At 35.0% G+C, this 144179-nt stretch overlaps 9 protein-coding genes and 1 pseudogene across 11 annotated transcripts; 5 read left to right on the top strand and 5 right to left on the bottom strand.

Annotated features, from left to right (window-relative positions):
- Positions 1-13848: 13848 nt before the first annotated feature.
- On the top strand, positions 13849-14661 carry LOC132620223 (probable cysteine protease RDL4; annotated as a pseudogene).
- A 37776-nt stretch (positions 14662-52437) lies between these two features.
- On the bottom strand, positions 52438-53034 carry LOC132620222 (uncharacterized). The gene has a single exon (XM_060334909.1). The coding sequence runs from the start codon at positions 53032-53034 to the stop codon at positions 52438-52440; it is 597 nt and encodes a 198-aa protein (XP_060190892.1).
- A 1731-nt stretch (positions 53035-54765) lies between these two features.
- On the top strand, positions 54766-56001 carry LOC132620221 (uncharacterized). The gene is made up of 2 exons (XM_060334908.1): positions 54766-55323; positions 55429-56001. The coding sequence occupies exons 1-2, from the start codon at positions 54766-54768 to the stop codon at positions 55999-56001; spliced, it is 1131 nt and encodes a 376-aa protein (XP_060190891.1).
- Positions 56002-63635: 7634 nt separating this feature from the next.
- Positions 63636-71738, top strand: LOC132618861 (protein trichome birefringence-like 38). Its single transcript, XM_060333861.1, has 5 exons — positions 63636-64063; positions 65602-65773; positions 68696-68871; positions 69315-69473; positions 70993-71738. Exons 1-5 carry the CDS (start codon positions 63753-63755, stop codon positions 71282-71284), a joined length of 1110 nt encoding a protein of 369 aa, XP_060189844.1. The 5' UTR covers positions 63636-63752; the 3' UTR covers positions 71285-71738.
- Positions 71739-75419: 3681 nt separating this feature from the next.
- On the top strand, positions 75420-81363 carry LOC132620337 (probable histone-arginine methyltransferase 1.3). Of its 2 annotated transcripts, XM_060335001.1 has the most exons (8): positions 75420-75551; positions 76691-76780; positions 77754-77826; positions 77936-77973; positions 78718-78821; positions 78953-79051; positions 79232-79301; positions 80989-81363. In XM_060335001.1, the coding sequence occupies exons 4-8, from the start codon at positions 77964-77966 to the stop codon at positions 80997-80999; spliced, it is 294 nt and encodes a 97-aa protein (XP_060190984.1). In that variant the 5' UTR covers positions 75420-75551; positions 76691-76780; positions 77754-77826; positions 77936-77963; the 3' UTR covers positions 81000-81363. The 2 variants fall into 2 exon arrangements, with proteins under 2 accessions (XP_060190984.1, XP_060190983.1); XM_060335000.1 differs by lacking the exon at positions 76691-76780.
- Positions 81364-83503: 2140 nt separating this feature from the next.
- On the top strand, positions 83504-85186 carry LOC132620220 (adenylate-forming reductase 06235). The gene is made up of 3 exons (XM_060334907.1): positions 83504-84327; positions 84412-84910; positions 84965-85186. Exons 1-3 carry the CDS (start codon positions 83504-83506, stop codon positions 85184-85186), a joined length of 1545 nt encoding a protein of 514 aa, XP_060190890.1.
- Positions 85187-94442: 9256 nt separating this feature from the next.
- LOC132617223 (uncharacterized) lies at positions 94443-99112 on the bottom strand. The gene is made up of 5 exons (XM_060332183.1): positions 98623-99112; positions 95887-96039; positions 95668-95773; positions 95478-95591; positions 94443-94789 (listed from the first exon to the last, which is right to left on the bottom strand). The coding sequence occupies exons 1-5, from the start codon at positions 98738-98740 to the stop codon at positions 94783-94785; spliced, it is 498 nt and encodes a 165-aa protein (XP_060188166.1). The 5' UTR covers positions 98741-99112; the 3' UTR covers positions 94443-94782.
- A 150-nt stretch (positions 99113-99262) lies between these two features.
- Positions 99263-102505, bottom strand: LOC132617222 (uncharacterized). Its single transcript, XM_060332182.1, has 5 exons — positions 102212-102505; positions 101118-101481; positions 100272-100342; positions 99766-99864; positions 99263-99595 (listed from the first exon to the last, which is right to left on the bottom strand). The coding sequence occupies exons 1-5, from the start codon at positions 102404-102406 to the stop codon at positions 99485-99487; spliced, it is 840 nt and encodes a 279-aa protein (XP_060188165.1). The 5' UTR covers positions 102407-102505; the 3' UTR covers positions 99263-99484.
- A 1562-nt stretch (positions 102506-104067) lies between these two features.
- On the bottom strand, positions 104068-111104 carry LOC132618675 (uncharacterized). 2 transcript variants are annotated; one of them, XM_060333694.1, is made up of 7 exons: positions 110891-111104; positions 109668-109766; positions 109246-109495; positions 105472-105624; positions 105253-105358; positions 105062-105176; positions 104068-104371 (listed from the first exon to the last, which is right to left on the bottom strand). In XM_060333694.1, the coding sequence occupies exons 1-7, from the start codon at positions 110936-110938 to the stop codon at positions 104333-104335; spliced, it is 810 nt and encodes a 269-aa protein (XP_060189677.1). In that variant the 5' UTR covers positions 110939-111104; the 3' UTR covers positions 104068-104332. The 2 variants fall into 2 exon arrangements, with proteins under 2 accessions (XP_060189677.1, XP_060189678.1); XM_060333695.1 differs by lacking the exon at positions 109668-109766 and having other exon boundaries at positions 110891-111101.
- Positions 111105-132207: 21103 nt separating this feature from the next.
- On the bottom strand, positions 132208-136753 carry LOC132618806 (GDSL esterase/lipase At5g45910-like). The gene is made up of 5 exons (XM_060333813.1): positions 136396-136753; positions 135249-135467; positions 134427-134575; positions 133364-133637; positions 132208-132801 (listed from the first exon to the last, which is right to left on the bottom strand). Exons 1-5 carry the CDS (start codon positions 136637-136639, stop codon positions 132572-132574), a joined length of 1116 nt encoding a protein of 371 aa, XP_060189796.1. The 5' UTR covers positions 136640-136753; the 3' UTR covers positions 132208-132571.
- Positions 136754-144179: the final 7426 nt, after the last annotated feature.

Genomic DNA, 144179 nt, shown 5'->3' with positions numbered 1-144179 from the left:
AAATCCATAGGCGCAGATGAATGAACCTGAAATAACATATAATCAATTTAATTTAGATTTATTCTAAACTAAACATGGAATAACATAAAAACAATCAATTAATGCATTATTTTATTGTAAAAAAACAACCTTATGTGTCGACAGGCTCCTGAGATGGCTGGTGAGAGGGCTTCTTAGAGGGCTCTTGAACTGACTCCTCAGCGTTCCTGAGCGGGCCCAGAGCCGGAGATGTAGATGGTGCTGGAGCTGGAGCTCGAACCTAAGAAATGAAAATTATATAATAATTAGTATAAATATTTCAATTTGTTAAAATAATTAGTTTAAACATTAGCATCTTGGCTCTCAAACTTGTCGAAGTCCCACTCCGAGCCACCCTGTAGATCCCGAACTGACCGCTCACCCTGTGGATGACGAATTGGTGGCTATGCAGACGATGGCCAAAACATGTGATCTGAAAATAAATTCAGTGTATATAAAGGTATCGACAGTCTCCCTAGAGTCGACGAGATCCCTAAAGTCGACCGAGGTTACTACGCTAGAGCTGGAACTGGAGCATGCTTGACAAGCTCATTACTAGACCACTAGCCCCTCTGGCCCACCCCTTTTGTGACCAGCTCCTCTGTCCCTACCACCTCGGCCACCAGCCTATCTGCCCCTACCTTCTAGACAACTACCCCCTCTATCACCCTCCCCCCTCCCCCCCACCTTTCTGCCACCATCACCTCCGGCATGACCACGAGCATCTGCTGCCTAATGCGGGACCTCTGGAATATGCTCATCGAGACGTCAGAGCTCTTGTACTTGGAGCATACCACCCTCAGCTAGCTGAACCATAGATGTTGTATATCCCGCAGTCTCGGGGGCTTTCATATGGTCCAAGCTCTCCCAGTGCATCGTTTGTACTATCTGTAGGTGCATTTGTTTGAAAATATTAATAATCGAATAAATTTGTAGCGTAATACATAATACGATTAATTAAGTTTAAGACTAATAAAACTTACCAATGCCTCATACTATCTTGCAAGTACTGCATTTCCTCGGCCATCTATACGAGCCCTCGCGGGGTTGCCAATAAAGCTACGAGTGATCCGCATGTACCACACCATGTGCCTCTGGAGCTAAGTCGCATGTCTGACCACCGCTAGCGTTTCTATTCTCTGATCCCAATGCTAGACTTAGAGCTGCGTAAAAACTCGCCATGCATCAGTGACGGTCGCACGCTCGTCCTGCGAATAATGATCGTACTCCCAAGTAACCGGCTCAGATATATTTTGTATATGGCCGAACTACCGTAAAACGTAGTTGGGCGTGTGATCCCTAACGATACCTACATGTTTCAACAGACACCGCGACCTTTACATGGGCTTACCAGCCCTACAAATCTGTCACGACCCAAACCCATGAGTCGTGAGGGGTGTCTGACCTCTAGCGACCAAATACCCCTCTACTCATATCTGGACCTATCTGAACATCAAGGGCGCATGAAATGACTTAAACTGATCTCATAAATAGGTGACAACATGAACCCTGAACAATTTATATATATATTCACACAGACACACATGCTGAAAGAACAGGGCAAGCCAGCTAGGCTGCTACATATGTTGTACATAAAGGAATAGGAGCCGACAAGGCTACATTATCTGACTAATACATACAACTGTCTACAGACCTCTACTGGCATAAATCTGTAGAAAGGACAGGACAGGGCCTCATCATACCCTTGACATGTACATCTCAAAAGAATAGCATACCAAAATAGACTGCAATTCCGAATCAACAAGAGTGCACTGCTCACTACTGGATAAAAGTCCTACTGAGCTAGACTGCCTGTCGGTCTATCTGTACTCCCCCTAGAGATTAGAAGTCAGTACGGATAATGTAATGATTATGTAAATCATAAGAGCATCATATAAGTAAGAATCATGAATGAAATCTGAAACTCATAAGCTGAAATGACTATCTGCACTTGTTTGTATGAACTAGTATCTATATGTATCTGCATAAATCTGTATAACTGATAATGCCCTTGGGGGGGGGGGGGGGGGGGGCATAATATGCATGCACTCAATGATAATCATGCTCATATGTATGTATATATATGTCATATTACTGAGGACGTTCAGCCCAATCCATATCTCATATCCCATCGACTCTCTGCGGCCGTCATTAATATCATCATCACTGTGCACCAACTGATCAAGTGGTAATGTGTGTATAACGCTATCTCGCTTTTCCCTTTATATATATATATATATATATATATATATATATATATATATATATATATATATATATATATATATAGACGCATATATAACACCTTCTGGTCACAGGTCAATATGTATATAAGTACATGTATGAATGAATGTAATGCATAAATAAATCGTATACATAAAACTGGACTCATGAACAAAAGGAACAATCATAATCGGGGTATAGGGATATCAAGGACTGAAGTACTCCTAATGCTTCTAGGAATAGAGTAATATGGAAGCTCATTTTCTTGCTTATTGGTTCGTATCATAGGATCATGCCAAAAGAAAGAAAGGATAGCCTTAACATACCTTGAACTATATCCGATCGTCCAACTTCTAATCCTCAAACTCGTAATTCTATAATCAAGATAGCATAGGCCTTAATTAGACTATTTACCTCGCTTACTAATCATTTAAGTACAATAGGGCTTAACAAATTATCAGTAACATTTCCCTTATAAGCTTAATAACCCTTCAACTTCCCACTCAATTCAACATCAACCACAATACCCATAACAAAAATAACAACATTTATATGTACAAATATACTCAAATCTATTCCCAATCATCCCCTAAAATAGCCCCAAATCACTATCTTAACCTTCATTACCTTACCACTTCCACAAATACCCTCTCTTTACTTAAAACTACTAAAACTCTTGATAATCAACTTAAATATAATGGTAGAAATCATTTACATACCTTGTGGGGCCTAATATTCCAAAGATCAACTTCAAATCAACTCCCCAAGCTTTCCAACTTGAAGAAACCCTAGAAATAACCATCTTCTTCACAAGCACGGGTTTACGGGGCTCAAATCTTACGAAAACTCCACTAATAATGATGGAAGATGTTGGGAGGTAAAATAATAGGGTTTCTCTGATTTGGAATGGAGGAAAATGAGAAATAAGGTCAGGCATCATGCATTTATACTTGGAACTTAAAAAGTTACAGCGGTGCGGTCTGACGAGCGGGTCGACGACCCGTCGACATGTCGACGGTTCGTCGACGTGCCCTTCGAACTACCCTTACAGATTCATGGCTGCAGAAGCCCATCGACGCTACATAACGACGGTCCATCGAGCATGTTGATGGCCCATCGATGATGACTGATGTTTGTAGATTCTCAGATCCGGCTAAGAGCAAATCGATTCGATTCGCTCAACTTCTAGGCCTGCAAATTACCAGGAATACTTGCGGGTACCCTTGTACATGGGGTAAGCTACTTTATATCTCCAAAACGCGGACACAGGTCTCAATTCCAAAAGCATACCCAACTATGAAACCATGAGTTCTACTACGACGCATACGAGAGGCGTAAACAAAAACGCCGACAGCTGACCCAAAATCTAATCATACGGTGTCGATATAAAAGCCTGTAAAAAGAATTGAATTAGTTAACAACAAATGACTAAAATAGTATAAAAAAACAGCATACTAATGTCAAATAAAAAAAACTTATCATGTTCGCCGTCATACGATCTAGCTGATCCCTGAACGGAAGAACTATGGTGAGTATCCACATCTCGGCTTATGCCTCCCGTCAATGTCCACGCGTAAGGTACCATATCAACAATATAGTCAAGCGGAGGTGAGCAGCTATGAGCCGAAAAGGTCTCATCCTAGTCCTTACTTTTGTTTCCCTTACTTTTGATGTTCCTTCATAGGTGACCTCAAGTTTATCCCACATTTCTTTGGCAGTGTCACAATTTGAAATTTTTGCATACTCTTCTCCACTTACTACGCAGCAGAGCAAGGCTATTGCCCTAGCATTTATTTGCAGTGTCTCTTGTTGTTCTTTGGTAATGTCATAGATTCTAGATCAACTGTCGAAGTATTTATGTCTTCCTTGTTTTCCGTGCCGGCTCTTGGAATAGGTTTAGGTCCTTTCTTAATCACAATCCAGGCTTGATAATCAGTTGACTGCACAAAGCTTTTAAACCTTTCCTTTCAATGACAATAGTGTTCACCATTGAAGTATGGTGGTCTTGTTGTGGAGTGCCCATCTTGTAATATTGCTCCAGGAACTTGATATCCAACCATTTGATCTTTTCTCACGTGCGGTTAAGTAACTGAAAGTGAGACCTTACTTTGATACCAATCGAAAGTGCAAGAGGGGGGGGGGGGGGGTGAATTGTAAATTTTTCGATCTGTTAGTCGACTAGGTTGAATCGGTAGTCGACTGTTTGCTCAGAGAATGCTAAAGTAAAGTACAGAAGATAAATGACACAAGTATTTTATACTGGTTCAGGTTCAATGTGAATCCTAGTCCAGTCCCCTTGGGTTGCAAGGGTGTTCTCTGCAGCTCTTTGTTAAAGGTTTGGTACAGAGGAGGTTTGAATGGAGTTCCTACGTCGACACTCAAATCACCCTTCGTCTATTTGATACAAAGCCTCACAAGCTATATTATAACTTTTTTTTCTTACACTATAAATCACTCAAACATATAATGTTTATGAAAAGTAAAGCAGAGCACTAAGGTAATGAGACTAAGCATCTTGTTATTTTTGTAAAACAACCTTTTTATAGCTGTTCAGGCTCTTCACGCAGAGAAATCAACCCAAGGGATTTGATCCTTGGAAAAAAGAATTAGTGATCCTATTTTCAAGAATAAGGCTGGAGTTGTTGCTTGTTTCCTTGTGTGACGAGGCCGCATTAATCAGTCATCAAGATCGTTACATGCCCAGAATGTTACTTCTTTAATGTGCAGATATTCTTTCCTTCCTTGAACTGATTTTGTACTGCTGGAGCGTATCTTGTCAGCCACCACAATATTTGTAATATTGCAGTATCCAATTGTAGGGCTGGGATGTTTTCACTGAGTTAACCTTGTGTAAGCCCATCTCGTCTGATTTCACTTGTGTAAGCCACCCTCGTCTGATTTCACTTGTGTAAGCCCATCTCGTCTGATCAGTTGACTTGTCCTTGCAAGCTCCCCCTGAACAATTGACTCTTTTAAGCCCATCTCGTTTGGGCTGCCTTGTGGGCTCTTTTATTCCTTATACGATTCAGTTATTATAGCTACATAAATAAAATTGTCATCATAAAACTTGACACTAACCTATTCAACCTTATCTAACATATAGAAAGATTCAAAAGGAATACGGGAAAAATAAATAAACTAATAATTAAACTTTTAATTACATAACCTCATCTTAAACTTACAAATTAGACAAATAAAACAATTACATTATTGTTATTATTTACACTGTCTATTGAGAAGATAAATGAAATACAAACATATTCATTAGCAAGAAAATCATTCATAATGGAAGATAAATGAAACAAAGAATTTCCCAGTAAACATAGAACTGTAGGATATGGAAAGGAATATTATAAGAGAGGTGCGAGGAGTTCAAATTTCAATTGAAAAAAAAAACTGTATATGGATCACCTATATGTTATTTTAAATGAGATAATTCCCTGAGTAAAATGTTTGCATGTTCTTTTCATGAGCTTGATATCCAACCATCCCCTCTATTTGTTCCTATCTTACTATAAGTAAAAATTGAAATTAGCTACAAACTTTGTTGTTTCTAGATTACTTATAGTTAACAATTTTTTTTTTGATAATCCGTGCTAATCGTCGCTAAATGGAATTAACAACGAATTTTGTTGTTTAGCATGCAATAGAATCTGACCATTGCTAATTCTATTTTTTAGTTGTGTCCTAAAATCAAAGGCACAAGGAAAAATATAATACTCCTTCCGTCCCATAGTACGTGTCGCTTTAGACAATTTTTGTATCACGATTTTGGGTATTGCAGGAGTATTAAGGTTGACGAGGTTAAGAGTGCTCTTCGTAGGATGCGCAGGGGAAAAGCGACCGGACCTGACGAGATTCCTGGGGAATTTTGGATGAGCGCGGGCCCGGCATGTTTGGAGTGGCTGACTAGGTTGTTTAATGTCATCTTTAAGACGGCATTGATGCCCGAAGAATGGAGGGTGAGTGTAATGATCCCTATATACAAGAATAAGGGAGATATCATGAGTTGCAACAACTATAGAGGTATCAAGCTGCTAAGCCATACTATGAAAGTGTAGGAAAGGGTAGTGGAGATGATGGTGAGGAGATGTGTCTATTTCAGAGAACCAGTTCGGATTTATGCAAGGACGCTCAACTACAGAAGCCATCTATCTTGTGATAAGATTGGTGGAGCAGTATAGGGAGAGGAAGAGGGACTTACACATGGTATTCATCGACCTAGAAAAGGCTTATGACAAAGTCCTAAGACAGATCCTATGGAAATGCTTGGAGGCTAAAAGTGTACCTGTGGCGTACATTAGGGTGATCAAGGACATGTATGAGAGAGCCAAAACCAAGGTAAGGACAATAGGAGGAGACTCATAGCACTTTCCAGTTGTGATGGGGTTGCATCAAGGATCAGCTCTTAGTCCATTTCTATTTGTCTTGGTGATGGATGGATTAACACGACAAATTCAAGGTGAGGTGCCATTGTGTATGATTTTTGCGGACGATATAATCCTAATCGACGAGACTCGTAGCGGAGTTAACGCTAAACTGGAGGGTTGGAGACATACTCTGGAGTCTAAAGGGTTTAAGCTGAGTAGGACCAAGACAGAGTACTTGGAGTGTAAGTTCAGTGAAGCACCTCAAGAGGCTGGCTTGAAAGTGAGGCTTAGTACCCAGACCATCCAGAAGAAAAGTAGTTTCAAGTACCTTGGGTCTATTGTGAAAGACAGCGGGGAGATTGACAATGATGATACACATCAGATTGGGGCAGGGTGGATGAAATGGAGGCTTGCTTCCAGAGTGCTATGTGACAAGAAGGTGTCATCAAAACTTAAGGGCAAGTTCTACAAAGTGGTGGTTAGACCAACTATGTTGTATGGGGCGGAGTGTTGGCTAATTAAGATCTCTCACGTTCAAAAATGAAAGTTGCTGAGATGAGAATGTTGAGATGGATGTGTGGCCACACAAGGAGTGACAGGATTAGGAATGAGCATATTCGGGATAAGGTGAGAGTGACCTCGATGGAAGACAAGATGCGAGAAGCGAGATTAAGATGGTTTGGGCATGTGAAGAGGAGAGACACAGATGCCCAGTGCGGAGGTGTGAGAGGTTGGCCATGGATGGTTTTAGACGAGGTAGGGGTAGGCCGAAGAGGTATTGGGGAAAGGTAATTAGACACGACATGGCGTAATTATAACTTACCGAGGACATGACCCTAGATAGGAGGGTTTGGAGGACCCAAATTAGGGTAGAAGGCTAGTAGATTGTCTCGTTTTTCATTCTTATTTGTAGTCGTAGCGCAGTATAATTTCTTGTGCTCAGATTTCTGCTATTATCTGTTATTTCATGTGCTTTGATTATCCTGTGTTATCTGTGTCGCTTGCATTATTTCATTTCTTATCGCTTTGAATCTCTTAACCTTATCTGACTTCTTTTTATGCTTTTATTGAGCCGAGGGTCTTTCGGAAACTGTCGTCCTACCTTGGTAGGAGTAAGGTCTGCGTACACTCTACCCTCCCCAGGCCCCCACGATGTGGGATTTCAGTGGATTGTTGTTGTTGTTGTTGTTGTTGTTGTAACTGTCACCTTAGGAAACCAAGACATAAATTGACTAGCTTTTCCCAATTCCACCCTTAGACAATAAAGTAACATTTAAATGATAATTGGAAAAACCCACATTGTAATTTGGTATTGTTGGATTCCCAATATCAAAAGGTTTACTTCTTGTGCATGCTCTAATCAAAAGGTAAAAGTAGTTTATTTTTTATTATATAGGGTTAATTTGATAAACTTCACATTGCATTATTGGTTTTTTAATCTGCGTGCTTTTGGCTAAGGTGACACTTATAATAATTCAAAATTGTAATAAACCAAAATTGGTTAGGATTAGTATTTTAATTCACGTCTAATTAGAAATTATAGTCAAATTAGTATAGGAATAGGTTTTCCTATTTGAGTTAAAATTTATTTTATACTATTATAAGTAGGGGTGCTACAAGATATTTTCACTAGTGAAAACAAGAGAGAATAAGAGATATTGTAGAGATTCATAGAGTCAATTAATAAAATATATTTCTTCAAATTGGTATCAGAGCTTTTCCGATCCTGGCAAAAAATTGAAGAGCTTCCGCTACCGGCGGGCGGCTACGACTCATATATGCCGCCCCTCTGGCCAATGATGACGATGTTGGCAAACATCGACCAATAATATAGGACTGAGCAATAATCATGCCGAGAAAGATTGAAAAAATATTGCAGTTTTCAAGAGGTGCAAATAAAGCTTCACAAGAGGAAGGAATTGTCTTCTCCGACATTCTAGAAGTGAAAAAAAATTGAAATGTTGAAGAGAAAGTGCTCCAACGATTGTGAAGGTTAAAGAAAAAGTGTTTCAACAATTGAAGGTTGATGAGAAAGTGCAACAATTGTAATTCATTATGGGATGGAGGGAGTAATGAAAAACTGGAACTTGCATTTTTTGTATGCGTGCTTCGATTTTTCACTTATAAGTTAATTGAAAGTATCAAAAATTTTAATGGGCTAAAAGTTTATTATCTTTAGATGTAATCTCTTTATAATAGTTGCAGAAATTACATGTGTGAGGCACGTGACTGAAGGTCTTCGTGCATCGCACGAACATAGAGACTAATACTATATTAAAAGTACGATGGCCGTAGAAATATTGATTGAACTTTTTAACCTTCATTAAAAGACTCTACAACTAACAAAATTGTCATTTACTATTATTCTCAAATTTTTATTCAACTATCTTTATATATTTCACTTTTTTTATTTTGTGGAAAAGTGAAAAGACCACAATTATTTTTGGAGTCCTAACAAACATTAACAAATTGGATCAATCCATTTAGATGATTTGGCACTCATCATCATAAAACAAAGTGACAAATCGTTAGTTGTGTGATTGTATATAGACTAGTCAATCTTTTGAAGATTTTCTCCTCTATTCGTTCAAAAGGTACTTGAATCGTTCCTCAAATCACCTTCTTTCAATATATATTTAGCTTTTTGTTTTTGTTTTTTTAGTTTGATTTTAGAATTGTTATTTGATAATTTTACTTTACGCTTAATTCTGATTCAATAAAATTACATTTATCAAGATGCATCATTTTAATTGGTAATTATTTCTAGGTCAACATGCTTTAAGAGAAGTAGGATTCAGCTTCTCACAACCTTATACAATATTGCACACTATATTGTATTAAAATATCGTCGACAAGATATCATTTGTATCGGTTCAAATTCGACATAACTTATTGAGATCTCATCATTTCATTATTTTTATGAGCCAAATAGCTAAGTGGCAGCCACACGAATTCACCTAGTGGGCGAACCAATTCCCTTTACCAACCATCCAGCGATTACCAATTACTTAATCACTTTTAGACATATCAAGGATATAACAAAAGTAATAGTCACCCAAAATGTCTAATCATGCCATAAATAATTAACAAATGCAGAAGTCTAACTATTACAACCTCAAAATCCAGAAGTCTAACCATTACAATCTCAAAATCCAAAAGTCATCGTACAAAGACTAACCAGAAATGTCTAAAAAATGAACAACTGTCTGAAATGAACATAAATGTTTGAAATGAAATATACATCTAAAATAAGAAAGATCTTCAGGCGGCCTGACATGGATAAAAGCTCACCCTCAAATCTGTCGAAAGTTGGCCTCATGCTAAATATGAATTCTGCTAGATGTCTTTGGATCTCAATCTGCACTCAAAAGAAGGTGACAAGGTAGTATCAGTACAAACACTATGTACTGGCAGATATTATATATCGACAAAAATTAGTATCATGCATAACATCACAAAATCAATAGAAAATAAAAATAGGCATAACAACACATATCCACATGAAACTATCACAAGAAATCATCCAACACCGAAATACGATAAGCCCAAACAAACAGTAATCAATAGAAGTAACTTAACCCGTGTCATTACCAACACAACCATAACTCATGAATATATCAACTCTGTCACATATTTGTACACAAATGCTAAATGGTAATGCTTTCTCAAATAGCCATGCCCTCTAAGGGACCCATGGTGTCCATGTGCCACTCGCTCCAGAACTGAGCTCGGATCGCGAGCCCATAACTAGGCTACATCCTCACCCCCGTCAAATGTGTCATTTCATATTTATATATTCTTTCTCATCACAATGTATTTTTGTTCCACAATTAAGGAATGTGAACAATTAATAGATCAATATCAAGGAACCCAAGTCACCATATTGCACGTCATATCAAGACTCAACAATCATTTCATCAATAGCATGAATAAGTGTTTCTTCAAGTAAACAAGAAGAGTATTCATTAACTCCTTCTTTATGATGTCATAATAGTTAATCACATAATCAATCAACTAATATCAAATAAGGAATTTCCAATCGTACTTTATGTTCGAAGCTCTAATCATGCTTCCTCCATCAATTCCATAACATATACAATCAACTAATCAAAGTCTAACTTAAGTAGACCGTAATCTACCTCAAAGAAGAACTGGGAAAATTCAATCACTTCGCGATATCTTTCTCCTTTTGCAAAGCTTCCGAACGTTCAAAGTCTAGAAATATAGCGCTACATAAGTATTCGAAACATCTGCTCAAACAAACAATAATTAGGTAGAGAGAACCCAACTACTTCTGCCCTTTTCAAAGGGGTGAACCATCACTAAGCGTGAATTCATCCTAATATTAATCCCAATAATTCTATTCTATGCATTCATGTGTTTTCTAATCAATTCAACCCCTTTCCAGCAGTTTTTAAGCTAAAGCTTTCATTTTTGTGAAACCCCAGGTCTCTAAACATTATTCTCATCATTTAATAATCAAATTCTCATTTCCATGGAGTGATAATCTATACTCCTAGATGATTAAATTGGCAATAAAATCAATAACCCATCCGTTTATTCAAGGATTTTCAGCTTTTACGATTCTACACTTTCATTCATCATTATAGACCCTTTAACTAATCAGGAACCCAACAATATGATGGAATGAACAAAGTGAAGGGTTGAGACTTACCTTTCAAGATTATTTTAGCCTTATTCATAGAATTTCGCCACAAGAGTTCTTGGAAATGATTTTGGAGTTGTGTGAGGAATGGGTCCGGAATAAAGAATATAAACAAGGCTTCTGCTTCCCATCGACCGCTGCAGCGGTCAATATCTCGTTGCAGCGGTCTTGCTATAGTGGGTAAACTCCCGCTATGGAGGACCTCATTAAATTCCCAACTCCTCGTAGTTGCGAGCCTATACCCTCTACAACGAACCCGCTACAGCGGTCCCTAACCTGCTGCAGTGTCCAATTTTGACTAGTAGCTCTAGTTTTTGCACCAGTTTTCACCTAAAAATCCCAACACCAATTCGAGACCCTATAGACTTAAACAACACATACACATACACATAAAAACATGCTACGGACTCACCCACAGCCTTGGAATTCCCAACAAAGGTCTAATTTTCTAAGTCACCCCCCATAACGACCGAGTGGGTCGTTACAATTATTTTCAGGTACATAAACCTCTCATAAGGTTTCATGAAGTGTTATCTCCTAGGCTTTTCAATAGCACATTGACTCCTTATTACGATTATTTTAATCATTTGCTCCTCCCTTTTTTCAATAATTATCGATTGGTCTACCGTGCTCCATGCATGTTGTAGACTTTGTCCTTCAGGAACATTAGGAGCATTTTGCAAATGAAATATGAAATTTGAAATAATTAGGTTAGAAAATGCTTCCAGCATTTGACTTGAATCATCTAAGAATCATACTAATGATAATTCACAATATATTTCTTAGCTGCTCATTCTCTCCCCTAGATGTTAGAAAAACTAACATATGTCCCCACCTTATTTGGGGAATCCATTTGTGTGCATTATAGTAGATCCATTAATCATATACCGCACAGCAAAAACTATTAGATGGAAATATTTGGTTCCTGAACTTGAACCAATTATGAGGGGAGAATTTATTATAACTTATTTGTCTGAAGCATACAAGTGTCGTTGTATGCAATATATCATTTATCAGACCAATACATGAAGCGTTGTTATTATAAGCAACGGTTTAGTTATTTAACGGAGGCATTTAATGCCAAACCAGCTCAAATATAAACCAGCATTATCAAGATAAATATTCTTAAGAAGGCCGATTTGTGCAAATTTTCTTTTTAGATCCTTATTTAGAATTTGTTTCTATTTTTAAAAGTTGTGCAAATATAGCCTTTGGGACTGATAAACATCAGATTGTCAAGTCTAACGGCTACAATATTTTAGATCGCGATTTAATATTTTCTCATGAGATTTTCAGTTTGCTCAGAAGAGATCTTCAAACCATGGTATAAAAAGTCTATAAGTTGCAAAAATAAAAATAGAGTCATTTACTAAACAATTTTATATCACAAAAAAGAATAACCAACAAAAATTTCTGGGAATATTACTTTTAAAAATTTCCAAGAAAATGGGTCCTGAATTGATGTTGACAACATATGAAGGATGCGTATTTAACAACCTTTGCAGCTTCAAATAGGGAAGTTGATTTTCTTTATGTTGAGAGAAATATTTGCCTATGGTCCACTTTAACCCCTTTTTTTGTCATGAATTTTAAATTTTTTGGAACAAAGAATTCTATTCGATTTAACTTTTCTCCCCGATGATGAGACAAGATATCACATTCCATAAATACCATTTTTTTTTTATACATGCATAAAAATCAAGCTCTTTACACACACATATTTAAAAAAAAAAAACATGATTCTCTTGTTAAAAAAATATCATAGGAACTGTGAAATATTCTCAAACAGGGCCAAGATAACTACAGAAAAATGTTAGGGACATAAATTTAAATTTTAAAAAAATGTTTCGACAACTAAAGAATTTCATGACATTTTGTTATATTAGACACCATTCCTTTAAATAATATTTTCCTCTCGACTATCACAATACCCTATTCATTTACTATGCAAACGTTAAACTTTACTTCAACATTAAACTGATTTTCAACTATTCACAATAATATTTTTTGTTCAGAATCACTATCAATAAATCGAGTTGGCATCTTAAGCTTTGTGATTATAAATACTATTATATAAAATAGAAAGATTATCAAGGTTGAGATGAGATGGATATGATCGTTTGACCTTCACAAGAGGTCTCGGGTTCAAGCCCTAACAATGAATTAAATCATGAGAAAGTGACATAAATAACCGCCGATCAAAATAATAGCCAACAAATGCATGTATATATTTTGTATATTAGCGATTAATATACACAAAATATACAATTTTTTCATACACAATAGTGTATATATATTTGACTAGCGAATTCAATTATTTTTTACCAACCGCCCAAATGTGTAACTTGTCCTTAAGAGCCTGTTTGGATGTGCTTATGCTTATAAGGTGTTTGCAAACAGCTTATAAGCTAAAAAAAAATAAGTTGGGGTAGCCTAATTTTTTTTTTTTTTTTTTTTTTTTGCTTATAAGTTGTTTGCAATTATATAGTGTAGTTTGATTAGATACGGAGTTTAAGAAGATTTTGAAATTTGTTGTCTTAAATATGCCATGAGATTTTGTAGCTATAAAACATGTCATTAAAGGTAAAACTGAAATTGTTTTCAAATTTAGAAAAATGTTAATCTTTTTAGGATAAGCTAATAAGGAAATAGTGCGACATAAAATTAGAACAGAAACACTACTGCTTATCATAGAAATCTATCTCTAATTACTTATTAGTCACCTGATTGTATAAATATAGGATGTTGCTTGGCATTTGCGGCGGTTGGAGCCTTGGAAGGAGCAAACAAGCTCTCAACAAGCAAGTTAATTTCACTATCCGCGCAACTATTAGATTGCACAACCGAAAATAACGGTTGTAACGGCGGTTTGATAACAACCGCCTATGATTTAATCCTTAAAAATGACGGAATCGCGGTGGAATCCAACTATCCTTACGAGGAATATCAAGATTCATGCCAGAGCGCCCAAGAGGGGACGGACTCGGCCGTAAAAATGAGTCGTTACGAAAATCTACCATCGAGCGAATCAGCATTATTAAAAGTCATATCTCAACAACCCGTCTAGATCGGCATCACCATAACCGAAGAGTTACAGATGTACCAAAGTGGCGTTTACGATGGAAGTTGCAATGATCAACTTAATCATGCAGTTACTATAATTGGCTATGGGACAAATGAAGATGGTACAAAATATTGACTAATTAAGAATTCTTGGGGTACAAGTTGGGGCGAAAATGGTTACATGAAACTTGCAAGGGATACTGGAATTGAAGGTGGTCTTTGTGGGATAACTACTGCGGCTTCCTATCCCATCGTTTAGAAATTTGGGCTAAATAGCACACCTTTAGTGCTAGTTTGGTTACTTTTTAAAAGATTATGTTGTACTAGCTAGTGCATAAGCTTTTGTTCTTGCAAATTAAAGGTCCCTACATTACAGGATGAATTAAAGAGGAATTTAACTTATATATGTGCTGGCAGTGTCAGATTGTATTTACACAATTAGGCTACTCAATAGGTAGTTATATTATATAGTTAACTCTTTAATAATTATATTGATTAATAATCCGGAATAAATAACAATGGTATCTGCTATAACAAGTTAAATTACACTTATAGAGTGAAAAAATAACCGAAATCATATACATATTAAATTGTGTTATATATGTTATTTTTCAAAAAGAAGAGTATTGGGTGGAAATTCCCTGAACAATGCGAGATGGAACAACTCCGTTAAAAAAATATATTTAGTTCCTACATCTGTCTTTACCAAAGTGGCTAGAGTTTACCCATTATGGGCTGACGACAGCATCTAAAGGGAAAATTCAGACTATTCGTCTAGTTCAAGCACAAAATCGACTATTTTTATCTCCATTGCAAAAAATCTTTTTACAAACAGGTCATTTAAAATTCAACCAAATAATAAAGTGTCACTAAGTATGAATAATCTATAAAACAGGATGAGTAAACCTCATTACATAATTTTATCATCGAGCAAATCAACCCCATTAGAAGTCGTAGCGCAACGACCCTTCTCGATCTGTATTGTCGTGACCAAGCAGTTCCATATGTACCAAAGTGGGCGAAAATGGCTACATGAATATTGCGAGAAGGTGGTCTTTTTGGTATAACCACTTTGGCTTCTTACCATGTTGTTTAGAAATTTGGCCTAAATATAGCACCTTTAGTGCTAGTTTGCTTTTGTTCATGCAAATTAAAGGTCCTTGAATTATTGCATGATGAATTTACCAGAATTAACTTATATGCATTGATGGTGTAAAAAGTATTTATATAATTTATGCCACTTAACATGTAATTATATTTGCAGATAACTTTGTTTAAAAAAAATTAATTCACTATCACAAAATCGCTAATTTCCAATAGAAAATCGACTAAATGTCTCATTTAACAACACAAGGAACGAAAAATGGTTATATAATGCTATTTCTGCATAATCTAGCTAATCAAGCTCATGTATATGAGATGAGGCCCAAGTTGTGAGACCCCAAGTCAATGTCAATTTTGCCATGTGAGAATGGTTACATAATCAGAATGAATTATAAATAATAAAAGTACCATTACAAAATAATCAACAACTAATAAATTACAAAATTAAAAAAAAAAAATGAAGATGATATTAAAAGTACTTAATTTTGATAACAAAAACTAAGAATATGTATAAACAGGGGCTGGACGAGTTGGGCTAACAGGGCTAAACGGTTGTAACGACGGTTTAATAACAACCGCCTACAATTTCACCGCAAAACATGGTGGAAGGGCTGCAAAATCTGACTACCCGTACAAGAAATATCAAGATTCGTGCAAGAGCGGCCAAGGGAAGAACGACTCGGTTGTAAAAATGAGACGTTACGAAGTTTTACCTTCAAGCGAATCAACATTATCAAAAGTCGTATCGCAACAACCCATCTCGATTGATATTGTTGAGACCGAAGAGTTTCATATGTACCAAAGTGGCGTATACGATGGAAGTTGTGATGATCAACTCAATCATGCAGTTACTATTATTGGTTATGGAACAAATGAAGACGGTACAAAATATTGGTTGATTAAAAATTCTTGGAGACTAGTTGGGGTGAAAATGGTTACATGAAAATTGCAAGAAATACTAGAATTGAGGGTGGTCTACTATGGCTTCCTATCCCGTCCTTTAGAAATTAGGCCTAAATAACACACGTTTAGTGCTAGCTTGGTTACTTTTTAAATGATTATGTTGTAACAACAACTTTGTTCATGTAAACTAGGAGTCCTTGCCTTACGGGATTAATTAAAAAAGAATTTAAGTTATATGCATTGACGGTGTAAAAAATATTTACATAATTAGGCCGCTTAATAGGTAATTATATGATAGGTAACTCTATAATAGTATTGATTGGTAACCTAGAATAAAATAACAAATAACCTGTTATAACAAGTTAATTTATACTTATAGTATAAAAAATTCATTACATTAGTTTATGTAAGTTAAATCCAGTACAAAGTTGTGCAATGTTTGTTTTTTTTTTTTTTTTTTGAATGAAAGCTATGTAAAAGGTCAAAATGCCCCTTGACTTTGCCAAATGGAACAATTTTATGCTCTGTTAAAAAACAATGTTTTAAAAGTTGGGGCGTTTTATGTATGCCTCGGCGAGGCATAAGCCCCGAGGTACGGGGCATAAGCCCCATGGATATTTAATTTTTAGATTTTTTAAAATAATATAATAACAATAAATATTTTTAAATTTCTAAAATTACATTAAGAAAATTGTAAATAAATGAAATCTCTCTCTATATATATGTGCGCTTAATCCTCATAAGAAACTAATTAAAGCAATCCATTATACGCCACTTACAACTTGTAAATATATATAACATAATTTTACAAGTATAAACAATAGAATGAAATAAAAGATATTATGAAGTGCAAATCAACTCTAACATCTTAACTTTCAAACAATAAAAAAATCACAATTTCATAAAATAATATTACTATCATATTATTCATTTTATCTCCCTATAAGCAAATAATCAATAAATTTTTCGGTATTATAATTAAAACGTAACTCCTTCATGAATAAAAATAAAATTACTTTCAAATAGCGAAATAATAAAATACGATAATTTTGATACATAGGACAAAAGACCAATGACAAGTGAAAATGTACCATCCAACTATGCATTTTTAAAAGAATAATTAAGTGATATCCAACCTCACGATGTTATCAAATAGTAAATATGCAATATTACTACTTGGTATTTGAGTTAAACCCGATCTTCTTATTTCTATAGATGAAAACTGTTAAGTATCATTTATTTGATAAAGAATTATGACGGTCAACGATTTTAATTAAGGAATTTAACATATAATTTGTGTAAGAAGTGTTAGCCAAGCCCCGAGCGTTAGGCATTAGGCATGTTTAAGGCGTACAATCGGGTGTTTAGGGCATAAGTCACATAGGAACTAAGCTCCACACGTGAGCCCCGGAGCGTTTTGTCATTTCCCTGCTCGAAGGTGAGCCCCAAGACGAGTTCTAAAACTGTCTTTTAAAACACTGTTAAAAAGTATTACTCATGCTGTTGCAAAAGCAGCTTGGGTTTACCCTTATGGGCTATGGCAGCTGCTAAGGGCAAATTTGGACTATTCCCAAGGTTCAAGCACAAACTTGATTATTTGTTCTCCTTTTAAGTGTTAGCATATTTGGCCAAGCTTTTAAAATTAATTTTTTCTAAAAAGTGTTTTTTTTAAATAAGTGTTTTTTTTCAAAACTATTTTTCAAAAAAGTATTTTTTTAAAAAGTACTTTTGGCTAAAAGCAGTTTTTGTTTGGCCAATTTATTTAAAAAGTACTTTTGAGCAGTAATTAGTATTTGGCCAAGCTTTTAAAAAGTGCTTCTAAGTGTATTTTTCTCAAAAGTACTTTTCAACAAAGTGCTTTTGGGCAAAAGCTATTTTTTTAGCTTCTGAAAAACTACTTCTGCTACTCCACAAAAGCACTTATTTTCTACCAAAAGTTTGGCCAAACACCTCACTTTTTTAAAATAAGCACTTATTAGAAAAATTAGCTTGGTCAAACAGGCTATAAGTATGAATTTATGCTATATTAAAAGCACGAAGGGTCTTAGAAATATTGATTGAATTTTTTGTCCTTCATTAAAAAACTCTACAATAGACAAAATTGTCATTTACTATTTTTCTCAAATTATTATTTAATTATCTTTATATATTTCACTTATTTTATTTTGTGGAAAAGTAAAAAAAAAAAAACCGCCATTATATTTGGAGTCTAAAAACATTAACAAATTGCAACAATCCATTTAGATGAAGGAGCCGAATACTTCAATAAAATAAGCAACGATTTCACATTCATCATCATAAAAGAAGTTGACAAACAGTTAGTGGTGTGATTGTATATAGGCCAGTCAATCTTTTGAAGATTTTCTCCTCTATTCATTTAAAAGGTACTTGAACCGTTCTCAAATCACCTCCTTTCAATATATATTTAATTATTATTTTTTTGAGTTTTTTAGTTTGATTTTAGAACTGTTATCGATAATTATCGTGTCTTGAAAATAAAGTGATTTAATCGTAACTTAGTATCCGAACCGTTTGTGATTTAAATATCTATTCATGATTGCAAAAACGTTGGTAGATTTTATATTCCTAAATCCATCCTTTATGTATGTTTCGTGGAAGTGATGTGTCAGGAACTATTATGGATAGCAAGAAGAAATAGTGCAGTAATTCCTTCAATTGATCTAATTTCTTTCATGTATTTTTTACTTTCAGACTCTGATGTTATATTATACTATACTATGTCATTTTATTTCTAGTGTTTGCGCCCCTGTGATTATGTATTTTGTTACATTACATCTAGAATACCTTGCCATAGGATCTGTTTGTGGTAATATGTCATGATTAATTCTATTGTTGCATTCCACACGATTTTTCAGTAGCGAAACCAACTAGTGGTAGGTGACAATACCTTTTTACTGGTTAGTAAAATTTTAGTACTCACAACATTTTATTTTTAAAAACAGATTTTACGTTGGACATAATGGTAATTTAATTTGCTCTTCTAATATTTAGGACTTTAAAATCGACTAAATTTTTTATTAAATTCCTTTATGTTTGGTTCATATATGTTTATAACTCTCATTTTGCTATATAATATCTTGACCAACTCGTTGGACAAACCAAATAGGTGCACACTTCTACTTGATGGAGAACGTACGTACTTTTTTTGAAAAACAGAAAAGCAAATAAAAATCATTGTGTATTACCAAAAAACTCGTTGTAGAGTTCAAGTACAATTATAAGAGTATATATTTAAAATTTTGGATGAACTAATATTAAGAATTTGGACCAATAAAAGATAAACTTTCGTTAATGTTGAGAACAAATAATTAAATTTCTAAATAAACTAGTTAGCAAAAGAATATAATTTATTTTTTTTGGGAATGAAAAAATATAGAAATATATTATTTTATTATGTAACTCAGGTGTAAAAACAATTTAAAACAATTCACATAATATAATTCAAGAAATTTTAGGTTTACTTTAATCTTCGTAACTTGGTGAAGATGTGAAATATAATGAATTTTTTTTTTCGTTTGATAGGCAAAGGAGTCTTACTACTATAGGAGTTAAATCCCCATATACATGACTTGCATAAAAGAGGGCCTAATAATATGTTGCTTGCAACAAAGTTTCAGTTTTCCATATAACGTAGTATGCTTTGTTTTCTCCATAAACTTAATAAAAAATAAAAATATATTAATTAACCTTTTTATTCTTTAAAAATTAATTTCATACTGATAAAAATTATAATTTAATATTTTTGTAATTTAGGACTTTAAAATCAACTGAAATTTTGATTATTATCCTTATTTGGACTGTGTAATAAGTCAAAGTGTGTAGGACACCAAAATCGATTACGAAAAAGCCCAAAATATACCCCTTAACTATTGAAAAAGGGCCATATATACCTTTCGTTATACTTTGAGTTCAAATATACCCCTGCCGTCATACTATTAGTTTAAATATACCATTTCTCCGTTAAGTTTGTCCAAGATAGACATCTAGTCCTACGTGGCAATGACATTTGATGAGGTGGATGCTACGTGGCATGCCACCTCACCATCCCTAACCCATTTTACCCTCTTCCCTCTTTTTATTCTTCCACCACTGAAATTCTCTTTCCCCTTCACCACCTTTGGACAATTACCGCCATATAGTTCGAGCTCTCAGAAAAAAATGGGAGCTCTCTCTGTACATCTATCTTATACTTTAGACATGTCGATTGTGTTGGGAATGAATTATACAAGTGATAATCGGATCGAAAGTTCTGGATTCGTCCAAGGAATGACGTTATTCCGATCTATAAGTCGCCGAAATTCGATAAGGAGGACGATCGGAGCTTTGCTTTCTCATCTTCTTCATTATCTTCTTCTTCAATAGCAGAAATAGTGATGACTCGTCGGACGGCACTGACGGGGAGGGAGATGGCTTTATGTGCTTTTGCTATTTCAGTTTAGCCTAGTTGGTGTGATTATAGGAATCCACTTTACTTATTCTACTCAATTTGGTCCTAATTTAATTCCCATACTGCTATATGATTTAAGAAATTGGGTTGCTTCAGATTTCTAGTTCGTTAAAATTGGAGTTTATATACTTGTTTGTTTTTGCTAGTTGATCGGCTTCTTATGATGATTTTTTTTTTAAGACCCTTTCTTGTTTTCAATGTTCAGTTTACAAATTATAGGTTTAACGATGATTGTCTGGACGCGTAGTTTTGCAATTTGATAGTTTTCAATGATGGATATCATTATCTGATAAACTGAAGTGGAGAATCTGAAGGACAGTTTTTTCAGAGCTTGAACTATATGGCAAGTTTTTTTTTTCAGAGCTTGAACTATATGGCAATGATGGTGGAGGGAAAAGAAATTTTAGTGGTGGAAGAACAAAAAGAAGGAAGGGGTAAAATAGGTTAGGGGTGGTGAGGTGGCATGCCACGTGGCATCCACCTTATCAAATGTCATTGCCACGTAGGACTAGATGTCCATCTTGGACAAACTTAACGGGGGAGGGGTATATTTGAACCAATAGTATGACGGCAAGGGAATATTTGAACTCAAGTATAACGAAGGGCATATATGACCCTTTTCCAATAGTACTAATGAGCAGTGGAATTACGGCACATTCGACATTTGTTCCTTAAGTTTTTGAGACTCTTCGAGCACTCTTGGTTTTACTTTTAGCATGTTTTTGTCACTTTGTAGGGAAAAATATTCGGAAAGCATACCGGAACAAAATGAGGCAAAATAGGCCAAGGACACATTTTGCACAAGATGCGAACCGCATCTCATGCCTGCGGATCCACAATAGCACCGCATAGCATGACAGGCCACTGAAGAAAAGAGATGAAAGGTTGCACAATCTGCGAGACCAACATGCGATACTACAGTGATAACGCAAACCTTGTCTGAAATCTAGAAAGCCTGAAGTCAAAAGCACATTATGCGACTGTTGAGCATGCTTTGCGTCTCGCATGCTTGTCTTGCGACACAACATGCGAGACGCATGTTGCCTCTGCAGGGTTATTTTTGTCTAACTTTGTACACGTTTTTGGTGGATATAAATACCCTCCTAGGGTTGACCCCGGTGATGAAGCTGAAGGAGTGGCCCTGAAAGTGCAAAGGGCTGTGTCTGTAGCGGCTGTTGGAGCGCCTGAAAGCTTAGGACACGAGTGGGAGGCAGGAATAGTCAGGTTCTGACTCGGAGTGCCCATAATGTGTGGGTCTAGCTCTGCAATTGATTCCCGCAGGTGCTCAGCCTCTTTCCTCCTTTTAGCCCCGGGTTCAAGTCTGGTGATGTCAATCGTTTGATCCGCTATCAAGGGTATATCAATCCTTTCTAACTGGGGAACCCCAACTTTCCGACAAAGGGCAGTGATTATGCAAGGAAAGGGCAAAGATGTATTTTTATGTTGAGCCCGTTCCTTAATCTCCTGCTGGATGATCTCCCCCAAATTCACCAAGTACCCCAACATGAGCGAGGCGATTAGGACTGCCTTCTCGATGGAAAGCCCAGTATCATTCTTGGATGGCAGGATTCTGGAGGATACGATGGACAGCCATAACATAGCTTGAAGGCTGAGAGTACTCTTATGGATGACAACTGTCGGATCTATCCAGTTTGGTGTCCCAGTCGAAATCACTGACATTGCCCACTCATGATATTCAACTGGAACTTCCTTTCGTCAAGTGTACTCAGAATAGGCAGGTGGCCATTGCCACCTCAATTCATTTTTTCGGTGCCCACAGATGTACGAATTTACTTCCTCGGCTGAACAGTCTACCTCAACACCCCCCATTGGCACCCAATTAATGTGGTCAATTGACCTTTTGGGTTGACGATGCACTCATTTGCTATTCAACAAGGCCCCATAATTGGCAAAAAAACTCCTGTATTAATGTTTGGCAGTACTCTCCGAGAGGGTTCAGGAACGATTCCCACAGCTAGAGAATGCCCTTAGGCTATGTAATGCACCCGTAACATTTCAACGTTGCATGATGTCTATTTTCTCCGACATGGTTGAGGAGTCCATTGAAATATTCATGGATGACTTTTCCGTGGTAGGGGACTCCTTTGATGAATGCTTGGAGAATCTTGCCCAAGTATTGAAACGATGTGAAGAGACAAATCTGGTTCTAAATTGGGAGAAGTGTCTCTTCATGGTTAGAGAAGGCATTGTCTTGGGACACAAGATTTTGAAAAAGGGGCTTGAGATTGATCAAGGTAAAATTGAGGTTATTGTCAAGCTTTCTCCCCCAATATCCATTACAGGTGTTCGTAGCTTCTTTGGGCATGTCAGTTTCTATAAAATATTCATCAAGGATTTCTCGAAAATAGCCAACCCTCTATGCCAATTATTGGAGAAGGAGTCGAAGTTTGTATTTGACGATGCTTGTTTGAAGGCATTTGAAGGTTTAAAAGAGAGACTCACATCGGCTCCTATCATCATTGCTCTGAATTAGTCTCAACCCTTTGAGTTGATGTGTGATGCAAGTGGATTTGCCATGGGGGCTGCTCTTGGCCAAAAGCGTGATAAGATCTTGAAAGTGTGATAAGATCTTGATGTGCTGTGAATTTCGACACATTTTATGTCTTTGTAACTAGAAGTGTTGCTTGTTTTTAAGTGTTTTTACATTGTTTCTTATGTTATTTTTGTGTTTTATAGGGTTGGTTAACTAAGGATCGGAAATGAGATGAAATGCTGAAAAATGAACAAATTGGAGCTAAATGACGGTCCGTAACTCATGTTACGTACTGTAACTTGATCCGTAACTCATGTTACGGTCCGTACCTCATGTTACGGTCCGTAACATGGAACCGTAACAGGAGCCAAATTTCCAGAAAAGTTTTCATGGAAACATCAGTGTTACGATGTCGTGTTACGGTCCGTAACTCATGTTACGGTCCGTAACACCTCACCGTAACATCAGCTAAAATTTCATAGAGTTGCCAAGTAATTGTTACCAGTTACGCTTCAGAAGTACGGACCGTAACACAGGTTACGGTCCGTCACATAGTGGTCGTAACAACAAGTGGACAAATGACGAAATGAAGGACGGACCGCAACCTGAGTTACGGTCCGTAACGATGCGACGTAAGGGCATTTTTGTCCAGAAACTTAGCGCGATTTTTGGCTCTATAAATACTTAATGTAGGATTTTAATTCAGGGTCAGATTTCTTTTGGAGGCACAAACCCTAGGTCTTTAATCTTAAAAGTGGTTTGAGCATTTAAGGCAACAACTTCACTCTCATTCCATCTTGTATTTTGCATTGTAAGTTCATTATGTTTACTTATAAGCTTTCTTTGTTATCCAAAATCATGAGTAGCTAATTTTAAAGCTAAGGTTGTGGAACCCATGATGGATATTATGTGAATAGGTTTCTGTTATTGATATATGCATAATGGTTGTTGGTATTCATTTAGTTTTTATAATTTAGCATTGGGTGATGATTGCAAGCATTATCCTAAGCCATTATATTAACTGTTCTTGGGAAAGAAAGTTAGTATTGGTAAGATTGAATGACAATAACTCGCCGCGTTAACCCTCGTTTAATAGACTAACTTAGGGATGCGAATAAGTCTAAATTGGCATTTTTGGTCATTCTTCGATTGCAACTCTTTTACATTCGGAAGAATCATAAAGAGGAAATACGAATTAACTGTTCGAAAACATTAAGAAGTCCTTAAGAGACCAAGTGCATATTCATAGAACAACCATTAGAAGTATATTACATTGAAACCTGAAGCATAATATCTAATCAAATTGGGGAACACAACCTTAGTCTCTATTTTGCATTAAATACAATTTCAGTCAAAATACTTAATTACATTATTCAACAACTATTTCAAACTTTCAAGAATAGGATTAAAGCCTTTAAAGATTAGTATTGCATACGATTAGTACTCTTTTCTCTCCATATTCCCTGTGGGATTCGACCCCAACCTTGTTGGGTTACTATATTTGACAACGTTCGCTTTACGCCATTAATAGGTGTAATTTGAGCGTATCAGATCTTCCACCCAATTTACTATGCAAGCAAGACTCTAAACGGTGCCTAAATGAATTACACTATCACCGAGCAAGAGTTGCTTGCTATTGTGTTTGCTTTTGAGAAGTTTCGGGCTTATTTGTTGGGAACCCTTGTGATTTTTCACACCGATCATGCCGCTCTACTTTACCTTATGACAAAGAAAGATGCAAAACTGAGATTGATATGTTGGGTCCTTCTCTTACAAGAGTTTGACTTTGAAGTCAAAGATAGAAAAGGTTGTGAAAATCAAGTGGCAGACCACCTGTCTCGTCTTGAAGAGGGTGGGTGTCCACTGGATGGCCTAGAAATCAATGAGTCATTTTCAGATGAGCAAGTAATGGCGGGATCACATGACATAATCCCTTGGTATGCCGATTTTGCTAACTTCCACGCAAGTGACATTTTGCCGGATGATTTGAACTTCCATCAAAAGAAGAAATTCTTGAGTGATTTCTGGAAATATTATTAGGATGAGCCATATCTGTTCCGGGTTTGCGCCGACAACATCATAAGGCGGTGCATTCCCGAAGTGGAAATGATTACTATCATTGAGGCTTGTCATTCATCACCAATGGGGGGCATCATAGTAGCTCAAGAACGACAACCAAGGTTCTTCAAAGTGTCTTTTATTGGCCAACAATCTATTAAGATGCTCATGAATTTGTAAAAGCTTGTGATCAGTGTCAAAGGCGTGAGCTACCAATGACACTAATTCTTGTAGTTGAATTGTTCGATGTTTGGGCAATTGATTTTATAGGTCCATTTGTAAGTTCCTACAATAACAAGTACATTCTTGTGGCGGAAGACTATGTGTCCAAATGGGTGGAAGCCGTCGCGCTCCCTAACAATGAAGGAAGAAGTGTCACTGTATTCTTGAAAAGGAATATTTTCTCAAGGTTCGGAACTCCAAGGGCAATCATTAGTGATGGGGGCTCTTATTTTTGCAATCGATTGTTCAAGACTCTTCTTGAGAATCATGGAGTCAAGCATAAAGTTGCCACCCCGTATCATCCCCAAACAAGTGGTCAAGTTGAAGTTTCAAATAGGGAGATCAAGAGCATACTTTCCAAAACAGTGAATGCTAACTAGACCGATTGGTCAAAGAAATTGGATGATGCTCTATGGGCATACCGAACAGCTTACAAGACCCCAATTGGCATGTCTCCATATCAATTGGTGTTTGGTAAAGCTTGTCATCTTCCGATGGAACTCGAACAAAGGCATTGTGGGCTTTGAAAAAGTTGAATCTAGAATGAGGTGAGGCCTCAAACCTGAGGTTGGAGCAACTTAATGAGCTAGATAAATTTCGATATAGAGAATATGTTAGCTCTTCACTCTACAAGGCCCGCATGAAACATTTCCACGATAAGAGGATCTTGCCAAGAGAATTTAGCCACGAGGATAATTTGTTGTTGTTCAATTCAAGGCTCCGGTTGTTTCTCAAAAAATTGAAATCCAAATGGTTCGGGCCATTTGAAGTAACACAAGTGTTCCCGCATGGAGCGGTCGAAATTGCTTGTCCAAACGAAGATCGTATCAAAGTGAATGGGCAGCGAGTTAAACAATACTGAGGCCTTCTAAATGAGTTAGAGACAAAGAGTATTAAGGATATATACCTCAATGAACCATGAAATAAAAGTCACAACGTTGTGCCGCGACATAAAATCAAGCGCTTCTTAGGAGGCAACCCAAGTTGTTATTTTATTGTTTTGTTTTGTGCATATGTGTTGTTATGTGTGTGTTTTGTTGTTTCCGTGTTTGGGAGCGTACTAGAGTTTTATAAGGAAGATTTACAATTGTATCACTGGGGAGAGAACCTTTTTACCTTTGGTTGAGGACAGTCGAGATTTGGCCAAGTTGAGAGTCCAATCGTTTAATGGAGGTGGAGTGTGAACTCATGATAACGTCCAAATCCACCCTATTAATTAGAATGGGCACGGTCGTATGCAAATATAATTACCCAACTATGAGTCGGGGTCGAATCCCACAGAGAACAATATGTAGGCGATTAGGAAAAGTAGGAATTTTCACCAATAATAGCTAAAGCCAAACGATGGATAATATTTTGGTTTTGGAGAAAATTATAACTAATGCAAAAATGTAAACTAACCTAGAAAGCAAGTAAAATGATCAATGGCCACAAGCATGGATACAAGGGAAACTACGCTCAAGTAACGATCCAATGTACTTCATGATTTACAAATAATGGTGAGTTTCTATTACTTAGCCTCGGATAATGACTCTAAATTAGCTTCTTCCGAAGACTAACTAGACTACCTAATTGAATATCCCTAAAGCAATTAGGAGCATTAAGAACACCCGAATATGACTACAAGTGGTGTCGTCTATCCCTAGGTCGATTTCCATTAGATGAGGGTTAACGCCCCAAATTCTTGTTAATTAATCTTTCCCAATCCCGAGTTTACCTCTTCCAAGTTTAAACCGGAATAAATGGGCAAGTCTTAGGGTTAGCTACTCCCTTAAGAATCATTCAAAATGAGATTAATTAAAGAAACAATAACTCACTTCATTAGGAATAAAATCATTCAACACATAAGCAAAACAAGAGATTCAATCCAAACTTTAATCAAGAATATTTCCATAAACGAGATTCAAGTATTGAAATGAAATATTACACACATAAATATTCAATAAATAGCAAGAGATGAAGAAATGGGTAAAGAATTTCTCATTGGGTGCCTCCAAATCTTCTCTTCCAAGGTGTTGGTGATGAAACCCTAGCCTCCAATTTTTGTGTTATGCCAAAGATGATAATGTTTTGCCCCCTAGTCTTCCTTTTATGTTTCCCAATTTTTCCAAGTCCAAAAAATGACAAAATATGCCCCAGATTTTCGTTTTTGCAGTTCTGCCCGTTTTTTGCAAATCTGTCCCATTTTTGCAAAACTGTCCACTTTTGACAGTTTTGCAAAACTGTGCAGTTTTATCCAATTTGACCTCTTTTTGACTTTATTTTCACTTGGTTTCTTCTGATCACTTCTAAATCATATAAACCTGTAAAATAGATGTAAATGATATTAAATGCACTATTTTCTCAAGCAAACATAGCAAAAATATAAGATTAAAGAAGAGATAAGTTGGTAAAATACCAACTTATCAACTCACAACTTGCCCCATTGATTTAACCTCATCTCTAGTCTCCTTGCAAAATATATCGGTGGATTCCACTTTCTTCAACACCCTCGACAACATATCTTCAATTTTTGAATTAGCGGGATCACTAGTATGCGGTTGACTAGAGCTTGGTTGATTACCCTTTGGAGGGACATACGGATTTGAGCTCCGATGATTGTTGTAGTTATTGTTGTAACCTCCTTTATTGTTGTCACGATTAGCTCTCCAATTAGAGTGGCCTTGATCTTTGTTCCAACCTTGGTTCCCCTGACCTTGCTGCCACCCCATGAAAATGAAGAAAATGATGGAAAAGTTTGAAAGGAAGTGAGTTTGATTGTTGCAAATTGTAGTGCTTAGGGAGATTTTGAGTCACTCTTACCCAAACTGTGTCCTACCATAACCAAAAGCCTACAGTACTACCCGCAAGTCCTAATTGATTTTGAATGAGGCGTGTTTACATTAGTGGAAAATTACTTAAAGGGCAAACCTATGGCATCGTTTTTGTGTGCTTGTACATATTCTTGGATTGTGAGTTATTCTCTTCTCTTTCGTCTATTGTCCCATTTATTGTGTGAATATTTGTATTCTGGGACTTTCTTTGATCTTTTGTGAGGGCATGTGGATTACAAATCTTGATGAGAGAATTGCTTCCTGACTTAACATTCGAGGTCAGTCCCTTAAAGCGAAATACATTGCACCACCGAGTGAAATGTTTGGTTATCACTCAACTTCCAAAAATGTGCACTGTTTTGCAAAAAGTAGAATGAGGGGTAATCATGTCTCGAATTCATTCTTGTAACTGATCTCTATCACCATCGTAGCAAATGTTATCTATGAAATACTTGAACACCTCATAGCTATGTGTTTCGATTGTGTTTTAGTTGCTTGAGGACAAGCAAAAGCTTAAGCTAGGGGTGCTGATGAGACGTGGAATTACGGCACATTCGACACTTGTTCCTTAAGTTATTGTGACTCTTCAAGCACTCTTGGTTTTACTTTTAGCATGTTTTTGTCACTTTATAGGGAAAAATATTCGGAAAGCATAACGGAACAAAATTAGACAAAGTAGGCCAAGGACACACCCTGCACAACATGCGAACCGCATGTCATGCCTGCGGATCAACAATAGCACCGCATAGCATGACAGGCCACTGAAGAAGAGAGATGAAAGGTTGCACAATCTGCGAGACCAATATGCGACTCGTATGTTCAACTTGCGATACTACAGTAATAACGCAAACGTTGCCCAAGCGGATGATGGAAAATTCCTCAAGTTCATCGAACGACTAAAGGGGCTCTCAATAAATATTTCATTGGTTGAGACACTTGAGCAAATTCCCGGTTATGCAAAGTTCATGAAAGATCTTGTGACCAAAAGAAGGAGTTCTGGCCTTGAAACGTCGGGGGGCACTCATCATTGTAGTGCAATCGTTACCGAAGCTTTGTACAAAAAAAAAGACCCAGAGCGTTCACAATTTCATGCACCATCGGTAAATACAAGTTTGCAAAAGCTTTATGTGATCTTGGAGCAAGCATCAATTTGATGCCACTATCTATATTGAACAAGTTGGGATTGGGCACTGCCCGTCCTACCACGATGAGATTACTTATGGCGGATAGAACCGTAAAGAGGCCAATTGGTATTTTTTATGATGTTCTTGTGAGAGTGGATCGATTTATTTTTTCGACCGATTTTGTGATCTTGGATTGTGAAGTTGACTTTGAAGTTTCCATAATCTTGGGAAGACCATTCTTAGCTACGGGGTGTGCCCTCGTGGATGTGGAGAGAGGTGATTTAAAATTTAGGATGAATGATGAAGAGATCACTTTCCATATTTGTAAGTCAATGAAACAATCGGCGGATATGAGTGTTGTGTCGGTTATTGATACAATTGATGAAGCAATGGAGACAACCATAGAACATGAGCATATAAGTGATATGTTGGCAGCAGTGATAATGAACTATGAAGGGTACAATGAAGAAGAGTTTGGGGAAACGGTCAATGCATTGATGGGAATGGGGTCTTACCAACCAAATCCAAAGAAACGTGATCTTGATTTGGAAAATCGAGAAACTCCTCCTGTAAAGCCTTCCATTATTGAGCCTCCTACTTTAGAACTATGACTTATTGATTTCTAGGTCATCCAGTGGACGCCCACTCTCTTCAAGACGAGACAAGTGGTCCGCTATTTGATTTTCACAACCTTTTCTATTTTTGACTTCAAAGTCAAACTCTTGTAAGAGAAGGACCCAACATATCAACCTCGGTTTTGCATCTTTCTTTGTCATGAGGTAACGTAGAGCCGCATGATCGGTGTGAACAATCACATGGGTTCCCAACAAATAAGCCCGGAACTTCTCAAAAGCAAACACCATAGCAAGGAACTCTTGCTCGGTGACAGTTAATTCATTTGGGCACCGTTTAAAGTCTTGCTTGCATAGTAAATTGGGTGGAAGATCTTATCACACTTTTGGCCAAGAACATCCCCCATGGAAATTCCACTTGCATCACACATCAACTAAAACGGTTGAGACCAATCCGGAGCAATGATGATAGGAGCCGATGTGAGTCTCTCTTTCAAACCCTCAAATGCCTTCAAACAAGCATCGTCAAATACAAACTTCGACTCCTTCTCTAATAATTTGCATAGAAGGTTGGCTAATTTTGAGAAATCCTTGATGAATCTTCTATAAAAACTGACATGCCCAAACAAGCTACGAACACCTGTAATGGAGATTGGGGGAGAAAGCTTGACAATAACCTCAATTTTAGCTTGATCAATCTCAAGCCCCTTTTCCAAAATCTTGTGTCCCAAGACAATGCCTTCTCTAACCATGAAGAGACACTTCTCCCAATTTAGAACCAGATTTGTCTCTTCACATCATTTCAATACTTGGGCAAGATTCTCCAAGCATTCATCAAAGGAGTCCCCTACCACGGAAAAGCCATCCATGAATATTTCAATGGACTCCTCAACCATGTCGGAGAAAATAGACATCATGCAACGTTGAAATATTGCGGGTGCATTACATAGCCCAAAGGGCATTCTCTTGAAAGCAAAGATCCCATAAGGACAAGTGAAAGTGGTTTCTCTTGATCCTCGGGGGCAATAGTGATTTGGTTGTACCCGAAATACCCATCAACAAAATAATAATAATCCCTTCCCGCAAGCCTATCAAGCATTTGATCCATGAATGGCATTGGGAAGTGGTCCTTTTTGGTCCACTTATTCAGTTTCCGATAATCCATGCAAAGCTGCCATCCGGTGACCTTGCGAGTGGGGATCATCTCATTTTTAGAATTTGCAATCACGGTAATTCCCCCCTTTTTGGGCACACATTGAACCGGGCTCACCCAAGAACTATCCGATATGGAGTACATAACCCCGGCATCTAACCACTTGATGATCTAAAGCTTTACAACCTCTTGCGTAGGAGGATTTAGCCTCCTTTAATGTTCAACTCTTGGCTCACATTTTTCAAAAGGTTAAATTTTATGAGTCCAAATACTAGGAGGAATCCCTTGGATATCCACAATACTCCAACTAATAGCTTTTTTGTATTTTCTCAAGATCACCATCAACCTCTCTCTTTATTCCTCCATCAACCAGGCGGATATAATCACAGGCAATGCGTTGTTGGGTCCAAAAAACTCATACCTTAAATGTGAAGGAAGAAGTTTGAGCTCCAAAGTAGGAGGCTCAATAATGGAAGGCTTTGCAGGAGGAGTTTCTCGGTTTTTCAAATCAAGATCAAGTTTCTTTGAATTTAGGTGGTAAGACCCCATTCCCATCAATGCAGTGACCGTCTCCTCAAACTCTTCTTCATTGTACCCTTCATAGTTCATTATCACTTCTGCCAAAATATCACCTATTTGCTCATGTTCTATGGTTGTCTCTATTGCTTCATCAATTATATCAATAACTGACACAACACTCATATCCACCGGTTGTTTCATTGACTTGCAAATATGGAAAGTGATCTCTTCATCATTCATCCTAAATTTTAAATTACCTCTCTCCACATCCATAAGGGCACGCCCGTAGCTAAGAATGATCTTCCCTAGATTATGGAAACTTCAAAGTCAACTTCACAATTCAAAATCACAAAATCGGCCGAAAAAATAAATCGATCCACTCTCACAAGCACATCATAAAGAATACCAATTGGCCTCTTTACGATCCTATCCGCCATAAGTAATCTCATCGTGGTGGGACGGGGAGTGCCCAATCCCAACTTGTTGAATATAGATAACGGCATCAAATTGATGCTTGCTCCAAGATCACATAAAGCTTTTGCAAACTTGTATTTACCGATGGTTCATAGAATTGTGAATGCTCTGGGGTCTTTTTTTTTGTTGTACCAATGTTTTGGTAACGATTGCACTACAATGATGAGTTCCCCTAACGTTTCAAGGCCGGGACTCCTTCTTTTGGTCACAAGATCTTTCATGAACTTTGCATAATCGGGAATTTGCTCAAGTGCTTCAACCAATGGAATATTTATTGAGAGCCCCTTTAGTCGTTCGATGAACTTGAGGAATTTTCTGTCATCCGCTTTTTTTGCCAATCGTTGGGGAAAAGGAGAAGGAGGCTTCATAACTGGCGGTGAAGCCCTTGGTACCTCCTCCACATCTTCCTTGCTTTTTGAAGCATCATTAATTTCCGGATGGTCCTCAACAACAATGGGCTTTTCAATACCAGCTCGTGTTGGACAACAGACGAAAGAAAAGAGAACAACTCACACTCCAAGAATGTGTACAAGCACACAAATACGATGCCATAGGATTGCCCTTTAAGTATTTCTCCACTAATGTAAACACACCTCATTTAAAATCAATTAGGACTTGCGGGTAGTACTGTAGGCTTTTGGTTAAGGTAGGGCACAGTTTGGGTAAGAGTGACTCAAAACCTCCCTAAGCACTACAATTTGCAACAATCAAAGCTCACTTCCTTTCAAACTTTTCCATCCTTTTCTTCATTTTTTATTTTATTTTATTTCACCAACTAGTCTTCCCCTTTATTCACAATCTTTATTCTTCTTTCGCTTTCTTCATTCTCTTTTTATTATTATTATTATTATACCCTTTCACCTTTTAAGCAACTTCCACATCACAACTTTTCCAACTATCACCCCCAAACTTAGGCCCTTAGCCTATGTTTAAACTTTCAAAGTACTTAGGGAGGTAGGATGCCAAAAGATAGATCAATAAAGAACAAAACGGTAAAGCTTATAACTTGGTTGCCAAAGAAAAAGTTAAAGGCTCAAAGGGGTTAACTAGTGAAAATATGCAAAGGGTAGGCAATTTAAGGTTTTAGTGACGATCCAAAGAAAGTCCAATATCCTCTTTCAAGTAAGGTGTAGTTTAGGATTTCGGCTTGATATACTTTCCGGGCAAGTTCTAGATCACAATTATGAGCCCGTTTGGATTGGCTTATAAGTTGGCTTATAAGCTGTTTTCAGCTTTTTTGAGTGTTTGGCTGGCCAGCTTAAAGTCATTTTATGCTTAAAATAAGCTCAAAAAAATAATTGAACTCATTTGACTTAGTTTATCTAAAGCAGCTTATAAGCTGAAAACAGCTTATAAGCCAAAAAAAATAAGTTGGACTACCCCAACTTATTTTTTTCAGCTTATAAGCTGCAAACAGCTTTAAGCTGTAAGCCAATCCAAACGGGCTCTATGTACAAGACAAGAATGATAAAAACCTCACACACATAGCATGTGGATTACTACAATATTTTCTAATTGCTTCCCAACCAGATCTTCGCGGCCAATACATCCTTATCAGCAAAAACTATGTCACCAAGTGAATCATGTAAAAAAAAAAATTTAAAGAACATATAAATGCTATATCTGATTAAATCATTACTATACAAGTCAAGTTGCTTTGTAATACTTTAACCCAAAAGCTATAAAATCTTGATTTTCAAAAACCCCATAACGACAAAAGCATGAGCTACCCCATACCCAACAAAAACATATGCTATGTCCCCATATGCATTTAATACACAAAATCAGGAGGTAAGGAGCTCCCTGAGAAACCTTAAGCGTCCAGATGAGCAACCTCAAGAGCATGAATCAGGATAGCCGAGATCGCCTCCAATGGTGGTGTGAGGTCAGGCGACCCGCCCAAAGGCTCCTGAATGGGGTCGGACGTACCAATCCCACTGGACTGTGCAGGATCACCATTTGTGCGTACGATCCCAAGTTGCTCCTCTATCGACCTCTGTACCCGCACCATGGTGTCTATATCATCTCTATCAACTCTATCCGCCAAGGCTTCCTTGCGAGCTCTATTCAACCTCCGATTCCCATCATACTCATCATTCTCATGCTCATCCTCACCTTATTCTTCTGCCTCTTCTTCAGCCTTCTAAGAAGCAATGTCATCTTGTGGCTCAACGGGCTTTTTGGAGAAAAGCTCCGCCGTTGAGGGTAAGATAGGACCAATGTGGGATGGATCAAACTTCCGAATCGCTGCACGGGTCTGTGCCAAATCAGCTCGAATGGAGGGTAAGTCCTCTGCACTGCCACCTTCGACTCGTTCCAAGCGGAGTTCGATCGACTTCAGCCGATCATTCAATTTATTTTGTTCTTTTTTTACCTTTTCAAGGGTTGCAACCTGTGGAGCCAATGCCAGCTCAATGGCATCCTTGATAAAACCCAGGCAGCTCAGTTACCAATTTGTTCACCTTAGCGTCCGCAAGACGGATCAAACGCATGCCTTCCCTGGGATTATTGGACCCCGGTGCTGAAGCTGAAGGAGTGGCCCGGGAAGTGGAAAGGGTTGTGTCTGTAGCGGCTGCTGGAGCGCCTGAAAGCTCAGGACCTGAGTGGGCGGCAGGAATAGTCGGGCTCTGACTCGGAGTGCCTATAATGTGTGGGGTCTAGCTCTGCAATTAATTCCCGCGGGTGCTCAGCCTCTTTCATCCTTTTAGCCCCAGGTTCAAGTCTGGTGATGTCAATCGTTTGATCCGCTATCAAGGGCATATCAATCCTTTCTAACTGGGGAACCCTAACTTTTCGACAAAGGGCAGTGATCATACAAGGAAAGGGCAAAGATATATTTTTATATTGAGCTCGTTACTTAATCTCCTGCTAGATGATCTCGCCCAAGTTCACCGAGTATCCCGACATGAGCGAGGTGATTAGGACTGCCTTCTAGATGGAAAGCCTGGCACAAATGATGTTTGCAACCATCAAGAGACATTACAATATAAAGAGTTGATAGAACGCATCATTAACATATAAATGAGGTGTACATATGAAACCCAATCACATAACTATCACATTTGGTCCCACAACCTTAGCTAATGGGTTTAGCTAAAAATTTGCATTAAATAAGAAACAAAGATAAATAATGTAGACATAATGCTTACAAAGCTTTTTAGGAGAAAAGCCACAAAATAAAGTGCAAGATTCCTCTTTAAAGCTTCAACAACCAATCATAAATGTCTCCTTCACAAAAAGACAATAATAAGTGCAGAGAATGTCTTCTTCAGAACCCTAGGAGGGTATTTATATCCACCAAAAACATGCACAAACTTAGACAAAAACAGCCCTGCAGAGGTTGCGCCTCGCATGTTGTGTCGCAAGACAAGCATGCGAGACGCAAAGCATGCTCAGCAGCCGCATATTGTGCTTAACTAGTGTAAAACTTTACTTTTAGTCTTTATTTCGTTTCTTATTTCCTTTTGTTGTTGTGTGTTATGCAGGCAGTATGGACGAGAAGGTTAACCCCATCCAAAATCCACCAGTCGCAATCGGTGAAGAAGCTGCGGGGGCAGGCTATGCAGCAGCAATTCAGCCCCCGCCTCTAATTGGAAACTCAAGTTTCCACGTGACCAACACAATGCTACACCTGCTCAACACTAAGGGCTTGTTTAGTGGTCTGCCCAAAGATGACCCGAATAGCACCTTAGGATCTTTCTTAAGGTTTGTTCTACCAATGTGCATCCGAGCATCTCAATTGAAGCAGTCAAGCTACGGCTCTTCCCGTACTCCCTAACGGGGAAAGCCACGGCTATTCCCGTACTCCCTAACGGGGAAAGCCACGGCTTGGTTAGATGATCTCCCGTCCAGATCGATCACTACTTGGGAGGAATTGACCGAAGTATTCCTCAAGAAGTTCTTCCCTCCATCACGGATGTTACAACTCTGGGACGAAATCAACAACTTTCGTCAACTTTCTGATGAAGCTCTCCATGAAACTTGGATTCGTTTTAAAAAGAAAGTGAAAAGCTGTCCTAAGCATGGGTTGACCGATAGTGTGCTTCTACAAACATTTTATAGGTCTTTAGACTCGGTTAACAAATCAGTGCCAAACAACATCGCAGAGGGGTCTATTATGGATAATTCTTATGCCATCATTTGTGAATTGTTGGATAAATTGACTGAGACTAATGAAGCATGGCGCACTAGGGATTCGGAAGTAGGTGGAGGAAGTTCCTCCAAAAATGTGCTCACTCGTGAGATGATTAAGAAGGAGGAAGAAAGATATGAATTCATGGCCAAACTTGTCACCCAAATGGATCTTCTTACAAAACATGTCATGGGTGACAGAAGCAAAAAGGTGAATGCGGTAGAATCATGTGAAGGGGGTTCTTCGGATGAGCAATGTTTCCAAATGTATGATGAGAAGGCAAGCTATGTCAACAATCTAAGGGAGGGTTCCGTCCGAACTACCAAGGTCCGAGTCAAGGATCTTGGCGGCAAGGTCAGGGGAACCAAGGTTGGAACAAAGATCAAGGTCACTCTAATTGGAGAGATAATCGTGACAACAATCAAAGAGGTTACAGCAACAACTACAACAATCATCGGAGCTCAAATCCGTATGTCCCTCCTAAGGGTAATCAACCAAGCTCTAGTCAAGTACATGGGTATATTTGGCCCTTTTTTCCGAATCGATTAACATTTCCCTTATCAGTTCTTCCTTATTTGAGTTATATAACATAACTATAATACTTTTCATAATATTTATCTTAATATTTAGGACTTTGAAATTAATAAAAATTTGCTTATTAAATCCTTCCATATTCAATTTATGTAGGAAGTATAACTTCAAATTTAGGATTTTAAATTTAATTAACTGTAATTAAAATTTTAATTAATTTTAAGATCCTAATATTAACCTTTGAACTATATACATGAATTAATACAATTTAATTTCATATTATTTTTTAGTGAACTACTTTCCTACTCAAACAATGAATTTAACTATTGTGTCAATCTAATAATATTCATATTCATCATTTAAGCAATACTGTATTTAGTTTATCAGATATTATTGTGTCACAACAATTTATTCTTCTTGTATTCATCTTATATTGATTAACGCGATGAACATATGCAGCGCACATACAAATACTATATAACTGATTCAACTAAACTCATCATCTTGACATGGTCAGAAGATATTGAATTCATCTGGCTATTGAGTTAATGTAATAACTTTTATTTCTGGTATTTAAAAAATATTGCATTTAGTAAAATGTTTTTCGATATCTTTTTCCTTCTTGTATGCACTTATCATTGATTAACGCGATGAACACGTGCAACGCACATACGCTAGAACTAGTTACTTATAAAAGAGGCTAGTAAATACCACGTCTTTATAAAAAATTATCCTTGAGCGAATCAACATTATTAAAAGCCGTAGCACGACGACCTGTCTCGATCAGTATCGCCATGACCGAAGAGTTTCATATGTACCAAAGTGGCATTTACCGTGAAAGTTGTGATGATCAACTTAATCATACAGTTACTATAATTGGCTATGGGACAAATGAAGATGGTACAAAATATTGGCTAATTAAGAATTCTTGGGGTACAAGTTGAGGCGAAAATAGTTGCATGAAAATTTCAAGGAAAACTGAAATTGAAGGTTGTCTTTGTGGAATAACCACTTTGGCTTCCTATCCCATCGTTTATAAATTTGGCCTAAATAGAACACCATTAGTGCTAGTTTGGTTACTTTTTAAAGGGCTATGTTGTACTAGTGCAAAAGCTTTTGTTCATGCTATTAAAGGTCCTTGTATTACAGGATGAATTAAAGAGGAATTTAACTTATATGTACTTACATGACAATGTCAAAGATATTTACATTATTAGGCTACTTAACAAGTAGTCATGTTGTAGGTAACGACTTTATTTAATTATTACATTGATTAATAATTGGAATAAATAACAAGGTATTTGTTATAACAAGTTAAATTACACTTAAAGTGTGGAAAAAATGTTATACTATTAGTAGTATATAACTGAAATATCCATATAAAATAATTGTGATATATATGTAATTTTGTCAAATTTAAAAGGAAAGGGTGGAAATTCCCCTCAACAGTGCAACATGGCACAACTCCGTTAAAGAAGTATTTCGTTCCTACCTCCGCCGCTACTAACGTGACTCGAGTTCACCCTGTATGGACTGACGACAACCAGTGTTTTAAAAGGCGGGGGCGTAAGGCGGGGCGTTTTACATACGCCTCGACGAGGCGTAAGCCTCAAGGCACGGGGCGTAAGCCCCATGGGTATTTAATTTTTAGTATTTCTTAAAATAATATAATTACAATAAATATTTTTAAATAGGTAAAATTACATAAAAAAAAATAAAAGAAAACTGTAAATAAATGATATATATATATATATATATATATATATGTGTGTGTGTGTGTGTGTGTGTGTGTGTGTGTGTGTGTGTGTGTGAGCGCGCGCGCGCGCTTGATCCACACAAAGAAAATGATCAAAATCCATTATACACTGCTTATAACTTCTAATTATATATAACATAATTTTACAAGTATAAACAATATAATGAAATAAAAGCAATTATGAAATGCAAAACAATTCTAACATTTTAACTTTTAAACACGGAAAAAAACACAGTTTCTTAAAACACTATTACTATCATACTATTCATTTTATCTCCCTATAAGCAAATAATCAATAAAATTTATCAATATTACAATTAAAACATAACTTCTTCATGAACAAAAAATAAAATTATATGATAATTCTGATACATAGGACTTATGACCAATGACAAGTGAAAATGTACAATTCCGCTATGTGTTTTTAAAAAAAAAAAAAAAAAAGTGATATTCACCCTCACGACGTTCTCAAATAGTAAATATCCAATACTACGACTTGTTAGATGAGTTACACCCAATCTTCTATTTCTATAGATGAAAAACTATTAAGTATCATTATTTTGTTAAACAATTATTGGGGTGAATGATTTTAATTAAGGAATTTAAAATATAATTTGTGTAAGAACTGTTAGGCGAGCCCTGGGCGTTGGGCGTTAGGCGTGTTTAAGGCGTACGGTTGGGCGCTTAGGGCGTAAGCCTCATAGGAACTAAGCCCCGCACGTTAGCCCCAGGGCGTTTTGCCACTGCCCTGCCCCGAGGCGAGCTCCGGGGCGAATCCTGACACTGCCTTTTAAAACAATGACGACAACAACTAAAGGGGAAATTTAGACCATTCCTAAAGTTCAAGGCAAATTTGAATATTTTTTTCTCTTTTGCGCAAAATCTTTTACAAACAAGTTATATAAATTTAAGTAAAATAATTCAGTGTCACTAAATATGAATAATCTATAAAGAGGATGAAAAATCTAGTTAATTACGAATCCTTGGGACTAGTTGGGGTGAAAATGGTTACATGAAAATTGCTAGAGACACGGGAATTGAAGGTGGTCATTGTGGGATAACCACTTTGGCTTCTTACCCTATTGTTTAGAAATTTGGCCTAAATATAGCACCTTTAGTGCTATTTTTCTTTTGGTCATGCAAATTAAAGGTCCTTATATTATTGCAGGATGAATTCAAGAAAAATTTAATTACATGCATTGCTAGTGTAAAAAGTATTTATATAATTAGGCCACTTAACATGCAATTATATCTGTAGATAAATTTATTTAAGAATATTGATCCACTATCAGAAAATCACTAATTTCCAATGGAAAAACCGACTAAATGTCTCATTTAACAACACAGGGCCGAAAAATGGTTATATAACGCTATTTTCGCGGAGAATCTAGCTAATCAAGCCCATGTATATGAGATGAGGCCCAAGTTATGAGAGCCCAATTCAATGCCATTTTTGTGACTTATGGGATAATTACCATACCAAGTCAATGTCGATTTTGCCATGTGAGAATGGTTATATAATCAAAATGTATTAACATTATAAAAGTATCATTACAACATAATCAACAACTAATAAATTAGAAAATTACAAAAGTAAAAAATAGAAATTGAAGATGATATTTAAAAATATTTAATTTTGGTAAAAAAAAAAACAAAGAACATATATAAATAGGGGATAAAAGGGGCAAGGCTAACAGGGCTAAGCGGAATAGGATGGGGCTGAATCTAAATGGGTTTGATAGTTAAACGGGACAAGGCAGGGCAAAACCTTGCCAAGGGAAGACTTTGAGCCTGTTTGGATGAGGTTATAACTTATAAGTCAAAACGCCATAAGTTAGGAATTTCAACTTATGAGTCTTTGCTTACTTTTGTTATTTTTGGCTTAAAAATAGATGTTTAAAAACACTTCTTTATCTTAATCAAACATTGCAAAATTGCTTAAAAGCTATTCTGACTTAAAATTAAAGCACCTAAAACAAGCTAATCCAACAAGCTCTTAACCCGCGCTATCCCGCCCATTGCCATCCCTAAATTTTGGTGTTAACACTATCCCCATACAACCTTGTTTCAGTACTCGAGTTGGTATTTAAGTGCCTCAATTGTGTCAATCCAAAAAAAAAAAAAAAAGACTAAGAAAGAAGATTAATGGGCCACTTGCAAACAGCATCATGTAATACAGCCATCAGGTGGGCCTTCATCTCCACCAGAAGCCCACTATCTGGATGTAATCCACTTACACCTAAGCCCATTTTAATTTCCAACAATCATTGTCATTACTACTATTAAGAAGCACCGGTTGGTGCTCCTTTTTCGTCATCCGTTGTGAACCCCATAAAAAAAAAAAAATTGAGCCCATATTAAACAGGATCATAAAAAAAAAATTATAAAAAAAAATATGGGCCCATATTAAACATCATCCAGTATTAAAAAAAAAGTAGAACCCACCACATCCAAACTCACGGAAAAAAAAGTGAAACCCATATTAACAAAATCAAGCAATATTGAAAAAAAAAGTGAATCCCATATTTAAAAAATAAACAATGTTAAAAAAAATGTAGGCCCCATATTAAACACCATGCGTATTCATAGCAAACACTAATATAATAAAGTTTTAAATACGGAGCACAAATTACAATGTTATATCAATCGTGTTTTGAACATAATATATATATAAAAAAAAAAAAAATTGGGCCCAATATTAAACAGGCCCATAAAAAAAATTGTGGGCCCCATATATATTAAACAACAACTAATATTAAAAAAAATGTGGGCCCCATATTAAACACCATCCAGTATTTAAAAAAAAAAAAGTGGAATCCACCACATCCAAACACACGGAAAAAAAAGTGGACCTCATATTAAAAAAATCAAGCAATATTGAACAAAAAAGTGAATCCCATATTTAAAAAACAAACAATGTTAAAAAAAATGTGAGCCCCATATTAAACACCATGCGTATTCGTAGCAAATACTAATATAATAAAGTTTTAAATACGGAGTACAAATTACAATGTTATATTAATCGTGTTTTGAACATAGTATCCCATATTGACAAAATCAAGCAATATATATTAAAAAAAAATGCAGACTTCGTATTCTTAGCAAACACTAATATAATAAAGTTTTAGATACGGAGCACAAATTACAATGTTATATCAATCGTTTTTTGAACATAGTATATATAAAAACAAAATTTAAAAAGAATTGGGCCCCATATTAAACAGGCCCATAAAAAAAATTGTAAAAAAAAATTGTGGGCCCCATTTATATTAAACAACAACTAATATTAAAAAGAAATGTGGGCCCATATTAAACATCATCTAGTATTAAAAAAAAAGTGGAACCCACCACATCCAAACTCACGGAAAAAAAAAGTGAACCCCATATTAACAAAATCAAGTAATATTAAAAAAAAAAAAAAAGTGAATCCCATATTAAAAAAAAATAATGTTAAAAAAAATTGTGGGCCCCATATTAAACACCGTGCGTATTCGTAGCAAACACTAATATAATAAAGTTTTAAATACGGAGCACAAACTACAATGTTATATTAATCGTGTTTTGAACATAGTATCCCATATTGACAAAATCAAGCAATATATATAAAAAAAAAATGAATCCCAAATTGTGGGCCCCATATTAAACACCATCTAGTATTAAAAAAAAGTGAAACCCACCACATCCAAACTCACGGGAAAAAAAAGTGGACCCCATATTACCAAAATCAAGCAATATTGAAAAAAAAAAGTGAATCTCATATTTAAAAAATAAACAATGTTAAAAAAGAAATGTGGGCCCCATATTAAACACCATGCGTATTCGTAGCAAACACTAATTTAATAAAGTTTTAAATAGGGAGCACAAACTATAATGTTATATTAATCGTGTTTTGAACATAATATCCCATATTGACAAAATCAAGCAATATAACAAAAAAATGAATCCCATATTAAAAAAAATATATATATATAAAAAAAAAAAGTGCAGACTTTGTATTCTTAGCAAACACTAATATAATAAAGTTTTAGATACGGAGCACAAATTACAATGTTATATCAATCGTATTTTGAACATAGTACATATAAAAAAAATTGGGCTTCATATTAAACAAGTCCATTAAAAAACAATGTGGGCCCCATATTAAACACAATCCAATATTAAAAAAAAAAAAAGTGGAACCCACCACATCCAAACTCATGGGACAAAAAAAGTGAACCTCATATTAACAAAATCAAGCAATAGTTAAAAAAAAAAAGAAATTGTGAGCCCCATATTAAACACCGTGCGTATTCGTAGCAAACACTAATATAATAAAGTTTTAAATACAGAGCACAAACTACAATGTTATATTAATCGTGTTTTGAACATAGTATCCCATATTGACAAAATCAAGCAATATATTAAAATAAAAAAATGAATCCCAAATTGTGGGCCCCATATTAAACACCATCCAGTATTAAAAAAAAAAGTGGAACCCACCACCTCCAAACTCACGGGAAAAAAAGTGGACCCCATATTAACAAAATCAAGCAATATTGAAAAAAAAAGTGAATCTCATATTTAAAAAACAAACAATGTTTAAAAAAATGTGGGCCCATATTAAACACCATGCGTATTCGTAGCAAATACTAATATAATAAATTTTTAAATACGGAGTACAAACTACAATATTATATTAATCGTGTTTTGAATATAGTATCCCATATTGACAAAATCAAGTTGTTATGTTCACAAAAATAAATATACTTAAAATATTTATATTTTAAAATAAGATAGAATTTAATGTAAAAGACAACATGACAAGTAAAATGAGCTAAACTGAGAATATTTACCAAAAATTAAAAAATAGTATTTCTTCTTTTAAATAGAAAATCAATTTCTACTTTGTTTTGTTTTAAACATGTAAAATTAATTTAATAATTTGAATTAGAATTATCCAAATCAAAATTTGATAAAAAATAATAAGTATTTTACACCTTTAAATTAATCGAATTAAAATTGAAAGTATGCTTAAATATTGCTATTGTTTTTTCTCAAAGAGAGGAAAATAGTTTCCTTTTAAACAAGTCTTCTCTTTTAAAAAATATTAATAAATTTGCCGATTTTGTATTTGTAGCAAACATTAATATAATAAAATTTTAGATACGGAGCACAAACTACAATGTTATATTAATCATGTTTTAAACATAATATATACTCTTTCTCTCTCTCTCTCTCTCTCTCTCTCTCTCTCTCTCTATATATATATATATATATATATATATATAATCATTATTCAAAGACAACTACATACACATAAATGCACTATAATCTAAAGTGGTGGGCCCGCGTGCAGCACGGGCATAGGCCGTCTAGTATAAGCGACAAGACCAATGCCTCTTCATGTCAATTTTGAAGGAATATATGGAAAAAATTAGGTGGAATGGCAAGGGTTCCAGCAGACATTCAGGGTGTATTCGGTACGAAGGAAAAAAAAATCAGAAAAATAACTGAGTTCTTACTTATTTTCTTGTATTCAGCACGTAAGCAAAAAATATTAACTTATTTATATATAATCTAGACAAATATTATGGGAGGTGGGGAATGGAGAGCAGGTCCCCCGGGAGGGGGGGGGGGGGGGAGGGGTTATAGTCCAACATAGGGGCACGTGAATCTATGGTCTCTCCGCCAAACTAAATATTTCATGTACATATTTTCTAGAATTGATCTAATATTATTTGCTAACACTCATGCTCCAAATAGACTATGCACTTGGTTGGATCTGAGTTATTTATCTAAAGGAATAGAGATCAATTCCCACTCACCACTTTGTTTTTTTCTCCTTTCTTTAGTGGTGCGCCCGTATTATAATAATCCTAGATCCGCCTTTGGTGTGGGTAGGGGTGTGGGCTGATGGGAATAGGCGCGACGCGGGTTTGGATAAAGATGATGTGTGTTGAAGGGTGGGGAGGATACAATTATGGTGTGTTTGGTATGGACCCAATTTTTCCATGTTCGTTTGGTCAAAATATTTGGAAAACATTCTTTATATGCAAGGGTCTAATTGAACTCATGATCGCTCGCTAAAATTAGATATTTTATGTACAAGTTTCTTAGCATTGATCTAATATTATCTGGTGGAATCTATGTTGTAAAAGGACTGAATGATGCAATCGGTTGAATGTTGAATCATAAATCTTCCTCTGTCTATAGAAAAACAAATTTTTTAAAAAGGAAAAAAATGATTTCTGTGATGAAAGTAAAAAAACAAGTTTCACGAGTGCAAAAAACCTTTTTCTATTTGGCCCACCCCTAATGACTTGTCTGAAGAGACAAATCAGTGTGACTCCAGTACTACAGTAGACAAAAGCCACAACACTACACAACAAGCGTTTTGCACAATCACACTGCCATTTTGAAAAGGGAAACACAAGTGTTTTATGGTTGTGCTCTCATGGCTTGTCTCTTTTGTTTTCATCCGCACAAATACACTGCCATTTTGAAAAGGGAAACACAAGTGTTTTATGGTTGTGCTCTCATGGCTTGTCTCTTTTGTCTTCATCCCTTTGTGCTCTTTTCTTTTCTTTCTTTCCCAAAACCTGTACTCCTTTTTTCTTTTAAAAAAAAAAAAAGAAGAACATTTTATTAATGTCTACGCAAACAAATTTCACTTCCTAAAGAACACAACCAAGTCACTACAACTACGTATTAGCTATATCTACACAAAGTGAAAGCAGCTCTAATCTAGCTATATAAGTATGGTATCTATCCATCCTCTGTCGGTACTACTTTTTTTCCTATGCAAAAAAAAAATAAAAAAATCTTGTATTTTTCTTTGTTAATTTTCATTGCTAGACATGTTCTTGTTCAGCAAACGTTCACCCAGCGTAGAGGTGAATTGAGGTTTTGAAGTAAATAAATTTTACTGCGACCTCAAGTTAATCTATCTACTATATATTAAAAGCACGAAAGGCCTTAACAATGTTAATTGAACATTTTGGCCTTCATTAAAAAACACTATAATAGATAAAATTGTCATTTACTATTTTTATCAAATTATTATTTAATTATCTTTATAATATCTCACCAGCCTTAAATTGTTAGTTTTAAGATTCACATTAGAATTAGGATTTCTTTGAACCAATTAATATTACTTACGTTGTCTTTTCATTATTTAGATTTAACGTTCACTTTAATTAGGTTCTCTGCCAAAATTGCCGAGCAACCAAGAGAAAATTTAGGTTTAGCCAAAATTGCGGCAAGCAACAAAGGGAAAATTTTGGTCTATGTCTTAGTAATTAATACCATTTTAGGTTTAGTTGAAATTTACAGTGCAAAGCTTATTTGCTTCTTATTTCATGTTCTCTAACATAACATTGTGATGGTGTTCATTCCATGTTATCATTTATTCTTTAAAGTTTGGTTAAGAGATATATTAGTGCAAAGCTCAAATATAAACCCTTCCTTATTTGAAAATTTGTAAAAGATGTAACAATAATACGCTATTCTTATAGAAGATATAAGGAAATTGCTAAAGAATTATAACTTCTAACCTAAGAAACATTTTGAACTTCGTTTAGATTTACAAGTCTTTTTATACAATAAAATTTTAACCAATTAATTCGTTCGAACTTGTAATTTTTAAAAATATTTTGTAGTATAACACAAACACATCGTTGGAATAATTATATCATTTTTAAAAGCTTGTTCTTACTAATATGAGGGACATGCGGTTTTACTAGTATATTATAAGAAAAATCAGGTTCACAGTAAAATATTTATACACCCTCTGTTCCACTTTGTTTATCATAATTTGGCTCGGAGTTAAAGAAATATATTAGATTCAAAAAACTTAAGGTGGGGTTCAAAATATGTCATAACATTTGTGTGGTCGTAAGACTTTTGAAACTTGTGATCTTAAATATGTTATATGTAAATATATCATTTTTTTAACGGACTAATGAGAAAATAGTATCAAATAAATTAAATGAAATTAAATAAGTAGATATTTTGATAAAATTCTTAACATTTATAAAGGTTTGAATAAAAGTTACGGAATTCATGTAAACTCGTAAGCTACATGTAGATTGGCCTTTGAAACGGATTGTTTTTTTCCCCCTTCTTTTTCTCGTAGTTTATCGGTGAATGTGAGCTGCCTTATAGGAGAAAATTCACTCAAAACCGATATCAAGTTTCTAAATTGACGTTATTAAAAGTTGTAGCACACTAATATAATCTTACCATATCCAGCAGGTTAACTATCTTTAATCTTGTTCAAGTTAATGGAACGTGTTTTTATGTGTTACGAATCTTTTACGTGTAATGGTTATCTCTAGGGGTGTCAAATGGGCGGGTTGGGCTGAAATTGGCCCAATCAAAATGGGCTGAGGTAATAAATGGGTTGGGCTAACATTGGCCCAAAAGTTACTTGGGCTGAAATGGGTTGGGCTGAAATGGGTTGGGCTGAATTGGGCTAAAAATGGGTTGGGTCATGACCCGCCCAACTTTACCCAGTTTTTTTGAAGGGTCTATTTTTTAGAAAAATATTTTTCGCGAAAAATATTTTTCTTGAAAATTATTTTCGCTAGTTTTGAGGAAAACATTTTTGGTGGTAAATATTTTCGAGAAAAACATTTTTCGTGAAAAATATTTCCCATCATATTAAACATATTTTCGTGAAAATATTTCCCTTCATATTAAACATACCACAAACTTGTAAGATACATGATACAAGAAAAGTGTATACATAAAAAAAAATAAAAAAAAAAAAAAAGTAAATCTCGAGCAATAAACCCAAATTTAAGTAAATCTTAAAAATGGGCTAGTATTGGGCTAAGATGGAGATCACTTTAAAATGAGTTATGTTGGGTTGGGCTAAAATCAGCCCAATATGAAATTATTTTGAGCCCAACCCATAAAATTTTGGGCGGGTTGAGCGGGCCATCACCTTTTGGGCTAAATTTGACACCCCTAGTTATCTCTTTGCATGAATATGACATTTCATGGACTTGCAAAAATTGCCAAAAAAGAAGCTCCAAGAACTATGCTTAGAACAGTACATTTTATAGGAAAAGAATCTTCTTTTAGGTGGATTAAGGAGTTAGTCATTTTTGGCTAAAAAGAAAAACTCATTTTTGGGTAAGAATCTTATCAAATATAGCTAACTTGAAGTGATCCAATCACCTACTGAATCTTTAAATTATTCCTTCTTTTTTTTTTTTGTTTTTTTAGGAAAAAACTCATCCACTGCATCAAAGCTTTTACAGTACTATTCTTCCATTGGAGTTCCATAGCAATCCTATAGTCTAAAAAGATTTTCTTATATACAATCAAATCTTTTTATAACGACATCGTCTGTTCAGATATTTTTTGGCGGCTATAGCAAACATTATTATAGAAAACATATAATATAACATAACGCACAAAATTGGTTCTGAAAGAAAGTTGATTGTTATAGTGAAATGTTGTTATAGAGGATGGTTTTTATAGAGAACACTGATCGTAGTATGATTTATATATACTGTTTGTCAGTCTGATTGGTAATTACAATTATTTGATAATAAAAAATCTGATGTATTCATCAATAACTTAACTTCTTATGGCTGTGTAAAGAGTAACTCCATTTAAAAGCAGATTAATTTCATAGTTGATCCCTCAACTTTCACTTTATTGCATTAAAATTATTAAACTATTTTTCATATCGATAAATTCACTCAACTTTACTTTAATATCGTAGAAGTTACTAAATTATTTTTTGTCGCAAAAGAATCACTTAATTTTGATTATGTATCACAAGAAGTCATTAGCATGAAACAAAGGAGACATTATATATGATATTTAGGCAAAGTTGTATGACTTTTTGGTCACCAATTTGTATAGTGACATTGGTTGATACTTAGGCAAATTTCGGTGACTTGTTTGTTACACAAAATAATTTAGTGATTTTTGTGATACTTAATTAAAATTGAGTATCTTTTTACGAACAACAATGTAATGACTTTTGTGCAATAATCATTTTAAAATAACCATGTGTAAAAACTACCCTTAAAGTAGGAGCACATAAAATAGTGGAAATATACTAATACAAGAATCAACTACTCAATCAAGTATTTGCAGAATTTTAGTCAAGGAATTGCAACAGAGTAGGGCCATAAAACCTATAATGTGTATAATGGTGTACAGACCACTACGATCATCTATCATTGTGAAATTTCTTTGCAATTGGAGAAGAATTTTCTTGGAAATTTCTGAAAGAAATGTTTTTCGTGTCTCATTTCATTCCTTGACTTGGTTAATATACAAACTATACAACCGTAATGTTAGGCTAGAATTAAGGAGCTAATTCTACCAAATAATATGTTAAGCAAAGCTAACCTAAAATAGGAGATTACAAAATATTCTAACTAATATTTACATAATCTATCAAACCCCGCAGTCGAAACAGGAGGTTTACGAACGCTGAGACTGTCCCGAAAATCTTCAAATAAGACTTGTGGTAGTCCTTTGGTGAAAATATCGGCAATCTGATAATGGGATAGAACATGAAGGACACGAACCTGTCCTCGCGCAACCTTCTCACGAACAAAGTGGATGTCCATTTCAATGTGCTTGGTGCGCTGATGTTGCACTGGATTTCCTGAAAGATAAATGGCACTTACATTGTCATAATATACCATAGTAGCCTTATGAATAGGACAATGTAATTCCAACAGAAGATTTCGAATCCAGCATGACTCGGAGACAACATTAGCAACCCCTCTATACTCCGCCTCAGCACTCGAATGAGAGAGGGTAGGTTGGCGTTTCGAAGACCAAGATATCAAGTTATCTCCAAGAAAGACACAATAACCAGACGTCGACCGACGTGTGTCAGGGCAGCCCCCCCCCCCCCCCCTCTCAATCCGCATCAGTGTAGGAAAGGAGGTCAGTAACTGAGGATGGATAAAGATGCAAACCATAATCAAGTGTACCTTGAATGTAACAGATGATGCGCTTAAAAGTATGCATATGATCATCTCGCGGAGCATGCATGTGTAAGCATACCTGTTGAACAGCATAAGAAATATCCAGCCTCGTGAAAGTAAGATACTGAAGTGCACCTGCGAGACTGCGATAGTGAGTCGGGTCATCATATGGAGCACCCGATGTGCTGCTCACCTTCAGTTTAGTATCAACCGGAGTAGAAGTAGCCTTACAAGAAGACATCCCAGCTCTATCAATGATTTCTTCGGCATACTTACGTTGCGAAAGAAACATTCCATCCTTATGGCGAGTGACATCAATGCCAAGGAAATAATTCAAAGCACCCAGATCCTTCATAGCAAATTCCGAGGCAAGTAGAGCCATAATGGAGCATCGGAGAGAATTTGAGGAAGCAATAAGAATAATATCATCAACATAAAGTAAAATGTATTCCATATCGGACCCCTTATTGTAGATGAACAAAGAATTGTCAGATCTGCTGTTTGAAAACCCAAGAGAAGAGACATAATCTGCAAAATGCTTGTACCATGCCCTCAGGGCCTGCTTAAGTCCATATAAGGACTTACGGAGTAAACATAGATAATCCGATTGAGTGGGATCTCTGAAACCCATAGGTTGATGCATATACACTGTTTCCTTGAGCTCACCGTGTAAGAAAGCATTCTTGACATCTAGCTAATGAATAAGCCACTTCTTTGATAATGAAAGGCTAAGAACGGTATGGATCGTAGCCGGCTTGACCACCGGACTGAAGGTCTCACCACAATCAATGCTAACCTATTGAGTCTTTCCATCACCTACAAGACGAGCTTTATGCTTCTCAAAATCACCATTAGACTTTTCTTTATGAGTAAAAATCCACATAGAACGAATAACATTCACATTAGGTGGACGGGGCACCAAGTCCCACGTCTTATTTTTAATAAGAGCATCAAATTCATCATCCATAGCCATTTTCCAATTCGGGTCACGAAGGGCGGTCACAGGGTTACGAGGGAGAGGAGATTTCGTAACCGTGGTATTCAAGTTAAACGTACGTTTTGGATTTAAAATACCATGTTGACTCTGGGTCACCATTCGGGGCTGATTGGTAGATTGGGGCAGCTGGAGTGATGTTTGTGTGGGTGTGGGAGACAGACCAGATGGTTGTTGGCCCAAGGCAGAGGTGAGAGGGGAAGGTGGGTTTGTTTGTGGAGTTATCAACGGAGAGGGTTGGGCTGCAGGGGAATGGGCTGGCTCATGCGCTGCCAATTGAGGGGATTTGGCAGAAAGATCCACGGTGGGAGGGTGGCTGGGCCATGGGTGCAGCGTGGGGTGGACTAGGCTGATCACCCAGATCAGTAGCCATATGATGCATCCAAAATGGGGAAATCCCATCATCCAAAAAATCATAAATAGTTAAAGTGGGAGAATGTAAATTGGAAAATGGGAAAACATTCTCATCAAAAATTACGTGACGAGAAATAATTATTTTGTTGGACGATAAATCATAACATTTATACCCTTTATGATTCGTAGGATACCCCAAAAATACACACGGTGTAGACCAGGCTTGCAATTTGTGCATAGTCGTAGAAGGAAAGAGGAGATAGCATAAACACCCAAAAACCTGAAGATGAGAGTAAGATGGCTTTCTTTGGTACAACACTTGAAGAGGAGAAACATGACCCAATAATTTGCTTGGTAAAATATTAAGAAGATATGTTGCTATTTGTAAGGCGTGATGCCAAAACGAAGGGGGAAGAGAAGCATGAGCAAGGAGAGTCCGAGTGATATTATTGATAGATCGGATTTTTCTTTCGGCTTTCCCATTTTGTGAGGACGTATGTGGACAAGAAAGACGAAATGACATCCCATTAGACTCACAAAATTTCCCGAATTGACCATTATCATATTCCCTCCCATTATCACATTGGACATTTTTAATATGACGTTCAAATTGGGTATGAATATGGGCTTTTAAAGCTAAGAATTTCGCATAAATATCGGATTTCTTAGCTAAAGGAAAAGTCCATAAAAACTTCGAAAAATCATCCAAAAAGAGAACATAATACCGATGACCCAATGAACTTAACACGGGAGAGGTCCACAAATCACTATGAATAATATCAAATGGCATCAAAGTTTCGGAAATAGAAGAATCAAACGGCAACTTAATGTGTTTACCAAGAACGCAAGAACGACAAATACTAGAATGACTAGATTTATTACATTCAATGCTTTTATTGAGCCTAAGACAATCCAAAATAGAATTTCCCGGACGACCCAAACGATCATGCCAAAAGGGAGAGGACAAAGCCGCAAAGGTTGATGGAGTGGTGGTTGGATATTTGATGGTGGTGATTGGATAAAGATCTCCCCGACTATCACACCTCATTAGTGCCATCCCCGTCTGAAAATCCTTCACATAAAACCCATATGGATCAAAGTCAACAGTCACAGAATTATCAGTAGTAAACTTCCGCACTGAAATTTAATTCTTAATGAGTTTAAGAGCATGTAAGACATTCCGTAAGGATAAAGGGGGGTTTGAGGGAGGCAAACTAGTATGACCACAACCACGAATTGGAATCGAATGACCAATTTCCACAACAATACCATTATTTTGATTGCTCAAATTAAAATAAGATGAGAGATTACCGTTCGAGGATGTCATATGAGAAGTGGCCCCGGTATCCATGTACCAATTTTGATCGGGCGGGTTCAAGGTCATAGTGTGCATTGCGAACTCGATGTCGGTTGGAACATACGACCCATGAGGTGCTACTGTTGTTGTGTATAGCTGCTGGGCTGGAGGAGGGCCTAATATACCTTACTGCCTTGTTGGTCCAGTTGGGGGACGAGCCCAAGAAGTGGTTGGGTAAGAACATGGGGGAGGAGCAGCAACCCATTGAGTCTGCGGTACCCACTGCCAGTGACCAAGTTGTCCGGCATGCCACTGCTGCGAAGAGGAGCCCGCTGGCTGTGCACCACCGCTGCTACGGCCTGAACCACCACGTCCGCCGGAGTTGTTTTTACCGCCGCCTGAGCCGCGGCCAGAACCCCCTTTACGGCCATTCCCAGAATTGTGGTGGTGGGAATTTTTGTTTTTCCCTCGGTGTGAGCCTGTGTTTTCAAATTGAAGTGCAGCGTCGTCGACCGCGGCTACCATAGCCGAACCAGACTTGTGAGACACCATGGCTGTAAGTTCACGTTCTTCCAAAACAAGGGAAGACTGAGCCTCTGTGAATGGGGGGAGAGGCTTAGCATGGCGAATTTGTGTCCCAACCCCTTTGTATGCTTCAGTGAGACCCGAAACCAGTTGAAGGACAAGGCGGCTATTCGTCACGGGAGCCCCGACGTTTTTCAGTTGATCCGCAAGGCTCTTTAGACGCTGACAATAGGTGGAGGCATTGAGAAAATCCTCCATACGGGTAGTCGTGAATTCTTATTCGAGAGTTTTGATGATCTTGGAATATATCACGCAAGCGGACCCAACCTTTCATTGCAGTAGCGCCTGGTTCGATGATGGTGTTTAACAGATCATTCGAAATTGTTGAATATATCCATTGAAGCACAGTGGCGTCAATGGTCGTCCATAATTCGATGTCCTCATCAGTTTTGGGAGCCGGCTTCTCCTTACCTATGGGGGGAGGAATGATGGGATGAAGGACCTTGTGATAACGAGCATGAATCTTGAAAAGCTCGACCCATGTTCCGTATTGTGAGTTCTCCATCTCAAGAACAACAGAGATGTGATTCTTGATATTCGAGACCGCGAGGGCTGGGTGGAGCGAGGACTTAACCGGAGTGGGTGTTTCATCAGGCATGGCTGATGGATTAGAGAGTGAAGATGACGGAAAGAGAAAAGAAGAAGGAGGGACTAGGGCGCAGCAGAAGAATAAGGAAGAAGAAAACCCTACCCTGATACCATGAAAGAAATGTTTTCCGTGTCTTATTTCATTCCTTGACTTGGTTAATATACAAACTATACAACCGCAATGTTAGGCTAGAATTAAGGAGCTAATTCTACCAAATAATATGTTAAGCAAAGCTAACCTAAAATAGGAGATTACAAAATATTTTAACTAATATTTACATAATCTATCAATTTCCATTCCTCAATCATGTGGTTTTTATTTCTCTTCTTGCATTTCTTTCAAGCAATGAATGCCCTCAAGACAAACCTAATATTGGAGGTGAGGATAAGGATAAAGAGGCTGAGCAACTGATGAACTCCTCAAACAAGGAGGAGGATAAGAATAAAAACAAACAAACTTCTATCAACACAGGGGAACAACAAAAGAAAGACCAAACCACTACTAATAGCACTTCCAAGGAGGATGCAAGTGGAGGGGAGGAAAAGACTCAAGGAAAGGACCCCTCTAATATTGGAGACAACTCTAAGGTTGAAGTTAATAGAAAGGTTGATACAACTGCACAGTTGGAGGACACTGCTAGTACATTGGTTACTAGCAAGGGGGGAAAAGAAAAGGCAAAAAATCTGATGAGAAGGAAAAAAAGAAACCAAAAGAGAAGAGAAGCTAGAAGATTACAAATTGCTAGAAATAATAAGATGCAGTATATTAATAAGACTGGATTTAAGTGCCAGGAAAATAAGATGGTTGAAAAAAGAGATGATACTGTGGTGATGAACAATGAGGAAACTGGGGTTGTTGAGGGAAAAGAGAATGCCAATGATATTGGGATTGCACAAGATACCCCTGATCTCACCAAGTATAAGCCGCCTGACATAACTAATGAAGTTGGGAGAAAAGGAGGAACCATATCAATAAATCTAAACTTTCCTAGGGAAGAGAAAAATGAAGAGGAGCAGATAAATATTGAGGAGTCACGGGATGAATCAGACACTGCAAATAAGCTCATTGAGGCTTTTGTCCCTGCAACAAAAGCTGAAGTACAAGCCATTGGCAAAGCCTTTGATGCCTTAACCCAAAAACACAACCTGTCCCCTAGAGGAAGATCCAGAACTAGAGAAAGGAAGAGTACTGATGGCCACAAATCCAGAAGTAGAATAAGGCAGAGAAGCAGTATTGCTTGACCCCTAATGCATAATGTTTTTATGATTAATACAATCTCATGGAACATTAGGGGGGTTAAATCCAAAAAATCTTTCATAAGGCTTATTAAAACTGTGAAGATGCATAAGGTGCAGTTTGCAACTGTGCAAGAACCTTTTCTAGATGAGTCTCATCTTGAAAAATATATTAAAAAAAAAAGTGGTTTCACTAATTCTATGGTTAACAGGAATAGTAAAATTTGGTGCTTCTGGGATGAGTCTCTGGATTGTACAGTGAACTCCAACAACAACCAACAACTAACCCTGAAAATCAAGTACTTGACTACTAGCATTACCTTTTGGTATACCATCGTTTATGCCAAGACTACTACCAAAAAGAGGAAGAAGTTGTGGTGCAAGCTAAGGCAAAATATGCATAAGATTGATGGTCCCTGGGTTGTTTTAGGGGACTTTAATGCTATTCTCTCTCCTAATGAGAAAAAGGGTGGAAGGCCTCATAAAATCAGTCAGAGCATGGACTTCATAACCTGCATGGATGATTGTGGTCTTTTTGATGCTAGATACAGTGGTAACACCTTCACTTGGTCAAATGGCAGGAAAAAAGGAAACAGAATCTGCAAGAGACTTGATAGGATACTTTACAATGAGGAATGGAGCAATAATACGGGTGATACTCTGGTGAAACACAAGGCCAGAACAGGATCAGATCATAACCTTATTCTACTTATTTGTAAAGAATTGTCTAACAATGTTGTTAAATATTTCAGGTTTCTTAATTTTTAGACTTTGCAGCCAAGTTTTTTACAGGTGGTGCAGAATTCTTGGGAGGAGGCAGTTCAAGGAAACTGTATGTGGATCCTACAGGAAAAACTAAAGCGACTAGCTAGCACTTTGAGTCAATGGTCCAAAAATACTATAAGAGATGTTTTCCAGCATGTTAAGAACTATGAAGAGATTATCCTGGATAGGGAACAGAAAATGGATAATGATGACTCAGAAGAAAATAGGCAGGAACTTAACAGAATGAATGCTGAATATATCAAATGGGCTGGTTTACAAGATAATCTCTTACAACAGAAGGCAAATATTCAATGGAATGAGGAGGGTGACTCTTGCACTAAGTATTTCTTCAGTTGTATCAAACACAAAAGAAGAAAAGCTACTCTTCATAGAATCAAAAACTCCACAGGAAACTGGATTGAGGGCAATGAAGCAATTGGAAATGCAGCAATACAGCACTTTGAGGAACTGTTTACTGATTCAAACTATATTCCTAACTTTGGAGTGTTAAATCACATTGAGAAGCTCAACTCTGAGGAGGAAAATACAAAGCTGAGTGCTTTCCCTGAAAAATAAGAGATTAAGCAGGCTATTATGGACCTGAGCCTCAACAGTGCGGTTGGACCTGATGGTTTCAATGGACTCTTTTTCCAAAAATGTTGGCACATCATCAAAGCTGATCTAGTAAATTTTGTTCACAGCTTTTATTGTGGTAAAAGATTGACTAGGTTTTTTTACTAATACTTGTTTAGTTTTGATCCCCAAAGTTGATGAGCCATCTACTTTCTCTCAACTTAGACCAATTAGTTTAACCAACTTCACCAATAAGATCATTTCTAAGATTATGGCTTCTAGATTGAATTTTTGGTTGCCTAAGCTAGTCTCAGAAAACCAATCTGGTTTTATAAGTGGTAGACTCATTACTGAGAACATACTTCTTACTTAGGAGGTTGTTCATGGTATTAACAGAGGCAGTAATCCTAATCTCATCTTTAAATTAGACATGAAAAAAGCTTATGATAGAGTCTCTTGGCTATATATTATTTTCATTTTGAGAAGATTTGGGTTTTCTGAGTTTTTCATTGATTTAGTTTGGAGACTGCTCTCAGATGTTTGGTACTCAATAATTATAAATGGAGAAAGAAGAGGATTCTTTCATTCTACGAGGGGTCTTAAACAGGGAGACCCCCTTTCTCCCTCTCTATTCAACTTAACTGTTGAATTGCTATCTAAGCTTCTGAATAAGCTGCAGGACAAGAATAGGTACAAGGGTTACAACAGTAACATGAATAGCATGAGAATTAGTAATCTTGCATATGCTGATGATGTAATCCTGTTTACTTCTTGGGACAACTACTCTATTAAGAAGCTTCTAAGGCAGCTTAAGAAGTATGAAGAAGTATCTGGGCAGAAGATCAATAATGGTAAGAGCAGTTTCCTAACTGCATCTCATGCTTCCAGAGGTACTCTCAGAAGAATCTTTAGATTGACAGGCTTCAGTCCAGGTAGTTTTCCTTTCACTTACCTTGGGTGTCCTATTTACACTGGGAGGAAAAGAATCCATTACTTTAGTGAAATAACTACTAAAATCCTGAAAAGAATTGGTGGTTGGCAAGGTAATCTACTATCTCATGGTGGTAAAGCTATTATTATTCAGCAGATTCTCCAATCTCAAACTCTTCATTTATTGGCTGCTATCTCTCCCCCCAAGACAGTTTTGAAACAAATTGAAAAATATTTTGTAAACTTCTTCTGGGGTCAAAGTGAAGGTAAAAACAAGTACCATTGGAGTGCTTGGAAAAACCTTTGCTACCCTAAAGAAGAAGAGGGATTGGGGTTCAAAGCTTTAACTGAGATTCAAAGTTCTTTTATCTTAAAAAGATGGTGGAGATTTAGGACCCAAAAAAGTTTATGGGCTGATTACTTGAGGTCTAAATACTGCATAAGAACTAACTCTGTTGCTAGATGCTAGAGTTCAGGTCAATCACAAAGCTGGAAGGAACTGCTTGACTGTAGAGACACTACTAAACCACATATGTTCTGGAGAATTAATGCTGGCACATCTCTTTTTTGGTGGGACAATTGGACAGGCCTTGGTCCCATAGCAAAGCTGCTAGAATCAGGTCCTAAGCCAGGCAATACTCTTGTCAAGGAGTTCATCACTGATAGGAAATGGGACATCAGCAAGCTAGAAACTACTGTCCCTCCTGATCTGCAAAATCTAATTAGCAAAATTGCTGATCATACACTTCAAGACACTTGCATTTGGACTCTGAATAATGATGGAAGGTTCACCACTGCTTCTGCCAGAGAACTCACAAGGAACAGGAGGGAAAAAATGAGACTTTAAAAAATATTTGGCATAAGGGAATCCCTTTCAAGGTGGATTTTCTAAATTGGAGAATGATGAAAAGAAAACTTCCTATGGATGAAATGATGGCAAGATTTGGACAACATGTTGTGTCAAGATGTAACAGTTGCACCAACCCTCAAGCTGAGACAATAAACCATGTTTTCATGAAAGGTGAAATTGCAGAAAGAGTATGGAGGTGGTTTGCTAACCCTATAGTTGTTAAGATACAAAAGGGATCCATAAAACAATTAATGTGGAGCTGGTGGGCAACTGACTTTTCCAATGCATTGCATAAGACTCTTTGTAACATAGTTTCTATGTACATAAACTGGGAACTATGGAAAAGAAGAGGTGCAAGTAGATATGGGCAGAATTCTTACTCAATTAGTAGAATTGTCAATCAGGTTAACTTTCAAGTCAAAATTATCCTTTATAAACACTTTACACAGATTAACCTTCATTTGTCTTGGAAAGATATTTGTGTTATTGCAGATAACTACTCAAGTCCTGTTATTAGTTTACCAGTTTATTGGAGCATACCACAAGGACTAGGATTGAAACTCAATACGGATGGAAGCTCTGTGAGAGATTTGAAGAAAGCAGGAGCAGGGGGCATAGTCAGAGGACAAGATAGAAGGATGATCCTAGCATTTTCTGAATCACTTGACTTCTGCAGCAATAATGTAGCAAAAATCAAGGCTGCTCAAATTGGACTGCAATATTTCTCAAACATGGGGCTGAAAAACATCATACTGGAAATGGACTCAAAGCTTATAGTGGACATGATCAAGGGCGTCAGCAAGCCATCTTGGAGTTTCCAACAGATGATAGAAGACATACAAGAAAGGTTGAACAATCTAGAAGGCTCAACTGAACATTCCTATAGAGAAGCAAACTCTGTAGCAGATATTCTATCTAAACAAGGATCTATTAAGAGCCTGAATAGTGTCTTCTAGGATCCTCAGCACCTTCCTAAGTCTGCTATTGGAGCCTACAGATTTGATAGATATGGCATGGCCAATTTCAGGATTAGGAAAAAGAAAGTGGGAATAGGCTAATAAGGTTAAGAACAAAAGATGAATCTCCTTGTTGGCAGGTTCAACTTTTGTTCTACAATTTTGAAAGCTTAAGTTTAGGAGAGGAAACCCCTCTGTACAGTGCAGGAGTAGGCTGTTACTCTTGTCGGATTTGTTACTTTGTAACTATCCTATTTTTGCTCATCAGTTATGAATAAAATGGTTAATTTGAAAAAAAAAATGTCCATGTAGCTAGGATGGCAATGAGGCGGGACGGGGCAGGACGTGTTAAAATAATTCTTTTGAAAATTTAATGCGGGGCGGGTTGCGGATTTTGCAAATGAAGCTACCGCCTATTGGGCGTAGAAACATTGTTGTATTTGAGGGAATATAATTTTGTTGTTTATTTTAGAATTTGATCGGACACGTACAATTTTACCTGTTGCGTTAGTATTATATTTGTGAGACATAGTTTATCTCATGCCTTTCGAATCTTATCGTTTTATACATGTCATGTCGAATGTTAGAATTAAAAAGTTACTAAATATAAAAAATAAATTTCAATTTAACTTTCATGATTTAGAAATAATTTTAAAAATTATGTAGGGTGGGGAGGGGCAGATTAATGCAGGGTGGATTTATCGCTTCCACTAAATTTGATATCGTATCATAAGCTCCTAAGTAACACAATTTAAACACTCCATTACACTAAGGTAGGTATTAAAACTTGCATAAGTAATCATTTTTGGTAGCTGGTTAGGAGGTAAGTTAGTCATATGTAAAATTAATACGGTGTTTAATTTGCAATACATGTACCAACATAAATAATATATGTATAAATTATGAGGAAATATATATATTATTTTATGCAGTTGAGAAGGTGGAATAACTAATACTACTACATGACTAGCTAAACCCTGCGTAACTAATTCCTGCATAAAATAATATATATATTTTCTCATAACTAATCTCTATATTATTAATACCTGTATAATTCTAACCATCTCAACAGCCCCACTGAATTTAATAAATTATATTTTTTGTTTTGATAAGATCTTTATAAATTATATGACATTACAGGCTTTACACTATTAAATTGTAAAGTATAGGGGAAACAAGCTTTTTCCTAAAGAAAATATATGTAATAGGTGCCGTAATCACCGGCAACTTGGTTAGCAAAGATTGTAAAGTGAAAATTCCGTTGTGTTTAATAATTATAAGTCTTGGTCCTCTTGGGATTAACAAGGAATATTTTGTTGAAATTTAGTACACCACGATATGAGTATTCTCTATCTTTGTCCCTCTCTGTTATTTCAACTTACAGTATTTATTTATACATTGTTTCCAAGAAATATTATATTGAGTAAAAGCAAACCCCACCCCCACCCCCACGCCCCAACACCCCACCCACAAAAAAAAAAAAAAAGAAAGTAAGAAAGATTACGATGATGAAAAGAAAACTACTCGTAGCATAGACAAGTGATGATATATAGGCAACCTATAATAGAGTGATAAATCGAAAGCTCACTCTTCTATGTTCAACTAGTTAAGAATTGCCCAAGTTCAAGAGATGTTATTTTAAAATTCTTAAATTTTAATCTTTGTTTGAAAGTTGTTCAATATAGTGCATAATTAAATTTTTCTACTAATGGTGTTGATAAGGTGATTTATACAACGGTTGAAACCTAAATTTTAATAAATACTTTTTTTTCAATTTCAAAGCAAATACTGTCTTAATACCTAGCTCTAAAGTTATACTTCAATCTATTACTTACCCTTTAAAATTATGGTCAATATATACCTTCACATCTTAAATCTACTTTTTTCTTTAACTATTTATCTATAAGTTGATGCCCTATTGAGTTTTAGAACGAGTCTAAATTTATTAACAATTTAAATACTATTACTTTCATGAATTTGATAAATTTTAACTATGTCAAATCATTAGAACTTTTTAATAAGTTTTTTTAATTTACTTATCAGATGCTAAAATAAATTCAATATAGTTCCTTCCATTTGTTAAAAAATATCTTTAATAATGTAAGTTATATTTGTTAAAAAAAAAAAATCAATGCTCAACAAAGATTTAAAAAAAAATATTAAATCAAAAGCAAATAATTTAATAATTACTTGAGTACCCTATAAACAATTGTAAAGTGGATCCCTTGCAAGTTGCAACTCTCTCAATAACCTCACCTTACAAATGAGAGACCCTACGTCAGTACATAAAATGCCAAAATTGGGACCATGAGACAGGCAGCTCAAGCTGCTCAACTATGACTTCTTATATAGGAAATAAGAATACAAATCAAGTGTCACTGAATCATAATTAAGCAATGCACCTTCATTTTTTTAATGTATGGCGATAACATGGGCAAACGATAATGGTACCGATCACTAGACATAGCGACTATAAATTTCACTTTCTCTTCCTTTTGTTTTTTTCCCTTAGAATGATAATGGTAACATGGGTAGATGTCATGCTTTTTATAACTGACTAATTGTGAAATAGCGTGTCACGTAAAACGGAAAGAATCAAGAAGTATTATTTGCAGTAGCTTATTTACTGGCAATCATTTCAAGACAAGAAAAATAGGAGTTAGCTACGAAAGTCATCGCTAGTTTGTTGCTATAAATAATTCGTAGCTAACTGATTATTTTTGATAATATGTTGTTAAATAGGATTATCAATAGATTTTTATCGTTTATTGACATAAGTTATCCGTCTCTATTTTTTTTTTTTTTTTTTTGTAGCGAATATTATGGTGTAATGGTAAATGCCCTCCATAATTAATTAACTAAAGATTTTGGGTTCGAACCTAGAAATAGAGTTGCCTTTGGTAAAGAACTTTATCTCCCAAAGTGGATTTTCTCGGCGCAAATTTAAATTAGTCGGACTCTAAGATGCACTACAAGAAAGTATAAAAATGACAACAAAAAATTTAATATTTGACAACAACTTAGTTTTATTGTTGGTAAATGAATTGGCAAATGAACTTTTTGGTTGCCAAAGAATTTAATTTTGTTGCCATGGTATTGATTATTGTTGTAAAAAGTACTTTTGACAACCAAAAAAAAAAAAAAGTTGTTGCACATTATTGCAATAACAATCGTTGCGAAAAGTCTATACAATAATTTTTTTTTTGTCAAAAGTGCTTTTTACAACAGTAATCAATCTAAATTTTGTTGCCACATATATTTTTTCTTGTAGTGACGAGTAAATTTTGTTGCCACATATTTTTTCTTGTAGTGACAAGTATAAGTCACACAAATATATACCAGTATAGGGTCGCATCTTTCTTTTTCTCCTTTTCTTTTTTCCTAAGAAACATCAAGGATAACTAAGAGGCGGCAAGATCCAAAACAGTCCAAGATGTACTACTCAATTTTAGAACGGAAAAGGGCCAAAATTACCCCTGAACTTTGAAAAATAATTTATTCATACCTTTCGTTATACTTTAGGATCAATTATACCCTTACAGTTATACTATGGGGTCAATTATACCCTTCTGTCTAACTGTTGCCACGTGGCATCATCCCAGCCCTTCAAAATTATTTCACCCTCAAATAATTTTTTACTCACTAAAATAACTCAATTCGACCCGAATTTTTTTTTCAGCAAAAATAATACGGATAATTTTTATATTTTTTTCTGGAAAAATAATACGTATTATTTTTGCTGAAAAAAAAAATTTCGGGTCGGATTGAGTTATTTTAGTGAGTAAAAAATTATTTGAGGATGAAATAATTTTGAAGGGTTGGGATGATGCCACGTGGCAACAGTTAGACAGAAGGGTATAATTGACCCCATAGTATAACTGTAAGGGTATAATTGGCCCTAAAGTATAACGAAGGGTATGGATGAACTATTTTTCAAAATTCAGGGATAATTTTGGCCCTTTTCCGATTTTAGAACTTATAATTAAACATTTGTCTTTAGCACTCAACTCGTGAATTTTTGAGATCTGGCTGTCTTCTATTCTTGTATTTTATTCTTTGTGCATGTGCATCAATTGCTTTATTTTTTTCAACATGATTGTTTTTCTACTACTTTAAACATTACTTTGAACATTTACTAGTATTTCTCTTTTTCATATCCTCATATAAACGGTTAATTAGACCTGAAATTTTTAATGACGACGGTGTAAGGATCAATTTATATGGCATTCAAATTATTTACAGATACTAGTACAAATAATGAATAGCTTTACCGCCTACCGGCCAAAGTTTAATCAGATAGGAAGAAAATCAGACTCGAAATTCTTGTAAAGTTAAAAGAAGTAAGAAACATAAAAGGAAACTGTCGCAATTTATATGTCATACTTTTCTATTTTCTCTGTCCGAAAAAAAAAATGTTATAATTTCTTACTTAAAAACAGTTTCAACTTTAAACTTTGTATTCTACTTTTAATGAAATGATTTATAGTCACAAATTTTATGACTTGTTTTATACTCCATCCGACCCAATTTATGTGATATAGTTTGACTGGGCACAAAATTTAAAAAATAAAGGAAGACTTTTAAATCTTGTGGTCTAAAACAAGCTAAAGATATTTGTGTGGTTATAAACCATCTCGTTAAGCATAAAAGGTAAAGTTTAAAGTTAAATTGTTGCTAAATAAGGAAATATATAAATTGTTAACAAATAAGAAAATGTATCATTCTTTTTAAGACGAACTAAAAAGGAAGGTATATCACATAAATTGAGACAGAAAAAGTACCATAAATTTTTAAAAAAATTCGTGTCTAGTCAAATATGTCACATAAATTTGGACAGAAGGAGCAATGTATTTCCTTTTTTGTTTGTTTTTGTTTATATAAACGTACGTACTGATCAACTTTGAAGCACCCTCCACCTTTCTTTTCCATAGTACTCCCTTCTTTCTCTCCATTCTTCTTCACCCAAAAAATAAATAAATACCCAAAGCCAAAGAGCAATTTTCAAAACCAAAGTCACTATGCCAAATATGCTTCTAATTCAATCACTAGCCTTAGCTATTATTATTACTATTATTTCTGCAGAAACTGTTAAAGCAGAGCTTATAGTACAAAATAATTTTAGTGATATTCTTAACTTGAGAATAAGCAGAGAATTAAAGAGTAGTTGCAATTTGTATCAAGGACAATGGGTTATTGACCCTTCATTCCCTCTTTACCAATCTTCAAACTGCCCTTTTATTGATCCAGAATTTGATTGCCAAAAATATGGAAGACCTGATAAAGAGTACCTCAGATATGCTTGGAAGCCAGATTCTTGCAATTTGCCCAGGTACTAATTTTTTTTTTTTTTTACCAACTTCTATATACAGTCAGTGTAAAGAATTTTTACACGACTAATGTGTTTTTAGCCGGGGTGGAGCTATGTTGAGATTGCATTTCCGTTTAAAAAATATACTGCACTGAGAAGTAAGAAGAATTTTTATTACTAACTTCTATATACTGTCGGTGCAAAGAAGTTTTAGATGATCAATTTATTTTTATTAGAGGTGAAGCTATGCAGAACTAAGGTATACTACACTGAGAAGGCAAAGAAGAATACCTTACTAACTTTTATATACTGGACCAGTGTATTTTTATTCAAGATGGAGATATGTAGAGCTAAGGGGTTCAGTTAAATTCCCTTCGTCGAAAAAATATACTGCACTGAGAAGGCAAAGAAGAATATATTACTAACTTTTACATACTGTCAGTGTAAGATATTTTTACAAGACTAGTGTATTTTTATTCGAGGTGGAGATATGTAGAGTTAAGGGGTTCAATTAAACGTCCTTCGTCGAAAAAATATACTGTCTGAGAAGGCAAGAAGATTTTTTTTCCATAGTTATGCATGAACGGTAGAATAATGAATCCCTTGATATAAGAAGATTCTTGTATAGTGGCAAAAGGGTTCAAAAATAGCTTTAGATCACTGCTTCAAAAAAAGTTTGACATTCTAGTATTGTTTTTTTGGATTTCCCTTTTTAAGTTATGATTTCGTCGTATATTTTAATCTGTTGTAATAAGTAACTGCATTATTCTCAAATTATCATCTCACTTTTAATGGACAGTTTAGCCGTAGTTATCTAGCTGAATTAATTGTTTAAGCTTTTTGACACTTGGAAACTTGATTCTTTTTTGTTTAAAGCAAATTCACTAGGCGAGGTGTCTCGGGTTAGTTTTTTATTTATATAATATAAGCGAAACTTAAAAGAAAAATACAAGTAAGGGGGCTAGGCCTGTAAAAAACCTCTACTAACTAACATGCGTGTAAAAAATAAGAAGAAGAAAACACTAAATATTTTATGATCATCACAGAGCTTATAACACACTCGATGACTATTATAAAGAAACTTGATTCTTGTATATCAGTATAAAGAATATCGTAGTAGATAATTTATCTTATTTGCTAAATTATTATTATTCACCTTTTATATAAATGGTACTTAACAACGGTTGCCCTATTGGTCATGGGCCTAGCTAGGTTCAAGTAAGGTGTTCGGTTGAATTAACTTTATCGGAAAAATATACAGTGCTAATAGTTTAAAAACGATTCGTTTTGTTTTTTTATTGTTAAATTCTCTTTGCATATGAAAGATTCAATAAGTTAATGGCAAAAGAAGTCCAAAAATTACTTTACGTCCTAGATTGGTTGTCAATGTCATCATTGTCATGTATAGAAGACGTCTACCTTTTTTTTTTTTTTTTTTTTTTTATATTAATTACTCTATAATTGTTGTTTTTTGCCCTTTCCAAGATTTGGATTGATATTTGTTTCCCTATAAGTTTTGTTTTCTTTACTTTTAAATTTTTTTTTTCTTTTTTATGCAGATTTGATGGAATGGATTTTTTGAAAAGATGGACAGGGAAGAAAATAATGTTTGTTGGTGATTCATTGAGTTTAAACATGTGGGAATCTTTGGCTTGTATGTTACATGCGTCTGTGCCAAGTGCTACTACATCTTTTACCAGAAAAGAAGGAGTTTCTTCTGTGACCTTTCAGGTTTGTTTTAAGAAATTTTAATATTATCTTAAGTTATATACATTTATAATCATAAATATATTATTATATATGTAAGATTATAAATTTCAAACTTTTTTTCTTAAGCTTATTACTCATCCTTACATAAAATGAAACCGAACGGATACCCCTTAGGATGAATATACTCACCAGCACATGATGTTCACACCAAAGCAATACAACTTACTACTATGGTTAAATAATATTATGGGGCGTGTGTGTTTTTATCGTACTTTTAATTCCAAGTATTAGGAGTTTTGCAAATGAAATGTGTTTCAAAATATTTAATATTCTAAGAAATAAAAAGTTATTTATTGGTTTTTCCCAACCTTTACTGTTTCATTCATTGAAATGTTAACTATACGAGATGTTTAAGGAGAGACAAAAGATCGACAAATACTTATATGAGTGCAGTTATTAAATATTTTTCATTGTTAAAAATAACAGAAATTAGCGACAAATAAATTTTTGTCTCTAATTAACATAATTCATCGCTAATTCTATATAGCGATAGGTTAGCAATAAAATTCGTAGTTAATTCTTATTTTTTGGTAATGTCTCTTGAGGGTGTCAATAAAATCTTAAAACAGATAATCAAAGGTAGTTATATTTATTATTCTAACACTTAATTTTTATATTTCGGAATTTAAATTGAGATAAATGTTGAAATTATTATATAATAGCATGTGTGAGTGAATCAGGATGTGACTTGTCTGGATAGCATATGCTGAATAGGATTTATCTTTCTTTGTGTTTTTTTTTTCTGCCTTTGAAGATAATTTAAGCTAAATTACAAACAGTAGATGATATAGACAAAAGTAGATGTCAAGAAAAAGTTTTCTAGCCTTTTCAATCTTTAGTTCTTTTCTCATTTAATCATGCACCGTTAGGCAAATGTTGATGGTTTAACAACCAAGATCCTTAGTAGACTATAGAGCTTGGAATAAAACTGTCTATTTTTCATAATGACGTAGTTACATACAATGGTCAGTGAATGATGGTTAATTGAACTATTTTCGTTGAAAATTTATGTTATGTATATAAAAAATTAAACTTAATATATTGATGATAACTACTTTATAAATAATATATATGTTAAATCTTGAACACCTTTAGTCTGACTTCGCTATTGATTTTTTATGACAATCAATAAAATACTAGTACAAAAGAATAGATTCCATAACAGTAAGGTTTGTGGTGGAGTGGTAAATACTTTTTCATTTTTAAATCTTAATCAGATGTTTCATGGCTCGAGCTCTGATTATAAAGTCATTTTTATTAGAGAGAGCTTTATCTCATAATGTAATATCCGATACTAATTTAAATTAATCAAGCCCCATAAAAATATCTAACATTGGACGGAAACAAAACAAAAATTGATGCAATGAAGCTGTGTTTTTTTTTTTTTTTTTTTTTTTTCCTTTTTTCTCTAGAAGTTGGCTTGTTAGCTTTATCAGAATGTGCATGGGAGACAAGAATTTTTGTTGTTTTTTAAAAGAGTAAAACCCGTGACTTGTCAGAGGCGTGAGCAACAATTTCTACTTTCTTTTATAACTGATGTTTCCCATTTACTAAGAAATTATTATTTTGTTGTTTTTGATTATCTGAACAAAATTATTTCTTTTCTAGCTCATTATATATGCTCCCATTAGTGGCGGATCTAGGAGATGAACCCTTTGCCCAAAAATTAGACTGCATATATAAGATTAATTTTTTTTATCTACGTATAGTAGATGTTGAATCTTCTTAACTTCTTTATGTGTTTACTTTATTATATTTTGATTTCCCTTAATAAAAATCACGACTCCACCGCTAACGCTCATTACTACATTTTATATGTTTTCAATATATAAATATTATCTTAAAGACTTGAAAAATATATACATGTAGATTCAGAAAGAGAATTAAGTAGTTCGATATACTATAAATCTCCCGTCATATAAAAATGAAATATATAAAATGTTACTTTTCATTATTTCCTAAAATTTAAGTCAACTAAATATTCGAAGGATCTTGAGCCTCTAAATCATCCGGGGTTGCGGTAGAATGGATAAAATCTCTTCATCCTTAATTTAGGTTTTGAGTCCGAGCCCTGACAATGAAAAAAATATTGCCAGAAAACACTTACTCTTTTAACGAGCCTTACACGTCTCGAATCCAAATTAGTCGGGACCTACGATGAATATGGACACCAAATAGAAAAAAAATCTTGAGCTTTGACATTCAAGAATGTAACAAACTCATTATAGTGGTAGGTCCAATCTTTATTTCATGGCACTTTTTATTGAGACTTTTTCGTTGTCAGCGGATAGATATTTTCTCCCTTAGCCAATTCTAGCAAAATGCTCAAACCTAGAACTAAAAGCCATTGGCTTGCTTGTGTAAAATTAGTTTCTGATATAAATTTCTTGTTGTCAACTTGTGCTCATATTTATTGAACTTTAAGGGTATTCTGTTATATGATTGGTTTGGAATCGCTTTCATATCTCATGGTAGATGTTCTTTTAGTTATATAATTTTTTTCATAAGAAATTGATAAATAAAATTTGATAGATTTTTATAGGGCATTTTTCTTCTATTCAAATTGTAACTAGTCATAGGAAATTATTACCACAACTGGATTATGTATCATCTTCGATAATCAACATCGGTTTAATGTTTACTCCCATGCTCCCGAGCAGAGTTAGGGGGTGCAAGGGGATTCTTCTGAACTTTTTTTTTTTTCCGGAAAGTTATAAAAAAAATTATGTATTTATAGTAGATATTGAATTCCTTTAACTTTTTCGTGTGTTTATTTCTTTAAATTTTGAATTTCTTTAAATTTTAAATTCCCTTAGTAAAAATTCTGGTTCCGCCACTGCTTGCTCCAACCTTTTTCTTTAACTCTATTAATGATTTTCGCAGGATTATGGAGTAACTTTATTCCTTTATCGAACCCCATATCTGGTGGATATAGTAAGAGAGAAAATTGGCAGAGTGTTGAAATTGGATTCTATTCAACAAGGTGATGCTTGGAAAGGAATGGATATGCTGATTTTCAACTCTTGGCATTGGTGGACTCACAAGGGCAAATCTCAAGGGTATGAACATAAAATTTGATTCATAACTTGTGTGATCATCTTTTATTTACTTAATTTTATTTTCAGTATATTCCGTCATGTGCGATTTTTAGGGCAGAGCAATAAATTAAATCGAGTTCGGATGAATTCCGTAACTTTTGCGTCACCCCTATATTTATATTAGAAAATGCATTAAATATATATAAGTATTTCCCTGCGAATATAGTAACTAAAATGAGTTATGGGTTTGGTGGCAAATTCAGAACTCATAAACTTCAAACCATGGCTCCACGTACGATTCATGACATCTACCTACTTTAATATTATGTTAAAATATGTGATCATCTCATCTAAAAGCTTAAATTATTAGAGAGAGCACACTTTTATTGAGTTAAGTTTGTCTTCGATAGTTATAACCATAGTGTGACATGAAATGATCACTTTTACAATTTCTATTGCTGCAGATGGGACTATATGCAAGAAGGCACTAAAGTGTCCAAAGATATGGACCGTCTGATGGCATTTTACAAAGGCCTAACAACTTGGGCAAGATGGGTCGATCAAAATGTTGATTCTTCCAAAACCAAAGTCTTCTTCCAAGGCATTTCTCCCACTCATTATATGTAAGTCCTTAGCCCAATTTAATTTCGGGAAAATTTCAGTTATAAATAATTTATGGATCAAAATTACATATTCATAGCCCATATTTTAAATTACAAACCTACAGCCCAACATTTCATGGTACAACTTGAATATTCACCTTTATACAACAATATACAACTTTATACACTTACTATAGACAATGTATACACCTTGTATAAAAGTTTATAATAATGTATAAGACTAGTATACAATATTATACAACAATATATAACTTTATACATTTACTGTAGACAATGTATAAACCTTGTATAAAAGTGTATGATAATGTATAAGACTAGTAAAAAATTGAAGAGGAAAACAATGGCTATGGCGGGTAATTTAAAAAAGATGGGCTAAAATTCCCTAACAAACCCTGCATTTTCCACCTCCATGTTCTCAAAAAACACAAATCTTGAACTAATATCATATGGCTTAAAAAATACACATTAAGGGTGTGTTTGGTACGCGAAAAGTTGACTTCTAGGAAAATATTATTTGGTGTTTGATATGGTGGAAATTTTATTTTTATGGAAAACATTTTTCATCATGAGGAAAATGACTTTCATCACGTATGAGAGGACGACAAAAGTCATTTTCCTTACAACAAACGTAACTTTCAACTAATGTTATTTGTCTCAATTAACATTTCACTGCGTTTGGTATTGAGGAAGAATTTTTTGAAGATTTTTTCAATTTATTTTTATGTTTGGTTCCTTAAAAATCAGGAAAATGACTTCAGTGGTGGAAGTACGGAAACTAGATTCATAAATGGCATTTCACACTGATATTTGTCTCCTCCCACCCCCACCCACACCCCCAAGATCCCACCCTCACGCCCCTCGGTCCCCGATCCCACACACCAACCACCACCACTACCAACTAATTACTCCCATCATCCTTCCCTATAGTATTTGTCTAGATTTTATATATATATATATATATATATATATATATATATATATATATATGCTTTTCTAACAATATTTTGTGCTTAATTACCAAATACCAAACAATAAGTAAGAAAATCACTTATTTTTCAGAAAAATATTCAGTGAAAAATATTTGGGGTTCCTTTGTACCAAACGCACCCTTAGACATTACTATTAATCTCTAGAACTACTCAAAAGAGTCATCAAAACACTCTCGATTTGTCGATATTATTACAACTCTTTTCCGTTTTGTTGATATTATTATCAATTAATATATATTTTTTCTCAATAATATTCTTCCCACACCAATCAAACACCAAAAATCATTTTGTAGAAAAAATGACTTATCCTACCAAAGACACCTTAAATTTGCAACTTCCAAGGCTTAATTATGAGTCACATTATGTTATACTAATTGCCTGATCACCAATTTCATACTAATTGACTTTCACTCCGAAATTATTAAATTATGATGTTTAATAGATATAGGAAGGAAAAGAATGCGCCAAGGTATATGATTGTCTAAATTACACATTTTAGCATATTTGTCTGATCAAATAATTATGATCAGGGGCAAAGAATGGGGTTCATCAACAAGAAGTTGCAATTCAGAGCAAGTGCCACTATCAGGATCAACATATCCAGCAGGTTTACCAGCATCTACTGTTGTTGTTAACAAAGTAATAAGTAGGATTAAGACACAAGTTTATCTCCTTGACATCACATTATTGTCACAATTAAGGAAAGATGCTCATCCATCAGCTTATAGTGGTCAGCACCCTGGTAATGATTGTAGCCATTGGTGCCTTCCTGGTCTACCAGACACTTGGAACCAACTTCTTTATGCATCATTGATTATGTGAGCATAAAATAGAATTTAACTTATATATATTGTCGGCGTAAAGAAATTTTTACACTATCAGGTCATGTAGAAGGATATGTACGGATAACCGTTCGTGAAAAAGTGGAATTTGTAATATCGAAAATAAGACAAGTTACCGACTTGAACCTATATGTGTTGTTCACACTCTTCAAATCGTCGGTGGGTACGCGTCGGATCCTCCAAAAGTAGTTTATTTTTGGAGAATTTGGCACAGTTACGGCAACATTTTTGGAGATCCAAGTAACATAGGCTAGAACAAGTAAATGTGACCTGATAGTGTAAAAATTATTTACATCGTCAATGGATATTAGTTAAACTCTATAAAATTATCGCTTTTATTCCAGTCCACTTAATAGTTGGAACCAGGTTCCTTTATGCAATGAGTACCTTTCTAGACATCTTAATAAATGGAACGAAGGTTTCTTTATGCGCAATTATTATGGATGAAGACTCCACATTTGTTTTTTTTTATTGTTTGTTTGTTTGTTTGTTTGGTTTCATAACTATTGATGTATTGGTCTCTATGTTAATTAGGAAGAATACTCAATTTTGTAAGTTACTGAAATGAGGGACAAAAAATTGTTTTGGGATGTAATAAGTACAGAGTAAAAGGGCCAGAGGACTTCTGATTTTTGGCCAACTTAATCAGCACAAGTTTCCTTTAGTGTTATTTTATTTAGTTATTTTGATGACGATGGAGTTCGAATCAATTTGTGGCGTATCTTGATTAAATGAATCCGCAACACGCTATAACTGAGCAAGCACATGTATCGAGTAAGTCCATCCATTGAGGTTGAAGATGATAGGTTCACACTGTGCAAACTCTATAGCAAGTTTTCTTTCATTTTATTAAGCTATACATTTTTTTCCTTCCATTATACATTTTTATTTTTAGTCTTGCACGTTAAGGATTTTATGAAGAAAATACATGATTCCATTGACAATTATTTTAGTATTGATCCTGTAAATTACATGGCAAGGACTGTAACACTCTGCATTTTTTACTTTTGAGGTAAGAGTAATGTGTGTGTGTGTGTGTGAATGACACTTAATAAAAGGAAAATATTAAAAGTGTGAAAGGCTACAATGACCCCCAAAAAAAAAAAAAAAAAAAATTGAAAGCTAGGGTTAACTCCAATAGGCCGAGGACAGCAATTCCTTGTTAATTTATGATTATTTCTAAGTTAGTGTTCTATCTGTTAATTAATTGATATTGACATAATATGTCAGTGTATTTCAATTTTGTAGAAAATATGGGGAGAAAATCACAAGTAGCCACTCTTCAGCCATTGTAATTGAAAAACTAGTCAGTATCCTGAAATTTTAAATTCTACAAGTGAAACTTCAGGATAATAAATTTATAGTCAATGTCCTGGAGTTTAAAACTCCATGACAGTAATAGTTTTCAAACATAAACTGAAAATTGACCAGTTTACACTATTTCTATGAAAATATAGTGGAAATATGAGTATATGTATTTATCTATTACTCTAATTGTGTTTGAAACATATTAAATAGGAAAAATGACAGAGATTACCTACTTAAGAATCTTTATTACGAAACATAACGATACTTTTTCTTATTTACAAAATAAAACGGATCTTCATTTTTCATACTTAAAAAAAATTATTTAAAAAAAATAATTAAAATAATTATTTTATTTTATTTAAAAAAATATATTTTTTAAAATAATTCGCTCAATGCTTAAAAAATTCAGTCAATTTTCTGTGTATAAAAACTGTATGAAACATGTATGAAATGTGTATATGTGTGCGAATTTTTAATACAGTTTTCATACACAAATTTTGAGCGAACTTTTTAAGCCTTAAGCGAGATATACACATTTCATACATTTTTCATACACAAAAATTTGAGCGATTTTGTAAGCCTTAAATATTGTATGAATGTTGTATATAATGTTGTTGTAATTGTATTAATTTTCCAGAAACCTAACATGAACGTTATATAAAAAATATGTGAGCGAAATTCTAAGCCTTGAGCGAGATATACATAAGTCATACTGTATTTATACATAAAAGAGCGAAAGCTTTAAGCCTTGAACCAGATATACACATTACATACATTTTTCATACACAAAATTCTAAGCGAACTTTTTAAGCTTTGAGCGAGATATACACATTTCATACATTCTTCATACACAAAATTTTGAGCAATTTTTTTAAGCCTTGAGCAAATTTTTTTTTTTTTTTTTTAAATATTTTTTTTAGTAGCCGTTTGGCCATAAAAATTATTCACTTTTTTCCGATTTTTTTTTTCACTTTTTTTACTTTTAGGCGTTTGGCCTAAAAAAATTCGGAATACAACTCCGGAGTTGTATTCCGGAATACCAAAAACAAGAAAAACTTGTTTTTCAAATTTTTTTCACTTTTTTACACTACATTTCACCAAAAATTACAATTTCAAAAACTATGGTCAAACAGAACTCCAACTCCAACTCCAACTTCAAAAATTCCAAAAAAAGTGAATTTGTTTTTGGTATTTATGGCCAAATGGCACCTTAAAAGAAAAGAAATATTTTTTTAAAAAAATAAAAAATATTTTTTTATAATTTTTAATTTCGTATATATTTTGTAAGAAATCTATTGCCATATTTTGTAAACTGAAGTATTTCGTTATATTTTGTAAATACTTTTCTTATTATGTGTATATAGGTTGATCTCCCTATTAAATATGTATGGATCGCATTTTTTTTTTCGGATCCATTTTAAATCAACCCATATTTGATCTGACCCGCCCATTTGTGAGCACTACATTCATCTATTAAAGTGTAATTTATTTGGTAGTGTTATGTTGGAATATAGTCAATATAATATGCATTTGGAAGTATATTGTCATATATATTTTTTTTAAAAACCCGACAAAAACCGAATTAACCGACAAAACCGACCAAACCAACTAAAACCGAAGCGGTGAAAAACTGACTTAATTGGTTTGGTTTCAGCATTTGAAAACCGACTTAATTATTTTAGTTTCCTTTTAGAGGAAAAACCGACCCAAATCGAACCGAAAACGCCCCCAGTCTACTCTAATCATGAATTCAATTCTTCAGGAATTTGTCACCAAGTTGGATGGTTGAATCTTGAATGTGATCATATCGTGCTTTGATCAAATTATAATAATTGGTCACAGGATTGACTTAATATATTTACTTGAGTTGAGTGTTTGAATATGTCTATGATTCTTTATAATATGTTTGTTAATTGCATATATATCTTGGACTTGAATTCTTGAATATCTGTATGATTCTTTTTGGCAATTAAAAGATTTTATTAATCACCAGGAAACATCTGTATGATTCTATTATTAGGTTTGTTAATTGCATATCATTATTGATTTGAGAATTTGACTACGTCAATGTTGCTATAAGAAATGATATAAGACCAAAAAAGAAACAAAAACTACCAGAAAAAGAAACAAATCTTTTAGTTGAATAAATTCTAAGTAGTTGTTTTTTTTTTTCCTTTTTTTTTTCTCTTTTTTTTCTTTTTTTTCTTCAAAAAGTAGTTGTTTGGTTATTAACGGAAGAAGAATTTTTTAACTAATATAACATTTGGATTTTAATTGAAGTGTAAACCCACTACAAGACATATAAAAGATTCTGGGTCATTTTCTCAACATCGAACTATCTCATTGTTTTTTACACCAAGCCTAATTAGGAATGCACTACTAAAAAAACTGGATTTTCCGACATCAAAAAACCGAACTCAATTTAGGTCGGAAAAAAACCGACCTCATGAGGTCGGTAAAATCGTAATATGTATTTTTCAATTTTTTTAAAAAATAAACCGACCTCATGAGGTCGGTAATATTATATCAAAATTTTAAAAAATAATGTACCGACCTCACTAGGTCGAAAATTTAATTGACGGTAAATATTATAATTTTTTTTAAATTTAAATGAATACCGACCTCACGAGGTCGGTTTATTAAAAATAATTTAAAAATAATTTTTGATAAACCGACCTCATGAGGTCGGTATTCTTTTAAATTAAAAATAAAATAATTAAATATACCGACCTCATGAGGTCGGTAATATTAGCCAAATAAAATTAAAACAACCCCAATTAAACCCTTCTCATTTCTCTCTCTTTCCCTCTCACGTTTTTTAGTCCCTCTCTCTCTCTAAACCTATACACCGTCGACGTCACCAACAGCGCAGGGAGTCACCGTCATCGTCGTCCACTCCCAGAACCGCCGCTGCCGTCGCCAGTTATCATCAAATGATGGTAATCTCACATACCCCCTCTTTCTTTCTGTACGCTTTTCTTAATACAATTTTGGATGAATGCCATTTTTGTAATCTTGAAGACTATTTCTTCTCTTTAGGGTTGTAGCAGTTCCAACAATGGTTACTTCTCTTTGTTTTCCTTACTCGCTTTATGTCAAATTCTTGTACTTCATCTATATTGAGTTATGTTTTTTTTTTCGATATTCATCTTAAATTTGTTAACTTTTAGGGTTGTTCTAACTTTTTCGGGACAAAGGGTAAGGGAGATAACTGGGATTGTATGAATCTGTAGTGTAACTTGGGCTGAAGTTGGAAAAGAATTGCATTTTCTTTATTTCTTTTTTAGGTTTTACCTGTAATGCATAAGGATTTTGTTTATTGACTTCTAAATTAGTTTATCAATTCTAGCAAAGCTTAATTGTTGGACTATTGTTAGAATCTAAGTTCTGCGGACTCTTCACTTTCGATGCCGCACCCGTGTCGGATTTTCCAAAAATACACTACTTTGGGAGAATCCGACACACACCCGTTAACATTTTTGAAGAGTCCGAGCAGCGTAGGTTAGAATCAGTGGTTAAAATTGAAGCTTGTTACCTTGATACTTTTATGAAAGTACATTTACTTGGTCAAAAGAAAATAAAATAAAAATTGAAGCTTGAAAATTTATGATCTGGTCTGTGATGAGAGATTGATTCCTTTTATTTTGGCAATAATATGTTAAGAATTTCAAAATGAGATGTGAGATGGCCCCAATGCAGTAATGCCATTCAAAAGAAGATTTGTAACCCCTGTCTCCTCCCTTTTTTATGAACAAACTTTTCTTTTTCAATTATAGATAGAGCATTTGATAGTTGCTTTAATACCAAATTTAAGACTCCTATTTCGTAAATTTGAATCTTGACCAGCTAGTTTTGTGGTTAACTGTGTTACTCAAGGGGACGAGACTTTTTTCTGGTACACTAAGAGGGAGGAGGATGGGGAATTTGTAACCTTGGGTTATACTGGCTGAGTTACAAGACTTGTGGTTAAAGTAGTGTACTATTTGTTTACTACATATCGTGATTCCCGAGACATGAGGTTCATGTTGCACAGTGTTGGGTGACAATCTGAACCTAATTTAATCCTTTTCCTGGACAGGTGGATGACATACATCGAGCAGATTATTGTAAAATCACTCCGGCTAAGTTCTCTGGAAGTAAAGAAGTTGTGCCTCTTCACTTTCGAAAGGTGCGGATCCTAATTTTTTCTGCTAGATGTAATCTTTAGTATTTTCTTCTTATTATGGTTGGCTTACCTTAACTAATCGGAAGGTGACTCACTGAGTAATGAGGAAAAAAAAGGTGGAAAAGTTTAAACCACTTCGCTTAAAGTCTACTAGATTTTGTTTTTCTTTTGATTAAGAGGATGGAAAGTTGAAGGTGTTCCAAGAATAATATCTATTGGAGTAGGACATCTTACTTGTCTAGGGCCCATTCTCTTTTCCGAAAATATCTTCTTTGGGACCTTTCTATAAGCAATTTAACAGGCGGCATTGTTCCTTATTGATAACAAGTTTAACAGGCTGCATTATTCGTTTATCCATTCGTTGAGTAAGTGAGACATGGAAGTAGATTTACAGCCTCTCCTTATCGTGATGGTCAAATTAACTGATGGTCCTACTTCTGATATATGGGGCATGTGGATGATCCTACTTCTGATGTTACTTTAATGTGTGCTGTGTGCTGCTGTCCATTATGGTTGCAGCTCATTTTTAATGATATCTGACCATCAAGTAATACTTGGAATTGAAATCTTGCTTTTCTATTCTAATCTTATCTTTGTTTGGTCTTTGTTTGGTGAAATGTAAGCATTAAAGGGGTTTTTCATAGTTACCTTTACCTAAAAAAAGGGGTGGGGGGGGGTTTCATATTTTTCAGCAAAGAAATGTCCCGTTGCTGTAAATTTTATTGGAGTCCTACAATAAGGCAATAGACTCATAAACTCTTCAATACTACAGAGGTTATAATAACTATTGGACCGAAATGGCATCTTTTAAACAATTGTTGCTATTATTTATTCTAATTGATGCCTAATCTTATTTCTCCGTCTTTTATTAGGTACATAATCAAAATAATATCTTTATGTGATTAACATTGCCAGCTTGTTGATTTCAAATGCAAGTTCGATGAACTGATTGTGCCTTGCTTTCCTGACCATGTAGGTTCGAATATCCTCAGCCAACATTTCAGAAACTAATGAAAGAGCAGGTCATGGAGCCTTTCTTTGTATTCCAGGTTTGTTTTGATTGAAATCATTTATCTATTTGATAGTTACCTACTGCAATCACTGCCCTATTCTTTACTTTGTTTTCAATATGTTCTAACAGGTGCTCATTCCATGCAGGTCTTTTGTGTGGGTTTATGGTGCTTAGATGAATACTGGTATTACAGTTTGTTCACCCTGTTTATGCTGTTTATGTTTGAGTCAACAATAGCTAAAAGCCGATTGAAGACATTATGTACTTCAATTTGTTGAAAGAAATATATAAGAGCTAAACGCAATTACACATAAATGGTATTAAATAAATTCTTGAAAACCCACTTTGAAAATGGAATCAGTGTTCAATTTTGAGTGGAAGTAGCTGGCAATAAATTTTGAGTGGAAGTATCTGGCAATAATTTTTTTTTTTTGGGTTATAAATTTTCTGAATTTGTGATGGTTTCTTGATTCTAAGGCACATTTAGCCAAAAGAGTACTTCAATCTCTTGCTCTCTAAGGTCCATATACCCTTGTTCTAGTGTCTTAGGTTTATGGTGCAAATTTTCATGGGTTTGGTTTGTAATTTTTTGAGTTTTTGATGAGTTTGTCATTCTAGGATCCATTTTAGCCAAAGGGAACTTATGAGACTGAAATGGCGCTCTATATGATTTATGTAATGTGGTATAGGGCAACTGGTGACTTGGGTCTCTGTTGAAAACAGTTGCAATAATCCATATTGTCTAAATTCCTGATTGTTTCAGTTCTCTCCCCTAGGCCTGCTTGCATTGGTGTGTATATTTGAAAGATGATCACTGATGTCTTATGTGTATACTACTGCCCATGTGTGTAATTTCCTTCTATTGATAAGCTTTCTCTGAGGGACATGTGTGTGTGCTGTGTGACTTGGCAAACATGAAAACTTGCAGGAACCTATTATTCTGCTGTAATTGAGAACCGTGCTGATTTTCTTGGTCGCGTAGTGGTTGATGTTGGCGCTGGTAGTGGCATTTTGTCATTATTTGCAGCCCAGGTGATCTATTTGTAACAAAGTATCTTGTGTTTTTCGATAATGATATCAACCATGGCAGCCAGTTATGCTGATATCTCTACTTTGTATCTTTTCTTTTCCTTACCTCTCTTCACATCCATAAACCATCATAGGCTGGTGCAAAGCATGTTTATGCCATAGAGGCTTCTGAAATGGCCGACTATGCAAGAAAACTTATTGCTGGAAATCCATCACTGAATGAAAGAATTACAGTAAGTGTTCTTTTACTTGTTTAATCTGACTCCACTTAGTATTGGATTGAGGTGTTGTTGATTGATTTATTGATCTTTTGCCTTTTCCTGTGTCTTTTCCAAGGCTATCCGATATTTATATAGTATCTTGGTAGTGCTTCTTATTTTTCTTTTGTTAATGTTTCATCTATGGATGTTTAGGTAATCAAAGGAAAGGTCGAAGATGTAGAGTTACCTGAAAAAGCTGATATTTTGATCTCTGAGCCAATGTGTAAGCTTGTCTCAAAATGCCAATTCTTGGACTTTCTTCTTTAAGTCCCAGAAAAAATTTATGTTATTTTCTTTCAATTCAGGTTTTCATTTTAGTTATCTGAACAACATGCTTTTTGTTCTGTCACGTATCTACGTCTTTTTTTTTTTTTTTATAATAATGAAATTGGTTGTGGGGGGGGGGGGGGGGGGGGGGGCGCAAAGCTGTAGAGAACTCTAGGAGTGGCTGCTTTGTTCATTACGAGTCGAATGCAGTCCACATTCTGCAAAAAGAAAGCTGGGTGTGTGTGGATGGAGGAGAAGAAAAAAAATGGGCTATCATTTATTTAACTGGACATTCTTACTTTGCATGTGATATGAATTTTGTTGCTTTTTTCAGTTTCAAGCGGAAAATAAGATTGTAATCTTCCAAAATGTGATAAAACGCGTTAATCCAGAATAACCAGAATTCCATGAATAAAATATTCAAAAAAGACATGCTTTATTATGGTTCCTTATTATTGTTGATAGCAAGTGCAACTGTGGCCTTTAAGTTAGTTTCTTCACCATGCAACATGACAATAATTATGGTTCCTTACTGTGTTTATTCACAAAACAAAGTGGAATTATGTACAGCTATCTTAAAACACCAGTAATTAAAAAAAAATCCTATATATGTAATAGTGTTGAACTGGTATTGCTATTATAAACTAGTATGGATATATGTCTTAAGTGTTGCAACTTGCCAGCCAACTTCTTTTGCATTGCCCCTCAACAGTAAACCTTCTGAACAATTGTAGTTATCACCAAGTCCACAGGTCTGGTTTTTGTTGGAATAATCTCATGTTCCTCTCCTTCCACAATTCATATACTTAACTGCTAAACTAGTTCTATAGATCATGCATCTTGCCAAGTTACTTCTTGCATTAGTCATAGCCCATTCAACTTCCTTAGCCCAACCAGTGGGGCTTCTCAGTACACCTTGCCATTCAACCAACTTGTTCCACACCCTATTGCTATTGGACACAAACAACAGGTGTTCTAGTGTCTCGGGCTGTTGTTTGCACAGAGGACATGTTAAGTCTTCTATATTGACTTTATATTTGGCCTTCATATCTCTTTTTATTTGGTAAAATTGAATGGTTAGTATTCTTGATTGTTTTAATTTCACTACTTATTATAGGAAAGGTATCAAGAAATATTACGAGAAAAATCACAGTCTCAGTCTGACCTAACAACACCTAAATCATTTCCCATGTGAATAAATTCTGCAGTTTAAAATATGAAAGAAGCAGCTAAAAACAACAGAAAACTGCAGGAACTGAAGCTTAAAGTAGCTTTTTAGTGATGCAGAAAACCAGTACCAGTGCATTTTTTTCATTTGCTGCATAGTATGAGATATCACATGTATGTTGAACATTGTTAGAATTTGCAACTTACGTAGTGAGAAGTTCCTGAATCAATTCCATTGTGTATTATCCAGCTTTTAGTGACTTCTCCCTGCCCTTTTTTTTTTTTTTTTGTTCGGAGATACCATGAGACTCTTTTTTCGGCTCAACATATTTAACTTGTAACTAGTCTATTTTCAAATAATCTGTACTATGTAGTTCGTTGATTTTAGTTAAATAGGTGAATTATTTAAACAAATTTTGAAGCTGTCCCTTTTCTATTAATTTATATTTGCGATACTTACATATATTATTGTATAGATGGCAGGTGAAAAGAGGGGTAAGAAAACAAAGAAGGCTAACGAGACAGCGGTTCCCCGGAGACCACCAGAAAACCTTGCGATTAGAATGTTTGAATTTTAATGTTTGGTGGATTTGTGGATTTGCGAGGGTGAAGTAGTCTAATGTTGTAGACTAACTTAGTGTAGACTAGTTTAATGTTTTGTGGATGTTTACAAATGTTGAAGTAGTTTAATGTTGTTTTGATGTTCGCGAAGGTTGAAGTAGCTTAATTAGTGTCTCTTGTGAATGTTTGATTGACGTTTTTATTCAACTTTGAAGTAGTTTCGAATTGAATTTGATGTTTTGGTGGTTGTAATATATGTGTTGTAATAGTAGCTTATTGTTTTATGTATTTATAGTAGTTTGGTGTATTGTTGGCAGCTATTTGGGCTCGTTTTAGTTGAAAGTAAAATTATTTTCATCTTGACAGGGAGGCAGCTGGAGTAACAGTAGGTGCTACAATTTTTTTTTGCAGAATACCGACCTCATGAGGTCGGTTTTTTGGAAAATTTACCCAGAAATTGCAAATTACCGACCTCATGAGGTCGGTTTTCTGCAAAAATATTCCCAGAAATTGCAAATTACCGACCTCATGAGGTCGGTTTTATGCATAATAATCCCAGAAATTGCAAATTACCGATCTCATGAGGTCGGTTTTATGCAAAATATATCATATGTTCATATAAATTACCGACCTCAGGAGGTCGGTAAACTCATATAATTATATTATTAATATAATTTACCGACCTAATGAGGTCGGTATTTTATTTAATTAATACCCGGCTAAAAAAACTTTACCGACCTCATGAGGTCGGTTTTTTGCGACCTCATGAGGTCGGTAATAATTCCGACCCACTGTTTTCCGACCTGATTTTGGGGTCGGTTTTGAGGTCGGTTTTTGGCCAAAACCGACCTCATGAGGTCGGAAATAGCTATTTTTTGAGGTCGATAAAACCTGTTTTTTTAGTAGTGATGCCCGTACCAACGTCCATTAGATTTGTTTGAGTTTAAGTTATATATAGGCTTAATGCCTATGCGGCCTCCTAAACTTGCTCTTTTTTTCTATTTTGGCACATCAACTAAGTGTTGTTCCTATTGAACCCCTGAACTTGGCCTGAAGTGTGTCTATCAAACACAATCCGACTTACATAGCATATATGGTGAATTTCATTTTTTTTGCCTTGCGTGTGAATGTCAATCGCCTCTTACGTGGAAAATTCAACCAATTAGAACACTCCACCCATTTAAGTGTACACATCAGATAGGAAGAAGTGTGCTACTGTGTTATACAAGTGAAGAACCACCGGTTAAACCAATCAAATAACAAAACTAGAACATAAGAAATCAAAATTGGAAACTAACTGAAACTAAAAACTGAAAACTAAAATTCAAAATAAGAAATCAAAACTGGAAAATAAAAACTGAAAACTAAAATTGGAAAATCAAAAACTGAAAAATAAGAAAATAAAATTGGAAACAAAAATTGAAAACTAAAAACCACTTAATATTTGATGTGTATAATTGATAATGTAGGAATGGAAGTAAGGGGCTGAACTAGGTGAAGTAGAATGCCCAAGAGATTTTAGTCTACAATTGAATAGTTGTTGGTGACTGTTTCATTATTATCAAAGCATGACAAAAAGAAGATGGTCATTGTGTTTATATTAGATTAACTTAATATCTGATGCGTATAATTAAAATGGGTAGAATATTTTGATTGGTTGAATTTTTCACATAGGATGCGATTGACATTCACACGCAAGACTAAAAAAAAAATGAAACTCATCATATATGTTATGTAAGTCGGATTGTGTTTAATAGATACACTGGAGGTCAAGTTCAGGGATTCAATAGGAATAACACTTCGTTGAGGTGCCAAAATGTGAAAAAAAAAAAAAAAACAAGTTTAGGGGGCCGCATATGCATGAAGCCTTATATATGTAGATTTTCTTTTACATTATCAGGTAATCAAATGATATTTACAGATAAATCTTCTTAAAGTGTGACTACATTAATTTTGAAAATAAGAGATATTTGTTACAACAGATAAAAATAATATAACTTGATGGTATAAAAAATTCCTTATGTTGCCGGCGTATATAAATTAAAGTGTATTTACTGCTACATAGTTTTTTTCAAGTAGCCGATCACTTGGATGCACCCAAAAAAGCAAAGGAAAGAAAAGAACCATTGGGAGCAACTCCTTAAAAGAGGATCTTGTTATATATAATGCTGACAACTTTTTAATATAAACTAAAAAAAGTCACAAACTAAATTTATGTTAAAGATATGTACGGACTACGGACTAAAAATATTGGCACCTATTCTAAGCACAACTTGCAACAACAAAAAAGGAATTTTGGATGTCTAATCGAGCCATAAATTGGACTATAAATACATCATCTTAATTTCCTTAGTATGTCCTACCTGAGTTCTTCATCCATAACTTATATTTTTCTTCATACAATTAACTTCCTTTTTTTGAGTGAAAAATATGAAAACAGGAGACAAGTTCGAGAGATTTTCAAGTTGTAGAGGTGTAGCTTTCGAAATAAAGCCTCGTAACGATCCATTTTCCGTCCCTAAACCACAAAATATTGAAGCTAATTCCCATAGTAGCAAAAGAACTTGGCTTCCATGGGAAACTTTTAGCACAAAAATTGTTCCATCTTCATCATTCATGCAAAGATCAATGAGTCGCACTAGTAGCCACTTTTGCGATTTAGACATAGATGAAGATGAAGATGATGTTACTTTGGCTGACATTGAAAAAGGCTATTATGAAAAAGAGGGGTCACCTTTGCAAATTCCTCAAGTGGGGTCATCACCATTGCCATTTCTTCCTCCGAAATCATTGAGTAAACGCGAAAATCAAAAGTCTTCTAAGTCAAGATTATCGATCATCCTTCTTGATCAAGGCTTGTTTACGGTATACAAGCGATTATTTGTGCTATCTTTAATTCTAAATATCACTTTCTTAATTCTTGCTAGTACGGGAAATTTTCCGTATGCAAGAAAAAAAGCTATTTTGTTTTCAATTGGCAACATTTTCGCTTTGACACTCTGTCGAAGCGAAGCATTTTTGAGAGTGTTATTTTGGCTTGCGGTAAATTGCTTAGGATGGTCTTGGATACCTATACGAATCAAAACAATTGTTACGTCTTTACTTCAATCACTCGGTGGGATCCACAGCGGCTGTGCAATTTCTTCAATTGCATGGCTCGTTTACGCCTTAATCCTGACACTGAAAGATAGAGAAAACACTTCCCCTGAAATCATTTGTGTTGCTTTCGCAATTCTTTCACTTCTCTCCTTGTCCTCATTTACTGCATTTCCTCTCGTTCGCCATCTCCATCACAATTTCTTCGAGAGGATTCATCGTTTTTTTGGATGGATAGCATTAGCACTTCTTTGGATTTTCATAACCTTAACGATTTCTTATGATCACGAAACCAAATCTTACAATACTAAAATTGGTCCCAAATTGATAAAACAACAAGAATTTTGGTTCACATTGGCCATTACCGTGCTAATAATTATTCCATGGATAACTGTGAGACGTGTTCCGGTTGAAATAACATCTCCTTCTGGACATGCTTCGATTATAAAGTTCGAGGGAGGAATAAAAGCGGGAATTTTAGGACGGATTAGCCCATCGCCCTTCTCTGAATGGCACGCGTTTGGTATCATTTCGGATGGGAAGAAAGAGCACATGATGTTGGCAGGCGCGGTTGGTGATTTCACGAAATCTTTACTGGTGAATCCTCCTAGCCATTTATGGGTTCGACAAGTTCATTTCGCGGGCTTGCCTTATTTAGTAAACATGTACAATAGGGTCTTGGTGGTGGCAACAGGGTCCGGAATTTGTGTTTTTTTATCGTTTCTTTTACAACCTTGCTCAGCTAATGTGTGCCTTCTATGGGTGACTAAAGGGGTGGAACAAAATTTCGGTAAGGAGATAAAAGAGATGATAAGCGGGCATCCGAAGGAGAAAGTTATTATACACGATACAGCTTTGCTTGGTCGTCCAAACGTAGCCGAAATGAGCGTTGAGGCAGCGCGAAAATGGGGAGCTGAAGTTGTTATTGTTACTAGCAATCCAGAAGGGAGTAGAGATGTGGTTAATGCATGCAAGAAATCTGGAATTCCTGCCTTTGGTCCTATTTGGGATTCTTGAGACTTGGATTTCAGTTCCTTTTTAAGTCATAAACTACTCCGTTTGTATTTGTCTCCATTCAGTTTACCTAACGTAACTAGATTCAAACTGTGGAACGTCTTCGGTGAGGACGACCACTATTGAAAAAACAGAAATTTGCGACAGACATATTTGTAGGTAAACAGCAAACTTCATTACTAATCTTATTTAGCGAAGGGTTATCAATGAATTATCTTGGGTTAATTGTTTGAATATGCTTATGATTCTATGATGTAATTTGTTAATTGCATATCATCATTATTGAGTTGAGTATTTGACTATGTCAATGATGCTACAAGACCCCCCCAAAAAAAAAAAAAACTACAAAAAAAAGAAACAAGACTTTTAGTTGAATAAATTCTAAGTAGTTGTTTGGTTATTAACGGAAAATTAATTTTTTAACTAATATAATATCTGGATTTCTATTGAAGTGCAAAACATACTACAAGATATATAAAAGATTCTGGGTCGTTTTCCCAACATCGAACTATCTTATTGTTTTTTACACCAAGCCAAATTAGGAATGCCCATACCAACGTCCATTATATTTGCTTGAGTTTAAGTTATATCACTTATATACATTGGTAGTGTAAAATTTATTTTATACTATCAGGTAATCAAATGATATTTAAAGGTTAATCTTCTTAAAATGTGAGATCTTAAATCTTAAAAATAAGACATATTACATATTACAACAGATAAAAATAACTTGATGATACAAAACATTTCTTACTTACCGGTGTATAATTTAAAATGTAGAGATAATGATCAAAAACACACTTGAACTATCAGTTGTGATGTGACGCAGATGGTGATATATAGTTCAGGCAATATCGAGATGTGTTTTAATACATAGATGACGATAGCTCAAGTAGAAAAAAGTATCAGTTGACAGTTGAACAATGAAACTCGCAAAAAAACAATAGTTCTTAAGCTCCGTGTCCAGTCAAACTATATCATATAAATTGAGACGGAGGGAGTAGTTGTTTTCAAGTAGCTGATCACTTGGAGGCACCCAAAAAGGAAAGGGAAAAAAAGAGCCATTGGGAGCAACTCCATAGAAGAGAATCTTGTTATAATTGAGACAAATTGTTTTGACGTTGACATTCGATAATAGACACAAAACATATAAAAGACGAGAGATATAATATAAACTAAAAAACGTCACACCCTAAATTGATGTTAAGGATATATATGGACTAATACACACTGGCACCTATTCTTTAGTCATAGCATAAATTAAAAATTAAAAGCAGAACAATTGGCCAAAAAAAAAAAATTATTGAATGTCTAATCGAGCCATAAATACATTAACTTAAATTTCCTTAGCATATCCTACCTGAGTTCTTCATCCATAACTTATATTTTCTTCAAATTAACTTCCTTTGTTTTTTTGTAGTGAAAAATATGAAAACTGGAGACAAGTTCGAGAGATTTTCAAACTGTAGAGATGTAGCTTTCGACATAAAGCCTTGATCCATTTTCCGTCCCTAAACCACTAAACATTGAAGCTAATTCCCATGGTAGCAAAAGATTTTGGCTTCCATGGAAAAAATTTAGCACACAAAATTGTCTCGTCTTCATCCTTCATGCAACGATCAATGAGTCGCACTAGTAGCCACTTTTGCAATTTAGAAATAGATGAAGACGAAGATGAAGATGATGTTACTCTGGCTGACATTGAAAAAGGCTATTATGAAAAAGAGGGGTCAATATTGCATATTCCTAAAGTGGGGTCATCACCATTGCCATTTCTTCCTCCGAAATCATTGAGCAAACGCGAAAATCAAAAGTCTTCTTAGTCGAGATTATCGATCATCCTTCTTGATCAAGACTTGTTTACAGTATACAAGCGATTATTCGTCTATCTTTAGTTTTAAATATCACTTGCTTAATTCTTGCTAGTATGGGGAATTTCCCGTATGCAAGAAAAAAAGTTATCCTGTTTTAAATTGGCAACATTTTCGCTTTGACACTCTGCCGAAGCGACGCATTTTTTAGAGTTGCATTCTGTCTTGCAATGAATTGCTTAGGATGGTCTTGGATACCTCTACGAATCAAAACTATCATTACGTCTTTACTTCAATCACTCGGTGGGATTCATAGCGGTTGTGCATTTCTTCAATTGCATGGCTCACTTACGCCTTAATCCTGACACTGAAAGATAGAGAAAACACTTCCCCTGAAATCATTTGTGTTGCGCAATTCTTTCACTTCCTTCCTTTTCCTCATTAACTGCATTTCCTCTCGTTCTGCATCTCCATCACAATTTGTTCGAAGGATTCATCGTTTTTTTGGATGGATAGCATTAGCACTGCTTTGGATTTTCATAACCTTAATGATTTCTTATGATCCCGAAACCTAATCTTACAACACGGACATTGGTCCCAAACTAATAAAACAAGAAGAATTTTCGTTCACATTGGCTATTACGGTGCTAATAATCATTCCATGGATAACTGTGAGACGTGTCCCGGTTAAAATCACATCTCCATTTGGACATGCTTCGATTATAAAGTTCGAGGGAGGGATCAAAGCTGGAATTTAGGACGGGTTAGTCCTTCGCACTTGATACAATGAAGAATATGGAAAACAAGAAATTAACAAGAAAAGTAAAAGGATAGATAGATTGACAAAAAGAGAGGCACCAATTGGCAACTAAAGCTCTTCAAATAGCTAAAATCTCCAATTGGCATACAAACTAGCACCTAATCCCCGAGGATGGCCTCAAGGGAACTAATGTCCCGAGCAACCAATTCTCTCAACAAGACTCACAATTAAAATGCAAGCTCACAACTCTCAAAGAGTGTTTTGATGTTTAACATCAATATCCAAAATAGTCTAACTAATGAAATAACCTAAAGTAGTATTTATACTAACCAGAATAGGAAGACTCGGCTAGCTGATCCCTAGCTCGGCTTGGTGTGCATGTTCTTGATGAAGCTTGGCTTGCATAAACTATCCCCTGGGATGAATCTGGACACACTAAGGCAAGGATGTATTTGGACAATTTCGAATAAGCCCAAAATATCAAAAAATAATATTTTGCAAAACAGAATTTAATATGGGCCTCAAGTATACCTCGCGCGCAGGGGGGGAGACAAGGCAATTTGCAGGATTGCCCTTCGTTGGGGGTGGTCTTTAATTTTTACCACTCAAAATGGTGGTCTTTAAATTCTGCCCGCGCAAATTCTGCTTTAAGGCAAAAATTTTGCCTGTGCAGCCCAAATTCTGCCTTGCAAATTTATTTATTTATTTTAAACTGAGCTGGGATTCGAACCCCAACCTTGGGGTGTTACGCGAGGGGTAAAATTTAAAGACCACCAACTTGAAGGGCAAAAATTAAAGACCACCCAAATAAAGGGCAATCCGCGCAAAAAAAAAAGGAAAATTTACAGCCCATAACTACTTCTAAGACTTATTTATTAGTAATAGCTACCTTTTTTAAAAATTATTTTTAGTAGCTTAATTATTTATCAAATTACCATCTATAACTTATTTTTGTAACTGCAGTGTATTTCCCTAAAAATAAGGTACCTCTCCCACTTACCCACAATCTTTTTCTTTTTTTCAAATATTTTTCTCTCACCTATCAAATCTATTTTCTCCCTCACTCCTAGTTCTCTCTCCGTTTCATCTCCTAGATTTTCTCTCACCTACCAAATTTATTTTCTCCCTCACCCCTTTTTCCCACTTTGTTCCATCACCTACCATAGATCTCATTTTCTCTTACAAATCAGAAGAATCCTACAGTAGTAGCAGCAACCATGGTCGACGAAAAAAAGAGCTCTACAACGGTGAAGGACGACGGAGTGAAGCTTTGTTCACTAGTCCAATTGAAAGTCTTTGTTCATTATCTCTGAAAATCAACAACACTTTCTACTACTTGATTGTTCATGCGCAACACTCTCTTGGCATCTCGTTCTTTGTAGCCCATACCCAAAAGTAAGGACAAAGCTTCATCTAGAATTTGAAGCTGCAGAAACTTGGCTTGAGCAGATGTCAAGGTTTTCTAGATTTTTCAGTCTGACTACTATGATATGCCACCACTCCTTCTAGTAGCTCCAGCTTCAAATGTAAGGCAATCTCCGGATAACGTCCTTTTTGTAGTAATCTGAGACGACTCGTTTCTTTTCCATGAAAACACCACTGATGAGAGTTGTGGGGCTTCATGCCCACCAAGTGTTTGATAAAATGTTTCAGTATAATTCAGTACATTTCAGTGTATTTCTGTGTATTAACAAACAATATATCTAATTTTCAATATATTTCTGTGAATTTCAGTATATTATTTCGCTGTATTTCAATGTTTTTTTTTTTTTGGTGTAAATATAGTGAATGTTCCAAATATAGAGCCTATTTTTACTACACTTTGTTTTCACGACTTTTATATTTCGCTGTATTTCAATGTATTTCTGCATTTTGTATTTCTAATTTATGAAACAGTTTCTGATATATTTCATTGTATATACGCATACTACAACTTTTATATTTCTTAGACAGTCAACCATATTTCATTATATTTCAGTGTATATTTTTCTGTATTTGGAAATTTTTAGATCTTTAGTGGTTTTTGAATTCAAAAAGTTTTGATTGTAATAAAAGTTGAGAGAGATTCATAAGCTTTTATGGAAGAACAACCGCTATGCGTGATTTATGAGAAGTTTTGAATTGAATCCCATAATTTGTTTTTTAAAAAAAAACTATTCCATAAATAGGGCCTGATTTTACTCTTCAGTGATTTGTGTGAAATATGATTGATTTAATTTGACTTACTATTTTAAAAGGAAAAGAATATTATGTTTAAAAAATATAGCCTATTTTTTCTCTCAGAATTTTTTTAAAAAAATATGTTCCAAAAATAGAGCCTAAATTTACTCTAACGTGTTTTGTATTTCGCTATATTTCAAAAATTCGAGATACAACTGAAATACAGCCAAAAGCAGCTACGAATTGTAAATATTCAACTTGTAGCTATAACTAGTTAGAAGCTATTGAAAGGTAGCTATTTGTGTAAGTTTTCCAAAAAAAAAAAAAGGAGACAAATTCATCACTTTTGCCTACTGAGCCCAATTCTCATGTGCGCGAGGCTCATCTCTTGTTCTAGCTCATTTACTAACCCAACAATCCACAGTTAAATATAAGGAGGAAAGAAAGACTTTCCTCGACCTATGTGGGACATTTGCACTTTATAGAACCGATTCGCACCAGGTCTTCTAACTTTTTATAGAAAAAATACGGATCCGGGTTGTCATTAATCATTCGATATTGTATTCAATACGTAGATCCTTCACTTCTTTTTCTTTCTGAAGTTTCAACGTAAAGATTCCTTACAATTGACTTAATGTTATCTTATTGTCTGCAGATTATGTGGAGTGAAGTTGAGAAATTGGTCTATGAGGTGGAAAAAGATGGACAAATTAACTATAAGTCGTTGACATGGGCTATTAACAAATTTGTCTTTCAAGTGATTTTGGGGATTGCAATGCTGACTTTGTGCTCAAAACCACTTGTATTTAGTATTCGAAAGTTGTCTGAAGAAATTGGAATGCCTTCCTTCCTCATTCCCTTTGTGATAGTACCACTGGCTCTAAATGCAAGAATGGCTATAGCAGCAATCTTTCCAGCAAGCCAGAAGTGCTCAAAAACTGCTTCTTTGTCATTCTCAGAGATTTAACTCTCTCTCTCCCTTTTTTTTTTTAATAATCTATGCTGCTCGGATTTTTAAAAAAGGGAAAAGGGTCAAAAATACCCCTCTACTTTAGAAAAAGAGTAAAAAATATCCTCTAAACTTATTTTGGATCAAAAATACCCCTCTCATCCTTAAAGTTTTCAAATATACCCCTCTCTTGACGGAAATTATCCCCCAAAATAACTCAGAAATTATTTTTTAAACCTGCTCCATCATTTAAACGCGACCCAACTAAATAATAACCTATAAGATCCCCTTATTCTCCCAATACGTAGGTTTGAAGTTTGAGGGAATTGAAGGAATAAGGGGATCTTATAGGTTATTATTTAGTTGGGTCGGGTTTAAATGATGGAGCGGGTTTAAAAAATGATTTCAGGTTATTTTGGGAGATAATTTCCGTCAAGAGAGGGGTATATTTGAAAACTTTAAGGATAAGAGGGGTATTTTTTACCCAAAATAAGTTCAGAGGATATTTTTTGTCCTTTTTCCAAAGTAGAGGGGTATTTTTGACCCCTTTCCCTTTAAAAAATATTGACGGGTGTGCGTTGGATATTCCAAAGTAGTACATTTTTAGAGGATCAGACACGGGTGCAGAGATATTTTTTGAGAGTCCAAGCAACACAGCTCATAACCAGAATTGTCACTGCCAGGGGCAAAACTGCAATTATAACATGTCTAGTCAAGCTTCCAACCGTTCTTATTTTGGAAAGGGTATTATGTGAGATAGTACTTTCTGAAATAGTACTTTTTAGAGAGTAGGAGTTCGTATTTGGCTAATCAGTTTGACAAAACACTTTTGCCAATATTTTAATAATTTGTGATTGGTCAATGTTTCAACACTGCTTTTGGGAAAAGCTATTTTATTCAGGTTTTGAAAAACAGCTTCTGCTACTGTTCAAAAACATTTACTCATTTTTCTTCTAAAAGCTTGGCCAAACACCTCAACTCTCTAAAATAAGCACTTTTGGCTTCCCAAAAGCTTGGTTAAATAGGCTCTAACTAAGAGTTGGGAAGAACCTAGTAACTTTTGCTTAGACCCTGTATTTGTATTAGGAAATTCATTAAATATGTATAAATATTTAATTGTGAATCCAGTAACTAAAACAAGCTACGAATCTGGTGACAAATTCAGAATTCATAAACTTCAAATTCTAGCTCCACGTCTGAAGTCTTCGATGGATCGCCTAATATCTAAATGGAAAACAAATGGTTCTATGAATTAACCTTCCAGCAAGATAAAGTGAAAAAAGTATGATTGTGCTAAATGTTTGAGTTTTTATTTATTTTTTGGCAAACAGATATGTGGTGGAGTGATCATGAACAACATCATGGGCATGACACCACTATTAGCTGTAGTGTGTGCAAAGGACTTAACTTGGGATTGTTCACAAGTGCTAATAGTTTTGGTGGCATGTGCGACAATTGGGCTTCGTGCATTATTCAGCAACAGATATCCACTTTGGACAAGCCTTTTGGCATTTTCTCTTTACCCTTCTTGTGTGCTCCTCTTTTACCTTCTTCGGAATTTTTTTTGGTTGGGACTAATGTATATAGAGCTCGTTTGGACTAAGCTGATTGTAAATAGTTTACTAGTATTTTTAAGTGTTGAAACTGATATTATGAGTAAGCAGTTACGTGTTTGAATAAAAGTGTTGGAAATTGACAATAGACAACTGATGTGTTTGTAAATGAGTGCTTAGCTCATACTCCCTCCGTCCCATATTACTTGTCCCCTTTACACGCCCTTTACTACATTATCATTATCTCTCTCCAATAAATTGCACTCTAATTAATATTGATTACTTTAAAAAACAATTAATGTCAAAGACAAGATAGGAAAATTTTAATTAACTCTATCTTGGTTTTATAAATTGACAAGTATTTCCAGATGAATATTTTTAGTAACGTGGACAACTAATATGAGTCACAGGGAGTAGGAAACTTATTTGTTGTTCATCTTCATTTGATAATAATTCTTGTAATGTTTGTCATTTGGAAAAACAAAACGTCGGTTATCTTTCCTTTCTAACTCAATAAATTCAGTGCTCCTTTTCAATGGACTCATTCTGATTTATGGGAAACTCCATTGCCATCTACTTGTAGTTCCATTATTACACTTTGTTCCTTGATGACTCACCAAATTAAATTTTGTTGGATTTTTTTGATACGACAAAATGTGAAAGCAATCAATAAATTTTGGGAATTCTATACGATAACTTCTAATATCTTACTTTGTGACGACTTGAAGGTAGTTAAGAATAGTCCTATCATTGAAACTTATTTGTGATGACCTCTAAAAAAATGCCATAAACAGTTACACTCGTGGGGATTTTAATCTCCGCAACTAAAAGAATAAAATGGTCACGCAAATTACCAGCAAAAGTGTTCAAAAAAACATCGGCACTAAAAAATGAGCATTTGTGGTAACTCTAATAGCCGTAGAAAAAGGCTTCCTTTTCAGTAGCGACAAGGAGTAGCAACAAATGCCCAATTTTTATTATGGCGACTTAAGTCGCCACAAATATTATGCCTTAAGGCAACCTATGTCACATAAGGCAGACTTTTCCCAAAGTCTTTCCTTGCGAAATTATTTTATTTTTTTGACTGAACAAGGTTCGAACTTAGAATCTCGGGGTATTAGCGCGAAGGCCAAAAATTAAAGACCAGCAATTTGAGAGGCAATCCGTATAAAAAATTGATGGTTCATGATGTATTATTGGGCTTGGATATAACTATCATTGTATTCAGAATGGGCATACGACTTGGATAATTGGATAGACTGTTTAATGGGCCTTGATAATAGATGAGGGAAATGTGGAAAAGGGACATACTTTGCAATTCTAATCCACATTGACTTAACTTTGATCGCACTGAGTTCTTTTTGGTACCAATAGACAATTAATATTATTATGACAACTCAAGAGTATTTGAGTCAATAATATTATTTTAGACTTTTTGGGGTGGTTCGCATTGGAATCCGAGAGGCTCAGGTGGGTTTTGGCACATTTGGAACAAGTTGGAACGCTGCAGAACCATCCATCGCGCATCACTGCTCGTGTGTTGTTGGATACGCGCTGCGCAACATATGGCAACAACAACAGTGAAATCCCACAACGTGAGGTCTAGAGAGGGTAGAGCGTACGCAGACCTTACTCCTACCAAGGTAGAACGGCTGTTTCCGAAAGACCCTCAGCTCATTAGAAAGCATAAAAAGAGGTCAGATAAGGCCAAAAAATTCAAAGCGATATGGAAAGCACAACACATGGCACAAGGTAAAAAATCTGCAAAGTATAAACAGCCCAATTTCACAAAAATTAAGTCATTCTTCATTATCTTTTAGACATCAGAGCTCGCCTTTTTCAGAATCTTGACAGGAATTTCACCTACTATGTTTGGATAAGTGATTGCAACACTATTTTGAGGTTAACACAGATCTCCGAAATAAACAACTTAGTTACATACTGGATAAGGACAATGATCTGCATTCCTAGTTAATTGTTCAAGCACATAAGCAAGCAGCACAATTTGCTCAGAAAATGGATGCATGAAACATTGTCAAATATTATCCAAAAGAATGACCAATTCAAGATTTTCGCTGGATGGAGTATTAATACTTCTATAACCAAAACTTAATAAGTATGCCAGACAAAAAGGATGGTCAGATAAATAACATAAATTCAGCTGCCTAAATACACTAATGACTACTACTACAAAAGTCGACGAAGAATGAAAGTGGCACTTCTGGTGAAGCCAAAACATCATATACCAAATTAACAGCTTCAAAGAATAATATCATACAGTTATGAACTATGGCCAAAGACACTTGCGAAGAATCACAGTCAGCAGTAAAGAAACTAGTCAGCGTCCACCGAGGCAATATTTTTGTTCACGATCTGCAATGGGATAGTTCAAGGATTAATTAGAAGTCCATTTAGATCTTTGGAGTTGACCAAATGGCAAGTTTGTCAAATTGCAACAAGCATCAAACATCAATGTGGAATGTGACACACTTTCCATAAAGTAGGATTGGTTGCTACTGATATTACCCAGCTTCCCAAATAGGGAGAAACAAAGCATTTATTTTGTTGATGCAAGGATTGTGGTACTTTCGATATCTAGTCGATAAATTTCTCGCAACAAATAAATGACAGCCACACAAATCTACTCAAATAACAATTCAGGAACCATAAGGACGCAGCAAAAGCTTATTATTAACACAATAAAAGACAACTCATAATCAAGGTGAATGCAACTCTCTTCAACCCCTATTACCCTTGCACAAGACAGAAATAGCGCCATTCAAGAGATAATTGCATACTAAAAGCGCCATTCTGAAATAATTTGTTTAGATAATTCAATAAAAAGTTTATTTTCTTTCAAAATTAAATTTGTTACGTCATTAAATCTTCCCGGAAAATACAATCTAGTGAAGATGATCATTGAAGCTAATTAGGTAAAGTAAAGCGACTTTTAGAAGAAAAAAAAAAAGATCAATGACTTGATGGCCAATTACCCAAAGTTGAGTGACCATATAAGCAATTAACTCTAAAAGCATAAGATGCAATAAAAGTGTGAATATACCTTTGCTCTATGCTCTTCATTCCATCATTAATTGGCTCATCTAGTGCCCTCTCAGCAAGTTCAGAAAACGTTGTATGACCTTCTGGACCATTAACTTTCTCTTTGTGCAAGTATCTGTGAATGTGCAAAAATTAGAACACCAGAAAGCAGAACTATGTGACATGGACTCCTCTGGTTTGTCGGTTCTAACCTTTGTTGAACAATTGCTTCCAATGCTAGTTTGACATTTCCGTGAACAGGATGGCTTTCATCAGTTTCAGACAATCCCAGCCGTCTCAACTGATGCCAAAGATTTTCTGATGGCAGCAATTTTAAGCTTCATTCCTCTCCTAGATATTAGGACGTAAAGGACAAAAAACAAATAGGAATGAAAAAATATGTTCAAGTACAAATGAAATTGCACATATACCTTCATTAATTTTTCCTCCAGCAAGTTTAACAATGCTAGTAACGACAAAACTAAGAGCAGTGACATGTGATTTCTTTGCATCCTCCACACATGCCTTGTATATATCTGCGGGTAGCTGACTTATGAGAACATATGACTTTGCATCAGCTGCCACTGTCCATCATGAAAAAGACCATGTTAGAAATACACAATTAAATAACAGTATACACAGCCTACGCTTAGAAATACACAATTAAATAATAGTATACACAGTCTATGCTTCCAAATAGATTAATAACACTAAAAAGGTTTGCGGCTTAAGCTGAAGAATTCCATTTTGCAGCCTCAATATTGAATACCACTTACTAGTACCTACCTTATACATCACAGTTCCAACTTTAGTTTGTTCTCGAAGATTTTAGCTTACTATAAGTGGCAAATATCCACACTTTGTACTACGTATCTAGGGATATTCAGATGGAAAATCCAAGTGCCGCTCATAAAAACCTCCTCCCCACCCCCCAACAATTGCTTATCGATTTCAATCACAGGGGTGGATTTCCACAGCCTCACAAGGAGAGAATTGCAAGCTCTCCCAGCTAACATCACCACTGTCGCCATTGCTGATGCTCTTCAATCTTTCGAGTTTGGTGATGGTATTGAAGAGGTCTTGAAAACATGTGAATCTGATATTGCAAACTCATCCATGGAGTCTCCTGGAAGTCAGAAGCAGTAACAAGTGTACCTCGGACTGGTCGCCTACCCAACAAAAGACAATATAGCATGACTCAGAAACTTTGCAGGCCTTGAGTAAGGAGCTGCTGCATAACGAGAGGAACATCCAGTAAGCTGGACACTGTAATGAAGGAATGTGAACCAAAAGAGAATACTGGGGATCAGATTGAGGAAGAAAAGAAAGATGTTCCAGAGACACCAGCAGCTGTTCTCACTAGCCAAAGAAAGAAAGTGAAGGCAAAGAGTTCACTTAGGCAAGTATACAGCACTCATCGATCGGTGAGGTTAGCTGGGAAATGTATGCAGGAATCAAGCACACAAGAGAATGAAGAGTCGGAGCGTTTTCTGATGAAACTGACGAGAGTTTGGAGGTGGACTCTGAGCAGTATTCTGTTCAGCAGACTGAAGAATTAGACAAAAATGGTATTGATTTGGAATCATGTGAGAGTTTGGACATCAAGAATGAATCCGATACTGTATCAGGTCACGATTCAAATACCTTTGGTGCAAAATGATGAAGTAGACATGGAATATGGTGTGCAACAAGACACTGGAAATGACCTGGTAGTTTTTGCTTTAGATGCAAAAGCAGAAGAGAGCTCATAGGAAGTAGCACTTGGTCACAATAACAATGGATCTGAAGAAGTTTCTGGAGAAGAACCCATGGAAGAATCTGAAATTGATCATGCTGAGGCTAAAAAGGAAAAAGATTTTCCGAACAAAAGCTAGAATTGGGTGACGATACAAAGAGAAATTCAGGTGGTCTGCATGAACAGGATGAGCCCCATTGTGGTGATGCATCTGATTTTGTGGCAGAAAATGGAGAGGAAGAATATAATTTTAATCAAATGTTTGAATTTCAAGTGGATGAGGGTGTAGAATGTAACTCCGATGTGGCAGGAAAACAAGAGTTGATAGGAAACCTGTGAGCCAATCCAGACACTAACATAGATTATCATGAAGTGTATTTGTTCAGGCAATTCAACTCTGAGGTCGAGGCTAAGGTGAGTCGAAATCAACGGTGTCTGAAAGATATTTCAGAAGCTAACACGGAAGTTGCTGGAGAAGAACCTATGGAAGAATCTGTAATTGATCATGCTGAGGCTAATGTGGATAGTGCTGCTCATGCTCTTCCTCCCCTGGCTTCTCTCATACCTAATAGTGCCCCATAGACAGTCTTCACTGAGGCACTGAATCCTATGAACTTATCACTCAAACAAGCTGCTTGACACCACTTAAGAATTCATCAGCAGCGACAAGCATTTTAGATGACAAGTAAAACTTGGTTCGTATGAAAGAAAGCAAAGGCACTGCTGGCAATGGCAATAAGCAATCTTTGACAGATTTAAGCTTCAGGAAGAGCTTACAAAAATGTTTAAAGAGCTACATATTACAAAGATCTAGTGGAAAGGAGGTTGCTAAAATCAACGCGGCAAGCTCAAGATCAGCCTTGCAAACACTTCCAGAAAACCGTTCGACTGGTGAAACCGAAAATTGAAGATCATAAAAGAGCCAGATCACTTCTCTTGCCAGTATAAATGAATTTTGAATGGGATGAAACCTACTTCTGAGACATATCAAAAGTTTTGATTGCTTTGTACGAAAACCTCAGTATATAATAGTTTGGAATCTGGAAAAAGTATTTTATATATAAGAAAGCACCTCAATCAGATGCACAGAACCCCACCTTAGACACCCAAACTAAAGGGCCTGCTTATCCATTTCTATACCAAGAGCAGTGAATTCTCAAGGTTAATTTTTTCATCAATTGTTCCGTTCTCGTGTTTCAACTTTCAATAGCAACTTTCATTCTCTAACGAATTATCTTAAGCTAATTTTATAAAAGCCGGTAGCTTAGATCACAAATATATTATAATTATGAAATTCAAACAAGGAATTGAGCAAACCAACTGAGTAGCAACTTCAAAGCAAAAATTAAGACGCATAAAAGAATGTATCGAAGAAATGTCAAGGAAACCCCTAAACTGAGAAATAGAAAAGCAGGAAAAAAAAGAATATCACCGGGAACGACATAAGGCGATATTTTCTTCAACACACTGGAACTGTCAGCACCATAGCCTTTGTTTATGTTCCTCCATTCTTTTCCACTCTTCTTTCCTGCTCTACATCCCATCTTCATTAGCAATTGAAAAGAGACTGCAAGGGTCTTTGGCTGAAGCAAGGATGCCTACTATTTCATTATGAAAAAAATACTCCAGTAAAAAGTAATTAGCAGCACATATATGTACCTTTATTGTAAACCAACAGGAAACAACCTCTCTACCTCCCAAGGTAGGGGTAAGGTCTGCGTACACTCTACCATCCCCAGACCCCACTTTGTGGGTTTCACTGGGTGTATCGTTGTTGTTGTATTGTAAACCAACAATGGATCCCGCAAAAAGGAAGAAGCAGAACCCCTAGAATTCAAGAACTTGACGAATCCATAATCTAAACCTTTATAGTTGAACAGAAAAAGAGGCTATAGCTTATCATCAGGGACGAACCGAGCAAACGAAAAGCCTCCATTAAATTATCTGGAGAGACATGTCCATTGAACATAGCAGCCATGGAAAATTCCAAATCCACCAGCAGAATTGCAAAACATAAACGAAGATGAAAGAATAAGAAATGGGGATAGTTAGAAGGCGATGAACCCGACCAGTGGCAAATGATACGTGGCTTTTCACTTCGAGATTAAAAGTCACATTTCATTAACTAATGCAAGAAGTCCAAAATAGTACCATTGAACAAAAAGAAAATGACATTAAGCATACATGTTGAACACAGCACCTTTACTCATGTTTCTATATATTATATATATTGGGACTAGTATACAACTATACAAGTAGCATTCAGTGAGGGACAAGACTAGTATACATCCCAATCAAGGCTCATTTTTAGTGTACTCTTGCTGTCCAAGTTTCTCAATCAGATTAGCTTTTTCTTCCTCTGGCAGATCGTTGAATATGAATACTGATTTGTCTCCTATATCATCCTGAAATATAAAGAGAAACAATACCAGCAAAGTGGATTAGATCTTGTTACAGGAATTGTTTCTGGGGGGTCTACATTGATAGATACATAATACTTTGTTGTTTTTGTTAAATTTGAAAAGTACAATGGGTAGGGATAAAGAGCACAACCAAACGAATGGACGGGGTCTACCTTGATAGGCTGAGTGAACTTCCTCGCAGCAAAGACCACAAACAGTGCCATCCATGTGCTCAATAGGATAATCTTTACTCCATCATCCATCACACCAGTCTATAATCCAGATGATAGTCGTTAGATCATTATAAATATAATATGAAACAATTTCAACATGAAAATATAAATTTGTCCTTAGTTTCTTGGTTGGACAAATAGAATTCTGAAGTAAAATTTTAAAATAAAAAACAATTATGGTCTCAAAGACCAACTCTTAACAGTTTCCAATGGTTTTGTTAACTTTTGAAAGCCTAGGCCAGCAATCATTGCTGGAGTGCTGTGCTGGCAAAAATGGAAAAAGAAGTTTTGATTGGAGCATCTCAAGATCTTCAGGTTGTCATTTCCTGCTGATGAAGGATTTATGCCTCAATTGCTAAGGATGGAAAAGTATATTTCAAGTTTATAACTAAATAACTCTGTATAGAATGAAATTTTTCGGTTAGCAGCACAGGTGCAAATGTTACCAGGTGCCCCAGTAGGAGCGAAGGGATGACAAATGTCAGAATACCAGCTTCCAACTTTCCATAGCAAAGTCCTGTTTCCAAGATAACAAAAATAAACTCGGCATCCTTAAATAGAATGGACTGTTTTACAGAAACTAGAAGCTAAAGCAGTATCATTTGTACATATGAAATTATATATCATAACTGCTCGTGATAACTACAGCTAAGGGACAATAAGCATGTTCCTTTATTCTGAAAAGCAGCATACATTTTGATACATCTCCAAACCCTCAACTTGCAAACAAAAATTTAAAAAATAATATTTGTATAGCAAATGCAGTATCTAAAACGAGTAACCATTTGATAATGCTGTGCTGTGCTAGGTGAAAATGCGGAGGTAAAAGTTGATGGAGAACAATCGATCTCAAGGTAAACAATTGTTTTCTACATATATTGTTTGAGGATGCGTGAATCGAGTAATCAATTATCCAATTTGGTAAAAACTCTTCACCAATAATGATACCTTGTTCCTCATGCACATATCCAGACATCCTTCGTTTCACTTGATCCTTGAGATGGTAGGGCGGAGAGCAAAGAAGAATGTTGATTTCCTACTGTTCAATACAATTTCAGAAGCCTCTTGTAGGGAACGACACCGAGTTTTAGGTTCTCTTATATCTTTTCTGCTTCCTCAACTATTGGCCATGTTTATCACCTTAAGCATAAGATTCTAATCTTATAACTTATCAGTATTTTGTATTTCCATTATGGCACATCTATTTAATTGAAGATTTTTAAAAAAGAATAAAAACACAATCTATAATTGCATGCTAGTGTTATTTCTATGAAAACAAAAAATTTCCTAACCTTCCTTGAAGACAAGTCCTGTCAATGCTGCAAATAGTGGTCCGACAAACCAAACAGCCGTTGGATTGTCGACAACATATTGAACTAAATTCTTGTCAGCGGGCTGAGCAAGGGCAGAATAGGTTGCCAATGATCCAAGAGCACCGAGCAACCATAAAGCTTGAAGAGTACGTTTAATTTCAGTGACATAAATGTGAATAAGATATAATGAGAGGCCAAGTCCGCACGATCCAATTGCATAGACTAAATCAATATTTCTCTCAACCAAGTTGCTAATAACTGAATCCTTGGGAAGCAAAGCCGTAGAAGATGCAAGAACGAATGATGCAGCTGCAGTTACTAATCCTGATCTATACAAAATTACCTGCAGTGTTGATAACATTAACGCATCATCGAAATTGATTGATAGAATAGAAGAAAACGCTTTGCATTCATCATTTGTTTTAACTTGCAAAATTCATTCGGCCACAATACTTAGTGACATAGACAAAATAGAAAAGAACTAGCACGTCAATGAAGTAGATTAAAAACCATGAAGTTTCAGGTTCAAAGCCCAGTGGCGACAAAATAAAACAATAGGTGATCTCTTCCCATCTATCCTCAGGGGCGATTTTAGGCTCTATTTTTGCAGCACGTGAACACGTGGTCTCGTCGTAAAACTAAGTATTTTATGTATATATTTTCTAAAATTAGTATATATCTGCTGGAACGCATACTACAAAAGACTGAATAGTGAACTTGGTTGAAAGTTAAGTTATTTATCTAAAGGACTAGAGATCAATTAACGCTTAATACATTTTTTTTTTTTAAGGTAATGACCCATGCTACAGAAATCCTAAATTCGCCTGTGTGTATCGTAACCTTGGGGGACATAGTTACCTGGTAAGTAAGTGTTGCTTGTGGGAGGTGGCAGGTATCCAGGTTATCAAAACTAAAAGAAAAAAAAAATTGAAAAGAAGTAATGAAGATGCAGGGAGAATGTTTTTCAAATGAATGCTCCCAATTTCAGTGAATTACATTGCTGGGGAAACCTCTGAAAAGTGAACATCCTTCCTTTAAGAGAGGAGCAAGAAAGGAATTCCAAGGGGTTTTACCTCTCGAACATCGGAGTCTTGGATGGTCCAAGGGCCATAAATGCCTTGATAAACGGTCTCTGACTGTGACGCCCTGCACTTGTACTCTAAAGAGGATATTTGGGGTTTCCATTTTCCTGACAGAAATTCTGATTTTCTTGTATTTGTGTTTGTAATAATAATAGGAGCAGACATACTAAGTGAAATGGAATTCATCCTTGCTTCAATCAACTCAATAACCCTTTCCGCTGCTTCTTCTACTCTTGTTAATGTTAAACTTAAACCCACAACTAAAAATGAGAAATGTGTGGATATTGTTATTTTATTATGCATAACAGAAACCAATATCCATTTTTACCTAATAACTACTCCCTCGTCCAAAAAGATTATCGACTTAGCACAAAATATAAAAAATAAAAGAAAGACTTTTAAAATGTGCAAAATTCTAATAACTAGTCTCTCGTCCAAAAAGATTATTTTCTTTTGACTTAGCATAAAGTATAAGAAAAAAAGAAGTTTTTTAAAATGTGTGATCTAAAATAAATCTTAAATATTTGTGTGGCTGTAAATCATATCATAAAGTTAAATTATTTTTAAATATAAAAAAAAAATCTTTTTGGACAGATTAAAAAAGAAAGGGGAATAGTCTTTTTGGATAGAGGGTGTATTTGCAGGGCCCAACTCAAGATGTAAAACTAATTTCGGAAAAGGGTCAAATATACCCCTATACTATTAGAAAAAATGTTAAATATACCCATTGTTATACTTTAAATCTAAATATATCCCTCCTCCATTAAAATTATCCATAATGGACATGAAATTTGATGTGGCACAAATAACTCGATGAAGTGCACACTGTATGGCTTGCCACCTTAGCACCCCCAATCCATTTACCCTTCTCTTCCCCTTCTTCCTTTTTAATCTGTCTAAAAAAGGAGATAATCTTTTTTAGACAGATTAAAAAGAAAAGATAGACAATCTTTTTGGAACAAAACAAATAATAGTTGAATGCCTTCACATTCTCTATTGAACTGCTCTATGCCTCTGCAAATGAATTACACAGAAAATGAAAAAACTATAAAAACTTATTTCTTCCATTAGTCAAAAGAATATGCTGAAGTTTTTAGAGTCCGGAACTAAAATACCCCAAAAAAAAATCACTTTGAACCAAAATATCCTGACAAAAAAAATGTTACAAAACTACTTTTAGCGCAGTAATTTACTGCGCTAAAGCAGTTCACGGAGACGGAGCCGTTAACTGCTTTAGCACAGTATTTTATTGCGTTATAGAAGCTGTTAAAAAAAAATTCTATAACGCAGTAAAATACTGCGTTATAGAAACAGTACCAAAAAAGAAAAAAAAAATTGGCCAACTTTATTTTTTGCAACACTTAATATTTTTTCTATACTTTGACCAATGATTAGTCATGTGTCAAGACTTCGAAACGTCAATATTTTATATAGAATTTGATATTTTTTTCTGCGTACAATATTATAGGCTCAATACATCAAGGATACGTAAACATTCGGATCGTCATTTTAGAGGTTGAAAAGGTGCCCGAAGTAAATTTTATTTGTAAACTTTAGGTTTAAGTGTTCCATATAAATAGACATCCATTTCTCCCATCGGAGCTCGCCTTTTTCAGAATCTTGACGGGAATTTCACCTACCATGTTTGGATAAGTGATTGTAACACTATTTTGAGGTTAACACAGATCTCCAAAATAAACAACTTAGTTACATACTGGATAAGGACAATGATCTGCATTCCTGGTTAATTGTTCAAGCACATAAGCAAGCAGCACAATTTGCTCAGATTAAAAGATGGATGCATGAAACATTGTCAAATATTATCCAAAAGAATGACCAATTCAAGATTTTTGCTGGATGGGGTATTAATACTTCTATAACCAAAACTTAATAAGTATGCCAGACAAAAAGGATGATCAGATAAATAACATAAACTCAGCTGCTTAAATACACTAATGACTACTACTACAAAAGTCGACGAAGAATGAAAGTGGCACTTCTGGTGAAGCTAAAACATCATATACCAAATTAACAGCTTCAAAGACTAATATCGTACAGTTATGAACTATGGCCAAAGACACTTGTGAAGAATCACAGTCAGCAGTAAAGCAACTAGTCAGCGTCCACCGAGGCAATATCTTTGTTCACGATCTGCAATGGGATAGTTCCAAGGATTAATTAGTAAGTCCATTCAGATTTTTGGAGTTGACCAACTGGCAAGTTTGTCAAATTGCAACAAGCATCAAGTATCAATGTGAAATGTGACACACTTTCTATAAAGTAGGATTGGTTGCTACCGATCTTACCCCAGCTTCCCAAATAGGGAGAAACAAAGCATATAGCTTGTTGATGCAAGGATTGTGGTACGTTCGATATCTAGTCGATAAATTTCTTGCAACAAATAAATGACGGCCACACAAATCTACTCAAACAACAATTCAGGAACCATAAGGACGCAGCAAAAGCTTATTATTAACACAATAAAAGACAACTCATAATCAAGGTGAATGCAACTCTCCTCAACCCATATTACCCTTGCACAAGACTGAAATAGCGCCATTCAAGATAATTGCATACTAAAAGCGCCATTCTGAAATAATTTGTTTAGATAATTCAATAAAAAGTTTATTTTCTTTCAAAATTAAATTTGTTACATCATTAAATCTTCCTGAAAAATACAATCTAGTGAAGATGATCATTGAAGCTAATTAGGTAAAGTAAAGTGACTTTTAGAAAGAAAAAAAAAAGATCGATGACTTTGATGGCCAATTACCCAAAGTTGAGTGACCATATAAGCAATTAGCTCTAAAAGCATAAGATGCAACAAAAGTGTGAATATACCTTTGCTATATGCTCTTTCATTCCATCATTAATTGGCCCATCTAGTGCCCTCTCAGCAAGTTCATAAAACGTTGTATTACCTTCTGGACCTTTAACTTTCTCTTTGTGCAAGTATCTGTGGATGTGCCAAAATTAGAACACCAGAAAGCAGAACTATATGACATGGACTCCTCTGGTTTGTCAGTTCTAACCTTTGTTGAACAATTGCTTCCAATGCTAGTTTGACGTTTCCGTGAACAGGATGGCTTTCATCAGTTTCAGACAATCCCAGCCGTCTCAACTGATGCCAAAGATTTTCTGATGGCAGCAATTTTAAGCTTCATTCCTCTCTTAGATATTGGGACGTAAAGGACACAAAACAAATAGGAATGGAAAAATATGTTCAAGTACATATGAAATTGCACATATACCTTCATTAATGTTTCCTCCAGCAAGTTTAACAATGCTAGTAACGACAAAAGTAAGAGCAGTGACATGTGATTTCTTTTCATCCTCCACACATGCCTTGTATATATCTGCGGGTAGCTGACTTATGAGAACATATGACTTTGAATCAGCTGCCACTGTCCATCATGAAAAAGACCATGTTAGAAATACACAATTAAATAACAGTATACACAGCCTATGCTTACAAATAGATTAATAACACTAAAAAGGTTTGCAGCTTAAGCTGAAGAATTCCATTTTGCAGCCTCAATATTGAATACTACTTACTAGTACCTACCTTATACATCACAGTTCCAACTTTAGTTTGTTTTCGAAGATTTTAGCTTACTATAAGTAGCAAATATCCACACTTTGTACTACATATCTAGGGATATTCAGATGGAAAATCCAAGTGCCGCTCATAAAAACCTCCTCCCCACCCCCCAACAATTGCATATCGATTTCAATCACAGGGGTGGATTTCCACAGCCTCACAAGGAGAGAATTGCAAGCTCTCCCAGCTAACATCACCAATGTCGCCATTGCTGATGCTCTTCAATCTTTCGAGTTTGGTGATGGGATTGAAGAGGTCTTGAAAACATGTGAATCTGATATTGCAAACTCATCCATGGAGTCTCCTGGAAGTCAGAAGCAGTAACAAGTGTACCTCGGACTGGTCGCCTACCCAACAAAAGTCAATATAACATGACTCAGAAACTTTGCAGACCTTGAGTAGGAGCTGCTGCAGAACGAGAGGAACATCCAGTAAGCTGGACAATGTAATGAAGGCATGTGAACCAAAAGAGAATACTGGGGATCAGATTAAGGAAGAAAAGAAAGATGTTCCAAAGACACCAGCAGCTGTTCTCACTAGCCAAAGAAAGAAAGTGAAGGCAAAGAGTTCACTTAGGCAAGTGTACAGCACTCGTCGATCGGTGAGGTTAGCTGGGAAATCTATGCAGGAATCAAGCACACAAGAGAATGAAGAGTCAGGAACCATCACATTTGATGCATTTCTGATGAAACTGATGAGAGTTTGGAGGTGAGCGGTATTCTGTTCACAAGACTGAAGAACTAGACAAAAATGGTATTGGTTTGGAATCATGTGAGAGTTTGGACATCAAGAATGAAACCGATACTGTATCAGGTCACGATTCAAATACCTTTGGTGCAAAATGATGAAGTATACATCAGTGTTGTCAAAGGCGCGCATTAAGCGTACTTAAGCCCTGAAGCGAGGCTCAGAAAATGTTGAGCGCTTCGCCTCACTTTATGTGCGCTTCAGTGTCATCATCAATGCTCTAAGTCACCTTTTTCCTTGCCAATGAGCCTCTCTTGAAGAGGTGACACTAGATAATTGATATTTCACTTTATCGTAATGTTTTAACGATCCCTTTGTCCATGTATTTCTTATTCATGCCTATTATTACTAGTGTTTGACTAAACATATATATTTTGCACCATTGCGCCTTTTTTCATTAAAGCCCGTGCTTTAGTTGTGCTTTGTGATTAAAGCCCCAGCTGACCTTAGAGCTCTTTTGCGCTTTTCGCTTTTGATAACACTGGTAGACATGGAGTACGGTGTTCAACAAGACACTGGAAATGACCTGGTAGTTTTTGCTTTAGATACAAAAGCAGAAGAGAGCTCATACGAAGTAGCACTTGGTCACAATAACGATGGATCTGAAGAAGTTTCTGGAGAAGAACCCTGGAAGAATCTGAAATTGATCATGCTGAGGCTAAAAAGGAAAGACATATTCCGAACAAAAGCTAGAACTTGGGTGATGATACAAAGAGAAATTCAGGTGGTCTGCATGAAGAGGATGAGCCCCATTGTGGTGATGCATCTGATTTTGTGGCAGAAATGGAGAGGAAGAATATAATTTTAATCAAATGTTTGAATTTCAAGTGGATGAGGGTGTAGAATGTAACTCCGATGTGGCAGGAAAACAAGAGTTGATAGGAAACCTGTGAGAGCCAATCCAAACACTAACATAGATTATCATGAAGTGTATTTGTTCAGGCAATTCAACGTTGAGGTCGAGGCTAAGGTGAGTGGAAATCAACGGTGTGTGAAAGATATTTCAGAAGCTAACATGAAAGTTGCTGGAGAAAGAACCTAAGGAAGAATCTGTAATTGATCATGCTGAGGCCAATGTGGATAGTGCTGCTCATGCTCTTCCTCACCTGGCTTCTCTCAGACCTAACGGTGCCCCATAAACAGTCTTCACTGGGGCACTGAATCCTATTAACTTATCACTCAAACAAGCTGGTTGACACCACTTAAGAATTCATCAGCAGCGACAAGCATCGGGCAGATACTTGTTTCAGATGACAAGGAAAACTTGGTTCGTATGAAAGAAAGCAAAGGCACTGCTGGCAATGGCAATAAGCAATCTTTGAAAGATTTAAGCTTGAGGAAGAGCTTACAAAAATGTTTAAAGAGCTACATATTGCAAAGATCTAGTGGAAAGGAGGTTGCTAAAATCAAGGCGGCAAGCTCAAGATCAGCCTTGCAAACACTTCGTTTCGACTGGTGAAACAGAAAATTGAAGATCATAAAAGAGCCAGATCACTCCTCCTGCCAGTATATATGAATTTTGAATGGGATGATGGAAAATCAGCCTTGCAAACCTTCTGAGACATATCAAAAGTTTTGATTGCTTTTGTTTTTGTATTCCTTGAGTATTTCCAAAACTTGTAGCAAAACTAAAATTACTCAAAAAGATATTCAGATGGAATGCAACAGAGTTTTGATGGTATGCCTACAGATTTCTTTTTTTTTCTATTAAAAATAAATAAAGAAGCTGTCAACTATCTAAGGAAATAGTCAATACTGCATGCAAACAATGCAAGATTTAAGTTACTCCGTAAAATCAGCATTCAACTAAACCTTAATCCTAGACTAGTTGAATTCTCCGGACTATTCTCCTATTTTTAAAAACTCATTTAACACCACGCATGGATGCCCATGTATCCCCTTCCTATATGGGTGCATCTTGAGTAACTTAATATTAGTTTCTATTTTCACATTGGCCATTAGCCTAGTGCAACCCATCCTCTTTTACCTGGCTATGTTTTGCAAGTCAAGAAGAGCCTATCTGTTTTATTCTTGACTACCGAAAGCCTCCTATGACATCCAGAAGAAGCTCGGGGATGGATCAAATCTTCTCTATCTACTCAACTACTAAAAATAGAAAGAAAAAAGTAGCAAAATTCTGTACTAACGGACTGTATTTGAAGAAGTCCTTTTCTCCCTAAATATCTTTGGGAAGCGAATAAATACCACACTTTCTAATCAACCCCCCCCCCCCCCCCCCAAAAAAAAAAAAAACACCCGTTTGAAGCGGCAAAGGCCCATGCTACAGTAAGACACACATTTGCGGAGTTTTAATTACTCGATCCACAACAACAACATACCCAGTGTAATCCCACAAGTGGGGTCTGGGGAGGGTAAAGTTTACACAGACCTTACACCTACGTCGTAGAGATAGATGAGGTTGTTACCGATAGGCCCTCGGCTCAAGTAAAGCATTTCACAACAGTTTGAAAAAGGGGATACAGAAATAAGGAAAGCAGTAACAAAAACGAAATAACGCGATAGGAAATGCATTACATAGCATCCGAGAAAAAGACAGTAACATCAACTAGATAATGCAATAAGGGAGTTTAGTTACTAAATCCAACTAAAATACCCACATAAGAAACAGTTCTCGTAGTTAATTCAATGAAGCAAGAACAATAGTTTAAAGAAAAACCTTGCTGAGATGCGCGAGAGTTTTGATTAGCAGAAGATCGAGAACGTTGAAGTTCCCTCATTTCAAACCCAAAAATGGAGGAAAGCTTCGATTTCGCCTCATTGATAACAAAAGCAGGCAGATTTCTTTGACGATAATTCTTGCCAGTGATCAATTGAGTTAATTCCTCCCTCTTTATTGGGCACCCTGAACTCTGTTCAGTCTTGAATAATACATACCGAATCACCTCTGCTACAAGCTTGTCTTTTTCCTGTTATACAACACAATAAGGGTTGATTTTTCAGATGTTCACTCAACTAATACTAGCTATTATCTTAGAAAGTCACATGCGTTGATAAAGAAAATTGAAATCAAGAGAAAAAGTGACTAACAACACAGTAAGGGTGCCACGAGCAATTTCACTAAGTCGTGTGGGCACCTACCTTTCCCAACTCAGCGGGCGAACCCTTATTCCCAACAATCATAAACATAAGTAAAGCGGAAGAAATGTACTCACTCCCATGCCTAGGGAACCGTGCCACCTGTCCCCGCGGGTCAAAATTGTACTAAGAAAGCTCGGGGACGGGTCAACGGGGGCAAAATGGTCAAAACGCAATAACAACCAAACAGGTCATTACAAAGGGTTGATTTCTCAGATAGTCACTTAACTAATACTAGTTATCAACTCCGAGAGTCACTTACTTTGTTAAAGAAAATTGAAATCAAGAAAAAAGGTGACTTACAACACAGTAAGGGTGGATTTCTCAGATGGTCACTCAATTAACCGTATTATCACAAAAAGTCATTTTTTTTTCTTTGATTTCAATTTTCTTCAAAAAAGAAAGTGACTTTACAAGCTATTTCCCTCTGTCCCAATTGATGTAACACTCTATTATTTATTTTTGTCAGTCCCAAAAAATATGACACTTTTCTATATTTAGTACTCCTTCCGTCTCATTTTAAATGAAGGTGTTTGACTCGGTACGAAATTTAAGAAATTGACTCAGCACGAAGTTTAAAAAACACTTTTGAAGTTTGTGCGGCTAGAAAGTTAAAAGTTGACTCGGACACCCGGCGCTAATCAAAAAAAAAAAAAAAAAGTTAAAAGTTGAATTGTTACTAAATATAGAAAAGTGTTAGAACTAACTAAAAAGGAAGGAGTATCTTATAAATTGGGACGAAGGGAGTAACAATTTAATTTTTAAATTTCTCATTTTATCCATAACGAAATGCTTTCTAGCCACACAAATATATCTATAGTATTCCTTTAATTTTTAAACTCCATATCAGTACGGAGGGAGTATTAGAGCCTGTTTGGATGAGCTTATGCCTATAAGCTTCTTCCAGCTTATAAGCTAAAAAAAAATAAGTTGGGTAGAGCTGTTTTCAGCTTATAAACTGCTTTAGATAAGCTAAGTCAAATGGGCCCAATTATTTTTTTGAGCTTATTTTAAGCACAAAATGACTTATTTTAAGCTGGTCAGTCAAACACTCAAAAAAAACTGAAAACATCTTATAAGCAACTTATAAGCCAATCCAAACGAGCTCTTAGTTAAGTGACCATATGAAATATCTAACTCATGGAAGTAAAGTACAAAACAAAAAAAAAAAAACACCCAAATTGTGAATTATGCATTGAAAGGCTGGGATATATATATATATATACCTCTACTGAAATGCCAAATTGAGAAAAATCTTCACCAGAACTAGACATTCTGCAATGAAAAATCAGGTAAAATTGGGATTTGGGGAAATTGTTAGGGTTTATAGTTGGCGGGTCAGAATTGAGATTCGGATTTTGTTTTCTTTTTCTTTTTCTTTTTCTTTTTTTGTCCCGCCATTTTATTAGAGGGCAGTGCTTTGGAGAGCAAGAAGCGGAAAAAAGCGACGTCAAGCGCAATTTAATAAAATTTAAAAAAAAAAAAAAAAAACTCTCTTTATTGTATAATAAGTGATCTTTTTAGGCTTTTTATTACTCCCTCCGTTTTAATTTATATAAACTCATTTGATTGGACACGACATTTAAGAATAAAGGAAGACTTTTGAAACTTGTGGTTCAAAATAAGACTTGAAAATTTGTGTGACTGTAAATCATTCATAAAGTGAATTTGTTTCCAAATTAGGAAAGAGGTCATTCATTTTGGCACGGACTAAAAAGGAAATAAGTTCAAACAAATTGAAACAAAGGGAGTATTTCAAAATAAGTGATGCTTTAGAATTTCAAGAAGAAATTGATCTTCCACTTCTAAAATGACCCTTATTTACATAATAAAAAATTATTAAACTTTTCTTTTTTCTAGACATTTAATTAGAGATAAGTTAGTAAAAATACTCTTAATTTTATAAGAGGTGTGCATAAGCTTTATTTATTATGGAACGAAAGAAGTATTAAATAAGCGTAGATAAATAACCAAGAATTTAATAAAACTAACATATTAAGCAAAATCTTTCAATTATTAAATTAAGACGTAAATAATAGATACGTTATGATACTCAATAATCCTCATATGTCATAACATATTAAGAGCCCGTTTGGATTGACTTATAAACTGTTTTCAGCTTTTTTGAGTGTTTGACTGGCCAGTTTAAAGTTATTTTATAATAAAATAAACCCAAAAAAATAATTGGGCCTATTTAGCTTGGCTTATCTAAAACAGTTTATAAGCTGCTTTTTTTAAGCCCATCCAAACAGGCTCTAAGTAGAAACTAACTGCAGCAAGTCGAAGAAATGAAAAAAGTAGAAAAATAAGAAAAAAGAAGTCGCAACCACAAGCGGAGCCACACTATGCCGACGGTGTTCATCCGAACCCCCTCGGCGGAAAAAAAACACTGTTTTTACAAGGTTAAAATTATTTTTTATGTATATATAATAGATGTTGAACCTCCTTAGGCTTCTTCGTATATTTATTTTTTTATATTTTGAACCTCTCGGCGGAAATTCTGATTCAACCACTGGTCGCAACAGTCAAGAGAAGAGAGGAAGAGACGTCACAAGGCTTGCAACAGTCCCAACTCCAAGCAGATGTCTTAGAAAAGAAGTCGCTAAGAGTGTGCTTACAAAATTAAGCCCTACGCAGGCGTTGACCTCCTTAAAGAGGGATAAAGGGGTCCTAATAGCGATGTTCACCAAAATCCAATCAAATCAAAGAAAAACAATTGAGAGAAATTTCAGAAATATACAATTTATTCATTTATATTGCAAAAAAAAAAGTCCAAAACTTACATCGTAAAGCGTTAGCCCAAATACATTTTGATACACTTATATATAAAAGACAAGTACATTATGTATATAGGTATTTGAAGGTATATTATGTGTAGGTATATACACTAAAAAGAATTATACAATATTATACACGAAAATACGCATGTATACACATTTATATACAATTATACAAATATTGTATAATGTGTAGGTATATACACTAAATAATATAATTATACAATATTATACAAGAAAATACACACGTATACACATTTATATGTAATTATACAATATTGTATAAGTGGGTATAAACATAGATCTGGACTGGTTTGAATAAAAATTGCATTTTTATACAAGACAGACACATTATGTATATAGGTATACAAAAATGTATACTAGTGTATAAGAGGTGTGTATATGAGTGTATAGACACCTTTTAAACACTATTATGCAATTGCTGGTGGAGGAAACCAACCCTTTTGCCATTTCAACAATCACACTATCATTCTGATATACACACCTATCTTGATGTACGTCAAAGCAACGGCGGATGTCGGGTACATATGAATCTATCTTTTGATGAAGATTATATTCACACCTATCTTGATGTATGTCAAAGCAACGGCGGAAATATTCTTCACTGATCTTTTATTAAAAAGATTGTATAACTAAAAAAACACAATGAACTACAAAACTAAACCTCTCAAGAAAAAGTAAAAGTTATCTTCAAAAATCATCTCACACGTTAAGAGCTATTGCAAGCTCTCATATGGTTCCATTTTACAATCTATGACGTCTCAAATCCCATCTATTTTAACATTATCAAAATGGAATAGGAAGACGTATTTCCAAAGAACAAGATACGAATTGAGAAGGCAGAGTTACGAAGTTAGATAATATCAAAATGGGTATTGAAATTTAGGAATATGAATCAAGAATGACATCTTTTCCTTTAAACCTCTCAATGCTCCTGGTCTAGATGGGATACACCCTCTCTTCTATCGGAAGGTTTGGACAACTCTTCAACACCCTATCATCCAATTCTGCCAAAAAGTGTTCACCTCTCACATTATGGATGAAGTTGTTAACCACACTAATCTATGCCTCATCCCTAAGTATAGAAATGCCACCATTCTAAAAAATTCCTCAAGTTGTTATGTTGTTGTTGTTGTTGTATGTGTTTTGAAGGGAGAAAGAGATATGGAGAAGTATTGATTGTTGTTGTGACAAACTTGTCGCTCGATATATTGTACATGAGTCATTGAGTAGATCATTTTCTGTGTCCACACCAGTTGGTGAGTCTGTTATTGCTAGGAGAGTTTATCGGGGTTGTACGGTAGTGATTTGTAGCTGTCAGACCTTAACAGACCTTGTAGAATTAGAGATGGTCGACTTCGACGTCATTATGGTTATGGATTGGTTAGCATCTTGTATGCTAATGTTGAATACCCACTTTATTTACAGACCAAAACGGGTATAACGTAGAGCAGTCCACGTTATACCCCAATTTTTTTTCCATTGTCAGACCGATCATGGAAAAATTAAAAAAAAAAAAAATTAAAAGGTATAACGTGGACTGATCCACGTTATACAAATAATTTTGTATAACGTGGATCAGTCCACGTTTTACAATATATATTTGTGAAACGTGGTACTATCCACGACTTACATTGTTGCCCTAATTTTTCTCAGCTTTCTCCTCCGCCTCTTCCTCCATTTTTGAAGTTACAGAACTTCCTCTCCATCTCTTTCTCCTTTTCCTTCTCCTCCATTTATTTTCTTTTTAAACCCTGCATTACAGTCTAATTTTTGGAGCAACTTCTTCATCTTTATCTTTTGTTGCTATTTAAATTAAGGTATTTTTTCTAACTCATATAATATTGTATATTTATAGTAGATGTAGATATCTGTTTGTCTTATATATCTTAATTGTTATTTTTTATTTGTGTTATTTTAATACGTATAAGATATATGTTTATGTTATTTGTGTTATTTTAATTTGAACTTAAGAGATGATTGTTAGAAGCATTATTATATAAAAGGTCCGATTTGTTTAGTAGCACTTTTGAAGAAATTTGTTGTTATGTTACTGTTATTTTTGTGGATTGTTATATAAAAGATCTGAATAACTAATTGTTTTTCATTGTACCTTTAATGTAATATTTATATAGCCAGAAAAGTGAAACTTAATTGATGCCTCAGTAGCCCAAAAAAAAAATATACTTAAAATGTCAGGATAATGCTTTATTATATGGGACCTAAGTCTAAGTGGGTGGACAATTATTTTGTCTATACCTTATAGGTATTAATGTGGTCCACTATCAGTGGTTTCTAAATAAGGCGTATGAAAGTTGGCTTTATCTAGCCAGTGCATATTTGTTCGGCTAAAATTGGAATAATATATTTTTTTTTAATAGTAAGTTACTCCACATAGCTTGATCTGGACTTACATTTTTTTTTTATCTAAGGTATGGAGTTTCCATGGGTATGCGTACATCCGGGACCAGAAGTGTACGATGTGTTAACACTCCAAGAGAAGCATCGATCACAGGCTGTGTGGGATGGTGCCTTGAGAGGACCGACCGGATTCCTGTTTCCACGCCGCGCGGATACCGAATTTTGGAAGCACGTGAGGCGTCATCCTTTTCATCCTCGCATCCTTGACCACTTTGTCTTGTGTGGATTTAGGGGAGTAGTAGAGGTAGGATGTGTATCATATGATTGGGCAGTCATCACTGCACTTATAGAGAGATGGCTTCCTGAGACGCACACCTTTCATCTGCGTACGGGTGAGGCGACCATCAGATTACAAGATATTGAGCTTATGTTTGGCATGGTTGTTGATGGTAATCCCTTGAATGATCTTAATGCTAGAAATATAAGTATTGTTGGGTGGCAACAATTGATCCATGAGCTTACTGGTTGGGCACCCGGTCTGGATTGTTTTAATGGTGTTAGTAGGTTAGAAGTAAATAAATTAATTGAATATATTAGAGACTTAGGTGACATTACAGATCAGACCCCAGAAATTGATGTGCAACAGCGGGTTAGGTTGTACTTGCTATGGCTTTGTGGCAGCACGATATTTCCGGATAAGGCCGGTGACTTACTTAACTTAGACTATTTGCTTGACATGCGTGACCTTAGAGCAATGAGTAGACAAGCTTGGGGAGCGGCTGCATTGTCATATTTGTATACTTGTTTATGCCGCGCTTCGTTGAGGAAAGCCAAGGATGTGTGTGGATTCATTTCCTTATTGCAGGTACGTGACCTTTAAAATTATATAATTTTATTTGGTTGTCCTATTTGATAGTTATAAGGTTTTTATGTATTTATTTTAAATTTTTAATATAGGTTTGGGCTTGGAAGCGAATTATACCGATGCAGCCACCACCCAGGGCCCTTCAGCCACACACGGCTCTTGCACGAAAGTGGACTCATCGTAAAGCTCATGTAGGGATGTATTGGACAACCTAACAGATGGTCAGGTATTTTATCATAATTATGGTTGTTAATGGCATTTTGATATAATAGTTACGCTTATGTGTAATTTATTTATTTTATTATCATGTAATTTTATGTTCTTTCTATCGTAGTTTGTGTGGCAGCCTTATTCAGAGGCCATCATTAATGGACTCCCTGAGTGGTGTCGGCGTGGCCGAGTTATTTGGATGGCGTAGGTTCCCCTTATTTGTGGGATCTATCGAGAGTGGCACATGGTAGACCGCGTTCTTAGACAGTTCGGTAGGAAGCAACATATTCCGGGACCATGTGCTGAGATTGATCCTTCTCATTACAAACGTGACAAGCGGTATGCTATAACAGTGGAGGATCAGGAAAAATTTTACACAAACAGACTTTTTGTGGGAAAATCGTCGACAAAGGGTAATTCTGGCCGAGTATGAAACTCAAGACCCATAGTCATTATCAGAGTATTTTTGTTGGTATCGACGTCACTCGCGCATTTTCATAGGAAATCCTGCGCATAATGTGGATAGAGGATACCAACACATGGCAAGCAGGCATGAGGCAATGGTACGTACATTACATTCCATTAGATGTTTGATGTCTTTATATGTGTCTTAGACCACTATCAAATCTTGTAATTTTTTTTTAGGCTTTAGGACATCAAGAATCGTACAGGTTGGCTCAGCAGACTATCTAAGATCCAACCAAGTCTAATGAAGTGAAGGAAATAGCAAAGATGTTTAGCCACATTAATACAGAGTCCATGGCTGCTGCCTCTCTGGGGACGATGTTGAGTTTCGCTCCCAATTATACACCACCGGCAGAGTATGTTGAGCCACCTACTGTGCAAGTGCCTCGTCATCAACGTCCTAATGTACCAAGACCTGCGGCGCGTGGTAGAGGACGCCAATCAGGTAACAGACGGGGTCGAGGTCCTGTGGATCACCAGTTGGTTGATGAGGAAGAGGTTCGTTTTGATCAAGATATGCCCAGCTCAATGATGCCTACAGCTGATGATGCATATTACCCAATAATAGATTTTATGTCCAGCTCATCGACGTCTGCTCCCGAGGTCCAATCACCAGCGGTAATCAGAAGTGAGGGGCCTTTTCAGGCATTCGCATCGTCTGAGCCTATTAGCCTCGCAGTTATGTCCCAACAGTTTGGTGTTCAGACAAGCAGCTCTTATGGGATGACTGAGGGGCCTTTACATGCATTCACTGGACAGAGCTCTTCAATTGGGAGGAGACTGAGTACCGACGTGAGTATTCTAACCACTCAAATAGCTTGTATCTTGTTTAATTTCATTAATGTAATGGCTACCTTATGTGTCTATATTATTTATTTTGCATAGTCTCCCATGGCATTTGATGTTGGATCCTCACACATTCCTGTGCCGGATGTACAGACTTTAGAGCCACAGGTTAGCTTTTAATTCAAAGTATTTGGAGACTTGTTGTTGTTATGTGGTGTTTTGTCTTGGTTGCTTTGGTTGTCTGAATTCTCCACTTCTCTCTTGTAGACTTTATTTTTCACGAATTCTCAACTTCTCTCTTGCATTCTCCATTAATTTTTACTTTTGTATTCTGTTGAAAATAATATGGCGGAAAATTATGTAAGAGTTAATTTATATTGGGGTGGTGAAGTTGTGTACGAAGAAGGTTCAGTGAGATATAACCGTCGTCCGGGAGCCGTACAAAGGTTTTCAATTTCCCTCAAATACGATCGTCTACAACGTGTTTTCATAAGCAAAGTGGTCATAACTGATCCTAACCTTCAGTGGTTATCACTGGACGATATCCAACATCAATTATGGCTAGGGAATTTCCCATTTACGAGGAAACTCTTATTTCGGACGATGACTCCTTATCATTATTTCTTCGAAGTCCTGATATATTTAGCAATCATATCAGTATAGCGACACTTGACATGTATGCAACTGTTGAACGCTCTACTAATGTTGAAGCACCCACTGACGATGAGTTTGATATTCGGGGTACTACGTATCTTCTCGCTATGAATATTGGGCTTCAAAGAGGTACACTTCAACAAGAAACAATGGTAGGAGTTGGTAGCCAGTCACATAACTTTGGTTGGACTATGCAGAGCTGTGATATTCCTGGACCGAGTAGTGCTACAGATACAAGTGAATTAGGTGGCGGGAGTATAGTTCGATATTTCCCTACTCAAGTGGAGTCATTTACAGAAAGGTAAATATAACGATGTTTTTTTCGCTTAAACTAGGAGACTTCTAACTAATTGTTTCTGAGATTTGAACCCCTTGAATTTTCCTATGTTTGTAGGTGTAACGATTTTGAAGAAAACCCCGTATTAACTCAGCTCACACAAATTGTGAACAATAATGATGTAGCTAATGATCACTCCGATGAGTCAGATAGTGATATCCTATTAGATCACACAGAAACAGACGATGATCACTCATCTGATGATGGTGGTCATTCTTATGAAGACATTACTACTTCAAGTGATGGTAACGTTAGCTACCATTCTAATGCGATTCCATATTTGGACAACACAGAAGAAGGCCCGGATGATTTTTCCTTCATGAGAGATGACGGTCCAGTTCGATCTGCACTTTGGGATTGTAAAAAACCTGAATTTATCAGATCAGGTTAGTATGGTGGCAATGAATATTCTTTTTATTTGTTGGCCCATTTTTGAGGGGTTGATAATTTTACTTGTATTATGCAATTAGGTATGTTATTTCAGAACAAACAGGAAATGAAAGGCGCAGTGAGACAATATTGTCTCAAAGAAAAGAAAGAGTTCATTTATGTTCCAAAGGTAAATTTTGGAGGGTTATTTGCAAGCGTCATATGTTGGGATGTGAGTGGATGATCCGTTTTAGATAAATTTCAAATGGTATGTGGAAGACAGGCAAAGTGGTTCTCCACCACATTTGTCTCACGGATGATTACAGAAAGGATCATTCCAATTTGAATAGTCACCTAATTGCTACTACGTTGATACCATATATTATGGTCGATCCATACATCAGTATTAAGTCAGTTCAGCAAAAAATAAAAGGATGGCATACGTTTACTCCTAGTTATAGAAAAGCACAAAAGGGGCGTAAGAAAGCTATTGAAATGGTATTTGGTGCTTTTGAAACCTCTTTCAAGACATTGCCCCGATACATGGCTGCCTTAAAATATTTCAATCCGGGGACCGTTGTTGAGTGGGAGCACCAATCAACTACAATGCAAGGTGAACACATCTTCAAGTTTCTGTTCTGGGCTTATAAACCAAGCATCGATGGATTCAAAAGTTGCAGGCCTGTCATCTCAATAGACGATACTTATCTGTACGGTAAGTATGAGATGAAACTGCTAATTGCTGTTGGAATTGATGCGAACAATAACATTTTTCCACTTGCATATGCTATTGTTGCACGTGAGAGCTTTGAGTCCTGGATGTGGTTCCTTGTGTTGTTGTGGAGACATATTGTTCGTGAGAGACAAGGAATTGGACTTATTTCTGACCGTCATCAGGGCATCTTGCAATGTGTCCAAACACATGATTGGTTACAACCACCATCCACACACCATAAGTTTTTCGTTCGGCATTTGAAAAGCAACTTCGATAAAAAGTTCCTCAGCAGTGACCTTGAGAAGCTAATGTGGTTGGCGGCTACAGAGCACCAGAAGAAGAAGTATAAAATGAGGATGGAACAAATCAAAACAATGTCACCTCCAGCGCATCTGTGGTTAAAAGCTCTTCCGGAGGAGAAATGGACATTGCATAAGGACAACGGTCATAGGTGGGGGGCTATGACAACGAATGTCTCCTAGTCTTACAACGGTTTATTGAAGAAAGCTCGTGGATTGCCCGTTACTGCCATGGTCCGTTATACGTTTAAAAATCTTATTGATCGGTTTGTTGAGAGAAGCACCCTTGCTGATTTGTTGATTGCGGATAAAAAGTTTTGGCCGCGCGCTGTTGAAAAGAAGTTTGATGAATATTGGGAGAGGTCCCTAAAGCATACTGACATGCAGCAATACAATGCAACTGAAGGGGTCTTTGAGATTCTGACATTTGCACACGAAGGTAAGGGCGGAAATATCCATAAAGTCTCTGCCGAAGGGAAAAAGTATTCGTGTGAGAAGTGGAGAAACTACCATATGCCATGTTCACATGCAATTAAATTTTGTGATATCCGCGAAATTCAACCAAAGACCTATGTTAGCAAGTACTACAGTTGCAGGTTTTACAAGCAAACGTACAGTGGAAATTTTTCACCGTTGGGTGATGAGGCATATTGACCACCTTCTCCCTTCAGTTTAATTACAAACACTGAATACGAGCGAACTTCAGGAGCGCGGACTACAACTAGAAGGAGGAATGAAATGGATATAGATCCTGCTCGCATGGCTAGAAAGTGTAGTACGTGCAAGCAAACAGGTCATAACAAGAATCGTTGCCCCGACATAAATCAGTAGTTGTTGTTGCTTGTTGGTTTTTATGTTTTTTCTTAAGTTGTAAGATTGTTGTTTCCTTATGTAATCTTCCAAGAATATATAACATGTCTTGTGTCGTTTAATAGTTAGTATGTAATTTAACATTTATTACTCAGTTAATGTGTGACGTTTATTTAACTTATATTTTATTTTTTATTTCTGTTCGCATAGATAACTCATATTTAATTATTGCATGTGTTAAAATATTTATTTGAGTTAATCACTGAAATTAACTATATGCTTTAAAAATTAAAAAAATCAATAAATTTTTTTTATTAAAAACACAGCCGAATATGATTTAAATAGAGGCAACGTCTTAAAAACTATTTGTAAAACGCTGGGCGAAAAAATTAATGAAAGGTATAACGTGGACTGATCCACGTTATACCTTTTAATTTTTTTTTTTAATTTTTCCGTGATCGGTCTGACAATGGAAACAAAAATTTGTTTTGTATAACGTGGATCAGTCCACGTTATACCTTTCATTAATTTTTTTTAATTTTTCCGTGATCGGTCTGACAATGGAAACAAAAATTTGGCCTTTTGGTTTATACCGTGTATTTTTATACCCTTTAGGCTCCGGACTCCAACCCTTTTGTCATTTCAACAATCACACTATCGTTATGATATACACACTTATCTTGATGTACGTCAAAGCAACGGCGGATGTCGGGTATGTCACACCCCATTTTAACCTGGTTGATTTAAGGAGTATGACGTATTGGTGATTCCCGTTTATTTTGTTTTAAGGAGTCGCCACCTAATTAATTTAACGGTGAATTAGGACACCTAGAGTTTAACTAAGGCAAAGTTAAAACTAAACCTCAATTAATAATCTGCTTAACCAGTGTGATTCTAAGTAAGGGCTCTATATTATCTTAAAGGGAAGGGGTTAGGCATCCTTTAGAATCCGTTAACTTACGGTTATCCGACCAACTTAGGTTAATTAATTAAATTAAATGTAGGATAAAATTTTTTAGAAAATGACCTTAGAATATTGCTAAAGTTTTAAGAAGAAAATCATGTTAACTAAAGTAATATTTACAGAAAAGAGATAATAATTTGTATAAAGAAAACTTTAGATGCCATTTTAGAATAAAACTCATAAAGGTTATTTAGGCTTTAAATCAAATGCTATTTAGAAATAAAACTTATAAAAGATAGTTTGCATAAAGGAAGACTTTAGATGCTATTTAAATAAAGCTTAAAATGTGGCGGAGAATTTATATGAAATATAGTAAAATGCTATTTAAGATTATACTTGTAGGGAATATAACGATTTTGCCCATAAATAATAGCTTTTAAGAAAAGATTTAAACGATTTTAAACTATGTTACAGGAATATGACGATGTAGAAGAATCTAGACTTATAAATAGGATTCAGCAAGAAATGGGTTTCTTTTGTCCTTTTATTACTTCTTATTAAGAGTATGCTAAATTGATTCAAACCTGAAGAATTATTTACAAATTAGACTAGAGTTTGTATTTGCGTATTTGCAATATTTTTTAAATATAATATTTTAAAGTAGCAGAACATGATTTCTTTTACTCCAAGTATGTTATTGAAAATCAACTATCTTAACAAAATAAATATTATAGATACTTTAAATTGACCACCCGTTATATTAAATTAACTCAACGACTCTACTAAGGTTTATCTAAGTTAAGAAGATAAAACAAAATAAAGAGTTAATCATGCAATACAAAACTAAGTACGCGAAAAGAAAAAAAACAAGATAGAAGAAGAAATGAGCTAAATGGGCTCAACCCATTTTAAGGATTGTTGATGCTGTTTTCTTTTTTATTTGGGCCTTAACCCAAAACTCCATCTTTATTCCCCTTGGCTGCGAGCAGAACTGGATACGGAGGAGATGTCGTTGGGCTTTTAGCCCAACATAAAATGTAGGAGAAGAACGAGTCTCTCGGACTCGTATGCGATGATCATGCATAAAACGAAAGGAAAAAGATTAGTACGTAATCGATAAATAAGGCTCAAACATATAAAATATAGATTCAAAGTAGATTGGTAAGTTAAATATATATACTGTATATGTTTGAGTATATTCATTCGGGAAATTAACACAACACAGTCAGGATGAAACACAACTCAAAATCTGAATGTCAGGAGGCCATTTGCATGCATAATTTGACTATAGGATTTCGAAAAGGGCTTAAACATCTTCAATGCATAACAAATCATATACTGTCTGCACACTAAATACATTTAACATGCAATCATTGAAACGAGCAGGGTTCTACGTATTCAGTCTAAGGAACCTTCCATTTTCAACTGTTTAGTGCCAATGCTATTCATTTTACATAACCTCTTCATTGTTCAAATCATATGATGGAGAGTTTTCCAATTCAAACAGACTCAGGCAGTCCTTGATTTGATTGAATAAGTCCAATGAGTTTTCACAGAATTGAATTATAAAAGCCATGCGAAATTTAAGTAAGGCTATTGGTTGTTATATCTTTGATGGCATGCCCGCAATGAAAGAGATTAAATACTACCTAGTCATGAGGAACTTAACTGAGAAAAAAAAGTGACATTCAATATTCCTACCAGACATGCTGACTCAAACACAAGTAGGACAGGCCTATCGAATATGATGTCTATTTCTTTTTATAGAACAAATCAACAAGCAGCTAATTTCCTCCTCAAAGTGTGTCGTTTGTTTTATCAAAATAGCAACAGAATAAACAACAAATCACCACAGTTCTTGCTAAACTAACTGAACCTTTCAAAATTACACAAATTGTTATATTGAGATGGTAATTAGAAAGCAACCAGAATCTTCAGGTTCAACAAATCTCAACATATAGCAGTAAAGCTTAATATTACATTCTCACCACACCAAAGCACCTGCCTCTTTCAAAACCAGTAGTTCTTTTAGTATGGTGTTGGCATCATATCATAACAACCAACTATTAGCAAAGGCAGACACGATGATGGGAATAGAACAGTAGTATAGGGAATTCTTACGAGCATAATCATGGTTCCAAACAAACAACACGACAGCCCAGCAGATAGACAATGGACTTTTATGAGAAACTACACAATACACTAAAGCAAACAGCATTGGCATAGCAATCGCAGCGAATATCTTAAAAAGTCAACTTAACATGAAATTATACACCTCGTCTCCAGGTAAAACTATATTGATAAACCAGAAGAGATTACTCATTTTAGAAGGCATGTTAGCACTCAGAATGGACAAGACCTATTTCAAAATTCATATTTTTTGACATACTCTATTGCATAACTGTGACTGGCTCAGCACAGAGATTCCCAATCTCATGTTTTTAAACACAACAATTATATGTTTGGGAAAGTAGTAGGCAGAAGATAGGATAATATACGCATAACAGCCTGGTTTAGGACCACTAACACTCAGATTGTACAACAGTTAACTAATATATTCTAACCACAACAACATATAGGCCAGACAATGCAACATTTTAGACAAATTCAGTTGAAACAAGTCAAATTAACACCCAAACATACCCAACAGATCTTGCTCATATGTTTCGAACATTGACTAAGTCATCCCTACACCTAAACCCACACAAATCATATAAGATATGCCTTAACTACGTAACTGGAATTACCTAACTAATTGCTAACATGTCGATATCTTAACTGCCAATCTAGGATAAACAGAGCACAGCTAGCAAAATTAAAGGAGAGCTAAACCAGTCCGAGACGAACACATAAGCAGATTAGCCTACTAACTTGAATAAACCGACATGCTTAAGCTGAATACATAACACATAATAATTAAAGGAGCAAGAACACGCAAAAAAAATAAAGAAAAGGAAAGGTTATTGACCTTCTCGGGATGCAGCGAAATGAGGCTTCGAATCCTCGATCTACACTCGAACACTACCAAATCCGAGCTTGCGATGCTCGGATTCGCAGCAACACCACAGCAATCAACAGAAAACAAAATTGATTTGATATTTCGACTCGATAACAAAAACAAAACAAACGAAAAAAACTGTGAATCGAGCCCGTATTTTTTAGGGAGTTACAGGCGACTAAAAGACTCGGTTTTTCAAGGGATTTTGTGCGACTCAGTCTTTTTTTCAATCCCTTTTCCCTCTGTTTCTTGAAGGCGTTTTGATTTCAAGAATCTTATCTTTTTTTCTCCCCCTTTCTCCGTTCCCCAAAATCCCCTCTTTATAGGTTTTCGTTTTTTATCTGAAGGGAGAGAGAGGGAAGAACATGGGGAACAACAGAAGGTGGGGATGACAGTGGCGTGGGTATCGGGGTATGGGTGTGACAGAGGGAGTGAGGGATAGTGATGGGGTAATGGAGTGGTGTCAGACGTGGTGTAGTGGAGGCAGGTGAGCACGTGGGGTCAGAGGTATGGGGGAAGAAGGTGTCAGGGAGAGGTGGTGCGGCGGAAGTGAGGGGTGGGAGAGGAAAGTGAAGAAGAACAGGGGAGACAGGGGATGGGGTGGTGTGCGGCGGAGATGGAGGTGGCGATGAGAGGAAGGTGAGGTGGAGAAGTGGGGGAAGGGAGAGGGAGAAGGTGAGGGAAACGGCGGAAGGAAAAAAATGAGGGGAAACCCAAGGGTTTCCCTTATTTTGTGTGAAATGGGTCGGACCTAGTCCGTAAATGGACTGGGTTGATTTTTTAGACTGGGTATTAAAAAGATGGCTAGTAAATTAAGATATGGACTAGTCTAAAAATTTGAGTAAAAAATACGGTCTAGTCCAAAAAAATATTAGGAGTTAATCGGACTTTGATTTGGGGTCCGGTAAGTCAAAATACGGACCGAGTGCAAGAAATAGTTTGGCTTCTAAATTTGAATAAGAGACCTATTCAAATAACTTGTGTTAAAATATTGCTCGACATGAAATATGCAAACATTAATGCTCAGATAAAAAATGGTGTTGTAATAGCCGTGCAATAATATTTCGAAAATCCACAGTAAGATAAATACTATTATTTAATTATGCAAAGATAAATGCGATGTGTATGCGTAAGCTGGTAAAATACTGCAATGATAAAAATTGTGAACTGTAATAATAATAATAATAATAATAATAATAATAATAATAATTAGTAACTGTAATATAATAATGAAACCCCGGCTTTGATAAAAGGCTAATAATCATAATATAATATATATATTTTTTAATTTTCCACAAAATGTTAGGAGCATAAATAGGTATTTTGGAAGAGAGGCGGGACAAAATTGGGTGTCAACATGGTACATATGAATCTATCTTTCGATGAATATTATATTCACACCTATCTTGATGTATGTCAAAGAAACGGCGGAAATATTCTTCACTGATCTTTTATTAAAAAGATTGTATAACTAAAAAAACACAATGAACTACAAAACTAAACCTCTCAAGAAAAAGAAAAAGTAAAAGTTATCTTCAATATCATCTCGCACATTAAGAGCTATTACAAGCTCTCATATGGTTCCATTTTACAATCTATGACGTCTCAAAGCCCATCAATTTTAACATTATCAAAATGGAATAGGAAGACGTATTTCCAAAGAACAAGATACGAATTGAGAAGGCAGAGTTACGAAGTTAGATAATATCAAAATGGGTATTGAAATTTAGGAATATGAATCAAGAATGCCATCTTTTCCTTTAAACCTCTCAATGCTCCTGGTCTAGATGGGATACATCCTCTCTTCTATCAGAAGGGTTGGACAACTCTTCAACACCCTATCATCCAATTCTGCCAAAAAGTGTTCATCTCTCACATTATGGATGAAGTTGTTAACCACACTAATCTATGCCTCATCCCTAAGTTTACAAATGCCACCATTCTAAAAAACTCCTCAGGTTGTTATGTTGTTGTTGTTATATGTGTTTTGAAGGGAGAAAGAGATATGGAGAAGTATTGATTGTTGTTGTGACAAACTTGTCGCTCGATATATTGTACATGAGTCATTGAGTAGATCATTTTCTGTGTCCACGCCAGTTGGTGAGTCTATTATTGCTAGGAGAGTTTATCGGGGTTGTACGGTAGTGATTTGTAGCTGTCAGACCTCAACAGACCTTGTAGAATTAGAGATGGTCGACTTCCACGTCATTATGGTTATGGATTAGTTAGCATCTTGTATGCTAATGTTGAATGTTGGACAAAGATTGTCATATTTCATTTTCCAGAAAAGTCGGTCCTGAAATGGAAAGGTAATGTAGCGACGCCTAAAGGAAGGTTTATTTCCTATCTCAAGACGAAGATGATAATTAGTAAGGGTTGTATCTGTCACACCCCTTTTTTCTCACAAAAATGATTTATATTTTAAGTTCAAAATGGTTTTCAAATCGAAAGTGACAAATTTTGTGCTTCGAAAAGGGATTTTATTTAGAGAAATAGAATCGTCATCTGGCATCGAGTTTGGGTGTGTCAAGTCATCGTAAAATCAATATCCCTTTCAAAACAAGTTTGACTCTAAAAACTGATCCGCGACAGAGATTTCGGTTAAGGAATTCTATTGACCGAGGGGAAGGTGTGAGGCATCTCTCGAGTCCCGTGATTTTAGCACGATCACTCTAATTAACTTGTATTGGCTTAAATAGAAACTCAATTAGGTAATCTCAAACAACAAACAAGCATGCACACAAAAGAGTTCGAAAATAATATCTAAATTATTACACCCCAAAATGAAAAAGAAATGCAGGAAAATAAACCTACACTGCCTATGCTATCCTGTACTGTGCTATCCCCGACATCCCGAGGTCTTCTCATGAGCGGCCTTCATATTTACTTTAATTTTTTTCCGGGATATCCCACCGGAAATGAATACATGAGATTAAAAAACGAGTAAAAGCAAACAATCGGCTAAACCACGACATTCACCAACCAAATCATATCACCTCAAAAAATAACATAGCAAGTTCAAAGGAATTTTAATAAACAAAGAAGGGATAAGAATGGACCTCTACAGTAGTAGATGCCTTCAATAGATTGAATTAATCCTCTAAGCAAGTAGACACGTCAACCATATTTTGGCATTTGCAAATCGAAAAATGAACTTCAACAATCAATGGTTTTTTTTTTCAGGTCAATAAAATGAAGAAGATGATGGTATTTTGTTGTTTGGGATCTGTCCGTCCCTTTCTCTGTTCTCCTCTATTATTATTATTATTATTATTATTATTATTATTATTATTATTATTTTGCCTATGTATTGTTCTTCTATCTTTTCGATTTTGTTGTGAGTTTCTATGATGTTTTCTGTGTGTGTCTAGTGTGTATAGGTCTAGATATTGAGTCTGTCGAGGTTATTGTGTGTGGCGTCTGGTTTGTGATAGTGTGTGTAGTCTCTTTTTAAGTGCACCTTAGGAAATTAGGCCTAGCTTTCTTTTTATAGTGTATTTAATTTTGATAACTTTTTCTAAAAAGTCCTTTTAATGTTAGGATATTTTTATTCCTAAAATGAAATATGTCATGGATATGAATGGGGATGAAATTTATCATGTGACGGGCTATCATTGATTTAATTTTTATTTTTCTTTTCTATTAAAAGGATATATTAAAATACCAAGATAAATATATTAATCAATTACTTTTAAACCAAAACTAAGCAACAATTAAATAACTAAGACTAAGGAAAAATCCCCCAAAAAAGTAATTAACTAAACAAAACTAGATTAAAAGAAGCCTAGTTTTGTAGTTTTCTTTCTTTGAAACACAAAACTTGTACCCTAAAAATAGTAAAAAAAAAAAAAATTATTCTCGCAAATAACGTACTAAAAATAAAGATAAACTAGAATAAAATTGACACTTCAAGAAAAAGTAAAATTAAAAGAAATATTTAGACACTATAAGGTGAAACATCCGGAGAGGGTTAAAATTACGTGTCTACAGTATCTATCAATGAAACACAACAATTTTATATCTAATTAAATTTCACTCATTTGGTTTAATTCTCCTACTTGTGTGCATTTTCAGATGACTTTTGAAACTTAAGGTAAATTCTGACATTTCCCACTAAAAATATCAGTTTTCCGTGTCACGATGACCTGACACAGTTAAGACTTAAGCTTGTTCCTAATACCAGATTGTCTTTCCAATATAGATACTTTAGTTTTTCAAATTAATAAAGGCTCATCAGAAAGCATATAATTACAACTAGTAAATTATTTATTGTAAAATAATAGACTCTAGAATACCTTTAATTTTCTTAATTCGACATTCTTTTCATAATAGACTCTAGAATACCTTTAATTTTCTTAATTCGACATTCTTTTCATAATAGACTCTAGAATACCTTTAATTTTCTTAATTCAACATTCTTTTCTGGTGAAGTTTAGAAAATGGGACGACATTAGGTAGGAAACGTAAACACTAAACAAAAATGCAATAAAGTACATAATATTAAAGCATCATTTCTTATACAGTTAAAGTATAAGAGAATGTTTATAGCGGAGCATACATGTTACACTAATTTTGATGTATCATAAGAGATTTGTCTTTAATGATAAAAAATAACTGCAAGTAACTGTTTGTAATAAGTGAATCAATAACCTAAAACATTAAGAAATTTTTTTAACACTGCATGCCAATGTGTAATTATACTACCCCAGCAATTACACCAATTCCAATTCCCAGGTGGCTTTCCAATTCATAGGCCATGTTGTGTCAGAGAAGGGTATAAGAGTTGATACGCAGAAGATTGAGGCCGTGAAGACTTGTCCTAGACCTACGACTCCGATAGAGGTTCGTAGTTCCTTGGGTTTAGCTGGTTATTATAGAAGATTCGTAGAGGGTTTCTCTTCTCTTTCATCATCATTCACAAAGCCGACTCAGAAGGCAGACAGATGCTTGCGAGCAAAGTTTCCAAGAGTTGAAGAATGGATTGACATCGACACCAGTTCTAACATTACCAGAAGGTTCAGAGGGCTATTCAGTGTATCGTGACGCTTCAGCTGTCGGGTTGGGATGTGTTGCGATGCAGCACGGTAAGGTAATTATTTATGCTTTGAGGCAGTTAAGGAAGCAAAAAAAGAACTATCCCACCCATGATCTAGAGTTAGCAGCAGTTGTGCACGTAATTAAGATTTGGAGGCAATATCTATATGGTGTACATGTTGATATCTTTACAGATCATAAGAGCCTTCAGTATATCTTCAAGCAGAAGGAGCTGAACTTGTGACGGAGGCGATGGCTAGAGTTGCTGAAAGATTATAATGTTGATATCTTATATCAACCAGGGAAGGCTAATGTTGTAGCTGATACCCTCAGTCGCAGATCCATGGGCAGTTTATCGTATTTAGGTGTCACGCCCCGAACCATGGCATGGGCGTAACACGCCACTTGATGCCTTGCTGCATGTGACTGAGCGAAGTACATGGTTTGCTGAATCAACATGGGATATGAACTGATGCGGAGTAAACATGGATTATCATAATAGTAATGAAAATACTTGTTTATAACATGATGCGGAAATAGTCTGAATAAAACATAATAAGTACTAAGCCAACAATGGATATACGACTTTGAACATCTGACATGACATGTTAAACCAGTCTATGAAACCTCTGACATGAATCTGATTTCTAAACTATCCATCGAGACAAGACCCTCGGCATACCTTATTGCATAACGTGACATGGAAACAAAATAAAGATAACACCCCGAATAAGATGGGGCTCACCAAAGGCTGATACGAGCGATATCCTAGAAAACTGGTATGTCGTCCTATAAATCCATACCTACATCGTGAAACGCAGGTCCCAGACAATAAAAGGGACGTCAGTATGTTTGAATTGTACTGATATGTAAAGCATTTAAGTGAATAAGCATGGCACATGAAATAACAATGGTAATTGCTGAAACTAAAATTGTAAGCTGAACCTGAACATGAGTATCATCTGTCATGAATATATATATATATATATATATATATATATATATAAACTAAAACTATAAGATGAGCCTCATGACCAGGTTCAGCTTACAGTTAATGAGAAAAGTATCTGTGGGAGGGCATTAGTGTAACCAACATGTAACCACCACGTTAACACGTGGCGTCTGATCTCTGCCCGATCAACTAAGTCATTTGATACCTTGCCGGGGTATGAGACATGAACATGACATGAATGGATCCAAATCCCTCAATGGGAAACATGAAGAAATCGTCCTAATTGGGCGGAGAGATCCTTATCCTACGATGGCATACGTAGTTTCAGGCTATCTGAACCTTCTCGGTAATCTGTGCAACTCTCAAAAACATGAACATGAATATAGTTGGCTTAGAAGCCCATGGCTTAAAAATGGTTTGTGAAAGATGGAAATATTTATGTGATCCAAAAGTTTTATCTTTTTATTCAAATTCCAAATTGCACTTGGCTGATCTTGCGCACATTGTCAGCCCCAAATCCGAATAAAGAAAGAGAGTTTGTGATAAGCTGACAATCAACATAAAACAAATCAATTAATGATGTATCTTCACTGTACACAATATTACGTTCTTATATAAAAATTTGTAATAATTGACACTAGATATACACGTAAAACAAACATGCCTATTGACTAATAAATCAAATAATTGTAAACTTAATAAAAGAAGCTACATTTGCATATGAAGAACAATTACAAGATTACTTTCAATATTGTAATAGTTGGTGTTTATATGTTACAATTCCAAGTTGCTTACACAACTGATCGACCTACCCAAGTATAACTGTACAATATTTTTTTTCAAGATTAATCTCTAAAATATTGGACAGTTATATACAATCCCTTATAGTATGCTATTGGTCTGATAATCCCTTATTACTTGATCCATCAAATGAACAAATTCCATTCATTTGAGGAATTGTGTATGGACCTTGTAATAATCCGTTAGCTATTAATTTGCATGCTGCCTCTGTGAAGTGTACACCATCCCAACTAACCTATGAAGAAGGGTTATCACAAACATTTGATGATGGTGAACCACATTTTTTATTTAAGTCATAATTGTATGGACCACCTCCTCCGCAACATGCTACAATAGAGCTTGAAAAACCTACACCATCATAAATAAAAAATAAAAAATGACATCAATGAACTTCCAAATTAATTTTATTTTCATTATGGAGACAATGATCGTGTTAATTTTGCATATACTGATAGTACAAAAGTTATATTATCTACACCTTAAAGCTAACTATAGATAACCAGTCACGATAGTAAAACATGAAGAAAGTGATTTTACACGATACAACTTTGCTTAGTCATCCAACCGTATCAGAAATGAGTGTTGAGGCCGCGAAAGAATGCCGAGCTGAAGTGGTTATTGTTCTAGCAATCCAAAAGAGAGTAGAGATGTTGTTAATGCATGCAAGAAATCTGGAATTCCTGCCTTTGATCCTATTTGGGATTCTTGATACTTGGAATTCGATTCCTTTTAAGTCATAAACTACTTCCTTTATATTCATCTTTATTAAATTAAATATCCTAACATAACTAGATTTAAATTGTGGACCATGATATTCAGTGAAGGATAGAAATTTCGCTAAAGGTATTTAAGAATGCCCAGATTCATATATATGAACAAACAAAAAGTATAATGTGTTGGGATTGAAATAACAAGGCAGCATGCAGAAGGTAGCAATTTGCAAACATACCTTGAACGACGATAAATTAGACAACAAAGAGAACTATATTAAAAGATGTATTTAATATGGTTTTGACAAGACTTTTTAACCCTAGAAGACTGCATTGTGGATGCTATTGTGTTATTATACGAAGGAAATATCCTCAATTTATAGAAGTCCAAAGCCTTTTCCTACAAGAAATGATCAGTTTACCTTTTAGAAGTAAAACAACAAGGGATAACTGCAGGCAATGCTTTTGGGTGATCTAGTTTACAAAACAGCCAGCAAATGTATAGTTTTTGTTTATTTATACCTAAATATACATATACCATACATTTATGATACAAATGATATACATATCAATGTATATTGGGCTTCCCTCAGTAATTATAAGTTTGGCCGAAGGGACATAAACGAAAGAATCCCAAATAATTGACAAACAAACAAAGAGTTTAATTCATTACTACAAACACTTATTTCTCACGGAATTTTCGACAGAATCCATAGGAAATGTGCTCGTCGAGAACTGCTTTGACAAAGTCTTGTCAAAAATCCCAGATTACCGGTGATGGTCCGATGGGAATGCAAAATCTGCCTATTATTATGACAAACAATGAGAACTAAGTGCGTCTAAATTTGTTTGATGGGAGGAAATGTGAGAGGTGGTGAAGTGAATGGGCCACTGAGCAATCCCTTGGCTATGTGATGATAAGATGTCTCTGTTAAGTGAATTCCATCCCAATTTACAAAACTTGAAGAGTCCAAACATGCCTTAGAGCCAATATGACCACATCTTGCTGAATAGTTGAAGTTGTAAGGACCCCCACCTCCACAACATGCTACAAATGTATTGGAAAATCCTGTAATATATGGAATGCATATACACAAAATTAGCAGTTAATTTAAACAAATTGCGGATAAAATTACAACATGCTTCTATTCATGCTTCAATAGCAGTTGAGTTAATGAAGCGAAGATGTGTCAAGAAAAATTGAACATTATTCGAGTATTTCGAAGATAATTTACAAGATTTTGTATTTGAGCCTTAATTTTGGCAATATCTCTATATACACTGCTATATAGTATGTATATTTGTGTGTGTGCGCGTGTAAACATTAAAGAAAAAATCATCTTCGGGTTTCCAAGTTAGCTAGGTTAACAATTTAAAAAAAATGGAGTGAAGAAGGAAGAAGGATAAGTTCTGCGAATAGGTTAAATATGCTTTGTCAGATATTACAAGAATTAAAATAAAAAAATACCAATGACTAGCAGACCAAAAGATGCTATTACCCTTTTTTTAAAAACAAAAAAGCTTGATGTACAGTCAAACAAGTTCACATAAAATGAAACAAAGGAAGTATTGATTAACAAGTATTAGGTAATTTGTTGAAAACAAGAGCCGAAAGTTGAACAGAAACTTACCATAATGCTTTGGAGCATGAAACAATCTCTTGGCAGCTCCATAATAGTCAGCATAGATGATCTTTGCATGAGGATATTTTTTTCTTAAACTCTCAATTGCTAGTTTTAGCTTAGCATTGTGATATTTGGAGAAGGCATTGTAAGCTTTTAAACATCCATTTTTATCATATGCAGCTTTGTTTGGAGTGCCAAATAAGGTCAAGTACACTGCTGAGCAACCAATTGGCAAATTCCCAGGCACTATCAGTTCAACTGCTCCTTCCTCTATCAATACCTAAGAGCAAATTATGAAGGGAAATAGTTAATACTTCCTATGTCCCAATTTATTTTGAAGAGGTTCAGAGTACGAGGTCAAAATATTTTAACTCGTTGATTATGAATTTGGGTTAATTTCTCAAATATATTTGAAAATTTTTCTCAAATATATTTGAAAACTACACAAAAAATGCTACAAGTCGACATAGCTAATGATTCAAAATATTTTTCTTAAAAAAAGTTTGAGAAAATTATTATCAAAGAAAAAGTTGTTCGATTGAAATAAGACAGAGAGTAACTATTTTCAAGAATGATTTGCTTGATATTACTTCAGTCACAATTCCATTATAGCTTTTCACGCTTGGCATGGAGAGTCAAAATGATATTCACTACTTTTCGACATATCATATTACTCCCTCCTTCCATATTAGTTGATCACATTACTGAAAATATCCGTTCCAAAATATTTATTAATTTACAAAACCAAGATAGAGTTCATTAAGTTTTTCCTATTTTGTCCTTGACATTGATTATAGTGCAATTTATTGAAGAGCGATAAGAGTAATATAATACACTTTTATTTATGATTTCTTAGAAGACGTGTAAAGAGAAAAATGGACAAGTAATATGGGACTGAGAGTATGTCGCAGCATGACTGCATATAAGAATTGGCTTATTTTTTTAATGTGGTGGTCTAATTTAGAAAGAACTATTCATGGAAATCCAAATGCACCCTACATTAATTGCAAACTATATGTACCAAAAAAATGAGAATATGAGAAATTTACTATATGGAGTCAAAGCTTACACTTGTTGCTTTACTAATGGTTTCAACTACTGCTGGTACAAGAGCTTTAAGTTGTTTAATGCTTCCACCAAGAAAGTAGGGATAGTTATAGTCATTCCCTCCAATTTCTCCAACTATGAAGAGTGATTGTTTCAAGTATTCTCTACAATCTGCAAACCAAAAAAATATATAAAATATGAAATAAAGATTTAAAAAAAAACACACAAACACACACAAAGGGAAAGGAAGAAAAACTACGTTCTTGGTTGAAAATTCCAAAAATAGAGTTTGCATGTAGTTTTTGAGTTTCTTGGAAACTTTGCTTGCATTTAGTACTCTATCTCATTTTATCGTGTAATATGCTTTTTTAGTATGCCCTCAATAAAATAATATTTTTTCTCTTTGAAAACTATTTAGTTTTAGTATCCTATTTTATTCTTAATGACATGAATTATGGAGACTCTCACCATTACTCATTTAAAATGACAAATATCTACAACTTTTACCACCACTCATTTAAAATAATACTTGATACTTAGCATATATTCGACTTATATGTTAAATAGAAAATTCATTTTTTATAATTTCGTACTCAATGGCGGAGTTGTAGGTCTGGAAGCATTCTGCAGAATCTAATAATTTTGGCTTAAATTTTGTATTTGTACTTAAAAATAAACTTAATATATATAAATAATTTATCCAGAACCTATTAAGCTATCTTTTCTAAAATTCAAAATCCTTGCTCCGTTTTTATCCGTACTTAATCAAATACCGTCACATAAAATAGGACGGATAGCGTAGACAACACATGATGGTAAATTAAAAAGGTGATGATTACCATACCTTTTTTGGTGGCACAAATGTTAGCCTTCACTTCTTGGAACCATCCCAACTGGTCAGTTAAAGACATGTTTGTCCATAAAGTTGTAATATTCTTACTATAGAAATACTTAGCAGCAATTGCAGTAGATCCAGCAATAGCAAAATTCACTCCATGTTCAGCTTTTACGCCTTTTTTCAGTGCCAAATAGGGTGGAAGTAATGGCAATCCATATGCCTCCGCTACATATAGTAATAAATATAATGAGAACAAATTAAATGTCATTATTTTTTAACCTGTGGTCGAGCCACCAAATTTAACAGATGATCAAAGGAATATGCAAAAATGTTAGATATGGATTTGGACTTGTTATCTAAATCAAAACTTTGGGTGATATTTAAAACTAAAATTAGGAGATTCCCATATATCAAATATGGGATTTGAACATGTGATCTAAAGCAGCATTTGACCCCCTTTATCATTTCACTGGATTTTTCATTATATCAAGAAGATTAAATACATTAATTATAAAAAAAGAAGAAGTCAAATTGGCCCTATTTGCGTAGTACATTTTTTTTTAATAAATTCCATTTCAACCACTTAGTTCCGGTGGTCAAAGGGATTCAAGAATTTATAAATACAGTATACAAAAAAAAAAAAAAAAAATTGACAAAGAGGATTCTATTAAACCCCTGGATCACGTAGCTCCACCATGCAGTGGCGGACCCAGAATTTTGAATTCGGGGGTGCTGGACCCAGAAATTTTGAGTTCGGGGGTGCTCTATTAACTATTTATATCTGTTTTCTTTATATTTTCTATACAGCTATACACTCCGTGACTGAGTTTAATGGGTGCTGGAGCACCCAAAATTTGCACATGGGTCCGCCACTGCCACCATGTTTCGAACATTTTTGAACAAATATTGAAATAATCATAACATTTATAATAGAGTTTAAGTTATGTATACCGTAAGTATAAGCATTTTTTATAATATTAGTTTATCCAAAGAATATTTACGTGTAAGCCTTCTTAAAATATGGGATGTCTAATCTTGAAACGAAAACAGATTACTTGCTATAATATATAAAAGACCTGATAGTAAAAAAATTATTTACAATGTCGATATATATATAACTTATATAAACTCATAATAATAAAAGAAACATTACCGAAAAAGTCAACTATGAGTCGTCCATTTGAGCATCTGCCAGTGGGATGCTTGAAGAAAGTTTCTCCATAAGGGAGTTTTCCAATGGCCGGAAAAGCTGAGGCGTCCAAAATGAGGAAGTTTCCGGTGTCGGCAAGTGAGTCACCAAAGCTAAATATTGCATTGTAAGTTTGGGAGTTGGATGAAACTGAGCTCAAAAAATAACAGGCAATTATCAAGAAGATACTTTTCATGAAGATAGACATGTTTATCACTTAGCACAGAATAGTACAAAGCTCTTTCTTGTTTAACTTTACTATTACTACTATTAATAGGAGAGAACAGTCTAGTTTTTGTTGGCCTCAAAGGAATAGTTTAAAGTTAGATAACAGTGTTTGACCGGATACAGAGTTTTTTTTAAAAAATTAGTTAGACATTTATTGATGTGGCAAGAAATCATCTCATTAGAAGTAAAATAGGTATTTTAAAGTTAAACTGTTTATGAATATGAAAATATCACATTTTTTTAGGATAGGCTGAATGTGAAAGTGTGTCGCATACATTAGGATAGAAGGAATACTTGTCTTTGGCTCTGAGGAGTACTTACTGTTGTATGTTTCGGAGTAAAGGTCATACTACTGTTTCTGTTTCAATTTATGTCAATATGTTTGATTAGCGACGGGATTTAAAAAAGAAACGAAGACTTTTGAAACTAGTGATATTAACATGTCTTATTAATTGTGTGGCAATAAGACTTTTGATACTTGTGGGCTTAAATATTTCACAAGTCTATACACTAAGGGGTTGTTTGGTATGATGGATAAGAAAAAATAGTCCTGGGATAATACCGCCTTATCTCTTGTTTACTAATCCTGGGATAAGTTATCCCAGGATAAAAAATAATACCGGGATAAGCTATCCCTTGCAGAGGGTGGAATAACAATCTCAGGATTAATTATCCCAAGACAAAACAATGAAAATGACAAAAACAACTTTGAAGTCCCTCAAAACCCTTTTTCTACTAAATAAGGTGGGGATGTTTTTGTAAACAGACAATTTTTTTCTTAGAAATTATGCAATCATATTACTTTTAATACAACAAACCAAACAATCAATAAAAAATAATAACAGGATAACTAATCCCAGCATAACTTGTCTTCAAACCAAATAACTTAACAGTGTAAAAAAATATCAGCACAATCAGATCATTTAAAAGATAATTAAAGATAATTCAATATGGTAAGCATATATTGCAACCAGATAGTTCAATATGGTAAGCATATATTGCAACCTAAAATAAATGATAAATTTTATGTTATACTCCCTCTGGTCCATATTATATGGTAGTTTTAGCTAGGTCCTTAATTAAGTAATACCAGATTAATATGGTTTGTTGGTGATGCAAACATTTACTTATCTGAATAAGGATAAATTTGAAAAAATAATAATTAAAACCTTCATGATTATGTAAGAAATTATTTATTTTGAATTACATGTAGAAACCATAAAAAAATCATACAATATGAATCAGAGGGAGTAGAAGATTAAACAATACTATTGGTATTAAAAATTCTTATACCTTTGGTTTTTTTATGAATAAAAGTCAACTTTGTTGCAAGTAGCATGCGGGCCAACCCTTTCCTGTTTTTCTGCTAAATGAGCCTTAAATATTAGGTGGGGAAATTGATTTTGCTACCCTTTTGGGTGGTGATGATAAATGATACAGGTACGTAGTAGATAGGTCAAAAGAAAATCTTAAATCCTACTCCCTCCGGATAAAAAAGAGTGTCCACTTATCAAATTAAGAAAGTGTTAATCTTATCTTTCCAGATTTACCCCTATTAAGTGTTACATGATCAAATCTTAGTACCTATTTAATTAGGGATAGTTTAGTCAAATTATCTATTTTTTTCTAAAAGTTAGTATTTTTTTAAAGGGTGTGCAAATGGCTAAATAGACACTGTTTTTTATCCGGAGAGAGTATATAGACTAGAAGTCGGTGAAGGACGAAATTAGATAATATTAAATGCAGAAAATCAATCTACAACGTATATGAACAGTCCAAGTTTAATGTACGACTCCAATTTGGAGAGAAAAAAGAAAGAAAAAAAACTTAGATGGTCCCTTAAGTATAGGGTTACAAAAAAAAAAAAAAAACGAAAAAAAGTAAACGGTTAAATAGATATGTAGATGGTCCCTTAAGTATAGGGTTATATATATGTATATGTTTATCAAGTTTAACTCCACACACGGATATCGTTTGATTCGTGGGTAACGAGTAACAGTTTCGAAATGATATAGGATTATTTAATTTCGTATTTGGTTGAACTTTTGATTTGGAATAACAACCCAAAATTACTAATCTAGGATAAAACTCCAAAATGACAAAGACACCACTCTTCAAATTTGTTTTCCGAAAGTCCTCAAAATTAACAATAAAGGTTAGTGTCAATATCATGTGTTTCATCACCAAGGCTGTGGATTATAACTTTCTTAATTAAGCTGCCAAGCTGGTACGCAAGTATTCTTTTAAAACATGGAGCAAATTAGTTAAGGCAAAGGATGATATACATATGATGAAGACTGAAGAGAAACGGAATCAACAAAATATGTGGACCAATTAATTGTTTGTTTCATGGGCATGCACAATATTAGTGATTGTAACATCTCAACAAATTAAATTGCTTTATATTTTAAAATGAAATGAATTGGAAAATCCCATACAGCTGTTCATACATTTGAAAATCACTGGTACATATTTTTTAAAAATAAATCCCTTTGTATTATGAATTTCTGACTCCACCACTATCGATATATCTCTTCCATTAGTTTGGAGAGCCCATGATTTGCCTACTTTTCTGATTCTTAGTTGAAGAAGACCTTGATCATGAAATTAAATGTTCTAATTTATTTGTTCCTTAACTATATATAAAGATCCTCGAATATTTACATCATATTTGGATGCACTCTTACAGAGAGAAAATTAAAATAAAGGTCAAAATAATGTTGTCTATCTAAAAGAAAAGAATTCTAAAGGGAAAAGGAAATTGAGAGGCCACCCGCGGGAAAAAAAAAAGGCTCAAAAAGGCCTCATTTGGGCTTAATACAGCGGGGTGGCCCTTCGGCCCAAACTAATCTCAGGCGCTAGTCGCCCAACCCATTCACTACAAAAAAAATTGATATTTGTGCCGACTAAAAGATGGAAAAGTGTCACTAAAAGGGTCGCTGCAAAAAGAACAGGACTATTTGTGGTGACTTTAGTCGCCACTAAAGATCAACGAAAAAAGATTCATATTGAGCCTTCAAAAACTATATCATTGTTGTATAGAATATGTATCACTACCGTATATATATAGAAAAAATTTATAATATGTGTATAATTAATAATAATACATTAATTATATATTTATTAAACAAAAATTATACTTTTTTTTAAAAGGTAAATCCGTTAGGAGGTGCTAGGGCTAGTTTTTATTAATAAATAAAAATGAACCTCAAAGAGAAGAGTACAAGCAAGGGGGCTAGGTCTTACCTTACCAATCATACTGAGGTAACGATGTCCAAACTATACATAAATTATGCAACAATGATATATTTTCTATACATATAGTTTAGGGATACATATTCTATACAATAATGATACACTTTCTATATGTGTGATACATTTTTTCTATACATATACAGTAGTGATACATATTCTATATAACAAGGATACAATTTCTATACCTATAATACAATAGTGATACATATTCTATACAAGAATGATACAGTTTATATACATATGCTGGAATTAATTAAAAAATAGCTAGAAAATAAAATTATTTTAAAAAGGCTAAAAAATAACCTTTAAGATTCTTGGGCCACCGAGTGTCAATAGTTTCACCCAGATGGCCATCTGTGTCCTTAGGGCTAGTACCAAAAAGAGGAAAGGAGATGAGGTTGAGTCCAAAACGCTCAAAAGGCCCAACATAAATTCCACAAACTTTTATCTAGAACTTTTTCATTTTTCAAAATCTGGTCCAAACAGCTCTACTGTTAATTACTCCCCGTTTATTTTATGTGACATAGTTTGAAAAACGATGGTAAAATTAAATGATTTTTATTTAAATTTGGGCATGAGATTTTCAAATTTTTGAAATAAAATTTATATTATTTAGAAACTATTAAAAAATACTATAAATTACAATAGTTTACAATTCAAAATACTTTAATAAGTATTTACAAAATATGGTAAAGAAAACCTTTTGAATCTTCAAATAAATCATATCACATAAAGTGGAACAGCCACACAGTAACATTTAATGTCATCAGCAACATGAGAAGTAAAATATATACTTACAAAATTTTATTAGTAAAATTTACTTGGCATAGCTTACATTATTACTTATTTATGGAACATAACTAAACTTTACAATAATTATATTTAGTAGCTAAAATATAATATATTTACTTCCTATAGCTATCACTTTTTTACCACTAATCTGATAACTTCCCACACCTCTAAATTTAAGCAAAAAAAAAAGGTCCCTCTCTCCTATCCCCCTAAATACACGCCATTATGCCCAATATCCCTTAATTCCTCCAAATTCAAATCAGTTTTACAATAGTTCAACTTCCTTGTTTTCTCTAATTAGCTACTCATTAATTTCACTCATAATTCAAATCTAATTCCCAAAAAAGGTAAGATTCTATATTTTTTTTTACGTTTCACCGTGTATTTAACCTATATTTTCATTTTATTATTGTTTGAATCAGCAATGCAACTCTAAATAATTTATTATCACTGTTTGTTCTTGGTTGTTTTTCATATATATTTTGGCTATATTTTAATTGTATTTTGATTATTATGTTCAATATTACTTATTCTGGTTTCTGTTGACTATATTTCAGATATATTTTTCATCTATTTTGACTTTTTTTAGAAAAATTTCAGAAAAAAAAAAAAGTTGCAGTGAAAATATTGACTTGTTACCTCAATTATGAACTCAATTATGATTATATTTTGGCTATATTTTAATTGTATTTTGATTATTATGTTCAATATTACTTATTTTAGTTTCTGTTGACTATATTTCAAATATATTTTTCATATATTTTGACTATATTTTTCAAAATTTCAGAAAAAAAAAAAGTTGCAGTGAAAACGTTGTTACCTCAATTATGAACTCAACTTAAATTCAATATTTCAACAGATGAATTCAAATATATATTCGTCGTTAAAATGAGCTATGTTCACTGGTTTGATATTGTTATTTTTCAAAGTTTTTTGATGAACTAGTTTTTGAACCTTTTTTTTTTTTTTTTGGTTAAAAATATGAATGTACTTTTTGAATTCAATTTTTTTTTGAATTTGTTAGCTGTTTGAATGAGATATGAGATGAGATATGGAATGGGAGGATATTTGCGTGAATTAGGGAACATTAAAAACTGATTTTAATTTAAATTGAAATAGATTTTGTTTCCATAAATATAACACTTTCAGTTTTCTCAGCGTGTGTATTTCCGTTATATTTATCTTATATTTAAGTCGACGCATCTACTAGCTAAATATAGGTCATCCAGCTACGAATTGTAAATGTAGAATATGTAGTTATAAGTTGTTAGAAGGAGCTAAAAGATAGATGTTTGTGAAAATTTTACATTTTATTATTTAGAGTTGATTTTATTTCTAGGCCATGCTCCCATCGGTCTTTGTTTGCGGCCCAGCCCTTTTCTTTGCGGATCATTCGCACGAATACCCTATCTTGGGGCGGTATTTAATTTTTGCCTCTCAAATCGTTGGTCTTTAATTTTTTCCCTCAGCACCTGAAGTAACAAAAAAGTGGTCGAAAATACCTTTGACATCGAAAAAAAAAATCGGCCTACCCTTATTTATGACCTAATTTCGCAAGGCATAAGTTTATAGAACCTTTTCCTTGTCCGGTATAAGTTCTGTCGAAATTAAATTATCCGGCATAAGTAGTGTAGTGCCTAATTCGGCCGGCATAAGTTTATATTTTTGCATCATAACACAAGTTATGCTTTACAAGGCATAACTTAGTTCCTACAGAAAAGTTCTCTAAACTTATGCCGAGCGAATTAGTTACTACTCAACTTATGCCGGATAACTTCATTTCTATAGAAAGCTGGACAAGGCAAAAGTTCTCTAAAATTATATCTTGCAAATTAATTACTACACAACTTATGTCGGAGAGTTTAATTCCTACAGAACCTATGGCGAACAAGGCAAGTAATTCTCTAAACTTATGCTTTGAGAATCTTTTTTTTTTTTTGGTAAGAAAACATCGAATTCATCGACTCTGCAAGGGATCGAACCCAGCATCTCTGGTTTCTCTGTCCAGCGCCTTATCATAGATAAGGGTACTTTGGCCCACAAATTTTCATTAAATGAGAAGCAGGGAAAAAGACCAGCAATTTGAGGGACAAAAATTAAAGACCAGTCCGTATGAAGGGAAATCCGTGCAAAAAAAAAAAGGTTATTTTCTATTCGGGTTTCATCAGTTGTTTAATGCTTAAAGGATCACTTGCACTTTTCTCCCTATTTTGTGCCGGTCGTTAATTTTTGTCCTTCAAATGGGTTGGTTTTTAACTTTTTCCCTTCAAAATCGAACTTATGCCTAGAGGGGCATAAGTTATATGCATCATAATATCAATGAGTTATGGCAGCACCGTTAAAGAACTTATGCCACATTAGGCATAAGTTCGATTTTGAAGGGCAATAATTAAAAACCATTTTGAAGGCCAAAAATTAAAGATCCGTCTTTTTGAAGAGTCAAAATTAAAGACCCGTCTATTTGAAGGGAAAACCGTGCAATTACTTCATGCAGTAGGAATGAGAAACAAAATTAAAATTCATTAAGATGAATGGGATTATGTAAGTAAAATGTCTTTTCCTCATTGTAATTTTCAGTTTGTCCACATTTCTCGTATAAATTTCTTTGAAAACTTAACCATTATAACTTCTTTTTAAATCTTTCAATTCTATTCAGTGATTCTTTTCGACAAAAAAAATGACTCAATAATTTTTGGTTCTAATTAGTCAACATTATATGAAATGAAACATGTGAAATACTAAGTAATTTTCTATGACGTACGTGCATGGGATTCATTTGAGTGATAATTATCCATTTTAAGTAGTCAACATTATATGAAATGAAAAGCCATTTTCTATGACGTACGTGCATGGAATTCTTTTGAGTGATTAAAGTTTTTTATAATGAATGTCTTGTCCAATAAAGTTTAAAATTACAAATATGCAAATAAAAAGTTGGTTATCTGTTACATCTAACTTTTGATTTTATTAGTTACTCGATGATAAGATAAGAAAATTTTCCGTTAGTCCTTAATTTCTTGTTGACATGACAGTCTAACTACCATTGTTTATTAATTATGTGTCACTTAGTGTTTTGGCCATTCTATGCACTCGAAAGTTATTTTAAAGAAGGTTTATACGATAAGATTTACACGTTGCATCGACTAAAAAAAAATTGTGTTAGGTTTTCCTTTTAATGGATATTCAACCCCAGGGGCGGATTTACCTTAGGCTCAGGGTGTCACGTGACACGGTTTTATCGGAAAATTTTACTAAGTATGCTAATATAATTTACTAACAGAAACAAATCAAGAATAAATATAATAAAATGACACTCCTCAACACAAAGGCTTGCGCAGCTCAGTTGGACAAGTAATGTCCAAATTTGACTTCTTTGATATAAAAATTATATGTAACGTCTTGACTTCTTTGATATAAAAATTATATGTAACGTCTTTGAAATAAATAACATATTTAAGCAATTAAGACTTCTT

The sequence above is a fragment of the Lycium barbarum genome, chromosome 11 (assembly GCF_019175385.1).
Source record: "Lycium barbarum isolate Lr01 chromosome 11, ASM1917538v2, whole genome shotgun sequence".
Taxonomy (NCBI): Eukaryota; Viridiplantae; Streptophyta; class Magnoliopsida; order Solanales; family Solanaceae; genus Lycium; species Lycium barbarum.
This window is presented reverse-complemented; position numbering and strand designations above follow the sequence as displayed.

What these genes read in the sequence shown, in the direction of transcription:
- LOC132620222 (XM_060334909.1), bottom strand. Translation starts at nt 53,034, where the DNA reads ATGGAGGATTTTCTCAATGCCTCCACCTATTGTCAGCGTCTAAAGAGC.
- LOC132620221 (XM_060334908.1), top strand. Translation starts at nt 54,766, where the DNA reads ATGCATAAGGTGCAGTTTGCAACTGTGCAAGAACCTTTTCTAGATGAG. An exon ending in ATAATACGGGTGATACTCTG is followed by an intron (nt 55,324 to 55,428) that starts GTGAAACACAAG and finishes CTTAATTTTTAG; the next exon opens with ACTTTGCAGCCAAGTTTTTT.
- LOC132617223 (XM_060332183.1), bottom strand. Translation starts at nt 98,740, where the DNA reads ATGAAGATGGGATGTAGAGCAGGAAAGAAGAGTGGAAAAGAATGGAGG. An exon ending in TGGAGGAAAAATTAATGAAG is followed by an intron (nt 95,774 to 95,886) that starts GTATATGTGCAA and finishes TGCTGCCATCAG; the next exon opens with AAAATCTTTGGCATCAGTTG. An exon ending in GAAGCAATTGTTCAACAAAG is followed by an intron (nt 95,592 to 95,667) that starts GTTAGAACCGAC and finishes GCACATTCACAG; the next exon opens with ATACTTGCACAAAGAGAAAG.
- LOC132618675 (XM_060333694.1), bottom strand. Translation starts at nt 110,938, where the DNA reads ATGTCTAGTTCTGGTGAAGATTTTTCTCAATTTGGCATTTCAGTAGAG. An exon ending in CGCCCGCTGAGTTGGGAAAG is followed by an intron (nt 109,496 to 109,667) that starts GTAGGTGCCCAC and finishes GTTGTATAACAG; the next exon opens with GAAAAAGACAAGCTTGTAGC. An exon ending in GAAGCAATTGTTCAACAAAG is followed by an intron (nt 105,177 to 105,252) that starts GTTAGAACTGAC and finishes GCACATCCACAG; the next exon opens with ATACTTGCACAAAGAGAAAG.
- LOC132617222 (XM_060332182.1), bottom strand. Translation starts at nt 102,406, where the DNA reads ATGAATTCCATTTCACTTAGTATGTCTGCTCCTATTATTATTACAAAC. An exon ending in AAGACTCCGATGTTCGAGAG is followed by an intron (nt 101,482 to 102,211) that starts GTAAAACCCCTT and finishes TCAACACTGCAG; the next exon opens with GTAATTTTGTATAGATCAGG. An exon ending in AGTTCACTCAGCCTATCAAG is followed by an intron (nt 99,596 to 99,765) that starts GTAGACCCCGTC and finishes TTTATATTTCAG; the next exon opens with GATGATATAGGAGACAAATC.
- LOC132620337 (XM_060335000.1), top strand. An exon ending in TGTCATTATTTGCAGCCCAG is followed by an intron (nt 78,822 to 78,952) that starts GTGATCTATTTG and finishes AAACCATCATAG; the next exon opens with GCTGGTGCAAAGCATGTTTA. An exon ending in CACTGAATGAAAGAATTACA is followed by an intron (nt 79,052 to 79,231) that starts GTAAGTGTTCTT and finishes ATGGATGTTTAG; the next exon opens with GTAATCAAAGGAAAGGTCGA.
- LOC132618806 (XM_060333813.1), bottom strand. Translation starts at nt 136,639, where the DNA reads ATGTCTATCTTCATGAAAAGTATCTTCTTGATAATTGCCTGTTATTTT. An exon ending in CCATTAGTAAAGCAACAAGT is followed by an intron (nt 133,638 to 134,426) that starts GTAAGCTTTGAC and finishes ATTTGCTCTTAG; the next exon opens with GTATTGATAGAGGAAGGAGC. An exon ending in TCATGCTCCAAAGCATTATG is followed by an intron (nt 132,802 to 133,363) that starts GTAAGTTTCTGT and finishes CATATATTACAG; the next exon opens with GATTTTCCAATACATTTGTA.
- LOC132620220 (XM_060334907.1), top strand. Translation starts at nt 83,504, where the DNA reads ATGAAAACAGGAGACAAGTTCGAGAGATTTTCAAGTTGTAGAGGTGTA. An exon ending in CTTTCACTTCTCTCCTTGTC is followed by an intron (nt 84,328 to 84,411) that starts CTCATTTACTGC and finishes ATGGATAGCATT; the next exon opens with AGCACTTCTTTGGATTTTCA. An exon ending in TTCTTTTACAACCTTGCTCA is followed by an intron (nt 84,911 to 84,964) that starts GCTAATGTGTGC and finishes AATTTCGGTAAG; the next exon opens with GAGATAAAAGAGATGATAAG.
- LOC132618861 (XM_060333861.1), top strand. Translation starts at nt 63,753, where the DNA reads ATGCCAAATATGCTTCTAATTCAATCACTAGCCTTAGCTATTATTATT. An exon ending in GATTCTTGCAATTTGCCCAG is followed by an intron (nt 64,064 to 65,601) that starts GTACTAATTTTT and finishes TTTTTTATGCAG; the next exon opens with ATTTGATGGAATGGATTTTT. An exon ending in TTTCTTCTGTGACCTTTCAG is followed by an intron (nt 65,774 to 68,695) that starts GTTTGTTTTAAG and finishes TGATTTTCGCAG; the next exon opens with GATTATGGAGTAACTTTATT.